Source organism: Panthera pardus, unplaced genomic scaffold (assembly GCF_024362965.1).
Source record: "Panthera pardus isolate Hobbes unplaced genomic scaffold, ASM2436296v1 HiC_scaffold_24, whole genome shotgun sequence".
Taxonomy (NCBI): domain Eukaryota; kingdom Metazoa; phylum Chordata; class Mammalia; order Carnivora; family Felidae; genus Panthera; species Panthera pardus.
Genome location: NW_026526810.1, coordinates 4,099,577 through 4,243,755, shown reverse-complemented (window position 1 = coordinate 4,243,755; position 144,179 = coordinate 4,099,577). Strand labels below are relative to the sequence as shown.

Sequence of the window (144,179 nt, the reverse complement as noted above, 5' to 3'; positions counted from 1 at the left end):
CTTTCTGGGCTGGGAGACTGTCACGAGTCTTGCAGGGCACTAGATTGGGAAAGGCTGGAATCTGGGAACCTTTGGGGGAACTCAGTGTTAATTACCACACTATAAATGACAACCTGGTTAGTGTTGAGTCCCTGCCCTGAGATTCGGGCCTGGCAGTGCTGGGAAGGAGGGGGAGAGGTGAGGCTGGCTGAGTCCTGGGAGTGAGACAGGATGTCAGAGTAGGGGTTGACCAGCAGGCCTCGGGAACCAGCTGGGGCAGGCCAGTGGCATCACCTCAGGGGCCCCTGCACCAGGCAGGAGGGTCAGTACTTCTGTATTCCTTCCTGATTGATGAAATCTGACATGGCACAGGGGGGCAGGGATAGAGCGGAGAAGGATGGGTCTCTAGGCCCACTGTTCGCATTGAAATGGTGCCAGATTTGTATTTGCAAAGCAATAGTCATCACCTCTGAGTGAATTCAACCACAGAATATCCTCAAACAAGGACTGTTCAACCTCAGGATATTCCCACAGAGGAAACCACCATGTATCACCCACAAGCTGTTCCAGTCTGACTCCTCAGATGATGCAAGCTGTCACCTGTGTGTGGTCTTGAACTAGGAAACAAAGATAGTTGGGAACATTCTTTTGGAAACTTATCTGTGTCGTAAGTAGAGCTCCTGCTGCATGGGAGAGAGAGCAGAGAAACCGACAATAAGGAAATTATAGTTCATTCGTGTGATGAAAGACTTTGGAGCCATTGAAAATGAAAGGATTTTTAATGACATTGCATATATGGCCGTGATTCAAAAGGGAAAAAGGCTCAAATAACAGATGTATGCGTATATATACACATGTGTGTGTATTCTATGTGAAAACCTTAAACGATGCATATATATAAAGAAAAAATGATAGGAAATACATTAAAAGTCACAATGGTTATCATTGGAGGGTAGGAAGCCGTGGTTTTTAATTGTATTATTTATCATGTTTGTATTTTCTACATCATTCATCATGAGCATATGACACTAACAAAAAGATATTGAAACTATATGGTAAGGAAATGATCAGAAATTAAAAGACGCAAGTTTTTATCTATTGTTTTTCTTAGTAGGTTTTTAATATTTTTTTTTTATTTGAGAGAGTTAGTGCCTGCAAGTGGGGTGGGTGGTGGAGGGGTGGAGGGAGACAGAGAGAGAGGGAGGGAGGGAGGGAGGGAGGGAGAGAGAGAGAGAGAGAGAGAGAGAGAGAGAGAGAGAGAGAGAATGAATGAGAATCCTAAGCTGGCTCCTTGCTGAGCAGGGCTGGAGCTCAGTCCCACAATCCTGGGATCATGACATGAGCTAAAATCAAGAGTTGGATAGCCAAACAACTGAACCACCCAGGTGCCCTGTATCTTTTCTTAATTTTAGCAACAGAGTGTTTTAGTGCTTGATAAAATTTAAATATTCAGCTATCACCCAAGTCCCCCGGAGGATGCCCCCTGACTCAGAGAGAAAGCCATGATCTTTGACCTCACCTCCATAGCCTGCCCTGATCTCTATTCCCAAGGCCCCTCTGACATCTTCTCCACTCCTGGTCTTTCCCTTGCTCCCACCCTGGTCTCGTTGATTTGCATCAAACCCTGGTACTCTCCTGCCCTGGAGCCTTAGCACTGGCCCCACCCTTGGCCTGCAGTACTCCCCCCAGCCATCTGCTGAACTGGGCACTTCCCTTCTGTCAGGTCTTTCCTCCAAGCTACCTTCTCAGCTGAGCCTTTCCTGGAGATGCTGCTTAAGATCCCCAGACTCCTGTGACATTTTGGATCTCCCTCCTTGCTTTGGCTCTGGTAGGAGTTGTTACTATTTAACATCTCTATTTCTTTATGGTCTCTCCCATCCATTATAACGCAAGCCCCACTGGGTCAGACTTCTGTCAATTTTTTTCCAGTCCTGTAGCTCCAGCTTCTAGAACATGCCTGGCACTGGCCCTTGAAAATCAGCTGTTGAGTAAATGAATGACCAAAAAACCCCCTCTTTTTTTTCTTTAAATGTTTATTCATTTTGGAGAGAGAGAGAGAGAGAGAGGGAGGCAGAGAGAGGGGGAGGGGCAGAGAGACGGGGACAGAGGATCTGAAGCCTCTGTGCTGACAGCAGAGAGCCCGACGTGGGGCTCGAACTCACAAACCTTGAGATCATGACCTGAGCCGAAGTCAGATGCTTAACCAACTGAGCCACCCAGGCGCTCCTATTTTTGACTTATAAAATCATAAAGCTTATAAATATCTTTCATCCCTACTAACAAATTAAAACCATTCAGAACCAAGGCACTTATTGCCACTTAATGATAGCATCCCATAGTAGCTTCTGCTGTTTCAGTGGTTTATAGATGTAATTTTCAGGAAATATGAATATACAAAGTGGTGCCAGGAATATATTATTTGGTGACTATGTGCAGAAAAAAGAGGCAGCTTAATTTTGGAATGGCATTATGACTTGGTGGTCGGAGGTGGATTATTTTCTAGAAACCAGTCTAGAGAAAGCTATACATATCAGCTGATATCCATTGATTCATTTAACATGAATTCATTAAGCATCTATTATGTGATGGGACCTGGGTACACACAGTGATCAAGACATCACTCCTTCCTGGATGCAAGTTACAGTCTAATGGGGGATATAGATGACTAAATAATAATAATGACATGAGATATCATATGGGAGCACAAAGGAGGGGCAGCTAACCCAGACTTGGGATGGGAGATTTGGGGAAAGTTTCCTGGTGGAAGTAAGCTTTGAGCAGGATAAACAGGAATATGTCTGGGAGCAGGGCTTGGGCTGAGAGTGTTCCAGGCAGGGCATGGGGGCTAGAGGGGTCCATGTTCTTCTGGGAAGCTGGAAAGCTCACTATGGTTTGAGTGTGGCCATGATCACACTCATATCCTGAATTCAGTGACTTCATATCATCTCCACTGCCATCCCCTCACCCCACCATGTCTCACGTAGACCACTGCGTCGCCCCTGTACGTGGACACCCTGCTTCTCCTATGTCTCTGATACTGGGAGAGAGAAAAGCAGTCCCTGGCAGGCAAGGGCTGGCCTGGCACTCACAGCCGGCCGGTGGTCTTCTGTCCCACATAAATGCATCACAGAACCCCAGCAGACAGATGAAGACAAAAACAAGCCCACTCTGTAATCATGCCTGAACAGAGATGACAACATCCACCATGTCCAGACCATAGAACTGACCGGCAAGCCTTCCATCTTGGCTGATACGGGTTACTACCACTTCTTTGCCAATCACACTTTTAGCTTCCCTCTTTTCCTCCCACCTCCAAGACAGATTTATTCAGACATCTGGCCTCAGAATTCCCCCCGCTTCCCGACAACATCTAATCCAGGGCAAACCACACTTCCTTGAACCTTCTCCATAATCACCTAACACAAGCCCCAATCCTATCATTTCTAACACCCTTCAGCTGTGAGGCCCCCACCGTCCCCATGGTGTATGTTCTAATTCACTGAAAGGCATTGGTCAATCCAGCTTGTTTAACCACAGTTGTGTTTCTGGTGATCATGGGCTGGAGGATATTGACAATACACACCTCAGGTTAAGGTACTTTCCTCTTTGCTTCCCATGACTCCCAGCATCAAAGTCAAACTCTTTTCCAACACCTCTGTTATTTGACTCTGTCTGCCTCTCTGCCCTCCTTAATTCACCCCACAAGTCCTGTTGAGGATCTGCGATGATCCAGAGACCTTTCTTGGCACAGGTACTTTTCACACTGCTGTGTGAAGAATGGGTTGGAACAAGAAGCTGGAGTAGAGTCAGGACACCCGTTATGAGGATCTTTTAAATCAAACGACACAACTGGAGTGGAATCAGGGAGGGAGAAAGGTGAAATGCAGTGCCCAGAATTATGCTCAATGAGATAAATCAGACAAAGGAAGAAGTGCTGTGTGATCTCCCTTGTATGTGGAATCTAAAACAGAGAATAGACTGGTAGTTAGCATGGGTTGGGGGGAGGAGGAATGGGGAGATATTGGCCAAAGGGTACATGTGTCCAGTTATGAGATTAACAAGTTTTGGGGATATAATGTACAGCATAGTGATTGTGATTAATTTAGTTAATAGTTATAATATTGATTTTTAATTTATTGATAATGTATATAGTTAATCTATACTTTATAAAATTTTTTTAAATATCTATTTTATTTTTGAAAGAGAGACAGAGAATGAGCAGGGGAGGGGCAGAGAGAGAGGGAGACAGAATCCGAAGCAGGATCCAGGCTCTGAGCTGTCAGCACAGAACCACCTTGGGGCTCAAATTCACAAACTGCAAGATCATGACCTGAGCTGTCAGGTGCTTAACTGACTGAGCCACCCAGGTGCCCCTAGTTAACCTATACTTGAAAGTTGCAAAGAGAGTAGATCTTAAAAAAGCAATGGTAATTATGTGATGTGATGGAGGTGTTAGCTAACACCACAGTGGTAATCATATTGCAATATCTAAATGTATCAAATCAACACTTTGTACACCTTAAACTTACACAATGCTGTATGTCAATGATATCTTAATAAAGTTGGGAGAAATTTTTCAAATGTAGAAAAAAGACAGGGAATTTCAAAGAATTCTGAAAAGGATTAAATTGTACCCCTATTTTACACCAGTCACAAAAATTAAATCAAAATGGATTAAAGACTTAAAAACAAGGCTCAAAACAGGGGCGCCTGGGTGGCTCAGTCGGTTAAGCGTCCTGACTTCGGCTCAGGTCATGATCTCATGGTCTGTGAGTTCGAGCCCTGTGTCAGGCTCTGTGCTGACAGCTCAGAGCCTGGAGCCTGCTTCAGATGTCCAGATGTCTGCCTCTCTCCTACTTGTGCTCTGTCTCTGTTTCTGTCTCTCTCTCTCGAAAATAAATAAAAATGTAAAAAAACAAAACAAAAAAAACCCCAAGGCTCAAAACCATAAAACTCCTGAAAGAAAACACAAGGAAAGAACACTAAAGGCACAAACAACAAAATCAAAAGTCAACAAGTAAGGACTGACTACATCAAACTAAAAACCTTCTGCACATCAAAACAAACCATCAACACAATGAAAAGGCAGCCTACCGAATGGGAGAAAATAACAACAACAAAAAAAACCCCCAAATAATCCAATTTAAAAATGCTGGGCAGAGGACCTGAATAGACATTTTTCCAAAGAAGATGTACAAATGGCCAACAGGTACACGAAAAGATCCTCAACATCACTTATCATCAGGGAAATGCAACTCAAAACCACAATGAGATGCCACCTCACAGCTGTTAGATTAGCCATCATCAAGAAGAATAGAGATAGGAAGTGTTGACAAGGATGTGGAGAAAAGGGAACCCTCATGTACTGTTGGGGGGAGCGTAAATTGGTGCAGCCACTGTGGAAAACAGTATGGAAGCTCCTTAAAAAATTCAGAATAAGACTGCCATATGATCCAGCAATCCCACTTGGGGGTATATACCCAAAGGAAATGAAAACAGGATATTGAAGTGATAACTGCACTCCTGTGTTTATCGCAGCATTATTCATAATAGCAAGATACAGAAGAAACCTAAGTGCCTGACAATGGCTGAATGGATGAAGAAGATGTGAGACAGACACACACACACAGAGTATTACTTAGGGCTTAAAGAAGGAGGAAATCCTGCCATTTGCAAAAGTAGCATTATGCTAAATGAACTAAGTCAGAAGGAGAAAGATAAATACTGTACAGTCTCACTTATATGTGAAATCTAAAAAAGCCACACTCTTAGAAACAGAGAGAATGGTGGCACCAGGGGCTGGGAGAGTGGGGGAAATGGGGAGATGTTGGTCAAAGGGTACAAACTTCCAAATGTAAGATGAGTAAGTTTTGGGGATCTAACGTACAGCATGGTGATTATAGCTAATAATACTACATTATATACTTGAAAGTTGTCAAGAGAGTAAATCTTAAGTGTTCTCACCACACACACACAAAAAGGAACAGCAATCATGTGACTTGACGGAGGTGTTAAATAATGCTATGGAGGTAATCATTTTACAATATATAAACGTATCAAACCAACACTTTGTACACCTTAGACTTTTCTATACTTCAATTATATTTCAATAATGCTGGAAAAAAAACCCCCGAAACATGATGCTCAGATTTCTGGCTTAGGCAACGGGGACCAGCACAGGATCATTTTCAGCTGATATGTTAACAAGGATTCTGGAAAAGGCTGAGCATCTCATTTGTGAAAAAGGACCCCTTCTAAGTTATCTTCAGGAAGCGGTCTCCCCAGGTCCTAGAAAGTACTGCAGAATTTCTTGGCTGCCTTTGGCCCATGGGCTGTGCCTGTCACTGCAAGAAATTGTTTGAATAATGTACCTATTTCAGGTTCTAGTTTATATGTTTAAGGGAGACATATTTCAGTGGAGTCAGTAACTTATTTCTTATGGCCTTCTGGGCTTAAATAAAATGATGATTAGAGTAATTCAGGGTCCATGAAGTAGTCCAAAACAGCCTCCATCTGCCATTGCTCTCATTGGTAACTCATTTACTTCTTATAATGGGTTTCCAGATATATGAATTAAGTTAAAATGTGCTGCTCCTGCTCAGAGGAACCAATAAATGACTTGCTTTTGTGTTACAACTCTCAGAAGTAAATTATTCAGTATTCATTGCTTGTAGGGTTTAAAGAGAAACTAAATTTATTTGGATTCCCCACCCTTCACTCTGGGACAGCTTTACCGTTCCCATCACAGGGACTTTGTGGAATCGACTAATTATGTGTTTTGCATATTTATAAACACTTTGTTATTTATTAATGGGCCATTTCGAGATAAAATTAGCACTTTATTCACACCACAGCCATTTCTCAAAGGCACCCTGACTCCAGCCTGAGGAGTTGAGATCTGAGTGCACACAATGAAAGCACGGGCGATTGTCTTCTCTGTAAATCCCAACAAGGGCGAAAGCTGCCTGTGTGCAATTTATCAGGCTGGCTCTCTAGAGCTGCGCTGTCCAATACGGTTTTGTAAAATTTAAATTAATTAAAGTTAAATAAAATAAAAAAAATCCAGTCCCTTAATCACACTAGCCACATCTCAAATGCTCAAGAGCACATGGGGCCAGTGGCCACCATATTGGAGAATGCAGAGCATTTCCATCATCCCAGAAAATTCTACTGGACAATACTGCTCTGCACACTTAGTGTGCTGATTTTTTTTTTTAATTTTTAAAAATGCTTATTTTTGAGAGAGAGAGAGCGAGAGAGTGAGCACGATCAGTAGAGGAGCAGAGAGAGAGGGAGACACAGAATCTGAAGCAGGCTTCAGGCTCCAAGGTGTTAGCACAGAGCCTGACGCGGGTCGTGGGCCCATGAACTGTGAGATCATGACCTGAACTGAAGCTGGATGCTTAACTGACGAAGCCACCCAGGCACCCTGGTGCTGAGGTTTTTGTATGGCTCCCTGGACTGAGAGAATTTGGTCCTTATAAACTGATTGGCCAGCAAGACTGAGGGGTTAAGGCATGCCTGGTGATACTTCAAATCCTGAATATATCCTGAATTTGATTACTTCTTACTACCTACAATCTGGTCCCATTACTTCTGACTCTTGCCTTTATTTCTAACTTCTTTCCCAGCTTCCATCCTGGGCTCTATAGTCTCTTGTCCACATTTAATAGGCAGAGCAGTCCTGCTCAGAAACTTCCAGTGGCTTTGTGTCTTGCTCAGAGTAAAAGCCAACATCCTTACAATGACCTCCAATGTCCAATATGGCTGACTCCCTGCTGCCCCTCAGATACCCCATGGTTTCTACTTCTCCAGCCACACGGGCTCTAGGTGTGCTTTCCCCTGTGCTGGCTGTTTCCTCTGCCTGAAGTACTCTTCTCTCAGATATCTGTATGAATTGTTCCTTCACGTCTTTGCTCAAAAGTCTTCCCTGGCCACCCTGTCTAAAATTTCACCGTTCTCTCCCTGCCCCCCCCCCCCCCCCCCGCCACCTCAACAGCATTATACCCCTTCCCTGCTTTCCTAACACTATCCATATATTTTACTAATTAGTGTTGTTTATTTTCTGATTCTTCTAGAATACAAACTCTGCCGGCAGTTTTTTGTCTGTATTGTTCACTATTATCCCCCAATGCTTAGACCAGTGACTGACATATAGTAGGGGTCCAAATGGTATTTATGGAATGAATGAATGTACTTTGTAATCCATGTGTCCATCAAGTGAGTGAATGGAGAGGCATGGGTTTTAGAATGTATGAAGCTCTGGCTTATTCCAGATGTGAGACTTTAGGCAAGTCTCTTAATTTCCTCATCTGTAAAATAGAAATCGTTATATTTTCCAGGAAGGATTGTCAGTAGGATTTACAGAGGCACTCCTAGCGCATAGTCAGAGCACAATAATGTTATTCTGGGGCTGTGAAATATGGGCTCTTCTGCATGTGCCAATATCTATGTGAAAACCATGCCAGCCTTTTCTTTCACTGTGTATTTTAAACTGTTGTGCTTTTATTTTAATAATTAAAACATTATATATGTGAAAATCTGGATGATGATCTGAGTTTGGCTGTGAGATTACATTGGTGAGATTACATTGGTGAGACTACAATGTGAGATTACATTGGCTGATTATTACATTGGTTTTTAGATGTGAAAGCCAGCAATCCATGTTCATATTCTATGAATTAAAATTTCACAGATACTCAAATAGAGAAAATCACCGGAAGAGTAGGGTCCTATTGTGTGACATGTGGTGGCATAAGCCTGCCGAATTGAGCAAGAGCATGCACCAGAGTGGATAGGATTATATTCACATTTCAGCAGGGGATTTAGTTTTGCAAAATGATATGGTGCCCATGGCCTAGCACGTTGACTTAATGTTATTTTGAATTTTATTGTTTTTATTGTTATACAAGAGCCCTGTGCTTATAGAGTTTATACTGGGTTTTATGTTTGTACATATTGAGGAGTGTAGCAGGGTTGACGAGGAAAATAGAAACCACTCCAGACATTTGAGACAAAGACTACGTAACACAGGGAAGTGGTACTTGGGAGCGGAGGTGCAGAGACCCAAATGGATGCATATGTGCTTGAACGCTGGCAACAGCAGGAAGCTCCCTCACCCTGAGGCTGGAGGGTCAAAATGTGGTGGCTTCAGAGCCCAGACTGGGGCCAACAGATAGAAGCTGAGACAACAAAGGGACCAAAGGCAGCTGGAGTTTTGCAGGAGATGCAGCTATTTCCAGAGAAGCTGCCCAAGGTCGATAGAGACGGGAGGAAATACTATGGTTTCTTCTTTTCCCTGCCTCCATTTCTTCAGTAATGTTTCTCTTTGGCTGAAAACTGCAGAAGCCAGTTGACATAGGAAACTGGGAAATGCATCCTGTAGGGATTAACAGCTCTGCCCGCCCCCCCCCCCCCCGCCCCCGTCCCCAGCATCGCAGAGCAGAGCAGGGGAAGGGTAGAGAAATTATCTAAGGATAAACTCATCATGATTGTGTGGATGTGTGGTTGATTCCCTCCATGCATAGTCTCCCCTTCCACCCTGTGTGGCAGCTAGGTTGATTACATGGGTTCGGTATACCAGCTCCAGGGGTGGGCGCTGATTGGTTTCAGTGTCTAAACCAAGAATGGTAGCCCTACCCCCCTTGCCATAGTGATTGGTTACATAAGTCCTGGCCTAAGATGAACAACTCAGGACATTCCCCAGGCCCCAGTGGTTTCAAGCTAGGCAACCCTGTCTGTCTCCTTCCTATGAACAAAATAACACATAACCCCTAAACATTCCCAGCAGCCTGTCCCTGTGACGGGATCAGGACAAGCCTGAGGGAGAGGCCTAGTGCTGCATGCACACGCATACTCACATGCACACGCACACACAGAGCCAGAGACTTACTACATAATTCTGGAAGTCATTATACCCCAGGGGTCCTCATTCACTTGAACCAGATTAGTTCCCTTTCTTGTTCAAGCCAGTTTGAATCGGCTTTTCTGTTGCAACTAACACAATCATAAAAATAATTTAGATCAACATTGGGAGTTCAAAAAAAAAAAAATGTGTGCTAACGGGGATATATACATTGTTCAAACTTGAGAAACACTATCACCTCCCCAGAGCCCACGCCTTCCATTTCTCAACTGAAGATGAACACTAGTCCTGCACAAAGCACGGCTCATGCTGGGTCCCAAGGTCTTTGGAGGCCGAGCTGAGAGCGTGTAATGCTTCTGCAGCAGCAATAAGACACATCCCTGGTTTTGAACCAGGAGAAGGAGCACACAGATACGTAAGTGGTGAAATGAGGAACTTCCAAATGTTGTAGGTGGAATAAACATAAAGCGTGGAGAGCCATGCTCTCCTTTTAGCAATGTGGGCGAAACTGGGGCCAAAGCAAGTAGAAAAAACGTCACTGCCACCACGTTATTCTCTCTTTAGGTGGAAAAACCAAGTGCTTAGAATTTTAGTAGGCTTAAGAAATTATCTCACTTTAAAAAAAAATTTTTTTTTTAACGTTTATTTATTTTTGAGACAGAAAGAGACAAAGCATGAACGGGGGAGGGTCAGAGAGAGGGAGACACAGAATCTGAAACAGGCTCCAGGCTCTGAGCCGTCAGCCCAGAGCCCGACGCGGGGCTCGAACTCACGGACCGCAAGATCATGACCTGAACCGAAGTCGGACACTTAACCGACTGAGCCACCCAGGCGCCCCAAGAAATTATCTCACTTAAGAAGGGGCAATGCTTAGATGTTAAATCTCTTGAAAAGAATGTCTGGCCTGAATTTCCTAGAAAGAAAGGCTCTTTGAGCCTACTGTTGTTCTACCAAGAGAGGCAATGGGTCCTGTAATTCCTGGTGAAAGCCACTGGGTTCAGCTCAAGGTGAGGGAGGGAGAGCAGATTTACACATTTGGAAGCTTCTTCCTTCTGCTGGTTTTTAGCAGTAAAGGATTCTGAACTCCAGGAGGATTCTGAATAGGGGTCTTGGTGTTTCTGCAGGCTAATCTTGAAATTGAATTGATCAACTTGAGTATTTTGTCTCCTCCTGAGTTAACTTTTGGTCAGAGGTCAACATCATCGGGCAGGTGAGTCTAGAGTGCACTTTCTTCATCCGTCTGCTCCCCTAGGGCTGTCTACTAACGAGAGTAGAGGATGTGCATTAGCATTTACTGCTTCACGCTGGCCAGGCCAGACCTCTGCAGACAGCTGCTGTTTCTCTTACCCAGGATCAAGAGTCAGGCGCTCAACCAACTGAGCCACCCAGGGTTTATTATTATTATTATTATTATTATTATTATTATTATTGTTGTTGTTATTATTTTCAGAGAGAGAGAGAGAGAAAGAGCATGAGCAGGGGACAGAGGCAGAGGAAGAGAGAGAGAGAGGTAGAGAGAAAGAATCTCAAGCAGGCTCCGTGATGTCAGCACAGAGCCCGACACAGGGCTCGAACTCATGAACCGTGAGATCATGTCCTGAGTTGAAATCAAGAGTCTGATGCTCAACTGACTGAGCCACCTAGGCACCCTGAAATGGAAATTTTAATATGTGTTGCTATGGGAATAAAGTGGTAGCATCTTTGGGAGGGCTATCTGGCAGAATCAGTCAAAATGTAACATGTCTCCTGTCCATGGTGAAGCATTTCTAACAGGACCCTATCCTATAGGACCCTATGCTTGTGAGTATCTACAAGCATGATTTAAGACGGGAAACCACAAGAGGTCCTAAATTCCCTTCAGTAGGGAATGGTTGGACATGTTGTTATACATTCCCAACCCAGTGCCATGCAATCACTAAAAAGAATGTGTTTGAGGGACACCTGGGTGGCTCAGTTGGTCGAGCATCTGACTTCGGCTCAGGTAATGATCTTACTGCTTGTGAGTTCGAGCCCCATGTCGGGCTCTGTGCTGACAGCTCAGAGCCTGGAGCCTGCTTCGGATTCTGTGTCTCCCTCTCTCTCTGCCCCTCCCCTGCTCATGCTCTGTCTGTCTCTCTCTCTCAAAAATAAACAGTTAAAAAAAAAAAAAAAGAATGTGCTCAATCTCATGTCTGTGCTGACATGGAAGTGTCCATGCTACATTGTTCAGTGAAAAAGACGAGTTGCAAACCAAACAAAGACGGCCTGTCCCTGTTAAAAAATGTGGACACACATGCATCTTTAGTTCTGTATGAACTCAGGAACAAAGATCTGGCTAGAGTCTATTAGTCCATTAAACTGGTAACGGTGGTTACTTGTGGAAATCCGGATTGGAGAGGTAGGATGTTGGGGACCTAACTTATCACATTAGGGGTGATTTTGAGTTTTTACGCCCTAAATAAAATAATCTAAATAAACTGACCAGCCAACTCTTTTGGGTTAGATTTCATTTTACAAAATTCTGTGAATAGTTTTAGGAAAACACCACTCAATTTTAGGACACACACACTCACATGAATTTACCAGGAAAAGGGTTTATATTTGCAACATAAGGGAGAGAACCAGGTCACAGAATATTATGATCCCAATTTTGTCTAAAATAAGTCTATTATCAGTACATATGAATAGAAAAATAACTGGAAAGTTACACAAAGAAATGTTAGGAGGGTTTTTCTCAAATAGTATTGTGGATCATCTTTGTTTTTCTTTTTGTTTGTGTTTTCTAATCATCTGTATTGAACTTGGATTAAAAGTAAAGAAAGGAAGGAGGGAGGAAGGAAGGATGAAGGAAGGAGGGAAGAAGAGAAGGAAAGAAGGAAGGAAGAAAAGGAAAGAAAGCAAGGCAAGCATCCAGAACTGCCCCTGGACAGGGATGACATATGAAGGACGCAGGTGGGCATCTGACAAATCCTGGCTGCTCTGGGCTCTCTTAACCTAGTGGAGCAGAAGTGGCCAGGCTCTCCTTGTTAGGCCCTATCACCTGCACCCTCAGAGGCATGCACCGGCCCTCTTGCAGGGAAAGCCGTGGCCTTGGACATTCCTCAGGCTGCAGGCCCTATGGGCCCAACTTCCAACTCCCAGATGTACAGCGGCCTGGAGAGGAAGCCAGAGCGCAGTCTGTTCGGCCCGGCTAAGCAGGTGACACTTTTATTAGCCACAAACCTTTAAAAAAAAAAAAAAAATCCCTCGACCTGGGGAAAGATTTCTATTTAGGGCTGGGAAAACTAGGCCACTTCTAAGATCAGTGACCTACATTTCCTGCTACAGAAATTTAAGATGAAATAGCAGTTGTCACTGCTGCGTGCAGGTGCCGAATCTCCATCAAAGGGCCCGGAGCATGGGGGGAAGGGAGGAAGACCCGGGAGAGAGGGAGGGAATTCTAAAGCGCCTCCGTATTTGAAATCTTTTTCAGCCGAGCTAACAATATTTAGTAACAGAAGAAAAATGAGTCTCCCAGCTGTGTGTTTGTTTTCCTGGAAGAGCACTGTTTGCTAACTGGTGGCTCTTGCAGCAGGTAAAAAATCCATTCCCACTCTGAGGACCTGTTAGAAAAATGACAGCTTCCCAGGCCCCCACCAGCCATTCACAAAGACGTGTCGTCTTGGTGTTTCATGCTGGCTTCCAGCCGTCTGCTTTCGGTTATAGACTTCTGAGACACTGTTGGCTTGACCGCATCGATCCGGGGCTCGTTACACCAGACCCCGTGGAGCATCTGAGGTTAATAGGCTCTTGGGACCTGAGTTCCTATGAATCTTGTGGTGGGGGCGAGCGGTTGTCTAGAAGAAGAAAGATAAAAGGACAGCTGTACACAGCACTTCTTATTATCTGTAGCCGCCTCATCGAGGAGTCTGGGCCAACATTTGGATGGCAATAACCAGATGGCTCCTGCCCAGGCCTGCGATCGTTCCATTCATTGTCAGCTCCTATCGGGGTTCTCTGTAATTGTTAAAATGTGGAGGCAAAGAGATGGCAGGATTCATATCCACTGAAGACAGTGCTACTATCCTCCAATATGGAGCTCCTTCCTAATCCCGGTGCATGGGTCAGAATCATCGGCCAGTAGCAGAAGTAACTCACCCAGAGTGAGGACCTCACAGGGCGAAACCTCTCTCCAGACCCAACCCAGGCCGGACAAGGGGTGTGAGCGAGAAATAATCTTCTGTGGTTTTCAGTCTGTAAGCCCGTCCTGGCAGAGGTGGTGTCGTATCAGGTCATTCACGAAATCTGTTATAGGTTTGGTCGTACCACTAAAAAACCAGAACAAAGGAAAGTCAAAACAAAACCCAAGAGATGAATGCGCATGTTACTGGAGATACAGCAGGAAGAACTGAGACACTGTCTCTCCTCTCTTGGAGCTTACGTGGGAACATGGGGGATTCACACAAACCGGGCAGTGTTCCTACCCTGAGGCTGCTGTTACAAATGATGACCAAGTTAGCGGCTTAGAACAACAGGAATTTTTCTCTCTCACAGTTTGGAAGGCCAGAGACCAAGGTGTTATCCCTCCCAAGGCTCTAGGGGAGAAGCGTCTCTTGCCTTTTCTAGCTTTGGAAAAGCTGATGGCATTCCTGTGTGTGTATCACCCCAGTCTCTGCCTCCATGGTCACATGGCCTCCAAATCTCCCTCCACCCTTCTCTTATAAGGACACTTGTCATTGAATTTACAGTCCACTTGGATAATCCGGAATGATCCCATCTTGAGAGTCTTTTTTTTTTTTTAATGTTTGTTTATTTTTGAGAGAGAGAGAGAGAGAGAGAGAGAGTGTGTGTGTGTGTGTGTGTGTGTATGTGTGTGTGAGAGAGAGAGAGGGAGAGAGAGAGAGAGAGAGGGGCAGAGAGAGAAGGAGACAGAGAATCCCAAGCAAGCTCCTCACTGTCAGCTCAAAGCCTGACATGGGGCTTGAACCCACGAACTGTGAGATCATGACCTCAGCTGAAATCAAGAGTTAGATGCTTAACTGACTGAGCCCCCAGGGACACCCCCCCCTCCCCGCCATCTTGAGAGTCTTAATCACATCTGTAAAGACCATTTTTTCAAATAAGGTCACATTTACAGGTTCAGGGTGGACATATCTTTTGGGAGCCCATTCAACCCACCACATAAATATTTTCTCAGTGCCAGCCATTAGGTCAGGCACTTTATGTCCATGATTTACCTGACTTACTTCTCCAATAAGTCTCTGAAGCAGCTATTGTATACCTGTTTTAAAGACAGTGGAACTGAACTGGCTCTCAGGGATTTTAAGTAACTTGTCTAAGGTCGCAGAATAGTGGGAGCCAGAAAATATACTTAGAGCATAAATCTTATTCCTACACCTGTGGCATTTTAGATGTATCCAAATAAGTGTCATTTCCTCTAAACCACTGTTGCTTGAAAGATTTCTGGACCCCTCTGCTTCTAAACCAGTCTACAATCCACGCAAGAAGGCTGCCTACTTGTATTATTGTCACAGTGTGTTTGTACATGGTTGTAGGCAACTTTATTTTCATATGCCGCAGCACCCAGGTGAGACTCTGCTTGCAGCAAACAGGTCCCTGCATGTGATAAATCACAGCCTATGGATTCCTCAGAGCACTAACGGCTCCAGAGCAAAGTAACCTGGCTAAATCCAGCTGAGGGCTTGACATACACTAGAGAGGACTAGGTGGAGACAGACAATTCGAAACGTCCCCGGTCCCGGATGGGTGGTCACACCGGTGGAACCCCTCTGCCATGTCCCGTGATGCCTGGAAGGCACGCAGGTGCGGCCCGTGAACCAACCGTAAGCATATGGAGTCCACGTGTGAGCACGCACACACGCAAATACATCTTTCCTTTCCCCACTGTATTCAGCCTGAGCCGTACGATATTGATTCCATCCCACCAGCTGTCTCCTCTGTCTCCTTTGCTGGCAATGCCCCCTCCCTTCTTTTGCCAGCGGCCACATGACACCTGGGAATGCAGGGTTGCCTCATCGTAGTGGGGAAACAATTGTTGACCTCCTCGAGACTCCGGACGATGAAAGCAGCTGTGATGTGACCAGCTGTGTCCAGAACTCCCTACCTCTGGACTCCCTGCGAGGTACCCAACGCCTTCATCTGAATCCTGTGCTCCTTACACGCTGTCTGCTTAGAGGAGTTACAACAACACAAAAGGTACACTGTTGTACACAACAGTGTGCCCTGGGAACTTTTCACAGGCTATCTTATTTAATTCGCACAACAACGCTATGAGGCAGGTATTGTTACTTTCACTTTGTAGATGAGGAAACCAAGGTACAGAGACGTTAAGTAACATACCCAAGGGCACGCAGTAAGTATAATAAAGGTAGGATTTGAACTCAGAGCCATGTGCTTAACCCATATACTAGGCTAACTCTCAGTCCAGTGGGCATCAGGGAATCCTTCCTCTGTCTCCCTGCCTCCCCCAGAAAGCCCTGTTCTATCACCTGCCTTGACAGTTCTTTCTGAAATGGAAAGGGTAAGTTTGCCGGATAAGTACCCTCAGCTCTTAGAAGCTTGGGCACAAAACAGATGTTTTCTCATTGGAAGGAGGATAACACATTTGTTATTTGAGAAGAAGGAACATGCTTAGAATGTTTTGCTTCTCGGGGCGCCTGGGTGGCTCAGTCAGTTAAGCATCTGACTTCGGCTCACGTCATCTCACGGCTCATGAGTTGGAGCCCTGCGTCGGGCTCTGTGCTGACAGCTCAGAGCCTGGAACCTGCTTCGGATTCTGTGTCCCCCTCCCTCTCTGCCCCCCACCTCCCCCACTCACGCTCTTTTTTTTTCTTCTTCAAAAATAAGTAAACATTTAAGAAATTAAAAATTAGAATGCTTTGCTTCTTTTGCATCGCTGAGTTGAGAAGGATCCTTCGGCTCTGATCAGATAGTCTTGTCTGCAGGGGGCTCAGGCAGGATGAGACGTGGTAGGTGTGCTGCATGTGTCATTCCTGCCCTGGTGAATCACAAGACATTCAATCCAACAGAGAAAAGGATTTATTGATAAAGTGGGTAGCGGTGGAGGGAGGGTACTACTTTTAAGTTAATTTTGCCTTAGGTGTTACTCCGAGGGGTAAAAAAAGAGAATGTGTGTTTGGTGCATACGATACAGTTGGCAAGGAGGGAGCATCTGTGTGAGCTGGTTTTCCATGTCTCTTGCTATCCTAACTGCCATATGGCAGGGAAGTCCTGTGGCCATAGGCTAAGGGTAAGCTCTAACTTAGCCCAAAATAAATGATGGCAGATTGATGATTAATTCATTTTGATCTGATGGGATTTTATTATTTATTGTCTAATGTTATTTCTGGATGAAGGAATTCTGTGTATAGAGGCTTAAAAGAACAATTGATAAATAGCTTAGCCAGCTAGTGGGTTTCTGTTTCCTTTCCGACTCTTGCCTGTATCATTGCTGCCAGCTCTTACCAGCACCTTCCTTGAAACTGTCCTGTTTTATGTGTCCTGGTCATTGAGAGTTATAGGCTGCTTGGTGCACCAGTAAACTGCGGCTCTAGCTGTGGTCATTTTTGTGGGAACAGCTCCTTGAGCAGCTTGTTTGGGGGAAACTCCAAGAATGTGGCCTATTTCAGTGCCCTGGAAGTATGTTTCTTGATGGGAGTATGGGAGTTGGGGGTTGCTGTCAGTCCCCGAGGTGGTTCTCCCAAGACTCATAAAACGATGCTCTTAGAAAGGATAAAACCAGGGGTGCCTGGATGGCTCAGTCAGTTAAGCGTCCGTCTTTGGCTCAGGTCATGACCTTGCAGTTCGTGGGTTCGAGCCCCATGTCGGGCTCTGTGCTGACAGCTAGGAGCCTGGAGCCTGCTTCGGAGTCTGTGTCTCCCTCTCTCTCTATGTCCCTCCCTGCTTGCACTTTGTGTCTCTCTCTTTCTCTCTCAAAAATAAATAAACATTAAAAAATTAAAAAAAAAAAAGAAAGGATAAAACCATATGATCATCAATAGATGCAGAAAAAGCATTTGACAGAGTACGACAGCCATTCATGATAAAAACGCTCAACAAAGTAGGGTTAGAGGTACACATATCTCAGCATAATAAAGACTTTATCAGGAAAACCCCACAGCTAACATCACGCTCAATGGGGAAAAAGTGAGAGCTTTTCCCCCAAGGTCAGGAACAAGACAAGGATGTCCACTCTTACCACTTTTATTCAACATAGTACTAGAAGTTCTAGCCACAGGAAGCAGACAACAAAAATAAATAAAAGGCATCCAAATTGGTAAGGAAGAAGTAAAACTTTCACTATTTGAAGATGACATGATGCTATATATAGAAAATCCTAAAGATTCCACAAAAAACCTAGTAGAACTGATAAATGAATTCAGTAAAGTTGCAGGATATGAAATCAATGTACAGAAATCTGTTGCATTTCTATATCCCAATAATGAAGCAGCAGAAAGAGAAACTAAGAAGACAATCCTATTTACAATTGCACCAAAAATAATAAGATACCTAGGAATAAACTTAACCAGAAGTGAAAGGCCTGTACTCTGAAAACTATAAAACAGTGATAAAGGAAACTGAAGATTACACAAAGAAATTGAAAGACATCCCATGCTCATGGATTGGAAAACAAATATTGTTAAAATGTTTATTACTACCCAAATCAATCTACAGATTTAATACAATCTTTATCAAAATACCAATAGCATTTCTTACAAAACTACAACAAACAATCCTAAAATTTGTGTGGAACAACAAAAGACCCCAAATAGCCAAAGCAATCTTGGAAAAGAAAAACAAAACTGGAGGTACCACAATTCCAGACTTTAGTTTATATTACAAAGCTGTAGTAATCAAAATAGTATGGTACTGGCACAAAAACAGACACATAGATCAGTAGAACAGAATAGAAAACCCAGAAATAAACCCACAATTATATGGTCAGTTAATCTTTGACAAAGCAGGAAAAAATATGCAGTGGGAAAAAAGATAGTCTCTTCAATAAATGATACTGGGAAAACTGGACAGCCACACGCACAAGAATGAAACTGGACCACTTTCCTACACCACACACAAAAATAAATTCAAAATGTATGAAAGACCTAACCGTGAGACCTGAAACTGTAAAAATCCTAGAAGAGTGCACAGGGAATAACTTTTCTGAACTTGGTCGTGGCAGCATGTTTCCTGGGCAAGGGAAATAAAAGCTAAAATAGACTATTGGGACTACATAAAAATAAAAAGCTTCTGCACAGTGAAGGAAACAATCAACAAAAGCAAAAGACAATCTATTGAATGGGAGAAGATATTTGCAGGTGACATATCTGATAAAGGGTTAGTATCCAACATATACAAAGAACTGATACAGGGGTGCCTGGGTGGCTCGGTCAGTTAAGCGTCTGACTCTTGATTTCAGCTCAGGTCATGATCTCAGGGTCATGAAATTGAGTCCTGCATTGGGATCTGCATTGAATGTGAACCCTGCTTAAGATTCTCTTTCTCTCCCTCTGCCTCTCTCCTGTTTGGTCTTTCTCTCTAAAATTAAAAACAAAAAACAAAAAACCAAGAACTGATACAATGCAACACCCCAAATAATCTAATTAAAATGGTCAGAAGATATGTATAGAGATTTCTCCAAAGAACATATTCAGGTGGCCAACAGACACATAAAAAGATGCTCAATGTCGCTCATCATCAGGGAAATGAAAATCAAAACTACAATGAGATATTACCTTACACCTATCAGAATGGCTAAAATCAACAACACAAGAAACAAGTGTTGGTGAGGATGTGGAGAAGAGGGGAACCTTCTTGCACTGTTGGTGGGAATACAAACTGGTGCAGCCACTCTGGAAAACAGTATAAAGATTCCTCAAAAAGTTAAAAATAGATTACCCTACAATCCAGTAATTGCACCACTGAATATTTACTCCCAAAATATAAAAACATTAATTCAAAGGAATACATGCATCCCTATGTTTATTGCAGCATTATTTATAATAGGCAAATTATGGAGGCAGCCCAACTGTCCACTGAGAGGTGAATGGACATACACAATGGGTACTAGCCATCAAAAACAGTGAAATCTTGCCTTTTAGAATGACATGGATGGAGATAGAGAGTATAATGCTAAATGAAATAAGTCAGCCAGAGAGAGACAAATACCAGATGATCTCACTCATATGTGGAAGTTAAGAAAGAAAACAAATGAGCAAAGGGAAAAAAAAGGAGATGAACCAAGAAATAGACTCCTCACTACAGAGAACAAACTGCTGGTCACCAGAAGGGCGGGGGGCGGGATATGATGAAATAGCTGATGGGGATTAAGGAGTGCACTTGTCGTGATGAACACAGGGTGATGTGTACAATTGTTAAATCACTGTATTGTGCACCTGAAACTAATATCACACTGTATGTTACCTAACTGGAATCAAAATAAAATCTTAAAAAAAATTTTTTTTTAACTTCTATTCAGTTTTGAGAGACAGAGAGAGACAGAGAGTGAACAGGGGAGGGGGAGAGAGAAAGGAAGACACAGAATCTGAAGCAGGCTCCAGGCTCCGAGCTGTCAGCACAGAGCCCGACGCGGGGCTCGTACTCACAAATGGTGAGATCATGACCTGAACCGAAGTGGGACATGTAACCGACTGAGCCACCCAGGTGCCCCTGAAATAAAGTCTTAATAAAAAAATGATGTGCTCTTAATAAATCAGTGCTATTCCTTTTTCATTTCGTTACTGGCAGGTTCCAGGGTGTCTGTCAGAGAAGTGCACAGCACCTCCCAAAGGCTTGTCTGCGTCTCTACATTTTCGTAAAGCTCCAACTTGTCTATTTCCTTTCTCTGGCTCCCTTTGCCAAGGACCTTGACAAAATTGGGAGATAACTGATGTTTTTCCTCCCAGCCTTTCCTGCTGTCCCCCTTTGCTCTCTGTGGAAGCTCTCCAAAAGTCTTCTGGGGGAGAGTTTCCTGATTCCGACCACCTTCAATGAGTAACGTCCTCCTTTGCAATTTATATTCTGTTAAATTCTCATTTCAGTTCTCTCCAGAAATTGCTATGCTATTTTAGAGATGAGGGAAACCGAGGCTCAGGGAGGTCAGATAATGTGGCTAGTTTTCTGCTGAGCAAGAACTTGCATTCAGTTCAGGGCTGAAGTCCTCCCTGTGGGGCGTGCTTCCACGGACTGCCTTCCACCCGCCCCGGTGACCCCCGCTTTCTCCGGCTGCCCCCTACAACATCTGCTTTCAGCAGGCTGTATTTTTCTAGCCATTATCTTTTTGTTCATGTTCATTTTCTATTCCATTATTTTCCTCGATGGCAGGGTGCTGCCTCTTTAAAATACAAATCCCATCACATCGCCCCTTAGCATAAAATTAGTCATGCTTCCGCACGGCTTTCTGGACAGAATCCAAGCATGGCCTCTCAGGCCTGATCTGGCCTTTGCTCTCCTGGCCATTTATTCCTTGCTCTACCCCTGACCCCCGCCCCCACCCATTCCACTTGCCCCCTGTGCTCTGCACAGGATCATTGGCAGTGCCTAGGATTCTTGAGTCTCTCTTACCATCATGGCTTTGCACCTGATATTTTCTCCTTGCCTAGAATGAGCTGGTTTCTGCCCATCCTTGAAGATTCACTCCTCTGGGGAGCCATTCTTACCATGGTCACCGCGCTGCCCTGGGCTGTTCTGTGCAGGACCCCTTACAGCTGGACAGCTGAACCGCTGCCCACCCAGTGCCTGCGCCCTCATCTAGACCATGTTCTGAGCCTCAGGGCCCAGGAATATTCTTTGCACAGGGCTCCAGCCTGCTTCCAGGGCCTGAGAAGTTGGGCTGTACACGTCAAGGTCAGAGGGACAGCCACGTTTAGGGAGAGGAGTGTTATGTGAATTTATATGTATGTACTGAGCTGGGCACAAATGTGCATAGGAGGCCTTTTGTGATGTCCCCGTGAAGTCAGGATAGGAACAGAAAGAGGGTAAGCTAGGGTGGGGAACACTCTTCTCCTGGGTGCTGCAGATACTATGCTTAGCCAGCATCCATCCATCATCCTTCCTCCCTCCCTTCCTTCCCTCCCCTCCTTCCTTCCTTCCATCCCTCCCTCCCTTCCTTCCTTCCTTCTTTCCTTCCTCCCTCCCTCCCTCCCTCCCTCCTTCCCTCTTTCCTTCCCTCCCTCCCTCCCTCCCTCCCTCCCTCCCTTCCTCCCTCCTTCCATCCTTCCCTCCTCCATCTCTTTCTCCCTCCTTCCCTTGTTCATTGTGGTACAAAATACATCACACAAAATTTACCATCTTAATACTTTTCTTGTTATTAAGGCGATGCTAACGCTCGAGGTTGAGCTCTTTAATATAAGCTACCCTGGAAGAATTCTGGAGGTCAGACCAGACCTAAGCAGCTAAGGCCAGGGAGTTCGATTTTGGCCGAGAAAGAGCGAAGTCTGGATCGGAAGGCCAGCTCTGGGTGGCAGGAGGAGGAAGACTTGCTCAGAATGCAAGGTCAAAAGACAGTACTTTTGAATTGTTGTCAGCATCTTGAAAAGGGAATTTTAAGTTGGGGTCCAGAAAGGGTTGTGGCCAAATCCTTGATAACGCCCTGCTACTGAGTGCTATGCCAGGAAAATCACCTCCTTAACTGCCTTGGCTTACTTTCCAGGGCTGAACTGGGTATATCCCTGGTCAATACACTTTAAGAGAGGTAGTGACAAGCTGGGGTTTTCAAGAGTAAGGTAAACAGGAGTCTGGATGTGTGCCATAGAAGGAGCTGGAGATATTTGCTCTGAGGACAAGATTCAGGGGGCCAAGGTAATTGTGCATGTAGTGCAATACTATGTAAATAACTGGGGAAAGAATCCAGTCTTGCACAATTTTAATTAAATTTATTCTTAGATACTGTCTATATGTTGACATATGCTGTAAATTGTGTACTGTTCTAAATAGCTTCTTCTGAAAATTACATTTTGAACAGTTATTTTGCTGGTATGTAGAAATGAAAAATATTTTTATATTTTGATTTCAAATCTGGTAACCTTAAACTATCATATTAATTCTAATTATCTATAGATGCTATGTATTCTACATACCTAATAGTATATTCTGCAAACAATGATAGCTTTGTTTCTTCCTTTCCAATCCTTATTTATTTTCTTGGAGAAAGAAAATTCCTTTTATTATTCTGGGTTTTTTTTGTTTTGTTTTTTTGAGGCCTCAAGAGCAGAGGGTCAAGTTATTTATGCTTCTTAGTTCATGGTGAATGGTGAATTATCATAATTGATTCATGCAAAGCACCTCTCTTGCATTATTTATTTATTCCCCATTTCTGATACTCCCACTGCCCTCCCCATACTCCAGGGACAATCGCTTCAGCATGTTTAATCTACATGTTTTCCTTTGTATGTATTTTGGAAGATGTTATTGTTTGGTGGGAATATACTTTTAGTTTACACAAATATGTTGTATTATATAGGTCATTAGGTTTCTTTCTTTTTATGTTAAACGTTGTGTGAAGACTTAATCCATAGTTTCTAACTGCTTCATAGTAAATCTATCGTATTTTGCTTCTTCAGTTTCTCAGTAACACATGCCCAGAAAACCTCTTTGCCCACAAATAGTTACAGCAAACATCTCTATAAATATCTCCTTATAGACCTGTGTAAGAGTATATTTGGAATCCATAGGTGGGAGTGGAATCATGGGCTCTTAATTTTTTTTAAGTTTATATACTTATTTTTTAAAGTTTATTTATTTTGAGAGAGAGAGAGAGAAAGAGAGAACAAGCTCATGAGGGATGAGCAGAGAGCAAGAGAGACAGAATGAAGGCTCCAGGCTCTGAGCAGTCAGCACAGAGCCCCATGTGGGGCTTGAACCCATGAACTGTGAGGTCATGACTTGAGCTGAAGTTGACCACGCTACCGACTGAGCCACTCAGGTGTCCCAGTTTATTTATTTATTTTGAGAGAGAGAAAGTGCAAGTGTGGGAGGGGCAGAGAGATGGAGAAAGAGAGAAAATTCCAAGCAGGCTCTGCACACTGTTAGTGTAGAGTCCGACGTGGGGCTTGAACTCATGAACTGTGAGATCATGACCTGGGCCGAAGTTGGACGCCCAACTGACTGAAGCACCCAGGTGCCCTGCATATTCCTAATTTGATGAAGTCGTCTGCATGGGGCTTCAGAACCCCTCTTGCCAGTGGTGTATGGTGTTTCTGTGTCCTCATCTCCTCCAACACATGGCATGGGCCATCTTCCTAATTTTGCCAAGCTAACACATGAAAATGGATATTTCATTGTTATTTTCATTTTCATTTCTTATCCTAATAAGTTTGAGCATCTCTTCATGTACTTTTTGGTTTTGGGGTTTCTTTTTAGTAAAATGCTTGTTTATATTTTCCTCATTTTTCTATTGGGTTTCTGTTCTTTCCTGTTGATTTACACACATGCCTTGTATATTCTAGATATTATTCTCTTGTTGATTTTAGACATTGAAAAATTGTTGATTTTATCAACATGTTTGCCTTATGATTTATACTTTTGAAAATTTGTTTATAGGGTCCTTCCTTGCCCCCAAATCACAAGAATGTTATTGTGCATTTTCTTTGATTAATTTTATGTTCATACTACGTTTCATATTCAGGTCTTTGATCCATCAGAAGTCCTCTAGTAGTAGGTTTAAAATCAGATTTAATGATCCATTCTTTTCCAACTGATTCATGGTGACACCTTCGTCACATATTCAATTCCAATGCATGCACATGTGTGTGTACATAGGCATTTATATGTGTGTGTGTATGCATGTGGATGTATACATAAGGTTAACCCAAATCTGTAGGTTTGAACTGAGCTCTTCATTCTCTTCTGTTGGTCTACTTAACTATTTTTTCTCTACTACCAAAATGTTTTTTTGTTAATATGTGAGTATGTCTTTGGAGACTGTCTTATGTAAGCAAAGACCCTTTATTAACTGTACTTTTTTTTAGGTTTATTTATTTATTTTGAGAGAGAGGGTGAGTGGGGAGGGGCAGAAAGAAAGGGAGAGAATCCCAAGCACAGAGCCTGACACGGGGCTTAAACTCATGAGCCATAAGATCATGACCTGAGCTGAAATCAAGAGTTGGATGCTTAACCGACTGAGCGACCCAGGTGTCCCTTAACTAACCGTACTTTTAAAAAGTGATTTACCTACTCACAAATCTTTATTTTTATATGTATGTTTTAAAGTAAATTTATTGAGTTCCTTAAAAAATCGAAACAGAATTTTGATTGCATAGGATTTATACATTACTGAGGGCAGACTGTAAATTTTATATTAAGTAATATCATTCAAGAAAATGAAATGTAATATCTCTTCATTTAATTAATTTTGAATATTCTTTACTGAATTTTAAAGTTTCACCATAGATGTCTTGTGTGTTCTTGATGAACCTTTTTCTTAGAAACTTTCTAGTTGTACTGATTTGGGAAATTATGTCTTATTTTGAAGTATATTTTCTTTACGGTTAGAAGGGTCATGTAGAGAAAGTCTCAAGCTGATGAGTCTTATAGGTTATGTCTCTCTTCTGGGCTCTAATTAGATGCATGTCTCTATATTTATTATTTTTTTCTTTCATACTTACCATCTGTTTTTCCATGTGTTGCCTTCTAGATAATTTATTCAGCTGTAACTTCCAGTTAATTAATTCTCTCTTCAGCAGTGTCTAAAGTGCTCCACCTCTGTAGTGTGTTTTTAGAAAATAAAAATTTCCCCATGTTATCTTTTTTATTTTTTGAGAGAGAGAGAGAGAGACAGACAGACAGACAGACAGACAGGCAGAGAGGGAGAATCTCAAGCAGGCTCCATGCCCATTGCCAAGCCCAATGCAGGGCTTGATTTCACAACTGTGAGATCATGACCTAAGCCAGAATCAAGAGTCAGATGCTTAAACTACTGAGCCACCCAGGTGCCCCCATGTTATCTTGTTTTTTTAAAGTCAGGTTTATTGAGATATAATTTATAGCCAGTAAAATTCACCATTTTTAGTAGTTTGATATGATCAGTTTTGACAAAATTATACAATAGTGGAATCATCACCACAATCAGTGCATAGAGCATTTCCATCCCCTCAAAAAGTTTCCTCAAGATCTTTCATATTCATTTCTGTCTGTCCTCTCCCAGGTCCTGGAAACCACTGGTTTATTTTCTTTTTTTATAGTTTTGCCTTTTCCAGAATGCCATCTAAATGGAATCATATAGCATATAGCCTTTCATGTTTGGCTTCTTTTACTCACTTAGCATGCTTTTGAGATTCATCCATGCATCAATAGTTCATTCTGTTTTATTCCTGAATAGTATCCCTTTGTATGGATGTACCATGATTTATTGATCCATTTTTTTCAATGGATAGAATTTGGGTGGTTTCAATTTTTTGGCTATTATGAATAAAAATGCTATGAACACTTGCTTGTAGGTCTGTGTGTGGACGTTTGTTTCACTTATTATGAATAGTACCTAGGAGTAGGATTTCTGGATTGTAGAGTAAATGTATGTTTAGCTTTAAAAAACAGCTGAACATGGGGCGCCTGGGTGGCTCAGTCGGTTAAGTGTCCGACTTCGGCTCGGGTCACGATCTCACAGTACAGGAGTTCGAGCCCCGCGTCGGGCTCTGGGCTGATGGCTCAGAGTCTGGAGCCTGCTTCCGATTCTGTGTCTCCCTCTCTCTCTGCCCCTCCCCCTTTCATGCTCCGTCTCTCTCTGTCTCAAAAATAAATAAAACGTTAAAAAAAAAATTCAAAAAAAAAAAAAATAAAAAACAGCTGAACATTTCCCAAAGCTTCCATACCATTTTGCATTCCTGCTGGCAATGTATGAGCATTTCAATTCCTCCACATCCATGTCAACACTTGATATTGCCAGTCTTTTTTTTTTTTTTTTTTTTTTTTTTTTTAAATTTTTTTTTTCAACGTTTTTTATTTATTTTTGGGACAGAGAGAGACAGAGCATGAACGGGGGAGGGGCAGAGAGAGAGGGAGACACAGAATCGGAAACAGGCTCCAGGCTCCGAGCCATCAGCCCAGAGCCTGACGCGGGGCTCGAACTCACAGACTGCGAGATCGTGACCTGGCTGAAGTCGGACGCTTAACCGACTGCGCCACCCAGGCGCCCCGCCAGTCTTTTTTAAGTTCAGCTGTTGTAGCAGGTGTGTGGTGTTTATGTAATATATTTGCAACTTCAGTTACTATATTTTTTATTTCTAGAGGTTTTATTCATTTTTCTTCAAATCTGGTTAGTCATTTTTAGATATGCTTGTTTATTACTTGACTCTCATTTACTTTTTTTATGTTTATTTTTGATAGAGAGAGACAGAGAGAGAGAGAGAGAGAGCGAGCACAAGTGGGGGATGGGAAGAGAGAGGGAGACACAGAGTCCGAAGCAGGCTCCAGGCTTTGAGCTGTCAGCACAGAGCCCTACACGGGGCTTGGACTCAGGAATGGTGAGATCATGACCTGAGCTGAAGTCAGATGCTTAACCAACTGAGTCACCCAGGCATCCCTCTTCTTTACTTTTCAAAAACATATTAAACTTACTTTATATTCTGCATCCAATAATCCCCTTAGCTACCATATTTTCAGGTCTCATTCTGCTGTTTTTTCAGCTGACTCTTATTTGTGATTTCTCGCTATAGATTGTGAATTCATATTATTTGGACCTTTATCTGAGGAAATGCTCTGAGAGCTGGGTTGAAGATGACGTTCCTCAGATAGGGAGGGCATCCCTTGCTGTCAGGTGCCTGGGGAATCACCAACCCGGGACTGTTTGAACTGCATTCTCTCCTTGAGGTTCTTAACATCAAACAGGTGTTTTAATTCAGTCTGTGAACATGCATGCACGAGTCAGATTTGGGATTACAGAGTCTCAGGGGAGATGTTTTTTCTTCTCTACTCACCACAGAGATTTGAGACAGGTCATTTTCCTTGCAGCTCTTGACGGGTGGGTTTCTTTCTAAATCATTCTTACACTAAGGGATGGCTTTTGGGGTCCCAGCTTTTTGTGGAGGGTGTCAAATTTCACGCTCGCTCTACGTTGAGGGAGCTCTGAGCTTTGCTCTGCCATCAGGAAAGATGGGAAAGGAACGGAATTGGGCAGGGAACCAACCCTGTGTACTGTAAACAGTATCCTACATGAAAATCACATTAAACACATCCCAGAGTGAGAAAAAGCAAGGGCCAAGGAGTAGGAACAAAATCCTTACAGGCTTACCTGAAGGCACGGTGTGAGTTGCCTCTAACACCTCACTCCTCTCCTTTTGCATAAAGACTCACACATCATTTTCTCCTTCTCGAGATGAGTTCTTCATAGCTTGCCAATAGAGGTCAACCAGCAAAGCATTTAATCCCCCTCATTTTTTTTCTTTAAATATGACTAATGTATGGTGGAATAATAAGGTAGAAATGAACACACTCTAACTCAGATGTGAGAAAACATGTGGCACCATCAGTTACTGCCGATTCTAGAGGAGATTGAGGACGCTTGCACTGTAACCGTGCTCTGTAAGTAGGTTTGTATTGCTTTCTTTCTTGCTGCCTGATAAACTTGTTAGGATAAATGACTAGAAACAGAATTGCAGGCTCAAATGTATGCTGATTTTAAATTTGGAGAGGTATTACCTAATTTTTCCTCAGTTACTGTCTTACCAGCAGAGTATGGGCATTCCTTTTCCTCCATACGCTAGTCACACACCAAATAAAATTCAAAAAACTTTTACACGGTCTTGTAGTCTTGTAACAATTGTCATAAGTTAGTTCTAACTCTCATCTATAACTATCCAATCAAATTCGTGTTCAGCCTCTACTGGGCCAGTTGTTTCTTCTTTCAAGTGCTTTTGTCTATTGTCCATCTTTTCAAGATGGCATCCGGGTGTAGGCATAGGTGTATGTGATTTCATGCTAGTATGCAGGCGACTGGTTCATGGAGGGTGCTTTTGTCATCATCTGGATTCTTGATGGTCCTACCAGGGTTCTTGTGGGCCTTGCAGATATTCTCTTCACTTTCCATCTGTCCATGGCTTGGGCCATCTCCTTATCAATTTCTGCCTTCAGTGGCACCTTGCCCCTCACCACTGCAGTCTCCTGGCAGGCCTGCTGGCTTACAATGTTCTACTTCCTCCTGCTTTCCTCAGTGGTAAGCCAGGGTGAAAGTTCTGGCTGCTCTCTCACTGAGGAAAGACACTAATGTGTCCAACTTACACTCTTGGAGGCAAGGCAGCCCAGGACATAGTGGGTGTAAAAAATACGTCAATTTTCCTTCCCTTCTTTTTCTTCAGTAGGCAGTCACACGTCTGGCTCCAATAGTGGGTTACAGGAAGGGAAATGGGTCCACTGCTCAGAGATAAGCACTTCTCCCTTTCTGATATTTATCCACCTCCAGACATTTTTCTGTGACTACATATCTACTTTAGGGTGTGGGTAGAGGGAACCTCCTTTCTCTGCTGTTTGTGGTTCCACATGGTAACACTTGGACTAGGGGAACACTCTAGCCTTTCTCTAATGCTTCACTTAGTCCTCTCAAGAGGAGGGGCTTGGAGATGCTGGGCCTGTAAAAGTCAGTACCTCCACTTGCCTGAGACATGCAGAGAGCCCCCATTCTGCCTTGGGGCTCCCTACTGTGAGTCTTACAGGGACAGGATCTGGTCCTGCTGAGGGAGCCTGCTTTTGCCCAATGTTGCCAGTGATCCAGTAGGCAAGGCAGTCAGTGGTGGGGCTCTGTACTGGGAAGCCATAGTCAGTATTTCTCTCTCTCTCTCTCTTTCCCTTAATCCCCTATGGATGCATAAAATTGTTTCCATATTTTACTATTAAAACACAGGCTTTGTAAACATTCTTGTACGTATTTCTTTCCTACTTGTCTGATGAACTCGTTAGGATAAATTACTCAAAGCAGAATTGTAGGGTCAAATGTATGGTAATTTTAAATTTGGAGGGGTATTACCTAATTTTCTAATTACTTAATTCTTTCGTCAGCAGTGTGGAGTTCCTTTTCCTCTGTACCCTCGCCAACACTGGCTGTAATTAATTAAAAAAAAAATCTTTGCTCGTCTGCTAGCTGAAATATTGTTTTAATTTCCATTCGTTTTATTACTAGTGAGCTTGAACATCTTTTCCAATTTGTTTTTCTTCTTTAATTTGCTTGTGTGCGTTCTCTACAAATTTTTCCATTAGGGTGGTTTTTCTCCCCCTTCTTTGATTTGGAAGAGTTATTTTTGTGTTAGGGATCTCCATCCTTTGTTGATGGCAGATTAGAGTGGTGGCTGAGAGCTTGGGTTTTTGAGATCAAACTAAGATATTTAAATTCTGCTGTCACTTCTTCATCTGTAAATTAGTCCATATTGGACAGGTATAAAATATTAGTTTTTCCTCTCAACCACACCCCTCCAGGGACAACTGGGAGAGATGGCATTGGTAGCAGCCAAGAGGGTTGGGTCTGTACATAATAGTGACAAATCCAGAGAAGGCAGGAAGCATAAAGAGAAGAATCAATGGAGGAAAATGGAAAGAGAGACGATTGAGGGGAGCAGCTCCACTCTGGGGTGTGGGGAAGATAGATGGGCCAAACAGTTTTTTAAAGAACGTTTTTCTGAGTGTTGTAACCTTTCCTTTGTAGACTCTGGTTCCTCCTCCTCCCTGAGCTTTTTATTCAATAAAATTCTTTTCTTGAGCTTTGATACAGAGCTGTATTTCTTTAGTACTTAGCTCTATGTGACACGGGATTTAAGGAGAGCCAGAAGACTCATTTGACCAGGTTATTAACTGAGATGGGGCAAGTGAGGTGCATTTTGCAAACATTTTCCTTCATCTGTTCTTAGTCTTTGTATTGCTTATGACATTTTGCCACGAAGGAAAAATTGTTTTAATTTTAAATATTTTAAAATACTGTCTCCTAAACTTGTGTCAGTGATGATGTATTTGTCTGCAGGTGACAGAAGACACAATGCAGAGGGGCTTAAACTGTAATCAGGGGTACTGGTTAATGTAAAGGTAGGTCTAGCAATGGGTTGGGCTTCACATCAAGGACTGAGATCTTTCCACCTTTCAGAGTATCGACAACATCTTAAGGCTGATTTCTCTTGTTATTCTAGGACACCTAGAACTCTCCTCTTGTTTCGTGTTCAGGGCAGGAAAAAAGGAGAGAAAGTCTGACTTGCCCTGTGGCTCTATCTTAAGGAAGTTTTATTCCAAAAAACTTTTATCAAACATCTCACTGTATCTCAGAAGGTATAGGTGACCTATCCCAGAAGCCATCATTGGCAAAAAGGAGGGGTATTATACTCTTGGCTTATCAGGGGTTCTCAAAGTGTGGTCTCTAGAACAGCAACGCCAACCTTCCTTTGAAATAAAAGTTCTCAGGGCCTCACTGCATGTCTACAGAATCAGAAATTCTCTGATTTAATAAGCCCTCCAGCTGGTTCAAATGCCCCCTCAAGCCTGAAACCCACTGGCTCAGGGCCCACCACTGGAGCTGAGTGGGTATGTCCCTTGAATCACATAGAGTAGTTAAGGGAGGGATGGACTCCTGCATAAAGCTGAGATTCTGGGAGGCAGGAAGAGGGAAATGAAAGCTGGAGAGGTACCAGCAAAGGTCACTACATGGGACAAATGGCCCATAATTCAAACCCAGATGACCTTTTAAATGCAACTTGTTAAATACAAAAATTAAACAGCACCTGGGTGGCTCAGTCACTTAGTGCCTGACTCTTGATTTCGGCTCAGTTCATGATCTCGCAGTTGTGAGATTGAGCCCTGCTTCGTGCTCCACGCTGAGCATGGAGCCTGCTTGGGGTTCTCACTCTTCTTCTCTCTTTGCCCCTCCTCAGCTTATTCCCTCTCTCTCAAAAAAAATTAAAAAATTAATACATGCACTTAGTAACGTTTTCTAGCTGTGGAAAGGTATAGGTGGGCATACTATACTCATGATTCTATACTTGCTTTTTTCATTCAGAATGCCAGGGAGATTGCTTTATGTCCATAGCCACGAATCTCAGTCTCTCTAAAAGCTGTATATCATTCCATTTCATGAATGTTCCATAATGTATTCCATCAGTCTCCTCTACCTTGAAGTTTTTTCTAATGTTTTGCTAATATAAACAAGGCCGCAGTGAACATCTACGTCCACACATCTTTGTGTGAGACCAGATATGTACAAGTGGAATTTCCAGCTCAAAGGGAGAGCCATTTAGAATTTTGATAGTTATTTGCAAATTATTCCCCATTGGAACGATACTAATTTGCATTGCCACCGAGAATGTATGAGACCCATTCTCCGCCAGCTCAAGGTAGTACCGCACATCTAGATTTTTGCTTATTGGAGAAGCAAAAAATTATTATTTTAATGTACATCTTTTTGTCACCATTTAAATTGGCATATACTTATATATAAGGAAGGTTGGGTTAATTTTCCATATTTTCTTATGCTTAAAATGTAGTTTATCACCTTTCTTGAGGGGCCAGCCACACAGACATTCATATTTATATGGTTTCTGCAAGTTCCTGGCTTCAGTGTCATGCAAAGCAGGGTCTTCTGAACTCCACGATTTTGAAGTGACTTTCTAATAGAAAAGAGATTAAATAAAGCATTTCGGGAGTGATAAAGAAGGTCAGTGCTGTTCCATTTGCAAAACTCTGGCTTGTTGAGAACTTTTCAGGCATACATGTCTTAGGCGCAAGCAGGATTCTTTACTATCCAAATGCCTGGGTAAAAAAGCTTGTCAAACCTTCCATTGAGCAGGGACAGGCTGTGGCAAGTCTGAGCTTTCGGTGGAGACCTGAGTTCTCTGTCTGTAGGACGAGGTGTTTACAGTGTTGGCTCTGGTGGGATCCCCCCCAGGACACCCCCCCCCCCTCTGCTGTTGTTTGCTTCCCATTCCTGGGGCCTCGCTGGTCCTCTGCAGGTAGCTTTCAAATACCAGCTCCTCTGGGTCTTGTTAAAATACTTTATCAATGCCCATCTTTCTCTGCAGGGGTGACCTTTAACTCAGCTTTGCTGTCACTACCTGACTTGGATAACCTCCAAAGGAAGGTTGCCATGGCGATCCTGCATTCAGCTCAACCAAATCTGGCTTCTGTATCTTATTAAATGTTCCCTAAAAAGGAAATCACACAGAGACACGGGCGATGAGGGTCATTCACATGTAGCCATGATGTGCTCTCGCCTTGTCTCGCTCCCTGATTACCAGCCTCTCCTCCTCTGCCATGAATCCGGTCCCTGCCCTGCTTCTCCTTGCCCTAATCCCAGCTGTTGTGGTAAATGCTTACATTGTAGGGGGCGAAGGGGTGGGGGATAGTTAGGCAAATGTCAATTTGCCTTTTAGAAGCCATTTTTTTGCAGCTCAATTCGAACATCACTGGCAAATGTCAGAAGTGGATGTATAATGAAGCCGTGTTAGAGACACTAATTGGATGGATCTCCTTTTTCCTCCTTTTTTTTTTTATTGTGTTTTTCTTCTTTTCCTGGGGACTCTGTTTTCACTGTGACTCTCATTAAATCTGAGGAGATAATCTCCTTTAAACTACAAGCTCGGTGCTTCTTGTAAAGGGAGAGGAGCTGGAATGCACAATGACTGCTGGGGACTTTCAAGAGGTTGTTTTGTATTCACCCCATGGTTAAAAGAAGAGGGGAGAAGGCAAAAAATATGTGACGCTCACAGAGTCTTCAGGAGGATAGATCAGGCTCTCAATCCCTTGCCAACAGTCAGTCTGGCGAAAGGGATGATTGGGCATCGGGGAAGATAAAGGTCGCTCCTGGAAAGGGCACGTGCTGCCATCAGTCTTCGGGTCCCCCTGCCTTTAGAAGCAGAGGCCCCACATCTGCTCTGAGAGGAGGGGAGGCCTGACCCTCTGGCCAGTGCAGAGACGAGCGGCTGGAGATGTGGGCAAACTCTGCTGGTCCTTACCTCCTCCCAGAGTGTCTTCCCCACCCTGACCCCCGTGTTAGTCTGCTATAGGCCTGCCATAATGAAATACCACAGACTGGGCAGCTTAAACATTTATTTCCTCACATTTCTGGAAGTGGGAAGTCTGAGATCAAGATGATGGTACAGTTGTTTCCTTCTGAGGCCTCTCTCCTTGGCTTGCAAATGCTTGTCTTCTTCTTGAGCCCTCACATGGTCTCCCAAGTGAATATCTATGTCCTAATCACTCCATCTTATAAGGACACCAGTCAGATTAGATTGGGGCCCACCCATATGACCCCATTTTACCTCTTTGAAGACCCTATCTGTCCCCAAATACAGTTGCATTCTGACGTGCTCGGGGTTAAGACTTCCCCATAAGAACTTTGGTAGGACTCAGTTCAGTCCCAAATAGTCACCTGCTCCTGACCAGTCATCTTTACTGGGCTACCCTTGCCCCCATGCTGTGTTTGTTGAGGAGAATCGCCAGGATTCTGTTCTAGAAGCATGTCTCAAAAGCAAACCGGAAAACTGGTACAGTGTCTGGAACCTCATTTTTACTAGATGTTGGTTGCCATTATGATGAAATGCTAACAAAATTTGATGTTTAAATAATATAATGATCTGCGGTTAAAAATATAATAAAGCATAGGGGCACCTGGGTGGCTCAGTCAGTTAAGCGTCCGACTCCGGCTCAGGTCGTGATCTCACAGTCTGTGGGTACAAGCCCCATGTCGGGCTCTGTGCTGTCAGCTCAGAGCCCGGAGCCTGCTTCAGATTCTGTGTCTCCCTCTCTCTCGGCCCCTCCTCTGTGGTCTGTCTCTCCCTCTCTCTCAAAAATAAAATAAACATTAAAAAAATATAACAAAGCATAATGTTCCAATAAATAGGAGTTGTAGGTGAGGTCACTCATGACACTCTCTTTGGGCTCTCGGATCTCTCCTGTTGCACTCCACAGAGCCCTAATTAATACGTTGCATACAGCATGATTATTGTTCATTCGTTTCTGGTGTTGGAAGCTCCATCCGGGCAAGAACTGTGACTGTTTTCTTCACTCTGTATCCTAACCACTTTACACGGCATGTACTTGAAAATAAATGGTTACGGGCACCTGGGTGGCTGTTGTTTGAGCGTCCGACTTCGGCTCAGGTCATGATCTCACAGTTTGTGAGTTCAAGCCCCATATCAGGCTCACTGCTGTCAAGCCTGTCAGCACAGAGCCTACTTTGGATGCTCCGTCCCCTTCCCTCTGCCCACCGCCCCCTTCCCCCCGCCTGCTTGCACTCTCCCCAAAATAAGTAAATATTAAAAATGCTAAAAAAAATATGGTGAGTCTGGAATATCACTCAGCCATCAAAAAGGATGAAATCTTGCTATTTGCAATGACATGGATGGGCTAGAGTGTATTATGCTAAGCAAAATCAGTCAGAGGAAGACAACTACCATATGATTTCACTCATGTGGAATTTAAGAAACAGATGAACATATAGGAAGGGGGGAAGAGAGAGAGGGAAACAAACCATAATAGACTCTTAACTATAGAGAACAAACTCAGGGTTGATGGAGGGAGGTGGGTGGAGACCGGGCTAGATGGGTATTAGGGAGGGCACTTGTCGTATGAGCACTGGGTAAGTGACGAATCACCGAATTCTAGTCCTGAAATATTGCACTGTATGTTAAATAACTAAAATTTAAATAAAAACTTGAAACAAATAAACAAACTAAACGGTGAATAAGTAAGTTTATATGCATTCTTATTCCTCCCTCTGTTACAAAACAAATGGCCACAACTCAAGTGCTTTTCTGGTAAGTCAGTGTCCAGCACCCCCACCCCCACCCCCACCCCCACCCCATCCGGGAAATCTACCCACAAGTGCTGAGAGGGGGACCCTCCACCAGAGAGGACTCCCCACCTCCTCCAGCTGCCTTGGCCCAGAGTTAACCACTGACTCTTCCCTTTGTCTTCTAAGAGATAAACACGAACATGGATCTGTTTTAAAAGCTTCACTTGAGGGGCGCCTGGGTGGCGCAGTCGGTTAAGCGTCCGACTTCAGCCAGGTCACGATCTCGCGGTCCGTGAGTTTGAGCCCCGCGTCAGGCTCTGGGCTGATGGCTCGGAGCCTGGAGCCTGTTTCCGATTCTGTGTCTCCCTCGCTCTCTGCCCCTCCCCCGTTCGTGCTCTGTCTCTCTCTGTCCCAAAAATAAATAAAAAAAAAAAAGTTGAAAAAAAAAAAAAAAAAAAAGCTTCACTTGAAGCTTGAAGGATTTGTATTAAAGAAAATAAAACCTTAGAAGTGGTCCTGGGGTTTCACTTCCTCAAAGTTTGTTACCTCCAGGTGTCAGACCTGCCTCCGGCTCCCTCCCATCTCCAGAGCAATCTATTTGCTGAGCCTCAGGCCTGTCCCCAGCTTGTGAGGCTTCTCCTTGCACAGCTGAGTCAATCTGGTGTTATCCACTTAGCCCCCTACCTCGTTCTGGAGCCTCCCCACCCCTGTGCCTGGGAAGGTCAGAGCTGGCATCAAAACTGTCTTCGGAGAGGTATCCCTCACCTTCTGTGAAGATTTCCTGTTAGGTTATCACACCTGGCGACCCACATCCCAGTCATAGCATTGGCTTCTGCATTGTTAAGCACTCCCCATTTCAGGACACTTACATGAGGACTTGGGTCTGCACCCTGGAAAATAGCCACTGTGGTGACTTTTCCCAACACCAGGAAGGTCCTGCCCCAAAGAAAAACCACAACTTCTGCCCAAAGCCACTAGAAATTAATGCTCCAGGTTTTGGCTTCTAGCTCTCTGAGCCTCAGAGATATTGGGGTTCAGTGTCTGGGGCTCTGGTTTTGCAGGTCTCTTTACCCATAAATTAGGGCCAAGGTGGCACTCTAAGACATTAAGGGATAGTGGGTTGGCCCAGAAAGGCTCAAGCTTATAGCAAGGGGCAGTGGAGATGCCCAGGGGGGGGGTGTGCCTGGCACAGAAACTGCCTGGTCTCTGGCCCCTAATGCTTATCTGGGGGACTCAGAACGTGTCCCCGTGCAGAGTGAAGCCTGAGTGGAGTGGAGAAAAAGAGAGGGCCCCAGAGCCAGTCTTAGGTGGTCATTACCCTTCCCACCCCTTCTCTTAACTCTGCAGATACAGGACAAAATCGGGGCTCACTGGGTCGGTTCATAGAGACAGGTCTTCCCTGGGGTAGAGGTAGCCGGGGCTTATGCCCCTCCTCAGAGGAGGTGAGGAGGGGGTCTTGGAGAACCCCTCCCTGGCTCTGCCTGCCCAGGAAGAGGGAGGAGTAAGGAGATGGGCTGGAGGTGAAGCTGGTGATCATGACATTGGAATTGGCTGAACTCTCTTTGTCATTTGCTTTCACTGTGTTCCTGACCCTGTGCCGAAGGATTGCACCCAAATGTTCTCATCCCATTCTTACAGGTGCCTTTGAGTTAACGGATAGAGAAATGGGAGACTCCAGGAGGCCCAGATCACACTGCTAGCTTGAGGCATGGCCAGACTTTATTTATTTATTTATTTAAAAAAAATTTTTTTTTTTTTTAACATTTATTTATTTTTGAGACAGAGAGAGACACAGCATGAACGGGGGAGGGGCAGAGAGAGAGGGAGACACAGAATCGGAAGCAGGCTCCAGGCTCTGAGCCATCAGCCCAGAGCCCGACGCGGGGCTCGAACTCGCGAACCGCGAGATCGTGACCTGAGCTGAAGTCGGACGCTTAACCGACTGAGCCACCCAGGCGCCCCGAGGCATGGCCAGACTTTAAACCTTGATTCCCTGATTTCCAAACTGGCCCTGTCCAGGGCTCTGGCCCATAGGTTCTCACTACTCTCTCCTTTAGCGGGTAGAGCCAGAACTCTCCTGAGCCAGTTTTGAGAAGCTCATACCTGAGAGGTGGAGACTGACAAATAAAAACGTCTTCAGTGCAACAGGAGCCGCAGTCTCAATTCCCTGGGTTGTAGGAAGGACCCCAGGAGTCTTGGGGTGCCCATCCTGAGCACATGGTGTGCGTTGTGGCAGATGAAGGAACACGCCGGCTGCAAACATTCCAAGTTCCTTAGGAGCTGGCCACGTAAGTGGCCGGGAGCTCTGGGGAAGGCCAGCGCCATCTGCACGGGGACATTCCTTCCATTCTAGTTTACAACCTGCCTCATCAGGAGGGGGTCCTGGGTCGTCCCCACCACGACCACAGGCATCCTTGTTTCCCGTCCTCTCAGGCTTGGTTCGCCTTCAAAAGAGGGTGGAAAACAGATCCCAGCCCGGGGCTGCTGCTGTGTGGCCACCTGGAAGGTGACAACATATTTAAAAAAAAATTTTTTTTTAATGTTTATTTTTGAGAGAGGGTTTTGAGAGAGGGAGAGAAACAGAGCACAAGCAGAGGAGGGGCAGAGTGAGAGGGGGACACAGAATCCAAAGCAGGCTCTAGGCTCCGCGCTGTCAGCACAGAGCCCGACTCGGGGCTCAAACTCACGGACCGAGAGATTTTGTTGTGTTCTTGTCATTTAACAATCCCTGTCTTTGTCGTCCCTGCCCCACCTCGCTTACCTTGCAAACCGTGGTACCAAGTCACCTCAAAGTAGACAACATCAGTGGGGGCCCACAGGCAACTGCGTTCCAGGGGAGGCAAGAGCCCCAGGCAGCGAGCGTGTTCATGGGCACACCAAGGGTAGAGCCTGGAGGCTGGGTGACTGCCCCCAGCACCCCCTGGCCCCATGAAGAGCGAAATCATTTCCAGACCTTCCAACAGGCATAGAAGCGGTGCAGAGCTGGCCCCAAGGGCATTGAGGAGAGAGAGGGTCAAAGGGAATGTGGGCAGACATCTGGCAGTTGACAGCAAGGACCAGATGGTGACACCGCAGAGGTCCTCAGGATTTGGGGGCCATCACAGGGAGATGAGGGCATTCTGAACTAAGTCAGATTTTCTCCCAGCCTTATGGAGCGATGGCTCCAAACAGAACTAAACCCGAGTTACGAGTTACGGAAAGACAAGCAGGTCTCCTTATTTGCACACCGAGTGGGGGACTACAGTTCATGTCTGCCACCCATGTTGCCAGACTTAAAGGCCCTTTCTTCAGGGGGCAGGACTCTGGCCTTTTTTTACGACTGGGTGTTGGAGAAGGAAGCAGGGGCTGGTCCTGAATTAGGGGAGGGGGATACAGGCCTGTATAGGAAGAGGGTGAGTGCGGATGGGGAGGGAGTGCTTGGTGGGCGGATGCAATTTTGTGTCTTTGTCCCAGGGGAGGTGGGGAGGGGGCAGAGGCCAGTGTCTCAGCATAACGTAAATTATCCAGACATGGCCACCACAAGGAGCTTTCTTTTGGAGGCAGGAGAAAGCTGGGAGCCTGTGCGTCAGGCCGCCTTCCTGGGCCTCCAGCTCTGCTCAGCATCTCCTACTTCTTGTGCGGCTTCTTTGCATTTACCGGCCCTGTGGTGGCATTTCCTGGATCAGCTGCTGACAAATAGCTTCTCAACGAATGCTCTGATGGGTGTGTTCTGTGATAGGGAAACCTGAAATAAATTGTGCTAAGCCTTACATTGGGTGTCAAAATGAGGAACGAGAAGGAACCAGAAAAAAAAAAAAAACTCCACGATTTTCCAGTAAAAGAAATCTACATTTCATTTTCTCAGAATCCATTCTTTTAGAATGGATACCGGGGAGCTAAAACTGTCTTCTTTTAATTTCCTTATATCTTTCACTTGGATCTTGAAAACACCAGAAGACACATCACAAACAGATGCAGCGGCTTCTTCTGTGACCTCCTTCCTATCAAGCACCGAGCAAGGCACGGTCACCTTGCACATGATGCTTGGTCTGCTACCCGAGTGAGGGCTGCTCCAGACAGAGGGCTCAGTAACACTCTCTCTTGGAAATGATGCAGGTGGGGACTCCCTTGAACTCCACCTTCTGTGATCATGTAGGATGATACGGTTCCCTTAATGCACACAATTATGAAAATGGCTCTTGTTAACGACGAGCCTGGCTGCTTCCCACAATTCTGCTTCCTTGCAAAAAGCCAAGAGATGGGTCCATGGCTGGTCTGTCAGGACTCTTACAGGTAGAAGGTGAAAAATGGGTCTACAACTACAGATTTCCAGCAGATTTCCAGATTTCCTTCTTTCAGAGAAGGAAGCCATGAGCCCCCCACTCGCCTTTCAAATGGAGGGGTTCTCTTTGCCGATTTCATCTGGAGGGAAAAGGTCTCTGTTGCTGAAATAGGTTTGAAAACCATGTGACTAGGAAGTCCCGAATGGACAAAAGCCTTCACTCCATAGGGAAAGATTGAGTGTGGGGTTTTGGTTAACTTCAGCCTCAATCAGAAGTGTCTTTAAAAAATTTTTTTTAAATGTTTTGTTTATTTTTGAGAGAGAGAGAGAGGGAGAGAGAGAGAGAGACAGAGTGCAAGTGGGGGAGGGGCAGGGAGAGAGGGAGACACAGAATCTGAAACAGGCTCCAGGCTCTGAGCTGTCAGCACAGAGCCCAATGCGGGACTCGAATTTGTGGACTGCAAGATCATGACCTGAGCTGAAGCTGGATGCTTAGCCCACTGAGCCACCTGGGCACCCTGTTTTTTTTAAACATTTATTTTTGAGAGAACCTGCACCTGTGCCTGCACAGGCAGGAGAGGGCCAGAGAGACAGGGGGAGGGACAGGGAGAGAGAGAGGGAGAGGGGTAGAGAGAGAGGGAGACAGAGAGTCCCAGATGGGCTCTGTGCTGACAGCAGAGAGCCCGATTTGGGGCTTGAACTCTCAACGAACCCTGAGACTGTGATATGAGCCAAAGTTGGATGCTTAACCGACTGAGTCACCCAGACGCCCCTCGATCAGAAGTGTTTTTTTTTTAAAGGTAATTTTTTTAAATGTATATTTATTTTTGAGAGAGAGACACACACACAGCATGAGCAGGGGAGTGCAGAGAGAGAGGGAGACACAGAATCCGAAGCAGGCTCCAGGCTCCAGGTCTGACAGCACAGAACCGGAAGCGGGGCTTGAACTCATGAACCATGAGATCACAACCTGAGCTGAAGTCAGGTGCTTAACTGACTGAGCCACCCTGGCGCCCCAGAAATGTCTCGATCGGAGTCATATTACAGTGTTGAGGAAGCCAGTTCCGTCTAGGTGGGAATGACGCCATCGATGTTTTGTGTAGGCTTCTGCCCTGTACTGCTTTGACCAAGGACCATGACTAGGGAGCAGTTGATTTTCTTGTTAGCCCTGGTTTGAGTGAACTGGCACTTTAGGCATGCTGGGCTGTCCCATCACAAGATGCAGCAGCCCACGTGGGTGCTCACAGAGGATGCCACCCCACCTTTTCCTGTTTGATCCCAGCATAGGCTTGGGGCAGGAACACTGGTGTTCTTGGCCTACCGTTCACTAACTCCGTGACGTTGGCAGCTACACTTTCTTCATCTGAAAAGCGGGGAGGACAGAACTTACGAAGTTCTTCTAAAACGGAATCAGATCATTCACATGTAACGCATAGCATGCTGTCTGGCACAGATCAGAGTCTCACTGAATTATCGTCATCATCATCACCATCATCTCAGGAGTGGATGGCCTGTGGGTCAGTGACTGAGCATCACAGGGGCTGCAGGTGAGCCCTCTGGGACGTGAAATGTGTGACATGGAAGCACAGCGCAGTTGTTCAAGGAAGAACTCCAGATTCTCTCTTGCTACATTTAGGAAGGGCAAGTCTGCCCACTGGTCCCTTGAGGATAAGCAGCCCATGGAGTTTTGCTGGAGGGGCATGACCAAGAAGACCCCATGATGCATTTTTGTTTACATTGAAGTAAAATTGGTATACAACATTATATGAATTTCAGGTGTACGACATTATAATTTGACATCAGTAATACTACAAAGTGGTCACCATTAAAAGTCTAGTTACTGTCCATCTGCTATGGACACTCACCACCTATTTCACTCCCACCCTCCCACCCCAGTCCCCTCTAGTAACCACCAATCTGTTCTCTGTCTCTATGAGTTTGAGTTATTTTGTTTGTTCATTTGTTTTGTTTTTTAGATTCCACATTTGAGTGATACCATACGATATTTGTCTTTCTCTATCGGACTTGTTTCACTCAGAATAATGCCCTCTAGGTCCATCCATATTGTTGCAAATGGCAAGATCTCATTCTTTTTTTTTATGGCTGATTAGTATTCCATTGTATATATGAAATGTGTATATACCACATCTTCTTTATCCGTGCATCCATTGGTGGACATTGGGATTGTTACCATTTCTCCTGGATATTGTAAATAGTGCTGCCATGAGTGGTGGTGCCTATATATTTTTGAATGAGTGTTTTTGTATTCTTTGGAGAAATACCCAGAAATGGAATAGCTGGATCATATTGTAGTTGTATTCTTAATTTTTTGAGGAATCTCCGTACTGTTTTTCATAGTGTCTGTACCAGCTTATGTTCCCACCAGCACATATGAGGGTTTCCTGTTCTCCACATCTTCTCCAACACTTGTTATTTCTTCTGTTGTTGACAGTAGCCATTGTAACCAGTGTAAGGTAATAACTCATTATGGTTTTGATATGCATTTCTGTAATAATTAATGATGTTAAATGTCTTTTCTTGTGGCTGTTGTAGGTCTTCTTTGGAAAAATGCTTATTTAGGTTCTCTGCCCTTTTTTTTTTTATTTAAATTTTTTTTTTAACGTTTATTCATTTTTGAGAGACAGAGATGGAGTGTGAGTGGGGTAGGTGCAGAGAGAGAGGGAGACACAGAATCCAAAGCAGGCTCCAGGCTCTTAGCTATCAGCATGGAGCCCGACGCGGGGCTCGAACCCACAAACCATGAGATCATGACCTGAGCCGAAGTTGGACGCTTAACCGACTGAGCCACCCAGGCGCCCCTCTCTGCCCTTTTTTAAATTGGGTTGATTGTTGTTGTTGTTGAGTTGTATGGGTTCTTTATGTATTTTGGATACATAATCTTTTGTCATATATATGACTTGCAAAAATTTTCTCCCATTCAGTAGATTGCCGTTTCATTTTGATGTTTTTTTTTCTCACTGTGCAGCTTTTTAATTGATGGAATCCCATTCACTTATTCTTGCTTTTGTTTCCCTTCTCTTTGGAGTCACATCTATAAAAATACCACTAAGACCAATGTTAAGGAGCTTATTACCTATATTTTCTTCTAGGAATTTTATGGTTTTAGATTTTACATTCAAGTCTTGAATACATTTTTGAGTTTATTTTTGTGTATTGCATGCAATAATGATGTAGTTTCATTCTTTTGTGTGTGGGTGCCCAGTTTTTCAAACATCATTTATTGAAAGACTGTCCTTTCTCCATTGTATATTCTTGGCTCCTTGTCATAAATTAATTGCTCATATATGTGTGGGTTTAATTCTGGGCTCTCAATTCTGTTGCATTGTTCTGTGTGTCTGTTTTGATTATTGTAGCACTGTTTTTTAAAAAGTGCTTATTTATTTACTTTGAAAGTGAAAGGGAGAGAGAACACATGTGTGTGTGAGTATGGGCAGGGCAGAGAGACAGGGAGAGAGAATCCCAAGCAGGCTCCGAGCTGTCAGCATGGACAGTCTCATGAATTGTGAGATCATGACCTGAGCCGAGGTCAAGAGTCAGATACTTAACCAACTGAGCCCAGGTGCCCCATTGATTATTATAGCTTTATAACATAGTTTGAAATCAGGGTGCATGATGCCTCCAGCTCTTTTCTTCTTTCTTAAGTTTGCCCTGCCTATTCGGGATCTTTTATGGTTCCATGCAAATTTTAGAATTATTTGTTCTAGTTCTGTGAAAAATGCCATTGGAATTTTGATAGGTATTGCACTGAATCTATAGACTTTTTTTGGGTAGTATGAACATTATAACAATATTCTTCTAATATGTGAGCATGAAATATCTTTTCATTTATTTGTGTCTTCTTCAATTTCTTTATCAGTGTTTTATAGTTTTCAGTGTAGAGGTCTTTCACTGTCTTAAATTTGTTCCTAGGTATTTTATTCTTTTTGATGCAGTTGCAAATGGGATTGTTTTCTTAATTTCTCTTTCTGATAATTTGCTATTAGTGTACAGAAACTCAAAAGATTTCTGTATGTTGATTTTGTTGTTTTTTAATAAAACATTTTTAACTTTAGAGAAAGGGAGAGAGAGCGCGAGCAGGGGAGAGGGGCAGAGGGAAAGAGAGATAACCTTATTAAGCAGGCTCATGCTCAGCATGGAGCCCCATGTGGGGCTCGATCCTATGATCCTGGGATCATGACCTGAGCCAAAATTGAGTCGCATGCTCAGCTGACTGAGCCAGATGCTCCCAGATGGGTCTTGTTCTTGCTTTTTTTTTTTTTTTTTTAAATCCATTCAGCCACTCTGTGTCTTTTGATTGGAGAGTTTAGTGTGTTTACATCTGAAGTGATTATTGATAAGTATGTGCTTATTGTCATTTTGTTAATTGTTTTCTGCTGTTTTTGTAGTTCTTTTCTCTTCCTTTCTTTTTTTCTTTCTTTTCGCCCCGTGGTTTGATGGCTTTCTTTAGTGTTATGCTTAGACCACTTTCTTATTTTCTTTTGTGTATTTAGTATAAATTTTCGCTTTGTGGTTACTGGGAAGTTCACATATAACTTCCTAAGTAAATAAAGGTCTGTTTTGATTTGATGGCAACTTAAATTTGATTGCATTATAAACTTGACATTGCCTCCCATTTTATATTTTTGATGTCACATTTCCCATCTTTTAATTTGTGCATTACTTTACTAATTATTATAGCTTTAGTTAATTTGACTATTTTTGTCTTTTAACCTTCATAGTTGCTTTATGAGTAATTGATCGTACTACCTTTACTATATATTTCCCTTTCCCTTTTCTGGTAAGATTTTTGCTTTCTTGTATTTTCTTATTATAAATTAGTGCCATTTTCTTTAGTCCCTTTACATTTCTTGTAAGGCTGGCTTAATGGTAATGAACTCCTTTAGCTTTTGCTTATTTGGAAAACTCTTAATAATCTCTTTTAATTCCTGAATGATAACCTTCCTGGGTAAAGAATTCTTAATTGGACGTTTTATCCTTTTAGTACTCTGAATATGTCATGACAGTCTTTTCTGGCTTACAAAGTTTCTGCTTAAAAGTCTGTTGATAGCCTTATGTGATTTCCCTTGTATGTGGTAAGTTTTTCTTTCTGCTTTTAAGATTCTCTCTTTAACTTTTACCTTTTTAATTATAAAGTGTCTTGGTGTGGCTCTTTTTAGATTCATCTTATTTGGAACTCTCTGGGATTCCTAGACCTGGGGTGTCTCCTTCTTTAGGTAAGTTTTGGGTCATTTTTCTCAAATAAGTTTTCTGGCCCTTTCCCTCTCTCTTCTCCTTTTGGGACCCCTATAATACAAATATTATTTCATTTAGTACTGTCTCAAAGGTCCCTTGAATTATATTCATTTTTTAAAAGGTTTTTTTTTTTTTTTTTTTTTTTTTTTTTTTTTTTTTTCCTCCTGCTCGGTCTGGATGAATTCTATTTCTTTGTCTTCCAGTTTGTTGATCTTATCTTTGGCCTTATCCAGTCTGTTGAAACCTTCTATTGTATCTGTTAGTTTAGTTATTGTATTTTCAGCTCTGTAACTTCTGTTTGGAACTTACTTATATTTTCTAGCTCTTTATTGATGGTCTACTTGGCTCATCCATTCTTTTCTCAAGTTCAGTGAGCATCTTTATAATCGTTACTTTGACTCTTCCTCAGGTAGATTGCTTAGTCCATTTCATTAATTTCTTTATCCATTGTTTTGTCTTGGTCTTTCACTTGGAACATATTCCTCTGTCTGTTCATTTTGCCTGACTTTCTGAGTTTGTTTCTATGTGTTAGGCAAATCAACTACCTTTCCCAGTCTTGAAGGAGTGGTCTTGTGTAGGAGATGTCACATGGAGCCCAGAAACATAATTACCTCTGACTATTAGAGCTAGTCACTTAAAGGGTATCCCCTATGTGGGATGCACATGCCTGTCTGCTGTGGTGGGGCCACATCTGTGGCATAGAGGCAAGTAAGACTGGCACCTGCTTGGCTGTAGTGTGTAGTTGTGCTGTGGTGTAGGGACAGGAAGGGCTAGTAATTGGCCCATCTGTGACTTGCTGTTGCACTGGGCAGTGTTTTCAGCTGGGTAAGCCCACCACCTCTAGCATGTTGGGGAAATAGTTTCAAAATGGCATGTGCCAGTGCCATCATTGGCAAAATACAATGAAGTTGCAAATATAGTGCCTTCCAGCGTCTCTGTCCCCAGAGGAAGTCCTAATAGTTTCCTGCCTCTTTGGCAGGTGATTTAAGGTTAATAAGTGGGTCTTTTTCGCATATGGTATAGGTGCTTTTCAAATTGATGTTTTGTGCTGAGTCCTAGGGTGAGTTCCTGTGCATGAGCCCTTTAAGACTGGGTTGTTTATTCCCTACAGTTGTATGATTTCCCTGGACATAATCCCCAGTGTTTTTCAAAGCCTGCCATTTAGGGGGCTTGTTCCTCTTGTGCAGGATCTAAGGGTTGAGATGCCTGATGTGGAACATAAACCCATTACTCCTCAGGATAAAGTTCTATATTTTTGAGATCCCTCCCAATTGTGGATTGAAATGCCTGGGATGGTCCCCCCGCTTTTTTTTGTGACATAGTGTCTCTATCTCTCCTACCTGTCTTGATGCTATCCTTTTTGTCCTTTGTTGTGGATCCTCTGTTTACTCAGTTTTCTGGTCTTTTTCAGAGGAAAGTATTCCATATGTAGCTGTACATTTATTGTGTATGTGGGAAGGAGTGTGTTCAGGATCTTCCTACACTGCCATCTTGCACTCAACTCCCCATTAGGCAGTTTTTAAAAGAACATCTACTTGAATTCTCTCTCCCAACCTCATCTTAGGGAGTTGAAACAGGATCAGCTGTGACTAGTGTGGTGAACTTCATGAAATCTGGCCTGTTACAGAAGCCAAAATGCTTAGTGCATTTCCTGGGGGGAAACAACACAAAATAACAGAGAGTGGCTTGAGAGAAGGAAAAAGGGCATTTATTCCTTCAAGGAGAATGTCAAACATTCAGTCCAAACACCCCCGTAACTAATTCATTACTTTACACCAAGCAGACATCTTTTAAATTAGGCGGAATACAAATGAGTCTTGTTTTGTGCCATTAATTTCAATGGTTTTACACAATATTTGAATCACTGGTTTTTCTTCTCCTTTGGAGGCAGACCAAGTCAGGCTGAATCTACTCGCATTAAAAGCCATTCATGGGACCCAGCCAGCCCCATCTTGCAGATGGAACGCCATATGTTTTGGCTTGCCCCCACATATGGAACAGTGATATTCAATCCAAGAATAGAATGCACTGTTTCTCTACGTCTGCATTGTCGGTCACCTCTAATCCATAAGCATTTTCTGTTCTGGACAGAGGTAGGCAAGTTTATCTGGAAAAGATTCAGAAAGATGCTAAAAGTCTGAAGAGATGGCTTTTGTTTTCTCTGGCTCCTTCTAGACTCAAGACCTCAAATGCAATCAGTTCTAAGAATTTAGTGCATCCATAATATGGCACTTGGAAGTATTCCATTTTTACTTTTCCAAGAATGTTGGGCCTTTTCACTTGAAAGCATAACATTTGACTTTTTGTTAAAGTCTGAAGACTATAAATAACGAGTTAGCTTGTTCTAGTCCTTTCAAACTCATTTGAACTTAATTTGATGCTTCTTGGGGTGATCTCAGAATGGAAAAGCAGAAGTACTGTGGCTCAGGAGAGACTGGTAAATATGGCATCTAGATCATATCTACAACTAGAATAAGCCTTGAGTGTTTGGAGAAACTTGACAGGAAAGACAGAGTAAAGGTAGTAAGAAGGAAGGGCTCATTTTCCTGTTTACCCACGTTGCTGCTGACTGGCTGTGTGACTTTGAGCGAGTGCTGGGATTACGTTCCTCACCTATAAAATACGGGAATTAGGTAGAATTGGCAATAGCAAATGGATTTCATCTCTCATGGTATCTTGCACTGGTGGGTACTGGCTGAGGCTTAGTGTGCATGGTGGTGAGGTGAATTAGATGTTCGCTGTGAGCCTGGGGCCTGGAGGTGAGCATGGCCACCACTTAACTTGGTTTAGAATTGAATGTCTCCAAGGTCCTTTCCAGCAGTAACATTTTGTAACTACGATTCAGTTTGTTCCAACGACTGACCTTGAGGATCCTGGGCACCATTTGGAAACCTCTTAGTGACTGAAGAAGGCTGCTCGGACTTCTTCAAAGCATTCTCGAACATGAGGAATGCCTGTACACAAACCCCTATGTCCATCTGCCCATTGCTGTGAGGTTTTCCTGCCCAGACAGGGAATAGTTCCAACAACAGACCGTTTGATGTCATGGAAACACAGATGCAGCTACTCTGGAATTCTGATTTTAATGAGATTGTAAACCAGAAGCAAGGGTTAGATAATGGAATCTCATCTTGTTTGAGATCCCTGAGGTGTGGCCCGTCTCTTCTGGTAGCTCTTTGGGTTTCAGTCAGCTATAATCATGGCCTTTGAGTTACCAAATGTCTATTTTCTGGGTCCTTGGAGATTGAGCTTTAAGAAATCTAGGCCCTGAGATTGCCTGACCCTGTAGAACAGGCTTTCAAGCAAGCTGCCTGAACCATGACCTGTAACGGTACATTAAAATGCGACTTTCTGGGGCGCGTGGGTGGCTCAGTCAGTTAAGTGTCCGACTTCAGCTCAGGTCATGATCTCACGGTTTGTGGGTTCGAGCCCCGTGACAGCTCAAAGCCTGGAGCCTGCTTCGGATTCTGTGTCTCCCTCTCTCTCTCTCTGCCTCTCCCCCACTCGCACTCTGTCTCTCTCTCTCAAAAATAAATAAATATTGAGAAAAATAAAAAAATAAAGAAAATGTGACTTTCTATTTCTCTTTTCGCTGAGATGCCACAGGCCAGGAACATGACTCTCGCATTCCAAAGCCAGGAGCTACACATCCACTCAGGACTTGCAAAGGGGGTGACCTAAATCCAGTGTCCTGATCCTTAACCCACTGCCCATCTCAAGGCCATATAATTGTGGAAAATGGCAATTGGAAAGAGGATATTTGGGGGTAGAGTTGGTAGGTGATATGACCCGCCCCCCACCCCAATCCACACACCACAGGGGAGAGGAGGCAAAACAAGTAAGAAAAGCCTCTGGAGGACCACCTGGAATGCTGCTCTTCCTTAGAATTGGGTGACACAGTGGACTGTGACCTGATACATGTTGGAGTTATTGATTAAGGATTAAAGATGAAATTATAGATTGAGGCACCAGAGCTGGGAGGATGGAGGCTGCTGGCAGGCAATGTTGTGAATTTTCTGTGAGTCCAATGGGTGTGAGGAGGAGATTTGGTCTGGAAACTTTGCCCAGGAGGTACAATTGGAAGGATGATGGACCCGATGCCTGGTGATCCTTGAATGCTCATGTGTTAGCACTGTGAACGAAAATAGCATTTGAAAACTCATGTGTCAGTGTATGTGTATATGTGTGTGTATTTGTGTTAGTCATGAGAGACTACACTTATGCTTTTCTTCTTTTAATTTGAAGATCTAATTGGCTTTGTTAAGTAATTTATGAATTGGGTAGTATACCATTCAGCAAGTAGAGGGGAGCTCCCATAGACTTAGGTTTGGAAACAGTCTCCACTTCTGAGCCACTTAACAGAACATACTTAGTGAAGGTTACTTTAGAGCTCTGCTCTGCACTCAGGGTCCCTGCTTGAGGGAGTTTCCATCATTCTATTGTTTCATGTGGGTCATGTTGTCTATTTGGGCACAGTACAGGAATAGTCAACCAGATGGCTCTGTGTGTGTGTGTGTGTTTGTGCTGGTTCTTATATGTCTTACTCCAGAAGTATTATGCCACTTCTGCCTAAAGTCAATTGGCCATATCTAGTTAGAATTAGGTTCTGCCTCACTGCAAGTGGGCTGGAAAATGTGGGAGAGCAGATGGAATGCTTGTTGACCAGCACTGCCTCTGCCACAAGCTTTTTAACTATGGGCTCTTGTACAGTGATCTGGCTGGACCCCAGTGTTAATATCTTTCTGTGTTTTTCTCTTGAGATAGATTCCAAAAGAAGTTCTTCTAATCTCTTACCTATAGAGTGACTCCCCATATCCAATGCTCTGGAAGGAGGAAGAAGGCTAAAATGGGGTTTGTTGAGGGGAAATCTCAACATTTAATATGCCCAGAATCACTCAGTCCCTCTGTCCCGTACCTTTGCCTGGTATCCACAGTTCTTTGGTTTTATCCTCTCCAGTGCTACATGTGTGAGGAGCTGTCATCTAGTTTCCCAGAGGGCAGAGGGAATCAGAGGGTTTAATCACTACTGTAATGTCTCTTAACCATTTTTCCTGTTTTTAGCCTCATCTTCACCCCACATTCACAGGCACCTGGTGCCACCTTTCCTATGCCAGCTTACAACGTAGTCAGGTCAGTCTGTATTAATCCCTGTGCTTTTCATCTTCCAAATTTCTCGTTTTCTTTCCCATGATTTATGTGCCAGAAGATTTGCATCCTTTTTTAAAAAAAAATTTTTAGTGTTTATTTATTTTTCAGAGAGAGAGAGACAGAGAGACAGAGAGACAGAGAGACAGAGCACGAGTGGGGGAGAGGCAGAGAGAGAGGGAGACACACAATCTGAAACAGGCTCCAGGCTTCAAGCTGTCAGCACAGAGGCCGACACAGGGCTCGAACTCATGAACCATGAGATCATGACCTGATCTGGAGTCAGACATTCAACCGATTGAGCCACCCAGGCGCCCGGATTTGTATCCTTTTTAAAAATCATTTTAATAGGATTTCTAAAGTCCATAGAGGTAAATGGATGCGTTCAATCCCCATCTTTATGCAGAAGACCTGTTCTCACAATTTTTAGAAATCTCCCTTTCTTGTTAAATGACAATTCCTGGAATCTTACATACATCTTATCATTTAAAATTGTTTTTATCGGAACTTGGGACAGCTCTGTCCTACTCCCATTCAGGAAGCAAAACAGGGCACTTTACTCACCCTGCCTTCCTTCTCTGTAGTAAGAGTGGTAAGTAGGTATCTTAGCTTTGGAGTATTTTTGTAGATGACAAACCATAGTTAATTCAAAGGAGCTTGGTAGAGTAGGACCACTGAATGTGGAGAGAGAGTTTTCTTTTTCATTACCTGGAGCACAAATTCATCCACCACATATGCCCTCAAGCCCTAAAACTGTTGTGCTGTGACTCTGGTACCATAAACCTTCAGGGTAGCATATTGTGGCTTTATCATGGGCTTTTTCAACTTGGAAGACGCGTAGTGTCTCTTAATGTTTTAAGAGTTTATTTAATGGTTTATGGAAAGCTTGATGAGAGCCCACTTTGTTCTCTTTATAGGGAGTTATAAAAGACCTTATTTCCAGAAACACATCGTAATTTATCTTTTTTTTTCTCTTGTAGAATATGGCAGAATGAAAGGAGATTTCAAGGGGAGGGGCGGTGTCTGTGGGACACAGAGACACTATATTGAAGGTACAGCCTGAAATAGACTCTCCAGTAGAAATGGGTCATTGTTTGTGCTTTTCAAAGGGAGGATAAACACATGCTTTGTGCTTGGAGTTTGTTTAGAATATGGTTGAGACTCAGCTAATCAACTCTGCTTTTAAACCTACTCTGGGTACATATGAGTCATCCTGAGCCCATCCCCTATCTACAGATTGACATGTGAATATTTGATATTCTCCGGTCCCTTGATGTACAGCTAAGGCCCTTCTGAGTTAAGTTCTGGTGGCAGCTGCCCTGTGTTCAGCATAGGAAACATGAGCTGGAATTATAGAGCCATCTAGGCCAGCTTCCTGTCACTGGCACATGCAGGAGGAAAAATCGGGTTTGAATCTAGTCTATGACTTAGTGCTTCCCTGGGAAACCTCTTTATAATTCCATAATGGAAGTCCCATTGTCCTTAAAATTCTCTCTCGTGATTGGCAAAGATAATGCCCGAGTCAAAAGTAGGCAGGGCTACCTTCTGTGCCCCAGCTCTTGAGAAAGGCTAGACCCCACATTGTGCATGCTGTTTTTAAATAGGCTGAGTTCAAAGTCACCATCTGTTATAGACAGAAGTGTAGCTCGTGTCTCCCTTTGGAAATGCAAGCAGGGATGAGCTCTTTTGGCATCTGCGTTGTTGGGTGTGAGGTTGTAAGCACCAGCAAAGCGCCACCACTTAGCCATGTGTCTCTGCGTCTTGACTCACCTTGCTCCTCCTCCTTTTCATCAGTCTTAGTACCTTAAATATTTTGGGAAAAGGTGCCACTTTGTAGAATGGGCTTCTCTTCCGTCCTCCACCACCACCTCCAGATATAATTCAGGGTAGGTCATCTTGTTAATTTCTCCTTTCTTTTTAACCAAGCAGGCAAATTTTGAGGCACCCCACTATTTACCATGCCCCATTTATTCCTGCCATCCACCTCTTCCTCTTGTAGGTGGGGGCTCAGATTTAGGACCTTGTCACATATCCTTTATGCTCTCAGGCAGGAATAGGATGGCATGTCTCCTGGAGATTCTGGTTAGCTTGGTGGGATCCCGACTGATGACATCATTAGGTGCTGAGGCTGCTCCTCAGATCCAGGACAGGTCTTTTTTTCCTCCAGGGCTGAAGAAAAAAGTGCAGGATCCTGCTCACCCAGCTCAGTGATCCATGGAGTTGCCACTACTTTTATCCTTAGCTCCTCCTTTCTATCTGCTTGACTCCCATTGGTGAGAAGCTAGAGGCCCCTATGTTCCTTGAGAAAGAGCAGGAGGAAGCAGATCAGTGCCTCAGTGGTCTGCATAGTTTACAGCACTCTTGGGAAACTGTAGCACTTTGGGTGGGCACCTGCTTGCCTTCTCTCCCTCTGCAATGGCAGAGACCATTATCCACAGATCAAGGGTCTCATGAATCCAGGTAACCTCACCTGGGGCAGCATTTCAATGTAGCGGGGAGGCCAGTGGCAAGGTTTATTCCCTTGGTGGCTTTCGTAAATTGGTGGGGATTGGCAGGAGTGTGGCAGTCCGCTGCCCGAACCTTCCCCTGCTCCTCACTGCTGCCAAGGAGGGTGGAACCATCCCAGAGGGCCAATCAAGAAAGTCAACATCCAACTACCAAAATCCTACTCATTCCTCAAGCCTCAGCTCATCTATCCTTCCCTCTGCGAAGCCTGCCCTGAATCTCTCCAGTTGCTTGGACTGGCGTTTCCCTTGTATTTCATTCTGCCATTGGTTGTGCAGAACTGTCCCTCCCATCAGACCTGAGCTTCTGGGGGCAGGTTCTGTGTCTCCCACAGTGCCCAGAGAAAGCTAGTTCATTGCTGGCTCTCAGTGTGTCTGATAATGAATGAACAACTCTAAGCAGACACAGGCACCACTTGGGGCCCTCTCCTTGCCCTGCTCCTACTGGTGAGCTCACTGGTGGGGGCCGTGTGCTGTGTATATGGACTACACCCCCCAACTCCCAGAGCCAGAGGGTCACCAAGCTTCCAGGGTGTGGGGAGGTAGGATCCAGAGGGTCCCAGCCCCCACTGGGGTCCTGTGTCTGTAGAGGAAAGGAGAGTTGTCTTCACAGGCATGCAAACTCAGTCCCTAGGGCATGTTTTAGAGTTCCACTGCCCCTCCGTAGTGAAGGTCATCAAAGAGAATGGACAAACAGGAGAGGAAGGAGCTGACATGTGCGGGCTGGAAAACTGGCAACAAGGGGAACAGTCACTTACTGTAAGAATTCAAGCACTCCTCATTTGAGAGCTGCCCCTCCAAGGGCCCTTCTCTTTGTTGTGCCTTCCTGCCAGCCAGGTTCCTCCCTCCTTTCTTTCTGCTCTCCCTGGGCAATCTGCTCATTCCCCTCACATGTACCCTTACAGTGCTGTGCTGTGTGTCTGCCCTCCCTCTGCCATGCCCAACACTGGACTGTGAGCCCCTCAGGAGTGAGCACGGGCTCTTCTTGTGCCCTGACACCCAGAGAAACTCCCCAGTGTTTCTTGAGTGGGTGAAAAGATGAATGAATGAGTGATGCATGCATGCATGCATGCATGAATGAATGAGCAGACTCCACCTGCTGCATAGATTAGGGAGGGAGAGATTCATAGAAGGAATTCTCCCTCTGAGTTAGATCCCAGCGCTGCCATACTAGCCATCTGACAGGCATGGGCCTTGGCTTTCTCATCCATAAAATGGGGATAGTACTGTTGACCCCAGAGGGCAAAGTGCCCGATGCGGCAATGAGCAAACGGTAGATACTCAACAAATGGCAGGTCCTAAGACTACATGACTCGGGGTGTCGCAGGGACACAAAGCCACTTAGACAAAGCCCTCTTCTGGTGTGCAGTGGGGAGGGAATTTAGGGATTCTGACTGGCATTCAAAACCCATGGTAATCTGCTGCACTACTATGATCCCAGCTGTGGCTCTCAGGTAGAGGAAGGCAGAGGAATGGACCTCTTTTGTTCAGATATGGAAACCAAGGCTGGGGAGCCCATCTGTTGAGGAGCTGGAGAGAAGTGGTTTCAGGAAACTGGGAAGCATCGTTCATCCATTCACGCCAGGCCCTGCCACTCACTTCTGCAACAGCTTAGCAGAGAGGCTGAGCCAGGCGGGGACCAAGCAGAACTCATCACAGGCTAGGCTTCACCTGAGTGGCCTGAGTGCCCTGGAGAAGGCCTCGCTGGCTTTTCGAGGTGGGGTGGGGGAGGGCTCAAGGTGCCTGGTCAGACTTAGTCACAAGGGCATCTAAACCAAGCAAATTTTCATTTTCCCAGTTTGCTGATGGGGAAACACAGACAGGGGATGAAGTTGCTGGACCCAGCAGCTCAGACAGGACGCTGTGGAGGAAAGGTTGGGGCTGGGTCATCTGGGGTGCCCCAGTTCCCCAGTGCTGCAAAGCAGGTCTGGAGGTCCCTTGTGTGCTGTAACTCAGCCTCGTATGAATGGTTGTTTTGAGGCAGGCTGTTAGAGCAAGGGTCTTGGCAGGACAGCTGGTGACATCTGGCAGAGTTCACAGGAAAGCTCCATGACCTTTTCCATGCTCTGTCTCTTCTGTTCCTGCTCTTTACCCTCTCACCTCTGTCCACTGTCCCTTTCCAGGCTAGCCTCTGACAGAGGGCGCTTCCACATTTTCCTAGCAGCCTGTGGCTTGGCTGTCCCCCATGTCATCCCCGGACACGGGCCAAGTGGCTCGGCGTGTGCAGAGGGAAATGTCCAGTCCCCGCTCCCTCGCCAAGTTCAAAAAGCAACAGCTGCATCCGCAGGGCCCTGTGCAGACAGAGCCTGTCACTGTCACCGTGCTAATGAGCGTTTCCACTCGGTGGGCCTGGTGGTGACAGCTGGGGGTCAGCGGGGGCTGGTGGCTGCGACTGGTGTGGGAACAGCACCTGTGGGAAAAGGCTGGTCATCCAGCAGTGAGGAATGCAGCCCCCCAGGCCACTGAGATATGCTGACCAAGGTGATGGTGAGGGGCTTCCCGCACCACTTTGGAATCTGTGGACTTCAGTTCAAACCCCGACTCAGTCACTTCCTGGAATTTTGACCCCTGGCAAATTAATAAACCCTTTGCCTCAGTGTCCTCATCTGTGAGGTGGGAATGATGATAATGTCCACCTGCAAGGACCACTGTGAGGAGTTAGTCCATGTAAAGCATTCAGTTAGTGTTCAGTGAACCTTGCCTGGCTTTTCTGGTCCCCTGCCACCCCTCTGTTCCTGGCCCATCTCCCACCCTCCACTTGCGCCTCACATATACTCGTGAAGGCAATCATTTCTTACCACCAGTCCTGGCTGACTGCCCTAAGATGCCTCTCCTGCTTCTTAGGTCTCTTGATGCTTCTGCACTTGAATTCACCACCCACGCTCACATGAGCTGCACAGAACATCTGCTCTGGGTCGAGGGTGTGTCCACGGGAAACAAGAGGGGGGAAAGCCAGCCACCTCTGCAGGCCTGGCTGCCACAGAAACACCAAGGAGAGAGGAGGCTGCGGTGTCCTGCCCTGTGATCCAGATTGCTCCAACCGCTCTCTTGCCTGGAGGGTCTGGGAGCAGGGGATGATGTGGGGAATGGTGAGGGGCCCTGGCCAGTCAGAGTGGACTCTGCTCATGGTGCTGGAGCGTGGCGCACTCGGGGGGGCTCAGCATGGTAGCTCGTAACCAGCTGGCAAGGAGGTAGTTTTTCTTTTTTTAATTTTTTAAACGCTTATTTATTTTTGAGAGAGAGAGACAGAGCACAACTGGGGGAGGGGCAGAGAGAGAGGGAGGCACAGGATCCGAAGCAGGCTCCAGGCTCCGAGCTGACAGCACAGAGCCCGACGTGGGGCTCGAACCCATGAACCGTGAGATCATGACCTGAGCCGAAGTCGGATGCTTAATCAACTGAGCCACCCAGGTGCCCCTTTAATTTTTTTTTTTTTTAATGTTTAAGGAAGTACTTTTAACAGTTGACATTGTTGTGCAAGTGTGTTCTGGGTCTATAGCAGCCGTGCCCATGGGAAGAGCCAATGCAAGCAGTAGGCCGGGAGGGGTCTGGGTGCTCCTGAGCCCCTTCCTGTATGCGGGCTCAGCTTGTGTCTAGAGAGTAGAGGGTTCGAGGGGCTTGTGCTAAGTGTTGGCTTTGGCATCAAACCATCTGCTCATGAGCTTTGGCATCTTGCACAAGTTTTTAGCCTCTGAGACCTTGGTGATCTAATCTATAAAATGGGGGCATGAAGCTCACACGGCTGTTGTAAAGATAAGTGTTACAGAAAGCACAGGGCCCAGCATGCAGGGCCCACAAGGAGAAATGGGTGCAATCTCTGTTCCTCTTCAGGAGGCCCCGGTGTTCTTCCCATTAAGATAGGAGTCCTTCCCACTCTGGGGGTCAACGGGGTGCAAATCTTCCTTAAAGCACTCACTCCCTGCAGCCCGGGCCCGTTTGTTCATTCAGGCCACAAGAAGTGCCTTCTCTGTGCCAGGCATAGTTCCAGTGCTGGGGATGCTTCAGTGAACATGCCAGGTAGCCCCGGGCCTCACAGAGCTTTACATTTGGGAAGGGGAGGCAGGTGAGGCCAGGCCTTTCCTCCTGCTGCAAGCATACAGAGATCTCAAACCCTGGAGGTGTTTCATCAGCAGCAGCAGCAACAGAACCCAGCAGATGCAACGGAACCAAGCTTGACATCGAGGAAGGAAAACTCCAGAAGCCAGAAACAAAAGAACGACCTCCAACCAGCAGCCTGAGGGAAGTTGCCATGAACTGGTGCAGGGATTCCTGAGCTGGGTCTGGGTCAGCCCTTCCCGTGGGGGTGCACCTCAGTGCCCCCTGGGGGCCTTCTAGAGACGCCAAGGTCTCATCTCAGAACCAACTGTATCAGAATCCTGCTGGGTGCAGGGCTGAGGTACCAGCCATTTGAAAGCGCCCCCAGCTTCTGCAGTGGGATGGGGCTGGGGTTCTCAAGCCTGCTCAGACCAGAAACGAGCTGGATCCCGGGTAGGGCAGGAGTCGTGAAGTTCTCTGAGTAGGTGAAAAGGGCACCGGAAAAACTCCACTCCCAACTCGGCTAACGGGATAAAATGCTGGCCACCTGCCCAGCTGCTACCCAGCCACCTACGCGGCTGCAGGGGACAAAGTGTCGCTCCTGAGAGTGCAAAGCTGGTTTGTGCCTCCTAAGAGTTCCAGAGAACTGGTCACATTGCCAGCCTGTTGCCAGCACCCGGGGCAGACACATTAACAACAATGATGAAGGGTGGACATTTCTCCCTCCCGGGGCACAAGACATTGCTGTCAGAAACGAGTTCCCACTGAACATTCTAGAAAGGCAGGCAGGCAGGCAACAAACAAGGGAGCAAATGCCATTGTTTCTTAATCCTGGCTGTGCACCAGAAGGAGCTTTTAAAAAATACTGACGTCCCCGATGAGTTTCCGGAGAAACTGATGAAACTTATCCAGAGTGTGGCCTGGGCATTGGGACCTTTTATGACGTTTCTTGGAGCTGAGAACTACAAGATAAATGAGACAATTCAGAGAGTTTATAGAGGCTACCTAGCAGGATAATGTGATAGGTAATAGAGAGCAATTAGCTGTGGGAGACCAGGGATGGACTCCCCAGGAGGTGAAGTTCAATTTGCAACTCGAAACATGAGGAGGTGGCAGCTTGCAAGGGGCAGGGGAAGCTGTGATCCAGGTAGAGGGAACCGTAAGTGCAAAGTCCCTGAGACTGGAATGAGGCCGGTAAGTTTTAGGAGAAGCCGAAAAAGCTGTGTGCCTGGAATGGCATGAGCCAAAGGGGAGGGGGTTTCAAGCCCCAGTAAGCCGTGGAATTTTGCAGTCTCGGAAACGTCAGCATTTTTTTTTCCAAGAGCTAAGGAAACTAGCTCTTGTTTGAGCAGGGCAATGACATGGGGAGATTCCTACAAACTCATAGCTGCACCCATTTCATTTGCTTTATGGCACTGAACCTCCCCACTCCCCTCACCCAGCTTCTCTCTCCACCCCGTTCTTTTTTTTGAAAGTTTATTTCTTTATCTTTGAGAGAGGGAGAGAGGGAGAGAGAGAGGGAGGGAGGGAGAGAGGGAGGGAGAGAGAGAGAGAGAGAGACAGACAGACAGACACAGAGAGAGAATCCCAAGCAGGCTCAGCACTGTCAGTGCGGGGGGCTCAAACTCATAAACCGTGAGATCACGACCTGAGCCAAAAACAAGAGTCAGACGCTCAACTGTCTGAGCCCCCCCAGGCGCCCCTCTACCCGGTTCTTTATATGCATTTTCACAATGACTCGGTGAAAGAGGTAGGTAGGCATCTTCTCCAGTTTACGGAAGAGATGGCGCCCAAGTCGACTGGGTTCATCTTGACTGTGTCTTGCTGCTCTGAGTGCAGGCTTCTACGATCATCTGGTGCAGGTGCGGGTCCCAGAGCTCTTGCGGGGAGATGGGTTGCTCCTGAGCTCAAGCGGCAGCCACAGTTGTTACTACAGTGAAGTACATTCTTGTCAACCCCAGGCCCTTGCAAGGGGAATGCACAATGCTGGCTTTCCTTGAGCAAAGCAGCTTGCCCCAGAGTGGTCTCCTTTGCAACGTCTACCTTCCATGAAGGGCTAATTATTCTCATTGCCAGTCGTCTCTTCACAGACTCTCTCTGGCACTCCCCTGTGATCACCTCGTTTTAGAACATGAAGGTGCTTTAAACCAAATCGAAGAGGTGTTTTGTGGAGCCAACCCCGACTTGACTCCCCTCCATGTTTGGCCACGGAGTCTGCCCTGCCAGGGTCCGCGCGGCCACTGAGCAGCTTCCCCACTGCTTGGCTGTGGGCTCTCATTTTATATTAATTCCCCAAGTTCTGGCTGCTCACAGCTGGTGCTGGGTCAGTTTTGGAGAAACCTCTTTAATATTAGAACATCATGGCTGGAGCATTTGGGTCTTTCCTGACGTAGCGCTTGGATCCCCTGGGAGACCCATTTCTCACCCCAGGTTCTCAGGAGGGGAGGGATAGCTGAGGAAATGGAGAGGAAGACTAAGAACAGTCACAGGGGACCCTTAGTGTCCTCATTGGGTGGTTCTGTTGGGTTCTGGATATACACAACGGGGATGATTCTGGAAACTGGATGATTTGGGGATAGATGGCTCGATGTGTAGTATGTAGAATACGGCCTCACCACCAGGACCACTAATGGTGAAACTCCTGCCCTCACCATGAAGCCCAAGGGCGGTAATTGCTTCCGGATAGACCTCCTTCCGCTGCCTGCCTGTTGCTGTGGATAACCTGCCACTGGAGCAGAATCCCTTGGGATTTTGCTTCCCAGAGAAATGGCATAGGGTGCTCCCCACCCTCCTCCCTTTCTGCCACCCCCCCACATTGCCCCAGTCAGGGCTCAGATACCCGAGAAGAGCTGCAACCTGGCTCCCCAGGCTCACCCTGCTCTTGGTGGATGCCAGAGGGAAGAGCCCTGCTTAGGGGAAGCAGAAGGAGGCGGATGGAGACGGGAAGAGATGATTCCATCCAGCAGTGCTGGTGAGAGACAGGCGGGCTAGGGCAGGCTGTCAGTGTCATTGGGGATGCTATTAAGGGCATTCATGAGGCAGCACACACGTCTGGAGTCCCATCTGACTGGCATCAACAAATGTCCCTGTTCCGTTCATTCTGGAAGGGGGGCTTTAATTAGGCATGAAGAGATTTATCAAACGGCGGCCCCTTGGAGCTGTTGGTCTCTTTGCCATCTGGACGGATGGCTTCGTACCCTGTGACAACAACAGCGGGAATGATTTATGAGGTCCCGCAGGGACCTGGTAAAACCTGAATGGCTTTTGTCCTCCCCCCAAAAGGAGGGAGGCTTTGCCTTTGTGGGTGCAAAATCTGGGGTTTGTGTTGAGATTCATGTTCATGTCTGACTCTGTGAAGGCAATGCCCAGACCTGTGGCAGCCAGGACTGTGCTTAAGGTCAGTTTCCTGTTTGCAGTGACCCAGCCACAAGGATTAACAGAAGATTCCATAAGGGGGTAAGACCTGAGTGCAAATTCTGCCAGTGAGCTATGGGGCTTCATGCAGTTTCTTGCCTCAGTTTTATGACCCATCCAATAGGAATAATGATTTCTGCATCTGCCCAGTTCATATGATTTTTTTGGAGGTTCTTATGACATTACAGATGCAAAATGACTTCATTAATTATACAGCCCTCCACAGGCATTCAGGATTTAATCCAACAAACATTTATTGAGCAACTGCTGTGTGCTATGCACCTCTCCTGGTGCTGTGATGGACACAGATGAGAAAAACACAGTCCCTGCCCTTGGCGAGCTTACAATCTAAGAACGGTCATAGGACAAGTGCACAATAACTATAATACAAGGCAGAGTATGGTAAGTGCCATGAGAAAGGTACAAATAAAGTGCTATGGTGGTCCAGCGGAGGGAGAGATCCCAGTGGTTGGTAGATCAGGGAGGGCTTCATGGAAGATGTAGTTTCTGAATGGGCCTTGAAGGGAACAGAAGAAGAACAGCAAGACCAAAGGCACAGAGACAGGAAACCCGGGCACCCCTTCCAGAAGTAGCAACAATTCTAGATGGACCAGTGCAAGGTGTAAAGAAGGACTGGGGTGTTACTGGGTGGTCTACAGTGTCAGGGTGAAGACTTGTACTTTATTTTGTGGGTCAGGGGAATGTTTAAAGTTTTGTGAATGGCTGGAGATAAAAATCGCCATGCAGGTGCAGGACGCCGGGGGTGTGCCAACGTTACCAGAGTGAGGGCAAGGGAGCATGCTGCTGCAATTGTGTGAGCCACGGGGAGGCAAGGACAGAGCTGGTGGGGAGGGGTGACAAGGGGACCCCTGGAGAAGAGTCGAAGATGACTTTTGGGTCTTAGACTTGGGTAGTTGAGAAGGTCGTGGGGCTTTTCTCATGAAGAGAGAGGATTGTGGCAGAAGGGGGGGCAGACACGATGAACTTGCCTTTGGGTGCATGAGGTCTATGGCGCCACCAAGGGGTAGTGTGGGGATGCCACGGAAGGCGCCCATGTACAGAGTGTCCATGTGGTGGGGCAAGGTGGAGAGAAGGAAATGATGGTCTGACCCTCCTCGGGTCCTTTTTGGATCCAGGTAAGGGTGGCAATAAATAAATCATAAATACATAAATAAATAAATACATAAATACATGATGAGACATTGGGAAGGGAGGAGAGCATGGCATCCTGGGCACCAAGGGGACAGGGGTATCCAGGAAGGGTCACTGTGGAACCAAGCCATGTGGGGAGCTTGGGGATGACAAGGGGTCTTTTGGTGTGGCCACGTGGAGGGTGCTGAGTTGCAGGTCCCTGGAGCATGGAGGCCAGGTTGGGGGGACCTCAGCTCAAGCACCAGAGACCGCTTCCCAAGGCTGGTCGTGATGGGAAGGGAGGGAAGAGGCCGCAGAAGCCGGGATGGGTGGTGTGTGCTGGGGGAAGTGAGGACAGAGGTGGCAGAGGAGTGGCTGGGGAAAATGTCACTGGTCAGAGGACAGATGTCTCTTCCTCCCAGAAATGGGAGGAAGGAGGGGAGCGGGGAGGAAAGAGAGCAGGAGATCTGGAGGAGAGATGGTGTTTTGGATGGCTCCATCGGCCAAGGAGGTGGCTGCTGGAGGGCGGTGGTCATCTGGGGACTTGAGGGGCATGGGGGTCTCGGGGGCTCCAGGGTGGGTGATGGCAGAGTACTGGGGACTAACGGTCAACAGGAGGTGACTGGAAGGGTCTCCTGCTCCGAGGATGGCCATGCCCACTGTCGTCACAAGGTGGTGGACCAGGTGGTAGGGACGGATGCAGGCTGGGACTCGGGGCCACCCAGGCTAGCTGGCCTGTGCCAGAGGCTACGGTGTCGCCTCAGTCAAACTGAACTTCTCTGAATGGGCAGAGGGGGCAGGCTGCCTCCTGACTGTGCGCCCAGCTGGAGGAGCGGGAGCCGGTGGGGGAGCCCAGGCCCCTGGAGCTTCTGCCATCAGTGGCCAGAGCATTCTGGTGGCGCAGGACCTGTGAGCTGGGGAACAGAAGGGTGTGGATGGTCCTGGCTCCCCAGCCCTTCTCTGGGGAGAAGCTGAGGACAGGTTCTCAGGGCTCCTTCTACTTCAACAGCCGCCACTGTCAGTTTAAAGGAGCCACGACAATGGGACACTATGGGACAATGGGGGACAATGCTCAATATGGGACAGAAGGAAAATCATCTCTTCCACGGAGCTCTGGCCGGTACACAGAGCGCGGGGCCAACCCCAGGACCTGGCATCCCAGCTTCCCTAGGACTCACCACTGGAACGTTCTGGAGTCCAAAGCCTTAGTTAATCCACCGAGACCCAGGCAATTCTACCTGTTCCCCAGGGCATTGCCAGCTTCAGACATTAAATGTCTTCCAGGGCCTTTGAGATCCTCAAGATGAAAGGCTCTGGAGAAGTGTAAAATATGATACTAATTACTTCCATTTCTTGTGAGGGAGTCCAACCACTCAGTTCCCACAGAGGCTGTTAGGGCTGTTGCTTTTTAAAATATTCATTTTATAATGCAAATCCCAAATCTCAGACTTCAAGCATCAACAGCAAGAACAACAAGGGAAGAAACACAGAGATGCAGGGTGGCAATCGTAGTCGCGGTTTGGAGCTGGGGTATCCACGTGTGGGGGTTGATGGTTCTGCGTACCCTTCCCACAGCCTCTTCTTCCCCTCAGTCATGAATTTAGAGCCAACGTCCTGTTCTGAATTGCCGCTGATTAATCATGTCCGGTCTCATGCGCTTGGGAGCAGATCTGGGTTACTTTTCTTAACTCCCTTCACCTTCAAGATAATGGTTTTTTACTTATCTTTCAAATATGTTTGAAAACACTGTTATTTATCAGGTGAGGGAATACATCTAACTAATCAGGCCGGCTGATGCTTGTCTATATGTGACCTCTGATTCTAGCCCCTAAGTGATTGGCATGGAGCCCAGATTTCCCCAGGGAGATTGTGTCCAGTATTTGGATACTGCATTTGGCTTTGGGTTAAAAAAAAAAAAAAAAAGTCTTAACTATTAATCTTAATAGGGGGCAAGAAGGATCTTCGTGAAATTCTAAAATCACTGCCTCCGTGGGGGAGGGTGGGCCGGTGGGGGTCGAGGTGGACATTGGAACCGCTCCCTGCAGACTTGAAAGCCTCAGTGTTGGAGCTCAGCGCCGGCTAATGTGACCATCAGGATAGGAAGATGATAAGGAAGTGACATTGACACAGGCAGTCTGGCTGCACAGGCCCCCCGAGTGCATGATGCAGAAAGCAAACAGAGCAGTTACAGAGAAATGAAGCTGGGTGCTTAACATTTTTTCAGGTCTCACGCTCTGGGGCTCTGTGAGGCACCCAGAAAGGCAATCATGTATATTTTAAAAAGGGTGACATTTATCTTGATGGTGCCCTTTCAAGCTTTTGCCATGGCTTCCCCGGTGGCAGAAGGGGACAGTCCGGTCCCTCCAGTGACATTCTAACAGAGCAGGAAGGGGGCTAACCCAGAGGGTGGAATCCCAGGGCCCCTTGCTCCTTGGTGGACTCTAGTTGCTTTAAAGAACACCCGCCAAACCACCACATTCTGGACACGCTTCTGCCTTACTGTGGGGCGGAGTGCTCCCCTGAGCAGGAGGTCTCAAATTTTGAAAAACGCAAGGCTCTTTAGTGTCATCTGCCTGCTCTGTCCAGGTCCTCGGTGGTTCTTGCAAAGCCAGAATATGCACTGACCATAGTTTCTTCTCTAGCCTTCCCTCCACAGCTGTGGAAGCCTGGCTGGGACAGGTGGGTCCACCGGGGATCATCCCTGGGAGAGTTAAACTCCAAGTTTGTGGAACAAGGCCCACGGCTCTGAAGCGGCCTCTGCTTCCCAGTGTCCCTATACTCCTCTGCCAGGCTGGACCCCTCAACCTCCTTCTCCTCTGTGAACAGCACCATTTTAGACTTGGGTCAAGATGTCCCTTCTGGGTCTTGGCTCACCCAGGATCCACATATCTCGGAGGCTTGGGGCAGCTGCCAACAGGTGGCTCTCCATCCATCCATGAGCCCAAAGATCTCTCCAATCCAGGAAGCAGTTTGTCATCCAAAGTCATGGGACTGGCTTCTTTTTCATGTCAAGTCCTTCTGCCCTTAAAGATGGACCGAGTCTCCATCTGGTTTGGGTGGGTTCTCCACACCTTCTTCCTGTGGCTTATCTGCCTAATGCTAGATGAACACCACACAGTTATAAATACTCAGGTCAATATATATATGCAGGTATAGATATATATATTCTGGTCACTGTTTTACACTTGAACAAAGAAAACCACTAGCCTGCTTGTTGTATAATTTGTACCACCCCGACTCCCATCTGCCTGTGGTGTAGCTGGCAGGAAATGTGAGCCACTGAGTCCCACGAGGTGCCCAGCTTACGTGGCCCCGTCACACTGGCCAACAGTCAGTTTCAAAGCCCCCTGCTCATGCAGGCTCTTGAGGGCCTTGAACTCCAAAGGCATGGTGTGGGGGCTGGCCTGGGAGGTGTAGCCGTACTTGAGGCTGTCGTAATAGTGGTACTTGACGGGGTTCTGGTTCTGATCTAGTGGAAAGGGCCAGAAGCCATAGAGGTAGATCTGGTTGCAGAAACGTGTGGCCAGGGTGTACATCAAGAGACCGGTGGTGGGTCTTTTGATGTGGACTTTGTTGGTCAGCCAGTATCTGAAAAAAAAAGAAAAAGTGAGAAGAGGAACAAAAAAGAAACGTGAGCTTGTGAATCACTTTTCCAGGAAGGGAACAATTTCTTTCTTTATTTTTTTAAGGTTTGAAATGTTAGATTTCCTTCCTTCCTTTTTCCTTCCTTCCTTCCTTCCTTCCTTCCTTCCTTCCTTCCTTCCTTCCTTCCTTCCTTCTCAAGTTAGTTAACATTCAGTGTAGTCTTAGCTTCAGGAGTAGATCCCAGCGATTCATCTCTTACATATGACACCCAGTGCTCATCCCAACAAGTGTCCTCCTCAATGCTCGTCACCTATTTTCCCCACCCCCATCAACCCTCAGTTTGTTCTCTGTATTTAAGAATCTCATGTGGTTTGCCTCCCTTTCTGTTTTTATCTTATTTTTCCTTCCCTTCCCATATGATCACCTGTTAAGTTTCTCAAATTCCACATATGATTGAAATCATGTGATACCTGTCTTTCTTTGACTGACTTATTTCGTTTAGCATAATACCCTCCAGTTCCATCCACATTGTTGCAAATGGCAAGATTTCATTCTTTTTCATCACTGAGTAGTATTCCATTGTATATATACACCACATCTTTATCCATCCATGAGTCGATGGACATTTGGATAGTTCCATAATTTGGCTATTGTTGAAAATGCTGTTATAAACATTGGGGTGCATGTGCCCCTTAGAATCAGCATTTTTGTATCCTTTGGATAAATTCCTAGTAGTGCAATTGCTGGGTAATAGGACAGTTTTATTTTTAATTTTTTGAGGAGCCTCCACACTGTTTTCCAGAGTGGCTGCACCAGTTTGCATTCCCACCAGTAGTACAAAAGGGTTCCAGGAAGGGGACAATTAAAAAATTTTTTTAAATCTTATTTTTGAGAGAGAGACAGAGTATGAGCAGGGGTGGAGCAGAGAGAGACACACAGAAACCGAAGCAGGCTCCAGGCCCTGAGCTGTCAGCACAGAGCCCGATGCAGGGCTCGAACTCACAGACCTGAGATCATGACCTGAGCCGAAGTCAGGATGCTTAACCGACTGAGCCACCCAGGCGCCCCTCCACTGTGGTTCTTCTGCTTGGTTTTCAAACTCACTGGGGTGTGTGGTATAACCTCTTTCTTGTAAAAGTTTCTCTTTACCCTAGGCTGAATCCCTTTACATGTAGTACATATGCTTCGGTGGAAAGACAGAATTCCTTACCACCGACTCCACACGACCATGTGTCCACGCCAGACACTGACTGTATTTTTCTGACCTCACACTCTCGGGGCCTCACCCCATGTGCTCCACCTGCCATTGTGAGACACATGCACTCCCCAGCCACAGTGCGGCTTCTGATGACACCTGAGCACAGTGATACGTGTGACTGTATAGTCACACACACCAACTGAATTCACGCCAGAAGTAAAAGTATGCCAGGCAGAACATTTACATGTTGCTGGAAGTTGAAACTGCTTCATTAGTCACAGTGGTTTTTAGCTAAAAGCTGGGCGAGCAGGGGGAAGATTTTCTTGAAGCTCAGGTATGCCCTGTCTTTTGCAAGTGGTTCTTCCTGCAGCCCCCAAAGGGAAACCCCAAGACATTCCAGAAAGTTAACCTTAAAATCCTTTTTTTTTTTTGTGGGGGGGGGAGGAGGTATTAGCCGTTGGCTCAGACAAGCTTACAGATTCCTAATAACCCATATAATTTCAGTATATCAGGAATATTTGCTATAATGAAACCTATTTCCAGGACACCCCCCCCCCCCACCTCCCTTGGTCCATCCTGTCAGGGTGGGTGATTTGAATCTCCCCTTAGAGTTTGCTGGTGGAGGCTGTGGTCCCAGGTGGCCAGAATCAGAGCAAACATGATTCTCTGGAGCACCGTGTGCTCCGGGGGGAGGCGGGTACAGGCGACTGCTGTTATCTCATGAGCCTGTCACTTGAAGACCACTGTGCTTGGGTCTCTTGTTTCATCCTGTCTGGGCCAAGCAACTTCCCTGTGGCTGAATTTTTCAACCCAGAATCAGAAGAAGGGGACACAGGCAGAGAGCAAGACAATGGCTCCACTAACCACAAACACAACTGGGAAAAAATAGGGGGAAAACCTGTGTGGACATCGTGCAGACCTTCATCATTTCTTCCCTGCACGGCTGAGAAGCTTACTCCCAGCTGATACGTGGGGGTCATGGAGCCGGCTCAGAGCGGGCGCTTGGTGCTGAGGTCGGGGCTCACCAGAGAAGGTGTCCTTCCTTGTATGTTCAACGGGGCTGAGCTGAGCTTGGAAGGGCCCGGGGGAGCGGGGGCAAAAGCAGGGAGAGTACAAGGAGGAGAAGAATCCCAGCAGAGTAGCAGCTGATGTTTGGATCGCCCCACACATCTTTAACAAAGCGGTCATTCACCTTGGCTTAACTACCTCTGATAACAGGGAGCTCTCCCACTCCTGTGCTAGCCTGTTGCATTTTCGGTTCTAACTCGATGGTTTTCGACCTCGGCTGTCCACTGAATGGCCTGGAGCTTTAAGAGCACTGAACCTGAATGCAACCTCTAGGTGCAGACTGGACACTGGGAATTTTAAAACCTTCTCCAGTAGTTCAAATGTGCAGCCAAGGCTACAAAGCCCTGCTCTCACTGGTAGGTGGTTCTACTAAGAGGAAGGTATATTTAGAGAAAAGATGGGCAACGAGTGAGTCTAAAAGGAATAATCGTGGAGTTTTAAAGACAATTGAGCCCAGAGAACTCATCTAGCCCGGCAGCCTGGCAGGGGATGTGACACAGTGAGCTGGGAGCTGGGATGTGTGTAGAGAAAACCAGTGCCCACCCTCAGGCTTGCCAGTGATGGGACTGTGGCATCTAATAGGGCACTCAGTTTTACCATTGTCCAGTATGGTGCTGCCGAATTTTCTGATTTTTTTTCCCAAGAGTATCAGAGATCTGGATTTTTATGCAATTTCTCGAAGCTTTTAAATGTTGGCAACTAATTAAAACAAACAAACAAACAGGGGCTCCTGGGTGGTTCAGTTAAGCATTCAACTTCGGTTCGGGTCCTGATCTCACAGTCCGTGGGTTCGAGCCTCGTGTCTGTCTAAGCACTGATTGCTCAGAGCCTGGAACCTGGTTCAGGTTCTGTGTCTCCTCTCTCTGCCCCTCCCCTGCTCACATACACTCTTTCTCTCTCTCAAAAAAAAAATAAAATAAATTAAAAACATCATGTGAGGCCCTATTGGGTGAGTCAACAGACTGTATCTGTGGGTAATCGATGGGTCTCCTAGATTGAACTTGACCTCTTCTTTCAGGTTCCAGGGGAAAACGCAGCAGTCCTAGATGTGCCTGAGAAAAGGTTAGATAGAGCTTAGATAAAACGCTGCCTCCCCACTCCTGGTTTTTGGGCCTCTTCCGCCCTAGGGTGACTCTGAGAGGGTCGAGGCCAGGACCGAGCTGGCCACAGAGGCTGTTGACCCTACCCAGGGGTGTGCGGGCCACCGCAGTGTCCCTGCACGAAAGCATAGCTCCATTTGCTCCCTGAGCAAATTGAAGCCCTAACACCGGCCACATGCCAGATTAAGGGATTTGTGGTTTGTTTATTTTCTGATTGTAAGACCTTTCGCCTGAGAAGGCTTTTGGATATGAATTTCTTTTCAGGACATCAGTGCTGTGCTCAGAGACGGGGAGGGAAGAGTTTGATCAGGAGGAGGTCTGAGGTTACACAGACACATGCTCTGCCCTCCCTTGCAGATGTGACTTTCATCCCCACGTCTCCTTGGTGAACACTGTCTTTCCCCTCCCCTCACCGCCCCCCTCCCCCAAACTAACCACATGAATCACATCTTCCTGGAAATGTTCTTTTTGTTCCATTCCTTCCCAGTTCCTACTGAGGTAATCACTTCCACCTATTATGAACATTGCTCCTGCTTCTCCTGTGGTGCTTATCAATCTGGCCTGATAATTTGCTAGTGTATGGGTTGGTCTCCCCCCCCAAACAGTGCTGGAATTTCCTCGAGAGCAGGGGCCGTGCCTTATACTCCTGGTAGGAGCTTCAGAGGCACCTGGCTCATTGCACGGGGCAGCCAGGGCACTGTGGTGAGGACAGCAGCACTCAACAAACACTCCATGTGCCCTCCTACATCTCCCAGTATCCCTTGCAATTGGACAGGAGTCATGTGACCAGTTTTTGCCAATAGGCTGTGACAAGAAATGTGTCCCTTGGGGGCCAATGTTTCTTTTTTTTTTAATTTTTAAAAAATATTTATTTATTTTTGAGAGAGACAAACAGAGTGCGAGCAGTGGAGGGACAGACAGAGAGGGAGACACAGAATCTGAAGCAGGCTCCAGGCTCTGAGCTGTCAGCGCAGAGCCCGAAGTGGAACTCGAACTCACAAACTGCGAGATCATGACCTGAGCTGATGTCAGACACTCAACCGACTAAGCCACCCAGGTGCCCCAGGGCCAATGTTTCTTAAGAGCTGGCCTTCTTCTCTTCTGCCTTGGAGAACCTCAAAGCCTCTCATAAAGACGGTGTCAGCCTAAGAAGGAAGAATCCTAGATCCCTGAATCACTGGCTGGAAGAGGCTGGGAGCCGACCTGCACCACACCTTGCCCGAATGAGCAATGAGCTTCAGTTGTGCTAAACCATGAAGGGTCTGGGGGTTGTTACTGTAGCACAGCCTACAACCACTATTATCCTGGCTTCCATTGTGCTCAGCAAACGTTTGACTCAAATGCAACTGGAAAATACAAAGAAGTCAAAAAGCAGAAAGGGGGACGCCCAGCAGCGCACACGGCCTTGTACCTGTGGCTGGCGGGTCCGGGGCCGGAGATGCCTGCCCTCTCGGATCTGCTGCCAGCCTTTCCACCGAGAGTCAATCACTGGGGAAGGTGTTAACAGCAAAGGAGGCTCCAGATTGAATCGAGAGCTCAGGGGCACAGAGGGACCCACTTAATTCCCATCCTGCAGCCATGGGTAAACAAGAACACTCCTGAGCGATGTCTGACAGGGACACGGGGGTGCCGTTTAATGAGCAGCTTGTAATAGAAGCTGACTGAGTCATGTGAGAACAAATCACCCTTGATTTCCTTTCTATCTCCTCAGTCGCTCTGGCCAATTTAGAGACTGTGTGTGTGGCCGACTTGTACACTATTTCCTTCCTTAGGATAACAGCTGGGTGTTAAAACACAAACTAATTAATTTTGCCTTCCCAAATGAGGTTAGCTGGGTGCATCCGGGATGTTGTATTGACAATGCACCTTTAATATCCCAGTCTTGAGATTTTAATTAGAAGGCAAAGTAATCTCAAAGAAGGCAGTAATTATTTTTCAAATTGGTTACCCCAATTGCCAAGACGATTAAGCGCCGTATTTTATGAGCATGGACAGCAATAGATGAGGATTGCCAAAATCATCTCCAAAGCACATTTGTCCTTCTTCCTGGCTCCCTGGGCTCGGGATGTGGCAAGCGCAATGGTTGCCACTGTTGGAAAAAGACGCCAAAAGGGCTTTCTCTAAGACACTAAAAGCACTTTGTGGGACATAGCTCATGTTGTCCTTAAGGAGCAGGAATGCCTTACAGGTAGTTACCATGGGACACTTGGTGTCGCTTTGTGCAAGGTCAGCAGCAAAGTAGGGGACAAGACCCTCAGACTCCTGGTCTCCCATTATCCACATCAACAGCCTCGGCCCTGATCTGAGGGCCCACAGCTGTCTTTTCTGACCACAGCCCTCTGCGTAGGGCTCTGGTATCCTGGGGAACATCTCAGGATGAGGCTGCCCAGCTTTGTGACGATGGAGAGCTGGGGATTTTGTCTCAAAATCTGGAAGGGGGGCAGTGCAGAGCTAAGTCCCGTGGATGGTTGAGGCCCATTCCTGGTCCTCAGGCCTCCGTGCTTACCCAAGCCAATGCTCTTCAGTCGAGTCAGCAAGGTTAACCTCAAGAAAGACCATGCCACCAAAAACTCCCCAGTGACTCTCGGAGTCCCCGGGAGAATGTCCAGTGGCCTCAGCCAGGCTTGCGAAGCCCTTGTGAGCTGGGCCTGAAATCCCTCCTACCGCCTGGCATACACAGCCACATGGCTACAAGGTACTTCTTGGTTTCTAGCAGGACATCACCACCTCCCAGTTCTCCTGGCTGGCAATTCCTTCGTATGGTCTCAGCTTCGATGTCACTTCCCGGACCTCCCCAGATGGGTCTGTGCCTGTATGCTGTTCTTTCCCTAGCAGAGCACTTATCACCCTATGCTATAATTATTCATTTACTTGTCTTTCTCCTCCCCTACAATTAAAAATTCTGTGAGCAAGTGGACTGACTTCCTGCTTCTTTATGACCCCAGATCCTAGCATAGCTCATGCACAGAGTGGGTGAATCACAAATCTTTATTCAATGAAGCAATGAGTGGAAACGAGCAAGCAGAGGCCAGTGATTCCCTGTGGGGGCACTGGTCAGAGAAGTGAAGGAGGCTGGCCTTACCATAGACCCTTCTAGGCAGCCACGAGGCCTGCACATGAGAGAGGCACGCTAACGGTATGATGCCAAAAAACATGAGGAAAAATCACGATGCTGATCCCTTCAGGGCTTCCTCCTGCTACAGGGAGGGCCCCTTGGGGAGTCAAGAGACTGTCGCTCATGCACAGGGATCACCCTTTGGCCCAGCAGGGACAGAAAGACCACCTCTTGGGGGCTGAAAACTTGTGGCTGGATCCTGGAGGTTAAACTGACGCCACTCCAGACAGGAAAAAAAAATAATAATTAACCTCATTCATAACTAAAGGAATCCCATTTCACACAACAGTCAGATGCCATTTTCCGCTGGATTGGAAACATAACAAATGTTGATAATATACCACGTTGGCAAGGTTATGGAAAAACAGGAATTTTCAATAATCGTAGGTGGGAGTGTAAATTGGTACCTACCTCTAGTGAGGGCAATTTGGTAACCTCTATACAAACTAACAATACCCACATTCATCTCTTTTTAGCGATGGCACATCTGACGAGCAAGCCTATACATGCATGTATGTGTGCAGGTGTCAGTATAAGATGATCACTGTCGCAGTGATTATACTAGGACAAGATTGGAAAAACCCACGGTGACCACCAATGGCTTCTGCTCGCAGAAATTATTGCCCAGACACTGTAAAGGAGAGCTAGGTGCTGTGTACTGATGTGGAATGATTTCCAGAATATATCAAGGTACGGTGCTTAAAACACGCTCCCTTATGTTTAAAAGTGGCTATTTCTGGAGGAGTATACACAGAAAACCAGTTTAACAGGCTGCCTCTGTGGAGGAAGGCTTGCTTGCTTTTCACTTTAAATCCTTTTAGACTGTTTGGATTTTTCTTTTTACTATGTGCATTTGCTATTTAAAAAATAGAGAGACAGGCTATGAAAAATGACTTAATACCGCAGACCTCTCTCCTTTCCTCCATGTAACGCCGTCATGGAATATACACTCCACGTCCCTGGAGGAGACTGGAACCCGGCTCCTGGACTGGCCCTAGGGACACGTTCTTTGGACTGAGATGGGCATGTGTGGGAGGGGCCACCTCCCAACTGCCCTGGTCTTACCTCTTATTCTCTGCACCAGGCTTGCTCTCTCACCCATCCAACCTCAGGCTTCTCCAGGCTGCCAGGCAGCAGTGCCCGCTCTGCAGATCTGCTGCTCCAGCCCTGGCTGGGACGCCCGCTGGATCACTGCCATCCTACGGCCTACGTTCAGCACTTTTGGTGCCCAATTAAGCACCAATTCACAGGCTTCCTCTGCACCAGGCCCACGGTTGGGCAGCTAAACGGGCCAGGCAGCAGGCTGCTTTCCTGCCCGAGGGCCACCCTCTCAGTGGGTCACAGCCTTCCGAATTGTTGTCATTGAATCTGAGCCATTCACTACCAGCTGCGGACCAGAGTGTTCCCCATCCTGCAGCCACGTTCAGCTGCCTGGGTGTCCTTCCGCTGGGTTGCTCATCTCCCTTGCCAGCAGCCAGCCGGGGCACTGTGCCATCCTGCAGTGTGGCAGAGCCAGAAGCCCTCTGGAAGAGCTGTTCAGTCAGGGGCAGGGCCAGTATGAAGAGTCAAGGGCAGGCTTTCTTAGCACCAGGCTGCCCCCTCCCTGCAAAGCCCCTGCCCAAGAACTACCTCAGATGGGCAAGCATCTGCAGAGTAGCCAGTGGTTAGAGACTCTCCTGGCACAGGTGCAATGAATCAAAGACTCTCTGAGTGGAAAAGGTGACCATATAGCCCAATTGTTGTGGGCTGAAAGATGTTCCCTCAAAACTCGTCTGTGGAAGTCAACCTCAGAATCTCATCTGGAGATCAGGGTCTTTACAGAGGTAATGAAGTTAAAATGAGGTAATTAGGGTGGCCCTTATTCCAATGCAATGGATGTCATAATACGCAGGGGGGATTTGGAGATACACAGGCACACAGGGAGAACGATGGAGCTGGTCCTCCACAAGAGAGAGGCCTGGAACAGATTCTTCCCTCAGAGCTCTTGGAAGGACTTCCAGTTTCCATATCTGTGAGACAATAATTTCCTGTTGTCAATTTAGGTCACTCGGCCTGTGGTCCTTTGTTATAGCAGTCCTCACAAACTAATACACTAACTCTGCCTGATGCAGGTTTCCCAAGTCATGGCCCACCAAGAGGCATTCACTGCCGCCTGAACAAGAGGCAACCAAGCTCATTTCAGATGACCTTTATTTGTTGGAATGTTCTTCCCAGTGTCCAGATGAAACCTGACTCCCTGTATATCCCTTCTCAACCCTAGTTCTACACCTGGAGCCTCACAGGCCAAATCCTTGAGCCCCTCAAGGGCAAAATCCTTGCTTCATTGACTTTTGTGTTCCCCCAGGACAGGCCTGGAGCCTTCTGGGAGCCTATAAATACTTGTTAATCGGAGAAAGATTGTTCTCATGCTCTTTGGAGACTTCTCTGTCTAAAGCTTTCAACTTTCGAACTTCTCTGCCACTGTGGTCCTTCTCATGCCTGGGCCTGGGACCTAAAACATCTCCAAGTGGGATTTGACCAAGGTCATTGCTGATCTCCCAGACTCTCGAAATGTTGTACATTTTGTGTAAGATCTAAGATTTTAGATTATACAGTTGTTTAGAACTTGAGTACGGAATCTTGCATTTATCCATATTAAATTCCTCCCTCTTAGACTAATTGTTTCAGCCCATCAAAAGACGTGTGGATTCAACTCTGAGCCCCAAATATTAGGAATGTCCCAAAAGTCACGTCTTCTGTGCATTGGCTGAGGAGACAACTGATGCCTTCATCTAAGCCATTGGTAAAAATGGGGATAGTTGGCAGGATGGGAGGCTGGTGGAATGTTCTTAGAGATCCCCATGAAATCAACCTTTAATTAATTAGTGTCTTTGGGTGTCAGCGGTCAACAGACAGTGGTCAGCCTATCTGTCAAGGACATGAGAGGAGGGATGGCAGTGGAAGAGTAGAGACAACTGAAGCCTATACACATGGGTTCTAGTCCCGCCGCTCTTCATCTGAGTGACCTGGGGTGATCCACTTAGCATTTCTGAGCCTGTTTCCTTGTGAGGAAAATGGGGATGAAAATAGTGTCTATCTTACAAGGCTTCTCTGAGAAGAGAGTTAACATTTGCTCCCTTTTACTCCTTGAACCATCCATCAGATCGCAGTTCTTTCTCCATCAAGAAATACTTTGTCAACGTATTGATCCTGGCTCTACCTGTCTACCATCCTCCTTGGAAAAGCAGAGCAGGACAGTGTGCCCTGGCATCGTCCAGTGAGCACAACTGCTCTCGGTGTTTACTTCTTCAGGTGTTCATGAGCCATTGATTGCACTGCTGACCTTTTTAAAATTCTGGCTTAGGGTTGACAACAAGCCCAGTGGAGTCCATATTTCACCCATGTTTAGAAAATTGGGGCAAGGATGGGCTGTTCCAGACTGTCCTTTTCCAATTTTTGTATGATTTGGAGAAGATCACAGCCAGCTTCTCAGTGGTCTTAGTGTACGATTTCTCCCGGGATGTTAATTGGTCTCGGTGTTGTTGAGAGTAGAGGTTCTCAAACTTATGCCATGCATCGGAATCACCTACTGGGTTTGTTAAAATGCAGATTTCTTGGCCCCAGTGCTACAGTTTCTGATTCAGTAAGCCCGGTTGGGCCCAAGAATTTGCATTTCTAACAGGTACCCAGGTGATGCTGATATTGCTGGTCTGGGGACCATGTTGAGAACCACTGGTTTCAAGCAGTTGGGTGGGATTGTAAGTAATGATACCAAAGGCTTTGTTACACTATCCACAGCTCTTCTTTGCTGAGAAGACAGATGTAGAAGAGAAATCAAGAGTCCAGTTTCCCTCTGTCTTTTGTAGCCTCTGCACCACCTGCCCTCATCTTTTTGGTTTTCCTTACTTGAAACATAAGATGCCCTTTCTGTTGTTCTTATTATTTTCTTAAGCTCAAACTCAGGCTTTGGCCTTCCTGACATTATTCTTCTAGGGCCTCTGTCATTATTCCCTGGTTATTGTAACAGCGGGCAAATGGATCCGGGGCGGGCGGGGGGTGGGGGTGATCCGGAGCAAGGGAGGAGTCCTGAATCTGTCTCTTGCCAGCCATGGGACCTTATACAAGTTACTTACCACCCAAGGCTCAATTTTCTTATCTTTAAAATGGGATATCTGTAGTAGCTCTCTCATTACGTGACACAATGCTTAGCATGGTGTCTGGCACAGAAGTGTTAGGGATGGTTACTTGTGGCCCTTGTCTCTTTTCCTACATGTCCTTCTTAAATCTGAGGTCACTGGGGACCTGTTGACCAGTCGCCAGATGCTCTCTGAGTATCAGCACTGTGCAGCGGGAAGTGGCATCACCCTGGCCTCAAGGCACTTACACCTGAAACAATTAGTGACCAGAAGTAGGTTAATAATCACAAATGTGTACTAGGAGATTGTTGAACCAGGGAAACTGAAACCATGGTCATTTGGTCTCTTGACATGGCTCTACCATGTGCCAGGTGTTAGTGCTGGATGGACTTAACACAAGCAGCATTGGCTCTAGAAGTGATTTATATACATGATTTCATGTGGTCTTCACAATAAGCCTATTGGCAGCTACTAGAGCATCCCACAATTTTTTCCCCGTGAATGGACGGACTGTGGACACTAAACCAGCCCTGGGAGCACAGTGACTTGCATGTGGACATATCTGGGCATTGCAAGCCACCCAACAGCCAAATGAATGAGGGAGGGCAGAGACCAAGGTGAGGTCAAGGGGCAAACGACACTGAGAGCCTCAACAGGGGGTTCCACAAGACTGTGTCAAGCCTCAGGTGCCAGCGGGTGTTTGGTGGGACCCTGAGGTATTCTCACCTTTTGGTGCATTGTGCCTGGTGGGAAAGCTGCCCCATACTCAGAACCGCCCTGTGCACTGCGCTCATATATGCTGCTGCCCACTGTGGTCTCCTAACACCGCTTCCCCAGTGTGGCAGTGCCCGGCCCACTGAGCTCACTGGGCCCCCAGTCCAGACTGGGCTGGGTGTAAATTTGCTGCATCTCATGCACTGGCTAGAGTGGGGTGATGTGCTTGAGTGCCTGGCTGTGCCTCTCACTGGCTGGGTGGCCTCCCACAAATCACCCAACCCGTCTGGGCATTGACTTCCTCATTTGCAGAATGAAGACGCTAGGATGACTCAAAGTTCATTCCCACTTGACATTCCCACCAGCAGGGCACAAGGATTCTGATTTCTTCACATCCTCACTGACACTTGCTATCTCCCACTTTTTTGATAGCCATCATCCTAGTGGGTGTAGAGTGGTACCTCACCGTGGTTTCGTGTTTTCCCAATGACTAGTGATGTTGAACATCTTTTCATGTGCTTTTTGGCTATCTGTACATCTGCTCTGTAGAAATGTCTATCCAAATCATTTTTAAATTGGGCTGTTTGATTTATTTATGTTGCTGAGTTGTAGGAGTTCCATATGTACTCCAGATACTAATCCCTTATCAGATATGTGATTTGCAAATATTTTCTCCCATTCTGTGGGTGAATTTTTTTTCACTCTTTTAATATATTAGCTTTTTGGTGCAGAAGAAGTTTTAATTTTGATGAAGTCCATTTTACCTGTTTTTTCTTTTGTTGCCTGTGTTTTTGGTGTCATTCTTAAGAAGCCGTGGCTTAACCTAAGGTCATAAGGATTTTCCCCTACGTTTTCCTCAAATAGCAACTTTCTTATAATAGAATTGTATACTTAAAAGCAGCTAACATGGGCTACTATATAAAAAACAAACAAACATAACAAGTGTTATCAGGGATGTGGGAAAATTCAATGACAAATGTCAGTGAAAATGTGGAGAAACCGAGACCCTTGGGCACTGCTGGTGGATTGTAAAATGGTGCAGCTACTATGGAGAACAGTGTGGAGGTTCTTTAAAAAATTAAAAACAGAACTACCATATGATCCAGCAATTCTACTTGGGTATGTAGCCAAAAGAATCAAAAGCAGGGTCTTGGGGCGCCTGAGTGGCTCAGTTGGTTCAGCAACTGACTTTGACTCAGGTCACAATCTCCCAGTTTGTGGGATCAAGCTCTGAGCTGGGTTGTGTGCTGACAGCATAGAGCCTGCTTCAGATTCTCTGTCTCCCTCACTCTCTGCCCCTCCCCTGCTCTCTCTCTCTCTTTCAAGAATAAACAAAACAAACATTAAAAAAAAAAAAGAAAGCAGGGTCTTGAAGAGAGAGCACACCTATGTTCATAATAGCACTACTCACAATTGTCAAGAGGTGAAAGAAAATTGAATGTCCTTTGATGGGTGAATGGACAAACAATATTACTCGGTCTTCAAAAGGAAGCACATTCTGACATATGCTACAGTATGGATGAACCTTGAGGACATTATATTAAGTGAAAATGAGTCAGTCACAGAAAGGCAACTGCTGTGCGAATCTACTTGTAGGAAGTATATAAAGTAGCCAAATTCATGGCAAGTGAAGTAGAAAGTGGTGCCAGGGGCTGGAGGGATTGGAGAAAAGGGGACTTGTTGTTTCATAGGTACAGAGTGTCAGATTTGCAAGATGAAAAACTTCTGGAGATCTGTTTCCCAACAGTGTCAATATACTTAACGCTACTGAGCTGCCCGGTTAAAACTGGTTAAAGTAGTAAATATTATGTAGTATATATTTTATCACAACGAAAATGTTTATCCCCTCCCACCTCATAAACAGAATTTAATTACAGAGTTTTAAATAAGGAACAAGATTATCCTGTGAACTAGTTTATACTGGAACTTTGAGGTGAAGAACTCCCGACAGGTGACTCTGACTTCATCCATCACTCTACTACAGGATCCTTTATCAAAATTGAGCCTAATATGGCTCCTTCCTGTGGTTTCACCTTCTGGTCCTACTTCTACTTCTTCCTTTTAAATATGGTCTTTTTTTTTTTTTTTTAAGTTTGCTTATTTGAGAGAGAGAGAGAGAGAGAGAGAGAGAATGAGCAGGGGAGGGGCAGAGACAGAGGGGGACAGAGGATCTGAAGCAGGCTCTGCACTGACATCACAGAGCCCGATGCAGGGCTCAAACTCAGGAACTGTGAGATCATGACCTGAGCCAAAGTTGAATGCTTAACCGACTGAGCCACCCAGGCGCCCCCTAACTTCTACCTCTTAAGTCTATAGGTCAAGTCTAATCCCTTGGTGGGTGGTTGGTGGCAGCTGGCATGGTGGCAGGAGCTATGGTTGACTGACTGTGTGTCTCCTTCGTCAGCACAGGACACACACTCAGATGTAGGAAGTGTTCCCCAGCGAAGGGACAGAAAAAACAGGGCTCAGGCAGACAGTGGGCCTCTTCAACCGCATGAGTAGCGGAGCCGGGATTTGAAGCCAAGGCTCCCTAACTCCAAAGCCCATAATTTTCATGCTAGACGGGTCTGCCTCTGGGCCAGGTTCCTCCTCAGCCATCTTTTCTGTGATCCCTCGGTCTTTTCTCCTGTGGCTTTTTTCCACGTGCCCCCCGCCCCCACCAGCCCACTCCTCCTCTTGAAGCAAACCCCAGGTAAATTCCCACCAAGTCCAAGGCAAGCCCTCCCTCTCACTACAGATGCTGCCCACCTTTCCTGTAACACCCTCTTGGACCCCAGACCCCACAGAGGGAGAGGCTCATTGGCAGAAATCCATTCCAAGGCCCCTGAAGCCCTCTCCGCCCCCCGCCCCCCACCTCTTTCCCTTGCTAAAAGCAGAAGGCTGCCCTGTTCTCTCTCCTGCAGGATTTCCTCCCGGGAGTTGCTGCAGGAGAAAATGTTGCCATCCCAGGATTAACACCCTGTTTGTTTAAAGGGCTTATTACTGGTGCTTAATGCTATTTTGACAGATGAAAGTGAGTCAATTATAGCTGGAAATAGCTCTGGCTGTGTACGTCTCTTCCAGGTAGTGGCCCTTTCCCTGTCTAAGGGACTGTTTCTCTTTACCAAGGGGCAGTCCTTCTTCTTTTCTTATCCCGTCTGACCTCCAAACCATGCAAAGAATTTCTTCCTTCCAGGAAGAGGCAACATTTAAGGCCTGGAACCTAAATCCAAGAGATGGGGGTTTCTGGGGGCAAGACCCACGCTGTGACAGGGGTGAAGTGGATGCTGAAGGAAGGCCTGACAGGTGAACCTCCAGGATAAGGGATGTGGCCCCAGTGAGCCCTGTGTCCATCAGGAGTCACTGTGCTCCATCAGCCACGAGCATGGCTGCCTCTTCCTGAATGTCTCTTTAGGCCTTTTTGGGGGGCAATGGGTTTCTGTGTTGACACCCACCCTAAAGAGACCAGAGCTGGTCGCAGGCTTGGGTGCCTCAGGGGTCACCTTGGTGAGGACAGCAAGAGTCCTTTGATTGGCTAGAGAGTTTCCCAGGGTCACACTGAGTTATGCTCAGGCCCCAGTAAAGAGCATTTCAATTTCACAGGGGGTCTGTACAAGGGGCTCGCTTATGCCCAGAGCAGGACAGTGAACTCCCTGCCATGTGACTGGATGGGCATCTGGTTGTCGGGCCTGACCCAAGCTGCAAGGTCAGGAGTGTGCAGGGGCACGTTTGTAACAGGCATCTCAAGCTTAATATGCCCCAAATCCTTCTTCCTCAATACCCCCAGGCATGCATGGGGTTCTCCCCAGCTCTCCACTCACAGAAAATGGTGCCACTGTCCATCCACCTGCTCAAGCTCTAATCCTAACTGCCATCCTGGATGTTTCTCTTTCTCACACCCTGGAGGTCCTTAAGCAGAACCCACCAGAAAATCCTGCTGCCTCTGCTCCAAAGTATTCAGTAAATCTGAGCCAGCTGTTGCCTATCTGCCACCACTGTCCCAGTCAAAGCCACAGTCAGCCCCAACCCAAACTATTGCAAGAGCTTCCAACACATGTTCCTCCTTCCATCCTTGCCCTTCATGGTTTATCACTCGCGCAGCAGCAAGGGGAGGACCGTTCTCAACACAGCTCTCCAGGCTGGCAACTACCGATTGGTCAAAACTGGCATGCCAGATGGAACCCACCTGCCAGCGCCCCTCCTTCCTCCAGGTGGGAAGGCTCAGAAAGGCCGGGGACGTGCTGAGGTCATACAACCAGTGAGGGGGGTAAGCTGGAATGGAAATGCATCTGGGAAAGGAGTATTGCCCACCAAGCACCTGTCATACTCGGTGACGGCCCCCACCCCCAGGGAGAGGCCGCTCACCCGCGGACGGCGTGCAGCAGGCGCAGAGAGGGGTATGCAGTTCGCACGTTGACGCGGTGCTTCAGGATGAGCTCGTTGACCCACTCAACGCGCTCCTTGCCGCCCCTGGCCATGAAGGCGGGAATCCACAGGATGCTGCCGTTGAGACTGTGCAGTCGCTGCAGCAACTTCTCCCGCCAAGTGGCGTTGACCAAGTCCTCAAAGGCCCGTTGGATGACGGAGGGGTTCATGGTCACCAGGTCTGTCTTGAGCCCCACATCCCGGGCATATTCCTGTACGGGGGCCAGGTTGCACCTGCCAGGGAGAAAAGCATCATGGTCCTTTGGGGCAAGATGAGACGCTGTTGCTTGTATTTCATTTTGTCCAACCTTTGCCTCCCCTCACCTCTTCCTCATCCCCAAAGACCCAGGGCATCTTCCAGCACCCACCCGCCCCTCCTGTCACCCGTGCTCCTTCTTCCCTGCCACACGTATTTGCTAGGCTCTTACCACACACATACAACTTTGCTGGTCCCTGGGGCTGTACAGTGCCTGCCTTCTGGAGTTGAGGATGTAGCAGAGGAAGGAGGCAAGTAAGCCGCCCTCAGCTCACAAGATGACCATGCTATTGCAGGTGTGACCTGGCCACGTTAGGTAACAGTGAGGGCTCTGAAGGCTCACTCCTACTTCTTACCTGTGTGATTCTGGGCAACCTGCTCAACCTCTCTGTGCTTCCTAAGAGCTTTCCCTACAGCTAAGGAATATGCCCAATGGTTTCTTTAGCTATGATAGAGATTGCAACAGCACCCCATGCCAGGGATTAAAGGAGTCATTGCATATCGAGTACTTAGGACCCTGTTGGACCACACCAAGATCTCAGTAAATGCAAACTATTGGCCTATTAATATTCCCATATTAGTATGGGAAGGAGGAATGTTTGGTCGTGTTCCCAGAGGTGGTGACCACTGAGAGAAATCTAGAAGGATGGGTGAGCATTAGTCCATTTGTGGGTGAGGCAGTTAGAAGAGTGTTTTTCCAGCTTGCCCGAGCAGAGGAATCACTTCAGGCAGTAGTTAAAAATACAGATTCACTGTGTCTCTCACCTGGGCATCCAGGTTCAGCAGGTGAGCCTAGGAATTGATACTTAGTTTTACAAGCTCTTCAGGTGATTCTTATAACCAGGCAGTTTGGGAAACATCAGGCTCTGGCATTGTAGGCACAAGAAATGTATGTAAGGGCATAGAGGTGTGGAGCAGTGTGGGTATTAAGGGAAGGCAAGCGATATGCCTTCTGGGGCATATTGTGTGGAAGAGATGAATCTAGAGAGGTCAGCAGGGCCTATATGTCAGGGATGTGGCTCCAAGGGCAATAGGGAGTCACTGAAGATTCCCGAGCAGGGCAGTAACAGATTTGCATTTTAGGCAATAGCTAGACAACAATAAGATGAAGTTGTACAGGTATTTAGAGTGGATGGAATTGTATCTAGGAGGACAAACTAAAAGGCCATTGCAATCTCTTGCTGAACAAGCCTGGGACTCTGGGTGGGTGGCCTCTGATATCTCACCAGAGGCCTGCTTTGCGGGGAACTCTCCCACCTTCACGGGTCCAGCTTGCATGTGCACACTGGGGCTTCTTGCCTGTGATGCAAGCTGATCAGACTAGGGTGGCCAAGGGCACTGCTGGGGAGGCCTTGCTGCCGTCTGCCTGGAAGATTTGTTGGTGGAGGAGCCCTTTGACCAGTGGAGTTAAGTCTGAGAAATTAGAGTAAGTATTTATAGAACAGAGGCTGGAGACATGAAGACCAGGGTCACAGGTCATTGCCAAATGATGAGATCCAGAGAGACACCACTTACCCTCCTTTCAAGCCAGGACTTTCTTCCTTCAACGATTGGGGAGAAAAAGTAGGATCATCAGAAAGAAAACTAACATCCTGGGGCTCCGGGTGTGTGCCAGCCCCTGGTCCTTTAACACAGGTCTGCTCATCTTATTCTGGCTCAGTATTAATCACCCTCACTTTATGGATGTGGAAACCAAGGCCCAGAATGTGCCAAGTAACTTGCCCAGAGTCCCAGAGCTAGTAAGGGAATCTCCAGGATTCAGTCTCTGGTGTGTCGGGCTCAAAATCCTGTTTGCTGCTCAGACTAGACCCCCTAAAATGCCCGCTCTCCCCATTCCCACCCTGGCCTTGCTATCGCTGACTGTGGTTACACATTGCAAGGGGGCAGAACTGACTTGAGACACCTTCAGGGGCCCCTGCTGCAGACCTTAGAGGAACAGAGCATCTCATCATGTCCACCAGTTACAGACAGTTACTCCTATTGTGCTATAGCCCAGCTGAACCAGGCTTCTAAGGGCTTCCTGAAGGCCTGGGGCCTCTTCCAGGCCAACCACCAGGCACCGAGAGCAGGGGCCTCAGTGCAGTTCAGGTGTACTGAGTCTATCGTGGGCCAGTGAGGGCTGTGGGAGAGGCAAAGGAGGAACTGATGTGGAGCCTGACCCCAGGAGGCTTCTGGGTGGCTAGGGGAGAGAAACCACGGAAGTCCTTACCCAGCTACAATACTGGTCACTCGGGATATCGTCCAAGTAAGGTGCGATAGACTCTGGGGAGCCCTGGGGCTTCAACCTCCCTGGGGCAGGCTCCCAACCTCATTCAACATGGGACCCGGCTAATGGAAGGTATTCCAGGCAGGGGAAGGCTGCAAAGGCCAGGATTTTCCCATGACCATGTCTCAGGGCCACTTCTTGAGTGAGGATGATGGAGACATTAGAGTAAGTCTGCTCAGCTCTATCTTATCCCACAGCAGGCCCGGCCTCCCAAAGCAAATTCTGGGTGGGCTGTGGGTGGGCCGGACAAGAGTCCATCCATTCCAGAAACAGGCATGTCCACAGGCACAGGGTGAGGCCCACAGCCTGAGCCTGGCCCGAGTGTGCCATGGACCTCTGGTTCTCTCAGCCTCAATTTCCTCCCTGCAAAAGCCAGCGCAAGATAGAACATTCCTGACAGGGTTGTTGCAAGAATAAAATAAGTTAATAAACACGAAGTGCATAGATTTGCACCTGGTGTATGCTAAGTAACTAATGAGCATGATGATAATGATGGGGATTTATCTGTGAAAGGGCGTTTGTTCGTAAGACTCTCCCTACTGAAAGTGTGTGTGTGTGTGTGTGTCCATGCGCACACATGTGAATGTGAGCAAACAGTGAAGTTTTGATCCCTAAACATCTGGGAATATACTCTGTACATATATGACCCTGAGTTAGGTAGTCTCTTCAACCTGCCATTGCAGGCTCATGGGGACCCTGTGGGGACCAGCCCTCCTGTCTGGCCCCATTTCCCAGCCACACCCGAGACAACGTAGGCTCACTCAGGCACCAGCTTCCATGATCCATGAGTCTAGCTTCTTGCTTCCATGGCTTTCCTCACACTACGTCCTCATGCTCACCATTTTCATGTGCTAAACTCAGCCACCTTCTTCCAGAAGCCTGCCCTCAGGTCCCCCAGGAGGCTGAGTATTTTGCAACCTCATTGCATTTTGCATGGGGGTGTCTTCCCATGGTTCAGTGTTGAGTTTTCTGAGAGGGGGCAAGGTCTTGTTGTCTCCCATGCAGAAGAGGGGCCCAAATGACACAGAGCAAGGCAAAGTGATTGAAGACTTCAATTGATGGAGACTAAGAACATCCCATCAGAACCCTCCGGGCACCTGTTCTCTCAGCGAAGCTGCTCCGAGCCTGAGCCCCGAGCCCCTCATCTATGCCAGGCACAGGCTTGGGCTGGTGTTCAGCGATGGACACAAGCAGTCCGCTTTAGGGGAGCTCATGGTCAGTGTGAGGCAGGTGGGGTGGAGACACAGGGTCCACGGAGAGCTCTCATTTGCAGAGGCAAATGGTACAGGAGAGATGGTGCGGAATTGTGGGGTGACCTCCCTGCACCCCGAGGGAAAGGCAGCGGGGAGATGAACACTTGTGCTTTGTTGTGGGAGACATGGCCCAGGCACACTCACACATGCCAACTCAGGCAGTGGCCACAGCATCACACCCCATTTACTCTTTATGGGGCCTTTGGCCTGTGGGATCCCCCCAGGGGAGGACACAGATGATCCTCCAGATGGGAAGAGCCCAGAGGAATGGCCCCGCTGGGGCGGAGGAGCCAGTGCTGCCACTCGGCACCAGCAGGGGTCTGTACCCGGAACAGCTTTGTGATGTTGTCCTAAAAGACCACTCAAATCCACCCCCCAAACACACAGGTGTGTGAGAGCCACGTGCAGAGTGTAAAGCTCGAAGGACAACCGTGCGTTGTTCTGAGGCGCTCTCTCCTTGGTGCTTCAGCTCCCTCTTTTCTAAGCACGTGTAGACAGGTGTGGACAGGACCCCCGGGAGAGGCAAAGCATGGCTTTCCAAGTACAGCCCGCACAGCAGCAGGGAGGGCATTAGATATGCATGGTCTTAGGCCCCGCCCCAGACTGGATGACTCTGCCCTTGGATAAGCTCAGGGGGCTCCTGTGAAGGTCAAAGTTTGCCGGGTCTGGCCCAGAGCACAGCCGGTATTCCTAACGGAAGGACCTCAAAGACAACCAGTCCAACCCGCTCCATTTACAGAGGGTGAAACAGAGGTCCAGAAAGGGCAGTGACACACTCCCGAGTCGTGTGACAAAAATGAGCCACAGAGCCAAGATGGGACTCTGACGCCACACTGCTCATCTTGCTGTGTCAGTGCCCACAAGGGAAAGTTCTGGCTGGAATCAGCTGTTGCCTTTGGAAATTGCTAGGGCAGGGCTAGTTCAGAGAGGGAAACCTCGTCATCAAAACTAGTGACAAAGGCATGGCTTATATGTGTGACACCAAATCAGAAAGGCCTCCCTCCATGCTGCCTGGCACCCCTGCTTTTACCCTCCGCCTGCACCTTTAACACCTCTGTCCCCTTCCCTCCCCCCGACCCTCCTTTGGCTTCTGTCAGACATTTGCTCCGCTTTCTGCCCGCCTTCTTCTCCCCCTCTGTCCCTGAGTCTTTAGACCGGAAGGACTGAGCCACTGGCTATGCCAGGCACAGACAAAGCCTGGGACACTAACACAAGTTCGGCTGCTAGGTTGCGGTGGCTCTTCCATGAGAGTGGACACAGGAGTAAACACACCTTCTAAAATCCCATGTCCCGAGGCCCAGGGAATTCTGTGATAAAGGCCATTTCCCAAAGCCTCAGGACAAGGCTCTCTTTGCATCAGGACAGCCCCGATGGAAACGTGAGATGCCGTATGCACTTCTGCCAGGGCTGGGGCACTGTTTGGGGACGAAACTCGAGGCTCTGTGTGCCCTACTTCTGACCAGAGGACAGCAAGGCCTTGTTTCCAAGTCTGTCTGGGTTGGGGGTCAGGTATCAGGGCCATTGGCAACTGTGTCCAAATGTGTCCCTGGAGCCTGAACAATGAGAGCTGATATTTCAGCAGAATGATGGTCAAGTTCAAGCCCAAGTTTCTCTGTCGCCCCTTCACTTTCCAGATTTTGACTGCAGGATAATAGTTACGAGCGGAGCACCACCTTCACGAATACTTAAAAGAGGTTTGCAAACTTGAACCAACTAACTGGTCAGCCCGGGCTTTATCTAAGGCTCAGCAAACTTTTTCTGTAAGGACCTGATATAAAGGCTTCTGGTATATGCTCTCTCTGTTGCAACTCTTCAACCCTGCCCAACTAATCTAACTTTACTTTGCAGAGAGAAAGCAGCCATTGAGGATATGAAAATGAATGGGCATGACTGTGTTCCAGTAAAACTTTATTGACAAAAGCAGGCTGTGGGCCATAGTCTGCCTACCTCTGTGTCAGATTAGAGATTCTCAACCTTGGCTGTTCACCAAAAGCATTCTGGGCCACATGCCCCTGACCCCTCAGGTTCATTTAATCGGACTGGGGTGCAGTCTGGACACCAGGACTTTTAAAGGCACCTGAAGAAATTCTAATGCACAAGGTTGAGAATGGGGACAAACCCAAACAGTGTCTCTGGTTGCAGAGACACTGGGACAAGTGGCCAGGCTCAACTTCAACCTGCCTGTCGCTCTGGGCCCAGAGCCCCTGCAGCCGTTACCTTATGACAAAGCTGTGTGTGTCAATCTCCTGCCCGCAGCCGCTGTTCAGCAAGACCCCCGAGTTGCCCACGATGGCACAAGTCTGGAAGTGCTTGTTCTTCAGTGGAGACGTTCTGGGGAGCAGATCGTAGAGGTTCTGGGACACGTTCATTGTGCTGTCACGGTCGAAGATGTAATGAATAATGTCTCCGGGCTTCAGGGTCCCCTTGAGGACAGAAATGTCCTTTTCAGCGTCCAAGAACTTCAAGATCTGCTTCCTACAAACACCAAATACACATGAAGAAAAGGTCTTCCTGTTGTCCTGTTGCCAGTTGCCCTCTGCCCTGCAACCCGGCTTTCCCAGTCCTGTGTCACCCTGTGGCCTGCTGCAGCCAGCCCCCGGGTGAAGCTGAGTTCGGAGGCCCTCTGAGAATGGGTTCCAGGTGGGGAGTATCAGAAATGACCCAGAGGCAACAACGGGCGTGGCCAGTCTGGTTGCTGTGGTTACGCCCTCTTCCTGTGAGAGGTGATAACTGCCCAGAGAAATGACTCCATTAGGACACACTGTGAGCTCATCACAGAAGGCCCTGGAAGGAAGGGTGACCTACTGCTCTGGTTTGCCCAGGACCTGCGTTTATCACTGAAAATCCCACGTGGCAGGGAACCCGTGTCTCGGATAAACCCAGACAGCGGTCAGCATACATCACACTCTCCTCTCAGTAGGATTCGGGGCCATCATCTGACGGGAGGTCCTGAACCAGGATGGCACCTGTCCCTCCCTCCTCAGTGGTCTGTTTTCTTCTCTGCGCAAAGGGTTTCCTATGGGGTGAATGGGAATGGATACTGTGAGGTGCGTCAACTGCTCTCCCTTTGAGAGACTGAGCATGCCGCCTGGTGTCCCTGAGCCGGTCCATTCCACGCAGTGTGCTGCCTGAACCCACTGCTGTCTAGTTTGGAGTTTGTAAATATTGATACCTGTCTGGTCCCTCCGAGCAAGTTCCTTTGTGCTGTTTCAGAACAAAGGTGAGCAAATGACAGCTCTCTAGGCTCTAGGATGAAAGTTCTAGAATCATCTGGTAAAGTACACAGTTGGAACGGGGGATGGTCAGAAAAAGGATAGATGTCCTCTTAGAATCACCTGGGGAGATTTACTCCAACCACTCAGGCCAAGGTAGGGGATCCTAGTCGGGGGCGGGGGGGGGGGGGGGGGGGGGGCGGCTGCAGTGACATGAAGAACTGTCTAAATCTCCCAAAAGATCTTTAGAAATGATTCAAGTCGGGGTACCTGCGTGGCTCTGTCGGTTAATTGTCTGGCTTCAGCTCAGGTCATGATCTCGTGGTTTGTGAGTTTGAGCCCCACGTTGGGCTGACAGCTCAGAGCCTAGAGCCTGCTTCAGATTCTTTGTCTCCCTCTCTCTGCCCCTCCCCCGCTTGTGCTCTCTCTCTCTCCCTTTCAAAAATAAATAAACATTAAAAAAAAGAAATGATTCAAGTAATAGAAAGAAACTTGGTACCCACACTAGCCTAAATGCACTTCATTTCCTACAGCAAACCCCTATCTAGAATAGATACAATGATGGCAGTCTTCTTTTCCACAGAACACTGGAGGGATAGAACCTTCCTGCACTTGGCAAAGGTGAGAATTTGCAAGATGGTTGCCCCATTGTGCAGATGGTAACACTGATGCCTGAGAGCCTGTGAGATGTGAGATATTTACAACCTGCAGTGCATCCCAGGAGGGTGCCCACTCAGTCACTCAGGGGACTATAAAGAATTCAGAAGTTCTGGGATCCCACCTGAGAAATCCCAACTCCAAGAGTGGCCCAGGTCCCAGCATGCTTCCCAAAGCTCAGCAGGTGACTCCAGCATGTGCCCAGGGTTGGGAGCCTCTGGAATAGCCAAGGAGTAACTAGAATGCTTGGCAGGGCACCACCTCTCTGCTAGTCTTTCCTGATGAATGACTGGGAACTCTTGCCATCATGCAGGGGAGACACCCTTTGCTGAATAATTTGTATCTCTTGATAGGAAACAGAAGCGTTAATTTTATTTACCACCCTGCCCTTTACCAGGGATTATACAATTTGGCAAACTGACACAGTATGGAAATTGCTACAGCCTCTGCAGGCACTTACCCCACAGTATTTAAAACTAAGGAGAGCCCCCCAGAAAGTCCATAAATAAACACCTCTGTGAGTGAATTAATTTATAACTAATTATGAGAAATTACTATCAATTATTAAACATCATTCCAAATCACTCCCAGCATCTTTTATTAAGAATAATTTTGGTGATTAATTGAAGGAAGTTAAAGGAAATTCTTTTCCCCCTTGGTGAAGGCACATTGCTCCTGCCAGGGTGGCTGTGTGTAGGCTCCCATGGTCTGGTCTTCTCTGAAAGTGAGTGTGTGTGTGTGTGTGTGTGTGTGTGTGTGTGTGTAGTGTCCATTTCTCTACACAGTGGCCGAGAAAGGGCCAGGGAAAGGATTTCACTCATAGGTGGTGCAGTGGGTGAACAGTGCCCACCTGCTAAATATATTTCTGATCCCTAACCCTCAGAACCTGTGATGTGGCTTTATTTGCAAAGAGCATCTTTGCAGATGTAATGAAATTAAGGATCTTGAGATAGTCCTGGATTACGTGGCCCTAAATCCAGTGATAAGTGTCTGTACGAGAGGCAGGCTAGGGAAATACGCAGACACAGAGAAGAAGACCATGTGACATGGAGGCAGGGATTGGAGTGATGAGGCCACAGGGTGAGAAAGGGCTGGAACCTTCACCTGCCCCACCCCCCCCAGCATCTGGAAGGGACAAAGAAGGATCTCCCCAGGGCCTGCAGAGGGAGCATTTGGAACTCTAGCCCCAGAGCTAGAGAATACATTCCCATTGTTTGAAGCCCCCAAGTGGGTGGGAACTGGTTACTGCCACAGCTGTTCTCACTGACTGATCCAAGGGCGAGTGAGGAAGGCCTGCAGCTCGTCCACCCAGGGGGCCCCAGGAGGGGCACTGGTGAGGGTGGCAGATTGGGGGCAGCAGAAGTCCGTTCCTTCAGATGGCTTCTCAGCTGCCATCTGGGTCTCAGGCCTCTCCAGCCCCGACACCCTCTCATGTCCCCACACAAAACCTTGAGAGCTACGGGGTGGGGGCATTTCCATTTTGACAATGAGCCTACCTGGAAGGGGCCCCCCTCTCTGCTCTGTATGGTGACACTTTGGGTAGCTGGGCCCCCTGTTCTCCCTCCCCATGGTGGAAGGCCTGGGAAGGTTGGCCACCATAGTTGAGGCTTTCCCCGTCTGGTCCAGGTGACTGTGCCCACCTCACCACCCATATCCCCTACCTCCTACTTAGAGCTCCAGAGGCACTGAGCGCGAATAGCGGAAGTCAGCCTGTGTGCAAGCGGGACGCAGCTTGGCATGCCTGGCAAACCCCTAATTACCGCTCAAAACACATTGCTCCTTTCTCTGCTATCCCTCTCAGCTCCCTTACAAAATGAAGTGTGCTCTCTTCTCAGCACGATCTCTGTATTTCCACCTATTGATGAGAAGCCACACCATCTGTGTACGTCACGTGGCCCCCTCCTGTCTGACATTTGTGTCTCCCTGCTAGCATGTCTGATTCACGTTAGCACCCTGGGCCCCCAGCACGATGCTGGGGTTATACTGACCACCCTCTACTGGGTCAGTCATGGCTACGTCAAAGTCACGCGGTCCAAGTGCTGGACAAGAGCTGCTCTCTGGCTAAGCAGCCTTCTCCCTTGGCAAACAGGTGTCGCGTCACTCTGGGTCATGCACAGAGAGGGGGCCACGGGTGCCAGACTGGCCCAAGCAGGAGACATATCCTGCCAGAGAAGGACTCCTGCCTTTGGATCCTCAGGGAGAAGCCGCCTGTGGTCTCTAGCCCCCAGGCTCCTGCTGCTGCTGGCCCAAGAGCCTCACTCCTTCCAGACCCAGGACCCTAGCTGGGTGCTCCTGCCCCCTCTCAGGCCCCGGTCGCTGCATACACATGCTGGCCGGCTCGGCTTGTCTCGGGTTTTTATTTCCAATTGATTGCTTACAGATGACACCTGCCTCGGTGGGAGGTAAACATTTTATTTCTATCCTGACTTCTTTAGATGATGGAGAGTGGCAATTTGCTGGCTTGTGCTGAAGAAGGCCAGGTCTGTCTCTTGTCCTATTGGTAATTACCACTACCTGATCCTTAGAGACAGCGTCTGGTTGTGCCTCCACTTGGCCGAGGCGGGCTGGATGTTGTGCTTAATGCTTTCGTTACTTCTGTCAACAACAGCTGGCGACGAGGAACCATTTATTACAACTTCAGCTCTGGATGGGGGGGAAAAAAGAGGAAGAGGGTAGACATGATGTGTTAGCATGCCGACGACAAGTCTAATAGTTTTGTTTTTGCACGGGCTTGGATGTAAACTTCGGGAGAGCAAAATTGAGGTTATTACCTGAGAAGAGAAGGAAGTCTATTTATCCTCTGGAATGCCCGAGCTCTCTCCCTTAGGTATAAGCTCCTTACGCTTTGGAGACAGGGAGGGGGTATTAAAACTATCTTTCTCCCCACCCTCCGCCCCACCGTCTCCTCCCAGGGAGATCTAGCTGTCACTGTCAGAATGGTAATACGTCTTCTCTCGAGTTACTTTTGTGAAACTCCGCAGTTGCATTAGCAGCTGGGTGTTATACGACGGTCTGCAAACTTAATAAAGAGAAAACAAAAGCTCATGCCAGGGGAATGAGATGCAGCCTGTGGCTTCCCCCACCTCCCCCTTATCTTATCACTGCCTCATTTGTACTCTCAGATGCCACCTCACACATCCGCCTTGTTCCAGAGTTATCGGTGTTGGGTCTGTCTCTCCCACTAGGCTGTGAGCAGGGGAACTCCCTCATTCATTTCTTTATTCCCCATGGTCTAACATAGCAGGTGCTCAATAAATAACCATTTGTTGAATTTGAGTTTGAATTTCACCCTGGGGGGAGCCTGGATGTGTGAAGGGGCTGGTTGGCCCTGCCTGCCTCGGGGCAAATCACAATTCTGGCTGCGCACGGTCTTTCCTCCTGATGCTGGAACGCCAGGCATTTCGGGCCCACTTGAATTCTGAGGGTTGCAATCTATGCTAGTAGGTTTCTAAGAAACTAGGTTACAATTACATCTCTAAAGGCAGTGTGGTAGCCAGCCTGCCTCTGTCGGATATGTACAGATGCAGAATTTCCTTTGCTGTGGATTCTCCCACTTAGAATAAGTGGGTTTGTGATGCCAAATTTTGGAGCTCTAAAAAATTCCAACCAGGGGTGCCTGGGTGGCTCAGTCGGTTAGGCGTCCGACTCTTGATTTTAGTTCACGTCATGATCTCACGGTTGTGGGATTGAGCCTCATGTTGGGCTCCATGCTGACAGCCCAGACTCTGCCTGGGATTCTCTCTCTTCCTCCCTATCTGCCCCTCACCTGCTCTCTCTCTCTCTCTCTGTCTCTCTCTCCTTCCCTCCCTCTCTTTCTGCCCTGCCTCACTTGCACTTGTGCTCGTGCACGCTCTCTCTCAAAATAAATAAATTAAAAAAAAAAAAAAGAATTCAAACCAAACATCTGTGTCCTCGGCGTTTATCCCAGAGCACCTAAGTTAAAAAGAGCTGCAGGCCTTTTAAGGAGGTATACAGTCAATGCTCTATTTTTCTTTTTGTAGGTAGAGAAGTTGGGGGTGCAAATTTTCTCTGCACGTTCTCCCCACACACCTCCATTTCTCTATATTCCTGACTCCTCTGGATGATACAGCTGGCCCTGGATTCAAACATATGTAACTTTTGCAGAGGACTAGAAAAGGGAACCAAAGACCGGACCCTTGGAAATTTTGCTGTTTTCATGAAAGGGAGCAGAAGGTGTAGTGAAAAGATTTCACAGGCTGTGTGACTGTGGGTAAACCACTTTACCTCTCTGAGCTTCAGTTTGCCCACTTATAGAAAGAAGGTGTGGAAGAGGAAGATATCCACCTCTAAGGTTCTGGAATTCAGTGAGGACCATGGTGTCACCTGCACCTGTCACTGACTGCACTCTCATGAGGTTCCAGCAGGAGCTGCTTGTGGCTGTCAACCTTTGGTACAGCCTACTTCTGCACGGGGCACAGGCAGGAGCAATGACACTTGGGACCACACCTTTAGCTGCCACACCCCAAGAGCCCAAGCTTCACTGCAGCTTACATCAGACGGTATCTATGATAGAAACACTTGACTACTTGTGATGGGGAGTTGTCTTCTTAAGAGGCTAGCTGATGTTCTCGTCAGTAACAGGTGACTAGAACCTGGTATCTGTGGCCTAAAGTGGATTCAGTCTAAGGTGAAGCTCCTCAGAAACTGGGGCACATTGGGTGACCCCAGGCTATCTCAGGCAAGAGGGATCTGCAGAGGGATCTGTCATGGCTGCTTGCCCTGGGGATTTGCTTGGAACACTCCAGAAGGAGTTTCCAGGCTTCTCTGGGACACAGTGTGGTGGAGGCAATAAAGGGAAGGAGATAAACACTGGCGTGGCTGGGGGTAATGTTCTGTTTCTGTCTCCACTTCCAAGTGAAACTTCAGAGGGGACATCATCTACCACCACCGGCCATGGTCTTCCTGGACTAAACCTGGCTCTGTGGCTATTGAGCTGGGGAACTTGGTCAAGTCACCTCGGGTCTGTAGCCTCTGCCTTCTTCTCTATGACATCGAGGGGATGGACTAGGTGACCCCAGGAGCCACTTCAGCTCACTGGTTTACGTGCTGTATGTTGCACCAACACACCTGGATTGGTGGGTTGTTCTAATTGAGTGAGGAAACTGAGGTTCAGAGGGGAGAGATCATTTGCCCACAGCCCCAGTTAACAATGGGGCTGAATCAGCATGGGGACTGAATCCAGGTCTGCTTGGCTCCCAAGACTTTTCTTCCCGCTTCTCACGCTATTTCAAGAAAGGTTCTTCCACCCTGAAGTTACCATGGGGCACAGGGTTCCCCCTCGGGGGGCGAGATCTTTTTTCTCCAATGGGGGACATCTTTCCACAGTAGAAGAGAGAGGAACTTAGGGTTGCATGGCCTCCTTTTTTATTTCTGCGTTTTACCAGGCACAGTATAAGCTTCATCTGTAGCTCCCAGGTGGTTAAGGGGTCATTAGATATCCAGAAGCAATGACATCAGGGAGAGAGGGTCAGTTTCCTGAATCATGTGGGGTCAGGGAGGGACACAACTGATAGGTCTAATAGGGTCAAGAGACCTAAAAAAATTTACGGAAGAGCAAATAACAGACCCTGCTCTAAATAATTTAGGTCTCTCATTCCAAGACTGACCACCAGGAAGTAAAGCAAGACCTTCATTTTCAGTAGTGGTTGTCTATGTTAAGTAACTTGGCATTCTTTTCTCCCTTCTACCATTCCTTTAGCTGGAGCTCCTAAGACTGTAAGTCAGAGCTATGGAGCAGTTGTCATTAATGGAGAATGAGGACTCAGAGGCATGGTCCAACCATAGCCAATGGCAGGTGTGAGTCTGTTGGCTTGCAAAACATGTGCTCACGCCTCCATACCCAGCTGCCCCTGGCCAGGGATCATCACAGGAGAAAATGCTTTTTTGAGAGTTTAGATTGTGCATTCAATAATCAAGGTTAACATTACTGGGTGGGCTCCCTAAAAATTTTAAGAGATCTTTGTGAAGTTCCCAAATGTTTTATTTTCTGTCTTAATCTCTTGGACAAGCCACCTACCACAATGAAATGGAGTGAAAGTCCGGATTCTCTTCAGAGCCTCTACCGTTCAGCAAAAATGCCAAGTTTCTGAATAAGCACATTGACGGCTCAAGTGCTCCAAAGAGTGTGGGCTCTTTTCCAGAAAGCAGCGCTTACCCATCTCAGTTTTCCACCTCTGAAGCCTCTAGACCTTGGGCCATTTCATGGGCTCTTCTATCGACAGCTCCTCCCCAAAAGTGATTAGGGAAATGCAAAGCCAAAGTGAAACAAAACAGATCTATTTGCTAAGGAAGAAGGGCACCATCCAGCAAAGAGGAGAAGCAGATTAATAGCTGCCTTACAGCAAAAACAAATGAACACAAAATCTAATTTACAAACCTATTAGATTTGCTATGTAAGCTGTTCACAGCTGATCTGATTGTACCTCTGCCTCCAGAATCCCTGCAAGACAAAGGAAATGCATTATTTATAAACCCAGCTCTTCTTTGTAAAGCCCTCTTCAATCACCAGGAGATCCTGCAGCCCGCCTGGAGAACTACAGAGGGAGAAGGAGATCTTACTTTGGCTTCTCCAGAATGGGTAACATCCTGGCCCAGCTACAGACCCAAGCATTTTTCAGGGAACGAGGCCTCCCGGATCCTCCCTGCCTCCCACTTGAACACTGTTTGAATCCGCACAAAGATTTCCACTTGAGACTCTCATTTGACTCTTGAGACAAACTCCTCTGAGATTAATCTCTGGTAGTTAATCCCACAGGACAGGTACACCTCAGCATGTGCTCTATCATGACTCGTCATGACTCAGCATGTGCTCTAGTATGACTCAGGATCTGTTCTAGCATGACTCATCATGACTCAGCATCTTTCTAGCATGACTCATCATGACTCAGCATGTGCTCTAGTATGACTCAGCATGGCTTGGCATTCACGCTAGCATGATTCAGCCTCTGCCCCTAGTCTTCTCTTGCTCTCACTCACATGTGTTAGGATGTGGTCCATCGCATTCTTTCCAAAACTGAGACACCGGAAGTTCAACAGAGGCATCAGTGATCGACTCAGTCATTGCCTCCAACCGAATGTAATAATGATTTGCTTTTTGGTGGCAGAAAAAATACTAAGTGGTGTCACTTTGTGGGGGGAGCAGGAGCTGGGGGAATAATGGAGTCCTTTGCTGCTTCTGGCATATCAAGTTTTGGAATAAAAGCTTTCTAAGGCCCTTTCTAGCCCCATGATCCCTTCGGTTCTGGAAAATTCCATTCTCAGGGGACTCTCAGGCCATGAAGTTTCACCCCGCTTTGCGATCATAATGGGCCAGGGAACAGATGAATCCATCCATCCCCGGTACCTAGTCCACTTTGCGCTCTGTGTGTGTTTTTAAAAAGTTGTGAGATGAGTTATTTTTATTAAATTGAACAATTTTTCCCCACTGATCTATATAGGCTATGTGGTTTGAAGAGCTATTTCTTCATACTTTTCTCATTTTTTTAAAATTCCATCTAGCTTTTTGGTCAGGGTGTTGGTACAATCCAAAGAAATGATTAAATTACTAGCAAAGCTCTGTGTTTCAAGGGATCCTATGATTTAATGAGAACTCTTCAGGGGATGTTAATGCCTATCTCTATGCTGCCTTTATATCTGAATTTTTCTGTCTACTTTCTTTAGGGTTAGCATGTCTATAGGTATAAGTCTGTGTGTGTGTGTGTGTGTGTGTGTGTGTGTGTGTGTGTGTGTGTGTGTCTGTGAAAACATACATGGCTTTTCCTGATGGACTGAAATGTCTTTTTAGCATTATTTGGCAATGGCAATGTCCTCCTACTTCACAGCCAGCCAGACAAGAGGAAGCATGCTATGTCCTACCCAGAGCCTCCTCCCAGCTCTTCCCTCGGATCTCAGATTTCATCACTTCCTGTCTGGTTCTTGATTACATGGAATATCATTTGTTCTTCACATTTTAAATCAATGTCTCATATTTCCTTTTTATTCCTCCTGGTTTCACCCTGGGATGACAGATCTTTGGTCCTTGTAACTCAGGGCTCTGGCCCTGTAACTATAGCTACTCAGGTCAAACCCCAAGGGCTTTCCTGGGTGTACTGCTGTCCACATGTCACTGACCTTTCACACCCCTACCCTGACCCCTGTCCTCAAAATCAGTACTCCTTGTGGGGAGAGGAGACCTGCATGGCCAGATATTAAGTAAAATGCAGTAATTCAAACTGTGGTAATAGCTCAAGACTAGTGAAATGTTAATGGAACAAAAAAGATCATCCAAAAGGCTACATATAAGAATTGATTTACGACTTTAAAAAATCATGATCAATGAGAAATTCAATAAATGGTTCAGAGTAGTTGGTTAACAACCGGGAGGTGAGGTGGAGGGAAGTCAGTTGAGTGTTGCTCTCTTCTACACCGTGAAATAAATTTCAAGTGATTTAACTAGTGTTTCCTAAACTTCAGCCATTCTCATACCCCTATCACCAGTTTGCTGGATTTTGTTTATCACTCACACCATTATCTACTTAAGTTTTAAAATGGACTCATCTTTAAAAACTCCTTGTCCTAAGCAATGCCATCTGTGAAAATACAGGTTTGATATGATGGTTATATATCTATTTGACAACACAAAATCATTAACACAAAAGTATTTATCAACGGAATTCCTAGAAGCATCTTATATTATCCCCAAGAATACTTACAGCACCCTCTGGGAAAGACTGAATTGAATAGTTACATATTTAAGGAGGGTATCCCATAAGAAATTGGTAAGAAAATGGAAGAGAATATTTATCATATACTTGTTGAGGTATGAAGAGTGTATATGAAGGACTTTTTACATTCAGAAGGGTAAGAAGAAATCATGAGAGGAAATACAAGACAGATTTGACTTCATAAAAATGTAAAACTCTGCTTGTACAAAAAACAGTCCTCAACAAACTCCATGCACAGTGTCTTTCATGAAATGGAAGCAGGCACCAGGTGAGAGAGCACTGTCTGTATGAACCCTCTGGTTTAATGTGACCCGAGTTTAGAGAGGACCATATGCCAGACAACAGCTGCCCCTGGTCTTTCTCTTCACCTGCCTCCAGGCCAGGTGCTGAGTGGCACCCAGATTTGCCAATGTGGCACCACACCTCCATGCATTCTTTCTACCAAGCCTTCCTCTACCTCAGGTCTTCCTAGCTTTAGCACTGTTGACATTTGGTTGGGATATTTCTTTGTTGGCGGGTTCTGGGGTAGGGTGTTCAGCAGCATCCTGGCCTCCATCACTTTCAGCAAGTAGCAGGCCTCCCTCCCCTTAAGTTGTGACAACCCCAAATGTCTCTGGACATCACCAAATGTCCCCTGGGGCCGTGGGGCCAAATTGTCTCCATTTCAGGATCTCTGCTCTAACTCCTGTTTTCTGCCTGGTGCCCCTGGGAAGATGAATCCCCCACCAGCCAGCCCATCCACATCACCTTCCCATGCTAAACCCCAAGCCAATGCCTGCGCCTTCCTTCTGAACCATCTCCATTTTCATTTCTCCACCATCTTTTCCTTCTCCCAGAGCATTCAATTCTCTTATAGCATTTGTCACCTTAGTTCCGTATTTAATTATATCATGGACTCACAGATGGGAGGCTTTAAAAAAAAATCTCATTTGTATCATCTAAACTCCTCTTCTTAGAGTTGAAATCAGGGACTAGAGATTTGGTCCTAGTTGCAGCTTTCTTGGCTGCTCACCACACTAGAATGTAAGCCCCTGGAGGGCATGCATTAACCACATCTTTTATTTTCTCTATTCTGATGCTTTGATGTCTGAGGTCTTGTGGACTCTGGAGGGACTGCCCCTCCCAGGGTTAGCCAATTCCTAGGGACAGTAAACAACTCACCCGGGAGTGCAAACCAACCAATCTGGAGCCCACACCCCTGCCACCTCCCTTACTGGAGTCTCATACTCTGGGCTACTATTCCCCTGCCCTAATTACCCCAGAGCTAGGTGTCAGATTCTAAGGACAGCCCTTATGTCCCAGAGCTTGCTGAAATTATTCAAATTAGCCAACTCTCAGCCTGCTTGCCCTGCCTCACTCTTCTTTCTGGTGAGAATGACAGTAAAGGCTCTTGTCCACAGTTTTCCCCATCTTCCTCCCTCCTGAGTGACCTGGCACTCGTCCATGTGGCCCTGCATGGTGCACCATGTCCTCTCCTCTGGGGGTCTAGGAGTATAACCAGTATCTTTTTAATGGCAGTTGTCCCCTGATCTGTTGGCCTGACCATATCTAAATAATAATAAAACCTATATTAAAATGGGGGGATCCTGCCTTGTTCACCTTCACAGCCTTACCCAACTGGGGCTCAGTGAATCAAATCTGACTTCAAGATTTAGTGGGACTTTTCTTCCAAAGTCTTCTCTTCAGTGTGCACACTGTGTTCCTGCATATTATTTCCACCTGTACCAGACATAGTTTTACCTCTCACATGTCCATAGAATGGGGCAGACAGACATTCAAAGAAACAGACTGCAGATTTTTGGCTCAACAAGAATCACATGAATTAAGAAGGGATTTTTTTTTTTTCCTCATTAGGTTTTGCCTTCAATGTTATTAAACTAAGCTTACCTTCCTTATGCTAGGGGAATGCTGATATCTGCTTGGGTGAGTGACATAAGAAGGTGATCAAGTGGGAAAGGTTTGCTAAAGATAATTCACAGTGTGCTTAAGTCATAGAAACAAAGGCGCTTAGATCATGCAAAGGAGAAAATATATGGGAAAGCACTCCGCACACATAAAGAACCCTATAAAACAAGGTATAATACTAGTAATAAGCACTGTTCATTTGACCCTGCTAAATATTCTCAGCCACAGCGACAATAGAGATTGACTGCTTTAAAGCTTAACAGTTTAGCACAGTGATCTCCCTTCCACCACTGACCTAATACTTCCTCTGAGTACAGTGTATGTGGTCAACTAAGACAATACATAAAAATGGCATATTAAAAAAAATACATCATGCACAGTTAGCTCTGTTTTTAGTGAAAAGCAATTAGCAAACCTGAACACTGCACTTCTGTGTTGCCTCTTCACCCAAGCCCAGTTGTTTATGGGTAAGGTAACACCCGGCACGTTGGGGTCTTGTAGCTGTGTGAGAATCTCCTGTGTTCTCTGTTTTTCACTGGAGAGTCAGGCTCAGTAAACAAACTGTCAGCTTTAATTAAGAGTCTAGACCCAACTTAAGCAATTGACTAGTCTTGAGAATAAAAGATTAAACTAAAGCATAATTCATGAATTTGCAGATGGTTCTTCCTTCAGAGTTTTGGGAGGATATTAAATGTGTTGTTGTTGTTGTTTTTTAATTTTTCCTTAAAACCACTTGGGGTTCCTACTTGTTGACATCCAAGGGACACACTATAAGTATATGGCTCCACAGACGCATGGTTGGGAGGACAGTCATGAAAGGGATGAATCATTTGGGATCAATCACATGGACCGAGCTAGGGCTTCCCTACAGAGTTCAAGAGCAGGTTTCTTAAAAAATATTTTTATTGTGCTAAAATGTGCTCCCATAAAACTCCCATTTTAACCCTTTTAAAGTGTACAATTCAGTGGCCTTAGTATATTCACAAAATCCTGTAGCCATCAGCACTATTTTTCTCCTCACACAGAAACAGGTTTTTGTTTGTTTGTTTGTTTTTTTATCACCTCAAACAGAAACTCTGTACCCATTAAACAATATCTCCCCAATCCCTCCTCCTCCCAGCCCTTGGCAACCTCTATTCTACTTCCTTTTTTCCCCCCCAAACATTCTTTTAATGTTTATTTATTTTTGAGAGAGAGAGAGAGAGAGAGAGAGAGAGAGAGAGAGAGAGAGAGAGAGAGAGAAAGAGAAACAGAGCGCAAGCAGGGGAGGAACAGAGACAGAGGTGGACACAGAACCCGAAGCAGGCTTCAGGCTTTGAACTGTCAGCACAGAGCCCGACATGGGGCTCGAACTCACAAACTGTGAGATCATGACCTGAGCTGAAGTGAGTCGCTTAACCGACTGAGCCACCCAGGCGCCCCTCTACTTCCTATCTTTGTGAATTTGTCCATTCTAGATATTTTATATGCATGGAATCATATAATATTTGTCCTTTGTATCTGGCTTCTTTCAATTAGTATAATGTTTTCAAGATTCCTCCATGTACTTGCATGTATCAGAAGCCTGGCTTTTGATGTGGCAGTTGTAAGGAGGCAGAACGTTATCGAGACCAGAGAAGAAAAGACCCCTCCAAAGCGTTCATGTCTTGATCCTTTGAGCACCTGTGATTAGAATAGGAGCAGAGGTTCTACCGGTTGACCAGTGTTTGAATGGCTCGGGGGCTCTCTTGCCCAGGAGCTTCCTGAGTTTGTTGCCAGAAAATTAAGCTTTGCTGTCCATCTCCTCCTCCATGGAGCTCGTTGTACTTGGCCAAGTGCTCAGATGGGCAAGGGGCCCGGCCTTGTTGATCCAGTGCAGATCATCACTATGAGTCTGGCAATAAAAGTATCTTCAGTTGCCCTAGCACAGTGGGAAACATGGCACCCCATCCTTTGGACTAAGCCAATTTGCATTCCTGAAGATTCTCTGTCACTGGTCTCTGATTCACTCTAAGCAGAAGGTAGTTGCAGGCCTTCTTGTCCATAGGCTTAGTAATCCGTTTTGGGTTGGTTGCTGTGAGACCATCCCCTACAACCTGTATACTACCTGCAAGCTTTCTGGTCATCTTGGTCTAAGGCATCTTCAGTAGACACCACTGGGTAGTCCTTGATGAAGTACTTGCACCCAGTCACCAGCTAGTCAGGAGTTAGGCAATGGCTGGGGTCATCAAGAAACCTGAAGTTAAAGGTCATACTTTCCAAACTCTAAGAACTAGAGGCTATTGCATTCACATCATTCACCACCATGTAAATGTAGCCCCCTTTTCTTTCTTTCTTTCTTTCTTTCTTTCTTTCTTTCTTTCTTTCTTTCTTTCTTTCTTTCTTTCTTTCTTTCTCTTTCTTTCTCTTTCTTTCTCTCTTTCTTTCTTTTCTTTCTTTCTTCTTTCCTTCCTTCTTTCTTTTCTTTTTTCTTTTCTTCTTTCTTTCTTTCTTTCTCTTTCTCTCTCCCTCTCTCCCTCTCTCTCTCTCTCCCTCTCTCCCCCTCTCTCCCCTCCCCTCCCCTCCCCTCCCCTCCCCTTCCCTTTCTTTCCCTTCATAATGTGGGGCCTGAATTCACAACGCTGAGATCAAGAGTCAGATGCTTAACTGCTTGGACCACCCAGGTGCCCCAATGGAGCCAGCCTTTCTAGTCACATTTCATTGCAGCTCCAAGGTTCTATATTCTCCAGGATATGAGTCAGCGAACTTTTCCTTTGAAGGGTCAGACAGCAAATATTTTAGGCTTTGTGGTCCAAGAGGGAAAATTGAAGAACTTAAACAAGAGAAAAAAACAAATGTCCACATATTTCTCATTGATGAAATAGAAAAAGTAATTACTTTTTTTTTTTTTTTTTTTTTTTTGGTATAGGTCTGTCAATGAGAAGAATATAGTTCTTTTTGGGGGAGATTAGAATTTGCCTAATTGAGGTTCAGAGTTAATAGTCTTCCTGTATCATTCCTCCACAAAACCTTCTCTTGCTTTTCCACCACACTGTTATCTTCCCTCCCATGAACCCACTGGAACATGAGACTCGAATCTCTCAGACTTCTACTCTACCTACCCTTACTCTGTATGGGGATGCGGGTTGAGAACACAGGCTCTGGGATGACTCCCTGGGTCTGACTTCTAGCTGGACTAATCGTTAGTGGTGCGACCTTTGACTATTATTTAACCTATCTAGAAGCTTCCGTTGGGTTCCCCGTCTACAAAATGAGTAACACTACCTACTTCATGGGGTTTTTGTAAAGATTGCATGTGCTAATGAATGCAAGGCTTTAGAACACTGCAGAATATTATAAAGCACTTGATATTAGTGTTAGACTTCCTTTGATTTTTTTTACCCTGGCTTTTAAAAAATGTCCAAATATTCTTGGCTTGAGGGCCACGTGATAACAGGTAGTTGGCTGGATTATGGCCTGTGAGCCATACTTTGCTGACCTCTGCTCTAGGAAGTCAAGAGCAAAATGCCCCTCATCCTGCACATGGGAGATGTCTTTGCCATATTTGTTTTTGATGATGTCCTTCTGATTGGGCACAGCTCCAACCAGGAGGACTATGACCTCCTGCACTGCCAGCTCTTCCCCACCATGACAACTACCGTGGATCACATAGAAAGCAGGAACTGACCAGTCACTTCTGGATTGCCAGCCAGGACTGCGTGTCACTGTAAAGGTCACAGCAGCTCTGACTTTATAGGCAGCAGGTGATGCTTTGGATATGGTATTTCCATCAAATTTAGACTTATTTTCCATGCCACCCATGTCTGTCACCAGTTTGTCCCTCCCCTCTGGTTCCATAAACTCAGCTTCTTGCTCATCAGGTAAGCCTAAAATTTTACTGATGTGCCCAACAGTCTCTGATACACCTTTTCCTGTACAGCAAGTCTTACTGTACAGAAGCTCTTGAACCTCACAGATACTGAAACACCCTGGGCACAGAGCTCTGAAGACACCTGTGTGGGGTTCCACCTTGATCATGGTGTTGCCATGGCGATTGAGATATCTGCTGTAGATGCCAGGGAGGAGGGTTATGTCAGCAAGCTCGCAGGTGTCGCTCTTACACCCCTGTGGGTGTCTCTCTTATGCCCCTGCGCTCTCCCTGTTGGCTACTCAGCTCCCTTCTCTGCTGTCCTCACTTTACATATTAGCTTATGATTAAATTATTAAATTTTATCCATTTGCTTTGATTTCAGCAAACTTTTGCTTGTTACTCAGCTTCTGTCGGTGTACAAAAAGCAACCAGCTCATGGCTCTTCCCTTTGCTCAACTTCAGAAAACATCTGTGTGAACTTAGGGCTTTGATTATGTGCCAGCCAATTTCCCTCATCTTTATATAAAGGTGCGGCGAGGCATCTGCACATCAAAATTCAAGTAAACAAGTCACTCGGACGCCAAACATTTTGTACCATGTTTATTCCTGATCCTTTCTCATCGTCGAACTGTCCCTTGTAATGGGGTGGGGGAGAGGGGGGCCATATGACTTATCATCCAAACCAGATCCCTTTCAGAGTACACTGAGGCACCGATTACCAATCCGTGTGGGACTCATCGATGGTCCAAACACACCCATGTTATAAAGGCGATGGACTTTATAATAGAAAGACTTCTAAGAGAATGCTTCATTCCAAAATCCTGAGCACTCAAAAACCCAGAAACCAAAGCAGCTGTAAGTCAGAGAGGAGACATATTTATTGTGTTGCTTGAGCTGGAAATAGTAAAGCTGTTGGCAGAGAAGACTTTTGTAAGTTGCTCATGGCTATGGAGGCTTTTCTAAGTCCCCCGGACTCCTGTCCCCATTCTGAAGACCCCACTTTACAGCGAGCCAGTGCACTGGTCCTACTCAGTGTCCTGGTTGTATCTGCACCCAAGTGTTCCCTACCACTTGCAGTGTCGCCTAGCATGTGGCTTTGCCAGAACGCGGCCAAGCATAGGACAGGGTCCTGCTCATCTCCATATTGCGAGGGGTGGGGTGTGTTTCTCCTGCACATCAAACATGCTCTGGGGAGTGCTGCTGAATGAATAGATGAGTCAGAAAAGCTAAAAGTGTCCCTCTGCTGTAGAGAAGAGGATTCAGCCTCCCAGAAGCATGGCTTGGGGAAGAAGAAGGGAAATCCCAGCCTCACCTCCAATACTACTGCCCACCTACCCATGTTCCCCCAGGGGTGCTACAGTCCCAGGGCCTTTGCACTGGCTGTGCCCTCTCCCTAGAACACTCTTTTTACAGATATCTCCATGGCTCTCTCCCTGCTAGTTCAAACCTTGGCTCATATGTCACCTTCTCAGAGAGACCTCTCCATCCATCCCATAAAATAGCATCTGCTCTGCTCTTCCCACCCCCCTCCCCCATTTTGGCCCTTCTCACTCCTATCTCCTTTTGTCTTCTTATCACCATGTTTGTGTATTAAGCGCCCTGTCTGCTTCTGCCCCTGGAATGTAAGCTTTGTGATGGAAGTGTTGTGTCTGTCTTGTTGACTGCTGCGCCCCCAGTGTTGGGCACAGTGCCAGGACGTCATCAGGGCCCAATGAATATTTGTAAATAGAAGGAGCCTGCCCCCTCCCTTCCTTTGTTAAAACAGAGAAGCTAGCTGATCTCTTATCCAAACCCACTGCTTCCACCTGGGCTCTGAATTGCATTGCTTCCTGCCTTTTGAGACTCTTGTTCTACTATTTCTTTTCCCTTCCTTATATTCAACAGCCTCCTTTCAGCTCTGTAATACTTCTGATATTTATCTTATCCATTCTATATAAGATGACACCCAGGCACAGAGAAGTTGAAATACTTTTTTTAGGGTAGCACTGGGACAAAGTAGGGACACCAGGATTTGATCCCAGTAGACTGGCTCAGGAGCCCAGCTCCTGATTACTCTGCCAAGTTACTGGCTCATACCCACTAGCATTTATATACTTATGTTTGCTTTTCTGAAATAAACACCCCAACCTTAATTTGACATTTCCCCTCAGTTCTTTCTCTGTGTCTTGCCAGCACTTTGCAAACTTCTTAATGCACTGTCTATACTAACCATCTGTGTTCCTCATTCCATCCCCTCCTGGCATCATTCCCATCTGTTCTACATCCTCATCACACCATCAGAAGAGCTCTTGTGTGAATATCTCACAATGGACGTTACTCATTCCCCGTCTTATTTGAACCCCGTCATTGTGTGACGCCAGTGGCCGCGTCCTTCCTGGAGAGGTAAAGAGGTAAAGTCAGGGCTTCCTGGGTCTGGCCATGGGACAGACCTTCTCCCTCTGGAGGAAATATGCTACTAGATAATGACATGATGAATGATCCCCAATGAAGAGATGGGTTAGAGTCCTCAGGGCATCGTTAAGATTCCTTCTGGCTCAGAAAATCCATTATTATATTAAATCATGTCCTCTGAACACTTTAAGGTTCCACTTTACACTGACGTAAAATCCCTCCTTGATTCTCACTGCTCCCCTGACAGGGTGCCCCCAATTAAAAGTCTTGATTTTTCTCTATATTCAAACTCAGCAAGGTTTTGTCCAGCAGTATTTTCTATGGTTTTTCTCACAAAATATGAGTTATGTAAAATTTTCAAATACACAGTATAGCAGAATATGTGTTTTTTTTTTTTCCCAAATGAAAAAGTCTCTTTTCCCACCAAAATTTACTTCCTAAGAGTGATGCTTTCTCCAATCCAGGTGATAATCCCTGTCCCAGGTGGACACGTTAATAAAACATATTCCTGGGGCGCCTAGGTGGCTCAGTTGGTTAAGTGTCTGACTCTTGGTTTCGGCTCAGGTCCTGATCTCATGGTTCATGGGTTTGCGCCCTGTGTTGGACTCAGCGCTGACAGGGTAGATCCTGTTTGGGATTCTCTCTCCCTGTCTCTTTGCCCCTCTCCTGCTCACGCTGTCTCTCTCAAAATAAGTAAATAAACTTAAAAAAAAAAAACAAACATATTCCTGGGACGGGGATGCAGATTCCAAGAGATCAGTGCAAAATATTAGTAACCTCATCTGCCTGAGCCCACCATGTGCCAGGCTGGGTACAAGAGACATATTAATTTCCATATTTTGGTTTTAAAAATAAGATCCACTGGGCCCCAAAAGATTTGGCCCAGTGCAAACACTGACAGAGCAGGCATTGGGATCTCCTGTGACCACAGAAGCCAGTCCCTGACCCCCACCCTTCACCAGCTGCAAGTAAGGATTTAATATATTGTCAAGGGGGCTCCAGGGGGTTAAGAGGAAGCAAAGGTTAGCTCAACAAGTAGTCTTGAGGCAGCTGGTGAGCTAACTGGGGAAATATTCAAGTTGGATTCTTTACCCACACCGCCCCAGTAAAGACAAAACATGATCCAGCCATTGGAAGCTACGGTCAGGAATGGTTTTATATGAAAATTCATTCGATCCTACTGTCTGAGTCCATTTGGGCTGCTAGAACAGAACTTATAAACAGAACTTATAAACAGAAATTTATTGCTCACTGTCCTGGAGGTTGGAAGATTGAGATCAGGGAGCCAGCACAGTTAGGTGAGGCCCCTTCTTTGTTCTAGCCTTGCGTGGTGGGGAAAGCGAGGGTGCTCCATGGGGTTTACAGGGAGGGCACTCATCCCATCCTGGGGGCCCCACCCTTGTGACCTGATCACCTCCCAAAGGTGCCACTTCCTAACAGCATCACATTGAGGGTTAGGATTGTGACCTGTGAATTTGGGGGAGGACACACGCACTCAGATGGTAGTGCCTCCCCTGGCCAGTTACTTAGCGTCCATCATCGGCAGTCCCTGGGCCTCCTGCTGCAGACGCAGCGTTAAACTTGGCCGTCATTTTTCCCTTTCGCATTGTGTTGGAAATATACTCCTGCAAAACCTGAGGCAAGAGGTTGGCAGCTCTGAAGACTTCTCATTTCATTCATGTGGCCTGCTGTGGATAAATCCGTGCTCTTTAAAGAGAAGCAGAATGCCCGTCCACCGTGCCGTGCTTTGCTCTTGAACCCACCTCGCCAGCACTTGAAAGGCCTCTACCTTAAGCCGGCCTTTCTTCCCCGTCTTTTGTTCACTTCTTGATAGAGCCACATTCAGAAACAGCATTCCCATTAATGCCAGCTGTGGCCTTTTCCCGAGGAAACCCCCCGAGGGCACCAGTGTCACAGAGGACTTTGAAGTCACGTTTTTTTCTGGGTGTCAGATGTGTCCCCACCCTGCCTGCCCAGTGGTCAACAGCAGGGAGTGTTTGTGTCATACAGAAGGAGGACAGCCACGGGGCACCTGGGTGGCTCTGTTGGTTAAGCGTCCAACTCTTGGTTTTGGCTCGGGTCGTGATCTCGTGGCTTCATGAGTTTGAGCCCTGTGTCGGGCTGTGCACTGACAGCATGGAGCCTGCTTGGGATTCTCTCTCCCCCTGTCTCTATGCCCCTCCTCCACTTGCACACTCTGTCTCTCTCAAAATACATAAATAAAATAAAAAAAAAGAAAGAAGGAGGCCAGCCAGGACCATCAGTTAGGGGACTAGGGGTTCTGGCTCCTGATGGTTCTACCTTTGCAGCTCTAGACCTCTGTAGGTCTTGATGCCCTTCTTGATAAAGTGGGGTCTTTTTGTGGGACTGCAGTGACATGTACCGGACACACAGGAGAAGCAGCCATGCCTCACACTGGCTGGAGTTGGGGCGGGGGATATGCCACAGTCCTCTCCACTCCCCATTGTATTACACTGAGCTGCCTCACTTATGTATGTGTCCCACCTGACTCTGAAGTTTGAGATCCCTGGACCGACTCTTTGTTACTCAGGTAGCAACGTGCACGTCACCTTCTCCATTAACTCCCCTGATGCAGAAGCCCATCTTATGCCAGGCAGAGTAAGCCTGCCGGACCTGATGATGTGCAGGGAGTGGCTGGGGGGTACTAATTTCTTGCTCCTCAGGGACAACTGACAAGATGCTTATTGACCAAGTCAACCGTAGACAGAAGAGGAACACCCAGGACCCCAGCCCTTTGCCCCCTGCAACATGTAGAAGACGAAGCTGCTGGAAAGGAATATCTGGGAGCCTTGTTCTTCCTACAGTACAGTGCAAGGCTGCTCCCTGAGGCTCACTGATTGAATCGCCAACTGATAGAACAGTAAGAGGAAGCCAGCCCACGCTCCGGAAGGATACTTAGCCCCACTGTCTTCAGGTGACAGTCGTGGCCTCCATCATCAACCCCACCCTGTGTTCTGCAGGAGTCTGGGGCTCTGGGGAGGGATTGCGGTGGGGTTCTGCTCCTTCAGTCCTCTCTGTGAGCCCACTCGATTGCCTTAGAGAAAAGCCCAGAGATGGTGCTCAGGGTGGAAAACACGACCTCCAGCCATGCTGAGTTAGGGCATGGAAAAATGAGTCCACTCAACAAAGATCACTGAAGCTTGTAGCAGGTGGGGGTGGGGTAGGGATAGGCGTAGGGAGGATGGTGGCAACAGAGGGGGTGTCAGGTTGATCTAGAAACAGGTGTCTGGATGGGGGCTTAAGAAGAACTTTGTGTGGGTGGACAGAGCCCAGAGGAGTGACCATGCAGAGTTACTACTGCTGGGCACCTAGCATGCAGCACTCACAGGCCATGCCCTCGCTGAGGATTTTCTCCTTCCATCTCTATCACAGCCCCGTGAACTGGACATTTTTAGTATTCCCATTCAGTTAGCGATGGTAAGCATTGAATCCAAGGATTTACAGCAAGGAGGGGCTGGAGGCAGGATCTGAACCCGGCTTTGTCTGACAGATTGTCTCCAAATCAGGAACGTGGTGTAAAGGGTGAGGGGGCAGGTAAAGCCTGGCAAAGCCTGAGTGGAGTCCAAACTGGGGCTTAGTGTGACTGGAACAAACCCAGAAGAGAATCCAGAGAGCAGGGCCAGGCAGTCGTTGTACCTGGGACACTACACCTGACTGCAGACAGATGCCCAAAAAACGTCACCGGGCAGAGTGGAGAGGAGGAAGCATGAAGCCAAGTCCTATAACGGGTGTGCGCGCAGGGGTCTGGGACTGTCCATCCGACTGGATTCCTCCCCTTTCATTCTAGAAGGCTTTGGCCCTCATGCATGGAATGTTTCTAGCAGCTTTTCAGGGAGTTCAGGCTGTGCCTGGTGTCTGTTGTGAATATGCACAAATGAAAGGTGCAACGCTGGACTGGAAACTAGCCCCTCCTTTGCTTTTCCTCTTGCCCTGAGCTTCAGTCCAGACTCCCAGAGGGGGAGATTGGGGCCTGGGAGCATCACAGTCACAGGCCTGTCTGCCTCCAGCATCTGGGCTGGTGGCTCTGCATGGTGCTCTGGGAACAGTGGTTCAAGGTACAATTTTGGGCTTTGTGCTGGGGCTGCTTGAGAGCACTACCCTCTCCCCACTTCTCCTGCCACCAAATTCCCATGGAATATGCCAGGGAAGAAGCTAGGGTGAAGTGGAGGGGGAGGGGCTAGTCTGCCCCTCCCTGGAGTTGAGAATAATCCACAGGCAAAGAGAATTCCTCTCCATGTGACCAGAGCGGACTGACAAGTGGGTGGGGAATGTAACCCTTTTCATGCTCTGGTAAAACACCCCGGCATGTGAAGGGTTTTGCATGGCATGTTCGGAGTGGGGAGGAGTGGGGACGGCACCTACCACTGCCTGGCATTTTTTTTTTTTTTTTGACAGAAAGGCGTCTTTGATCCAATGCTGTCAAAAAATGAATAGCAAAAGAACACAGGCTTTAGGGTGATTCCCTAGCTTCGCCTTCACAAGCAGAGTATTTAAAACTGAGCCTCCTCACTCCTTTAAGGGAGTAAACTCTGAAGAGTCACTGAGATGGTGAATACATACAAACAGCTTGGCAGATGCTTTGTTTTATTTTATTATTGTTCTGGTTAAAACTTTTCGGAGAGGAGAGGTTGGTCACGGCTGAATTCCTCTGCCTTCCTGTCATTTTGTGCCAATGAGCACGCACTTACTGAGCACCTACTATGTGACAGGCTCCTGAGCTGGGCCCTGGGGGCACAGTGGGGATAGACAGGGAGCTCCCCGTTTGAAGGTGCTTAGCATCTCCATTTGGAGATGGGAAGTGCACACATACACACCCGAGGAAAGCAAATGTCCCAGCAAAGGAAGAGTGGCCCTGAGAACAAAACAGGGGGAGTGATGAGCCTGTGGACTGGGGGGAGACTCGGCACTGGTCGGGGAAGAGCTATTGAAGGAGCCGCATTTTGTCAGAATCCTAGAATCTGATGAGGAGCCAGCCTTGCCAAGGACTGTGGGAAGAGCCCCAGGCAGAGGGGTCAGCTGAGGCCAGAGCATGCAGGCAAGAAGCTCCTGATGGGTCAGTGGATCCCGAATCTTCCCTCCTTTAATTTTTTTTAAATCTTTATTTATTTTTGAGAGAGAGAGAGAGAGAGGCAGAATGCGAGTGGGGGAGGGGCAGAGAGAGAGGGAGACACAGAATCCAAAGCAGGCTCCAGGCTCTGAGCCATCAGCACAGAGCCCGACGCGGGGCTCAAACTCGCGAACCGTGAGATCATGACCTGAGCCGAAGTCGGACGCTTAACCGACTGAGCCGCCCAGGCGCCCCTTCTCTCCTTTAAAATTCATGTTTCTGGACCCTCCCCACTCCAGAATATGGTCTCTGAACCTTCATTCCCATTCCCCTCCTCCTCCCCACCTCTGATACTGGGCCTGTTTTCACCTCAACATTGTGGCTTTATCGTAGAACCTCCCATTTCTCCTTCCACTCCTGGTTTCTCTGCCTTATTTTTACAAACGCATTCTTCCCTTTGTAAAATAGTGTCCTCCTGCCTGGTCTCCCCGCCCCTGACCTGCTTCTCCTTCCTTCTCAAACCTCTGGCGCGGCCAGACTGTGATCACTGCTCCTTTGATCAGGGACCTCTTTTTGTTTTGTTTTGTTTGGAATATAATTTATTGTCAAATTGGCTGACATACAGTGCGTACAGTGTGCTGTTGGTTTTGGGGGTAGATTCCCGTGATTCGAACTCTCCTTCCACCTCATCATTGTCTCACAGGTCACCAGGGGCCTGACAACAGCCGAGACACTCATTCCTGTGGTCCTCCTGCCAGGAGCACTCACCTCTCGTGCTCACTGCCTTTCCTTTGGTTCCCCTCCCATCTTTCTGGCCATCCTTCTCCATGGCCTTTGCTGTCTTGGCCTCTCCTTCCCACCCTCTAAATGAGGGCAATGGCCAAGGCTTAATCCTAGGGTCTCTGCTACTTTAGGAATTTCATCTCTACTCGTGGCTTCAGTCAATGTCTCCCTACAAATGGCTTCCAATTTCCATCTCCATCTTCCATGACCTCCCTCCTGAATATAATTCTCTCATGGATTGGTCCCCTGTTGCTCACCATCTTGGTGACCATGGACAATCTCTCACCATCTCAGCGCCTTTGTGGCCATACTTGAAACATAAAGGAGAATGGACCACCTGGCCTTTTGTCCCTGAGCTCCAATAATTGGTGATTCAGTTATTTTTAAATGTCTTCATTCTCACATAGATAAACTCCATCTTGTTAAAACCATCATGTTTAAGACCAAGCCATTGTCCCGGCCACCACTGATGGTCCCCAAAGTGCTGTCACTTCTTCTCTGTACCAAGACGCCCTAACTCTGTCTTCCTTTCCATTGACATGACCACACCCCACACCCTCCAAGCTGCTCCTGTAGACGACCTGAGTGGTCTCCCCAGCCTGTCCCCTTCTGAGCAACTCACATATTCTCTGCACACTCCTGTTCAAAACCTTTCAGGGGTCCCCACTGTCCATGGCATCTTGTCTTCAATTTTGTGGATCCCTTTGAGAATCCTTTAAAATACATGTATCCTTTGCTCAGAAAAATGCCTACAATTTCAGGAGGTTCACAGATCTCCTGAGATCCATCACGGACTCTTTAGAGGTCTTTGGACCCCAGCTTAAGCTGAAGTGACTCCCCAAAGAACCAAGTGTGAGTTCCTCAGCACAGACAGCTTGGCTCTGAGCCCTCTGACCTGGCATATTTCCCTCCACCTCCAGGCACCCAGAAGCCTTCACTCCAGCCAAGCCCCTTGCTGTCACTCATACCTTCTTTGCCCTGGGCCATTTTCCCCATCTGGATCACCACCTTCATTTTTTTTTCCAGCTAAGTCCTTGGACCCTTCCTGTAAGTCCCACCCTGATCCTGTCTCCTCTAGAAAATGTCTACCTTGTCCCCAGCCCTTGGTGGGGACTCCCTCTTTGGAACTCCTATAGTACGAATCATCAGTACCGTTAGCATAATAATGTCACTTTCATTTTTATTACAAGGCAGGGCTCACCGCTGAGGACAGGCTCTGCCGTTGCACACCCGAGAGGTTGGTTGGTGACGATGAATCTTCCTGAAAACCAAAGGAAGAAGGCTTTCCAAATCCGCCAACCTAGCTATGTTCGATAATAGCTTTTTCGTATTTTATTGCACACACTCAGGCGCTTTTCTGAAACATGGAATATTGAGCATAATTTATCTGGAACGCCAATCCTGCCGTAATAGAACGAGTCTCCAAGTGGTGCTGGAAGGTGGGAAACAACAGTGCTACTGCACCTTTCTTGCAAGTTTATCAAGGCGCTTTGTTGACATGTGAAAGTGTCTACTGTAATGCCTGGCATGTGGCAGGTGCTCCGTGTGTTAGCTTGCCCGCTCTGACAGTGGCCTTTTTATTCTATTTAACGGAGAGCAGATGGTGGGTGAAAATAGACCAGCACCTATTACTGCCCCGCTCTAAAATTTCAGGGCAAGGAATTCAGAGGCATAGCAAGAGGATTTGCTGTTTCCAGGGAGTCTGGACTCCATCCAGCAGGGAAGCTCATCCAGGGAGGCACCCAGTTGTGATGTGTGAGTTCATCGAATGGTCATTGTACAGATGGGGAAACTGACGCCCAGAAAGCTTAGGGCCTGCCGTTAAGGTAACGGCCCGGTGGTGGCGAATCCACAACCAAAGCCCTGTCTCCAAATTGTTGCTCACTCCAGACACGCCTGTCATCAACCCCTAAGGATTCTCTGCCCCGTCACACCACAAACGCCTTGAGTCCTTTCTCTGTACTGGGTTCAGCCTTGCACGGCGCCAGCATCCAACAGAGGGCTTGTGAGCACCTGTATACACCGAGTCGGATGCATTTTACTCACACAGCTTTGTGATGACTGCACGGAGCTCATGGTCACTGTCACAGAAAAGTAGGCACCAAGGAGCCTCCCGGGGCTTTTCTCCAGGGGCACCGTGAACGCCTAGTAAGGCTGCTGTTTCTGCCCCGGCCCCACATCGGGAGCGGATGGACTTTTCCAGCAGACTGGCCCGTGGCGCATAGCATGCCCTGGTTACGCTGAAATGTTGCATGTGAGAAACTGACACTCGAGCCTGTACCGCGTGCCCTGCACTGGAGACACACTGGTGAACGGGACAGAAACGGATCCTTCCCTCACGGAGATCATCTTGTGGCAGATGAAAACAGTAAGAACAAAAGTAAACAGACCACTGCCTCGTCCAGGCTGAACGACCCTCTCTGTGGCTAATCTCCGCCTGTTTCCAAGACAGAAAATAAAAACAACGCTACACAATGGGACTCTGATGAAGACTAAGAAATCCAAAAGTCAACACGTTTTACTTTATTTTCTCTCAATTGATCTCAACTCCCAAATGTTCCAGCTTCAAAAGGTAAGATTAGGTACCATTAAGCCAGTCAGACCAGCATTGATTTAAAAACCCTCCTTGATGCTACAGGATGGAAGAGGTTGCAGACCCTTATTAATCTCCTTCTTTATCAGCTTCATCTCAGCCTGCCAGGAGCCAGCCTGTCTGATTCCCGATTCTGGCCACATCCCTCCAGTCCTCTGGCTTCTGTGTACCAGGCCACGGAGCCGGTATAGAACCGTGAATTACCCTGCAAGGAATACTTTAGCAGGGGGCTGGTCTTTCTTCATGGAATCAGGAAGAAGGAAAGTGGGGCTTCATCTATAAATAAGATAGAACTCTAAGGATTCCACAGAAGACAGTTCTATGGCAGGGGCTCGTATAACTCAATACATTTCTCACCTCTGGCCATGGAGAGAAACATATACATGATCTCAGGATGTCGATGTCAGGGGCCTTTCTGAACCCCAAGGAGCTAATTCCCTCCTTTCCGTCTTTTTTTCTCCAACCCAGCACTTACTCTCTGCCAGGCACCCTGCAGGGAGCTGGAAGTACAATGGAGCCCAGGTCTGCAATGGTCCCAGCCTTCCTCGGGCTACTATCTAGCAGGCAAGAAAGATACCATGCAAGACACACAAGACCCATAAAGCCCAAGGAATCGTGCAAAAAAGCAGGAGAGCATGCCCTAAGACGGCAAGATAGGGGTCTAACCTAGTGGCATTGCTGGGGGTGGGGAGGTCTCTCGAGTCGAAATTGTCCTTGTCTTTTGAGTCATTCACAAGATTATTTCATCGGACCATTCCTTATCTGTACGCTGGGCAATTTCCCAAGTACAGTGAGAAAATGTATCTGTCACTAGGTACTTTTCGGGGAAGATTAACTCACTTCTTCTCTATAGGAATTTTGCAAGGAGTTGTCGAAGGTTTGCTACCAAAGGGGCAGATAGTGACCAGGGGGAAGAAGTAAGGCTAGCACGTGGTCGCTGCATAGACGTCAATTGTTTTCTGGATCCACCTTCACGTGTTCTGCCAGCTCCACATTATTGACTTAATACTTTACTTTGCAGTGACTCACTTAAAAATTTAAATGAATTTATCATAAAAGGAATCTTTATATCACTGCCATAAATAGAATACCAATATCCCTTGCCCCGAGTAGAAAGTAATGGCAAAAATAAACGCAGTTAAATTCTCTGCTACCGACCTGCCCAGAGGCTGTCTTTACCTGAAGGAGCAGGTTGGTTCTAAAAGGCTCCATTATACTTGTCTTAGATCGCCCCCAGAGGCTTCCTCCCTCAAATCTTCTGCTTTCCAGAACAGAGCACAGTTTGGAATGAGACTGTAGGCTGGGCAGGTCACCAAAAACACTCGGGAACCCCAAGAACTCTAGGGGAGTGTTATTGTATGTGCCAACTGTAAAGGGAGTGCCATTTGCTGTGTGAATGACCACCTCTCAGTCAAGCTCATGAGGGGGCTTAATGATCCAGTCGAGGAGTGCTCTGCTGTCCAGCTTCTCCAGAAATTTCATTCACGTGCTCTAGGCCTGGGTCAAAGTTCTTTCTGGTACAGACCGGCCGCAGCCTCCTTAAAAACTGATTTAGTAAGTCAGTTAAATACTTGATTAGGATTTCTCCTTGCCTTGCCTCATCTGGGAGAGGGGCAAAGAGAGAGAAGCAGGTTAATCTCTAGGGCTAAATTGCCAGCACCTGGGAAATGGCCAGCTAGACCTTGAGAAAATTCAGTTCTTTTTTTTTGTGTTTAGTAAGTAGTTACTTTATCTCAGTCTCAGTTTACCTCTCCATAAAGTGGGTTTTGCAGGGGCTTTATAATCAATGTGTGAAATAATGTATGAAAGGCTCCTGGTGCATACACAGGCCTCCAGCAAGTGGCTATAATTATGATTAATGTCTTTTGACATCCATTTGAACATAACTCTAGGCCAACTTTGTGATGGGTAACAGGGATACTCAGACAGGTTTCCCCTTGTCTCATGGGCCTACATCACTGCCTTGGGCTGGGACTCTGCAGAAACCAACTATTCCCACCAATGGAGAGAGCGTATACACAAGTTACCTGGGGTCTTGTTACAATGCAGATTCCATTTCATTAAGTCTGGGTCTGGGGTGAGGCCTGAGATTTTTCATTTTCACCAAAACTCCAGAGGATGCCATGTGGCTGGTCTGAGGACTGCCCTTTGAGTGACAAGGCTCTAGCCCAGTGGTTCTCAAAGGATGGTGCCTGGAAGGACCAAGGATCCTTGGGACTTGTTCGAGATTTGGATTCTCAGACCCCACTCGGGACCTGCTGAATCAGAACCTCCGGGGTGGGGCTAGCAATGTGTGTGTGTTCTTACACCCTCATGTGATGCTGAGCCACAGCTCTGGCACTTCCCGTCCCTGGAATCCACCCACAGCACTTGCTCATTCCTCTTGTGCTATGGGAACCATGTGGCCTGAGCCTAAAAGGGAAGAGACAGCTGTGTCTCAGCCCTTCCTAGGCCAGAAAGAGCCAAATCTCTGGGCATTAGCATGTGGGGGCTCTTTTCTGTTTTCAGATTCACTGTTGACCCCCAAACACTAGATCAGGCGACCCCAATGCAGGTGATAAGGAAAGGGGCAGCTAGGGACCTCGTTCTGCTAGGGAGGATGAGCTGGCTGTCCACCGCCCTGCTGTCTTCCCCCACCATTTGGTGCCTTCCATGTGGCTTGGGCTTTTACGAGACCTCATGGGCTCCTCCACTGAATGGAGACAGGCAGGCAGACCAACAAGTATTTACAGAACGCCACACACACACACACACAAATTATGCGTTTGCACTTTCCACAATCCTAAATCCCAGGTGTTGGGTATTTGCTCACCTGCAGCAAGTGTGTCCAAATATAACAAACACCAGTTTGTATTTCTGTAAAATCTACGTCTACATCCCTTCTTCTTTTTCTCCCCCTACTTCCTCCGCACCACGCTTTTAGTCACTATATTATTTTTTGAACTAAAGCACGTTCCCATTGATGTTGCTCGGTTAATATCGTAACTACCCTCTTAAAATAAATCAATGGGTGTTGAGCACCTGCCAGACACTCTTCCGGCGGCCCGCATCTGTATGTGTGTTTTTAATTGTGGTAAAGTGCGCATAACATACAATTCACCATCTTAACCATTTTTAACTGCACAGTTCAGTAGCGCTAAGTACATTCTCGTGGTTGCAAAACCAGTCTCCAGAGTTCTCCTCGTCTTGCAAAACTGAAACTCTGTACCCATTAAATAGGAGCTCCCTCCTCCCCCCAGCCGCAGGCCACCACCTTGCTACTTCCTGTCTGGATGTGTTTGACGACTCTAGGCCCCTCCTGTAAGTGGAATCATACACTATTTGTCTTTTTGTGACTGGCTTATTTCACTGAGCATCATGTCCTCAAAGCTCAGCCACGTTGTTTTCTTCCTTTTTAAGGTGGAGTAATATCCCGTTGTATATGCCACATTTTACTTATCCTATCATCCACCCATGGACATCTTTTGGCTACCGTAAATAATACTGCTGTGAACATAGGAATATAAACGCCTGTCCAGGCCCCTGCTTTCAATCCTTTGGGGTAGACGCCCAGACGTGGAATGGCTGGATCGTACGATAATTCCATTTTTAATTTTTTGAGGAACCACCGTCCCGATTTCCATAACGGCTGCACTATTTTTCATTCCCATAGTCCGTGTTTTATTTAATCCTCACAACACGGTGAGTTGGATATTATTGACCCCATTATTTAGATTAGGAAAGTGGGGCTCAGAGAGGTGAGGGCACCCGCCTGCGGTCACACAGGCAATAAGTATTTCTCAAGAGACCAGAGCCTCAATGTTCCCACAGTAACCCTCAGGTTGGCAGCTGAGAGAAATCTGCAGGGAAGACCTAAATGAGTTATTCTGACACCGCTAGAGGTCGGAGCTTTGGTGGGCAGCACCAGGCAGGCTGGAGAAGGGGCCATGGCGCTTTGGCTGGTCCTGCCCCCAAGGCTGGACCACGCGGGCCCATGCAAGGCCGTTTGTCAGCATGCCGTGCTCATGCACAGCAGCACAAGAGGCATCCTGCCCAGGGCCGGGATAGAGGCACCATTGCAGGTTTCTTTCTTACCCTTCTCTTTGCTTCTCCTTGGAACTAAATCTACCCATCAGGGTATAGTCAGACATCACCCAGGGTCCTCTTAGCACCAATTCCCAAATTTTGGGAACTGCAGAGGTTCAATAGGAGAGGATTTGCTTCTCACGGGAGAACGGCAAATGAAAGCCACTGGCCTGATGAATTTACCAACTCATTTTCTCTGGATATCTTCTGCCTCCTCCCTTCATTATTTAAGCCACGGTGGCATTTACCGAGAGAGAAGGTGTGAATTAATCCTGGGTATCGCTCCTCCGAGTGCAGCCAGTGTTCTTGTTCTTGAAATCGGAGATGGGTAACCAGCGACACACACCCACGCCTCACCGGGCAGAGTCTGAGCGCGGCTGCCCCTTCCCCCAGCATCTGCCGAAACGGCGCGCCCAAGGGCAAAGGCCATTGCTGCGTTTCGGAGGCTCACCTGCCCTGCCGTGAGTCTAGTGTGCAGTGTCAGATGTCCCCAGTCCCCTGTACAAACTGTGTGGCGCAGAGCGTATGGAGGAGGCCTCGGGAGCTGGAAGACCAGGACCAGCCGCCTTGTAGTTGCCGTGCACAAAAGCGGCTACAGCCTGCGTGGGCCGTGGAATCAGGCAAACCGGCCTGGAACCCCAGCTCCTCAGTTTCCCCACCTGCGTGACCTCAGTAAATCCTGGAACCTCTCCGGGCCTCCACTTCCTCCTCTGCAAATGGGCAAAGAGGGTGGTTGTGAGGCTTCAGCGGGTGACCCGTGGGGCTCTTGGCAGAACGGGGGGCCCAGAGGCAGTCCCCAGGCCACAGGGCTCCTTGGGTGGGTACCTCCTCCCGGCAGAAGCCTGTCCCCTTCCCTGGCAGCTTCCTTCCTCTCTCGCCAGGCCCCCCCCCCCCCCCACCGGCCTGAGGAAGCTGAAAGCCCCAGCCCTTCTGTCTTTCCCCAGAAGAAAATTCCTCCAGGCCTTAATCACTTGTGTTGTTTCTCTCTTCCTTCAGTGTGTATCTGTCTGTCTGGTAATGAGACAGGCAAACAAATGCCGTGCTCCAGAGCCGATGTGATAAGACTTGGCGGGGCAAGCAGGTGGCTGGGGGAGGCAGAAAGACGGAAGGCAGAGCGGGAGCACCGTTGTGCCACAGGGTGATTCGACGCGGCAGTGGTCCTTAGGCTGCAGGATGCTATCCCGGCCTCGGCACTGGCCCGCCGCCCCGCGGGTCTCTTTTGGCACTGGTGCTTCCCACAGACCTTTGTGTTTCCCAGCTTTAGCCTTTGGAGCAGGAGCATGCCTGCTTCCCTACTGGATGCTATTTAGCACATCGTTTCTGGATAGTTCTCCTTGTTTCCCGGAGCCTGGGTTCAAATCCCAGCTCTGCACAGTTTACTGGCTGTGTGACTTTGGCCAAGTTGTTTAACTGCTCTGTGCCTCAGTTTCCTCATCTGTGGATGAGGCAGTAACACAGCCCTCACAGGACTTCTGGGAAGGCTACAGGGGTGAAGAAGGCTCACGGGTCTAGAGTATCATTCAGCGCAGAGCAGACACCCACAGGTGATGCGTTATTCTCTGTTGGCTTCAGCCTCTGAGCAGAAAAGATGTGTGAGTAGTGAAGCCATGCTTCCAGAAGCAACCACCTCCCTTTACCTTTCAAGGCAAACTCGGACCCCGGTATGTTTGATTTCAGGGATGGGTAATGTTTCCCCCAGATTGGGATTTGGGGAGTCATAGGGTTATCAACCTCTTTGGCTAAGGAAGACTGTCACAATCACTATCTACTGACACCCTCTTTCAGGGAGGAATACCCCAAAGAAAAAAAGGACGTCATCTCTGAACAAAGAAGAGTCATTGTCAGCAATGGTGATGAGCAACTTGAAAAGAACATAACTGTCATGGATGCATTGTGCTTTTTCTCTTTTTTCTTTCTCTTCTCCCTTTCAGATCACCACCCGTCTGCAGATCAGCCTTCGGGACCACTGATCTAAGGATCATTTCGACCCCCTAGTCATTGACTAAGAGGCTAGAGGGGAAGGAAAAACTTTAAGCCTCAAAAAGGGGCTAGAGGCAGGGCTGAGGGCCTCCATGTTCCTCCAATAAGAACACAAAAGTGTTGGGGGAAAGTCTGCATCAAAGCAAGAGCCTCCTTGTTTGCAGAGCAAAGCAATTTAGGACCTCACACCCACACCCACCCCGCAAGGCGGACGCTGGATTTCCAAGAGCAGCGAATCAGGATTCCAAGTGGACAAGTGTCTGGAAGGGCCGCTCCTGCTGGCATGTCACCAGGATACATGTCTCGTCACAGCCACTGCTCTCTCCCCAGATGGAGCAGTTCCCCTTGCCACTGTGAAGTCTGTGACAGCTGAAGCCGAGAAAACGCGGGGACAAACAGGTCCCGTCAGGACACCGGGCAGCTTCCTAGCCTAGTGACGAATTGCAGGCGACTGGGGAGAATTTAAAACCAACCCAGCTGCCACCCAGGAGAGTGAGTAATCTCAACACTTAAGGAGAAGCCCCAGACCGGCAGTCATTCAGACACAGGAGACAGTTTTCCTGGACCCAGATGGCACCCAAGTGTCTCACCCTGGGGCTTCTCTTGGACAAATGGACTTACCCCATCCCCTGGTAGGAGATGGCCACCTGATGTGTCCACCCCTCCTGCGCCCCCCTCCCCCCACCATGGCATTTATGTTCATTCTGTCTTTCCATCTGTCTCCAGAACTTCCTCCAGAATCTCTGGAGCTTCTCTAGGGTCCACACAGCTGCCACAAGTCTTGACCCATCCATCATGATTCCCTGGTTTGCTCAGTGTTTGAAAATCAGAACACCAGTTAAAAATGCTTAATAACAAAAGTCTTGGAGATCACACACATTGACCTGACCTCACATCTCTTACCCTCTCAGTGTTTCAAACATGCAACTTCCAGCATCCTCTCTGGGGATCAGCCCTTGGAAGGAAATAGTTGGCTCTAAGTGAAGTCTGCTCTTAGCACCCGTATGGGAGCATTAAGATGATGCAGGTGCACAAGGGCTGGCACTTTCTCTCCGGGCAAAAGGACGACGTCTGGGGGCACTGGCACTCTGGGCAGTGGCAGGGCTGGAAGGGGCTCAGTGGAGGATAAAGAGCTAAACAGAGGCTTGGAGGTGGGTCTCTACAGCTATGGTTTTTATCTGAACTGGCAGTTCTGAACGTACCACCAGGTCTCCTTCTTTTACAAACTAGAAAGGCTTTTCCATTGGCCCGCCTCCAACATTCTAAGATGATGAACAATGCCCTTAACAGGGCTGTGCTCTCCATGTTGGATGCATATGGCGGAAAAAGCAGGGCCTTCTGACTAAGTGGAGGGTGTTTACTTGTTATTAGACTAGTATAGACCTTTGGGGGCAGAAAAACTGAAAGCTTATTTTCGCCATGTCCTAGGCCTGAACTTGCTCATCCAAAAAAATATATTATGGGCTTTATGCACTAGACCATATGCTTATCACCAGGGGCCTGGGGGCAGGGAGAACTAAAACAGAATCAAGTCTCTCTTCATTGGCGTGGATACTGGCGTGACAGCATGCTAAGGGAACACACAGGAGGGGCAGCTACCGCGGACTGTCCAAGGAGGGTCTGGGGTCTGGAAATGCTTTACAAAGGAACTGATACCAGACCTCAGCCTTGAAAGCGGAGGCAGGGGAAGGAAGGATAGGGTGGGGTGGGACTCAGGAGGGATAGGATGTGCAAGAAGGCTTTTCCAGAAAGGAGAAAGAACATGTGCAAAAGCATGGAGGCATGGAGGCATGGCTCATCCCGGGAAATTGTAAGCAAAACAGAATGGCTGGAACCCAGGGAGGCTGAAACAGGAGGCAGGGGCCAGATTATGTATTACCTTGTACACCGTGCTAAAAGCCATGAGAGCCCTTCTGGAATTCCACTCTCTCTGAGAAGTATTTATAATTGGCAACTCACAACATCCCCAATTTGTAAAACCTAAATAATTTTTAAAAACCTAGCAACCCTGCTTTATAAGGGGAAAGAGGCCCTGAGTGGTGAATTGGTTTCTAAGACGGATCTGTATTTACAATTTAAATTTGATGCTAGGAACAGTTGGCAAGAGGACTTGGAGCAAGTGACTTAAAAACCAGAGCTTTCTCTCTTATTTTACCCTCCAGTCATATTTCTACGCGAGGTGAGGGAAGTACACCATGACTGGGGAGAAGAATGAGCTTCTTCCAAAAAAAAAAAAAAAAAAGAATGAAAAAAAAGATTGTATCGTCTTGAGCAAATATGTATGCTTCTTACAAAGTGCCTGCACTTCAAATGTTCAAAGAGGAGAGCTTGTTTTCTTTCACATCAGCCTGGACTCATCCACCACCAAAAGGTGCACCTCACCTCACTCTTGGCTGACGGCCACAGTTGCTGTCTGCTCCCAGATCTGGTCACAGCCAAGGACCAGAGGTAGAACCCCACCTCTGCCCCCCAACTTGCCTTTACTTTCCCCAGACATGGTCTGATGTCTCCCTGAGGTGCACTGGGACCCCTGGCCAGGGTGACTGGATGGCATCCATTCTGACCAGTTGGATGTCTCTTCCAATAGACCCGTTGTTAAATATCTTTACTATCACTCCTGCTCCAGGCCCCTGGATGCCCAATCATATGGCACATAGATGCCAGCATTCTCTTTCAATTGACATCTGAATCAGATTTGCAGAGGGATGAGAGTTTTCCCTCCGGAAGCTTTAGCCAAGGCCCCAGCTGTGAGCCTAGGATGCCCGTGCCTATGGCATGGGAGCTTGTCTGGCAAGCCAGGGGGATGGCGCCATTACTGAACTTGACTGGACCAATGGGGCATTTTGGGGAGACAGGCGCTCAGTGCTTCCACAGTCTTCTTTATTCACCTTCCCTCTTTATAAGGTTCTGAGGCCAGACCAGTCTCTCAGGAAATCTCTGGGCCTGTGGAAGATGCCTGGGGAATGGGTTAAGTTCTGAGACCCACTCCCTACTATTGGCACAGGGGGAAAGAACCCACAGGGCAGGGCAGTCTAGCAAGGTGGTCAAGAGCACAGGCTGTGGGGTGTCTGGGTGGCTCAGTCGGTTAAGCATCCGACTCTTGATTTTGGCTCAGGTCCTGATCTCATAGTTTCTGAGGTTGAGCCCCACGTGGGGCTCTGTGCTGACAGTGTAGACCCTGCTTGGGATTCTCTCTCTCTCTCTCTCTCTCTCTCTCTCTCTCTCCTTCTTTCTCTGCCCTTCCCCCACTCGCTCTCTCTCAAAAATAAATAAAAATTAAAAAAAAAAAAAAAGGCACAGGCTTTGGCTTCTCACAGAACTAGGGTCACTTGCTTGATCACCAAACCTCTCAGCCTCAGTTTCCTCATTGATAATTTGGAGACAGCCACAAGTACCTAGCTTAAGGAGGTTCAGTAAGGATTGAGTGAAGTGGTACTTTAAAGCAATTAGCCCATGTTTGACACAACAGAACTCAACAAATAGTAGCTCTTGTTGCCAGTGGGAGGTGACCATTGGGTGGCCATGAGGATAACATGTATTAACATCTATGAAGCACTTGGAATGGCCTTTGGCTCCTAGCAAGCACTCAGTAAATCAATAAATGCTAATGATCGTCATCACCTTCATCTTCACCATTATCACGATGACTATTATTATTGCCAGTTACCTCCTTTGAAACCAGAGACTCTTTTATGTTCATGGAGATCCTCTGGGGAGGAGGGGATTGGGTTGCAAATATGGAGATCTGTGCGGGCCTGGCCTCTCTTTACCAGGTCAGGGTGTGATGTTGGATAGGTGAAGTTGCTTCTCAGGGTCAAATTTACCCTAACTGTAAAAAGGGAGGAGGTTTCCTAGGGGGAAACTCACACTTCCTTTCCATCCTAAGGCTGTGTGGGTGTCTGCTTTGCCCAAGGATGCCATGCACGGCCATCACTGGGCCAGTGCAATAGATGTGTATTGAATGCTCTGTGTGTTGGGTTCTGGGGACACCATGGTGGGCAAGACAGCCGTGCCTCACGCTCCTCTCTTGTGGGTTACATGTAAGACTAAAGCTCAGGGGACAATCAGAAAAACATTGTAGCTTACAACTGGGTCTAAAAATTGGGGCATGGCATGAATCCATGGGGGCTGTTTTATCAAAGCCCCATCCAACGTTGGATGTAGAATTTGAATTTGCTCTTTGTTTGAGTGCTTTGCAGAGAATTCATCTTTCTACATTTCCTTTTCTCTTCCAGCCCCAGGGAGGCATTTTCACAAGTGCGCAAGTTAGAAGTTGAAAACCATCACCGAGGAAAAGAAACGAGTCTCTCAGAAAAAGCTTCGGAAAGAAAATCCTACCCCTCATAACCCATCATACGATTACTTGGGCAGGACAGGACCTCTGAGACTACCATACCAGAAGCTTCATTTTACAAGAAAGCGGATGGAGAACTTAAGAAAAGTGTATCTCAGTTTTTTCAACCTGATATGCATATACAATTCTCTTTCCTTGTTCACTTCTCATTCCTTAATCCTTTGAATATTTACTCCAGAAAGACAAGTCTTCCTTCCTTCCTTTTTTTCTTCCTTTTTTTCTTCTCCCTCCCTTCCTTCCTTCCTTCCTTCCTTTTTTCCCCTTCCTTCCCTCTTTCCTTCCCTTCCTCCTTCCCTCCCTCTCTTCCTTCTTTCCTTTTTCTCTTCCTTCCTTCCTTTCTTCCTTTTTTCCCCTTCCTCCCTTCCTTCCTCCCTTTCCTTCCTTTTTTCCCCTTCCTTCCTTCCTTCACTCTTTCCTTCCCTTCCTCCTTCCCTCCCTCTCTTCCTTCCTTCCTTCCCTCTTTCCTTCCTTCCCTCCCTTCCTCCCTTGCTTCCTCCCTCCCTTCCTTCTTCCCTTCTTTCCCTTCCTTCCCTTCCTTCCCTTCCTTCCCTTCCCTCCCTTCCCTTCCCTTCCCCTTCCCCTTCCCCTTCCTTCCTTCTTTCCTTCCTACCAAAATCACAAGGTCCCCACTCTTCACTGCCTTCCAGAAACAGCCATCCTTTTACAGAACCATCGTCTTCTCCAGCAGGTAATTTTCCATCTCCCCTAGCATAGGGGAGGTCAAGTTGGGGAAGGGTGGGCATGCCTGGTATAATAGCACCATGGTCTTCAGTGTGATTCCAGGTCCCCCAGGAAGGACTATGATAAGGAAGACAGAACCCTACTCCTGGCGCCCCTTACTGGCCACTGTGCCAGGGCTCTTAACCCACTGAGCCCCTACTGGCTACTCAAAGATGGGCTGGTTCCAAGGGTTATATACACGACTGAGCTTGAAACCTGGCTTTGAAGCAGATATCAGACCTGTTGGGATTCTAGTCTTCTGCCCCATGTCCTTCTTCCTCCAGTCACGGCGAATCCTAGATACGGCTCCACTCCACTTAAACACTTGTGGGGCAGCCTGGGGGGAGGGATTGAAGTGGGAGGATATTCTCAAGCTTGGGTCACAAGTGGTCTAGCCAGGGGTCACCCTGAGGACAGGGGCACCAAGAAGGAAGGGTAATGCCACAGAAGATAACACATTTGACCTGTCTGACAATTTTCCCCAGGGTCAGCCTAAACAGGGAACCTCCCAATGAAACAGGTCTCCAGGGGCACACGCATAGCAGAAAAGCCCTGGGTTTTAAATATATATGCAAATGTCCTTAGCTCAGGCCTTCTGGCTTATTCCTGGATACACTGTTGGAGTAACCTGATGTGGGGTGTGGGGGCTCTATAACGCATTTGGCAGGAAAGTGCAGCATTATGCACAAAGTGATTTCCTGACTGTGTTTTAAAAATTAAAAGTCCCTGGCATGTAGAAGCTATTCAGTAAAAGTTTGGGGAATGGATAAGCCAGGGATGCCTGAATGAGTGCAGCACTCCTTAGGTTTTTATAGTAGAACAATGGGCAGCTGCTGATCCGTCCCTCTCACCTGGCAAGGCCAGCAAGTGGTTTGGGCCACGAAAGCCCACATCTGGGAGGAGAGAGGGAGAACTGGGAGGAAGGCCCTCCCCACCGGGTCATCCATCACCCCAAGACTTGGCTTGCCTGATTTCCTTTCCGACCCTGGTTTTTGAGGCGAACAGCTCCGGAAAGTAGCGTGTTCCTCTATCTCCGCTTGGGAGCACGTCATGTATTAACTAAACAGTATTTGTGAAAGTTTGCGGAGCTCTTGGGGAAACCGAGGACGAAGAAGAGGCAGACAGAGGGGTTCTTGAAGTGCTGTGGAGTTCACAGAAGGAATTCTTGGGTTCCTGAGATGGGAAGGGGCAGGGAGAAAAGGAGAGAGTAGGAGGTGGGCGCCTCCCCCCGGGTCTGGGGTCTGGGTCCTTAGGGCCTTGGGATCCTGGCATTCCCCTTTTGAGGGACGTGTCGGCGTAGCCGGCCCTAAACTCGCTGTGATAATGAAGGCAACAAATGGGACAAAGGAGGGGGCGCGCGCGGCGCAGACTCGAGTAGGGCTCCGGCTCGGCTGTAGCCCCAAGGAAGAGGGGACCTTTTGCCCACTCGGCGACCTCACCTTTTCCCTGTCCTGGGCCAGGAAGCTCTCCACAGGGCCCCTCAGAACCCTAGCTGCCTCCCCACCTGCCCGCCGCGGGTTGGACGCTCTTTGTGGCGCTGAAGCAGAGAGACCGCGAGGAGCGTGCGGGAGGTGGCCGGGCGGGGCGCGAGTCTCAGCCTCCCGGACCCACGGCGGGTGCGTCCCGAGCCGCAAGTGCGCACTCCTGGAAGTCCCGCGCCAAGGGCAGGGGCTCGCGGTCCCTCCCCACCTCTGGAGAGATCCCAGAAAAGCCGGGGCGAGACAGCGCGCCTGGGGGCCCCCGAAGACCCCCCGGCGACGGTACAGACTTTCTCGAAAGGTCTCGGTCTCGGTATCGGCGCGGGGAGCGCACGGGAACCCGGGGGCGCAGGGGGCGCCGCCGGGTTGGCTGAGCGTCCAAAGCCAGGCGACAGCGAGAGTCTCAGCGCAGCCCCAAGCGCTCCGCCTCTAGCGGTACCAGCCGGCGCCCCAACGCCGGGCTCCCGGGCCGGCGGGAGGATCGTGTGCCAGTCCGTGGGTACTGGGGACACTCCCCTTCCCGGGAGCCAGTGCAGAGCCCCCGCCCTCCGCTCCGACCCGGGGATCCCCTCCCCCAGCGCAGAGATCCCCGCGCGCCCCCTGCCCACTTTGCCAAGGCGAGAAAGCGGCCGAGCTGGAGACAAAGAAACTCCTGCCTCCTCCACTCTCGGCCCCTCCGCCCACCCCAGACACTCCCCGGCGCCCTCCCTCGACCCGGCGACAGCGCCCGCGGACAAGCTAGGGAAGGGGGGTAGGGTGGGCGAGTCTGCTCCCTGACGCGGGCCAGCTGGAGGCTGCCCGTGCTCCCCGCTTGGGGACACCCCACGGCAGCCGCGCCCCCCATCCTCCGCTCCCCAAACCGTCCCGGTCCCCCGGCACCGCCTCCCCGGGCCGAAACCTCCCCCCCACTTCTCCAGCTGAGCGTTAGGGGGGCGCGGCGCACACAAAGCGGGTGTGGGGGGCGGAGTACCGGGGTGGGAGAGATCCCGCCGGGGCTCCGCACGGGCCTGGGCGCAGCTATTTACCCGATTTCTTCTTCGATCTCCGAGATGTCCGCGAAGATGAGGAAGACCACGAGCAGCGTGAGCGCAGCCAGCATCCAGCTCCGGAACTGCAGCTGCATGGTGGGTTCGCGCCCGCCGGGACCCGCGCGGGCCGGCGCGAGGAGCGGGGGCTGGAGGGCGCAGCGGCGGGCGCCGGAGCCTCCGCGCGCGGCGCGCAGCGGGGCAGACACCCTGCGCTCCGGGCGAGTGCGGGCCAGCGGCGGCGGCGGCGACAGCGGCAGACAGGGGTTGCTCAGGCGCGGCGAGCCCGCTCGCTCCCTCTCCGCTCCTGCCCGCCCCTCCTCTCCCCTCCCTTCTCCTCCCTCCCCTTCCCCTCCCCTCCCTCCTCCGCCCCGCGCGGGGCTCTGAGTGCAGTTTGACAGCTTTGCTCCGCGCCTCAGCTCGCCTCCTCCCACCCTAGTCAACTCCAATGTCCAGCCATCCGCCTTTGCTTCTCCCGCCTGGTTCTTCTCTCAGCTCCCGAGGGCGCTGGGATGTGGCCAGAACCTGCCACTCCCCGCCTAGGGAGGCTGGGCTCGGGGCACCGCGGGCGTCCGGGTACCGCGCTGAGCCCAGGGAAGAGCGCGCACCGCCCGGCGTCCCTAGACGGCTGGCAGACGCCCTCCCGCGCTCGCTCTTTGTCCAGCGCCCTCGCTTCCTTGCAAAGTTTTGGCGACACAAAGACCTACACCTGGGGACTGCCCCCAGCGCTCGGCGAGGAGGCGGTTTCAACCAGGCAGATGTTTCAGCAGTTGACGAATTAGGAGGGGTGGTGGGGGAAGGGGAGGAGAGAAAAGATACCTAAGATAGGCCAACTTCGGCGGAGATGCAGATTGCAATTTGAGGGCCAGGTGCTCAGCCCGTGAGAAACCACCCCCTCAGGGCGTTCATCTTGGTCACCACTGATACAGCAGAGAGTGGATCCGGAGAGGCTCCCCGAGTTGTCTGAGGTCACACAGCCTTGGCTAGAACTCCGGGCTCTTGCCGGAGTGGCGGCTCTACCCACAATGGCGGACTCAGCGCCCACCCTGCCTTGGCCCTCGCCCTTCTAACTCTGGGCTGGGCTTCCTCTCCCCAGCTCTTACCCTCTCCTTGCAAAATCAACACCCCCCACCCCCGCCACCCAGTCCTACCTTGATCTAAAGGCCTCCTAGAAAATATGGCTCCCACAAAGGGGTAATGCCCCCCATGCCGAATATTTTTCGCTTCCCCAGCCTTAGACAATTTAACTCAAATTACATTTTGCACCAACCATTAGCCTGGGAAGGGCCCCATTAAGTTTTACTGGAATTAGATAATTACCTAATTTTTTTTTCTTGCACTAATTGTAACAATCCTGAAATCAGGAAATGTAACTTCCCAGAAGTGATGGTCGGGTTTATGAAAGGGTCTTTGAGGTCTGAGTTTGGGGAAAAGGGTCCTGTTCAAGAAGCTGTGTGGAATATCTTAACTGCCTGGAAAGGACTGAAGAATGAAGGGGGGGGGGTGCAGACTGGCTGTTTCTTCAGTGCCACCAATACAGAGCCCGTTCTCAGAGGGTTTGGGGAGAGGCTGGCAGTGGCTAAGTCCTTTCAGGGTCACCTTGGGGAGGTAAGAGGGCCTTTAAAGCACTGCTTTTGGCCAGAATCCTGCCTCTTTGTGTTAGGAAGGAGGGACAGGACCAAGGCTTCCAAGCTAGGAGGCTGCTGGACAGCTGTTGTTGATCCTGGAAGTGGAGATAAGTTCGGTTCTGCAGGAAAGGGAAGCAGCCCTTAGAAAGGGGGAGAGCTTTGGTTGTGGGGAGCAGACGTCTTGTCCCCATTGGAGGGGTGTACCAATGCCCGTGGCAGCATTTAATTTCTTTCCCAGCCTCTTGCACCTCCATTCCTACAGTGAGCTTCTCCAGAATACCCCATATTTTTCTTGGAGTGTGCTGTTGAGGTACAATGTTGGATGTCCATCTCCCAGTCCATTAGAGGTGGTAACATGCATCAAAAGAGGGCTTACCATCTGTGTGTGTGGCTGGCCGCATGGTCTAACCATCGTGTCTCCACATCTTCTGATCGCCTTGATCTTTCCCTCTGTCTTGCTTGATGGGTGGTTAAGGGGTTGTTGAATCGCATTTGTTGTTGTTTTATTTTTCTGAGATGAATGGTTGTGACAACTGAACAGGGAGAGGTAAGAAAGAACAGGTTGTACCTGCTACGCTACTCAATATTTCAATCACTTATTAATTCACTTCATTACTCAGCAATGTTTATTGAGCACCTACCCAGTGCTAGCAACTCTGTGCTTCAGGCTAGAGCTATGAAGAGGAGAGAGAGAGGGAGAAGGAGAGAGGGAGGGAGGGAAGGAGGGAGGAAGAGAGAGCGAGAGCGAGAGCGAGAGTGTGAGAGAGAGAGAGAGAGAGAGAGAGACATTTCCTGCCCTCTAGTGGCTCATGGTTTAGGAGGAAGACAGATGTAATTATGGTATGGGATGTGAGTGAGCTGCACTATAGCTATGGTCTCCTGCATAGCTTATAACTAATTAATAAGATCACACAAGAGAGCAAGAAGAAACTGGCTGGCCTCTCTCTTCTCTGCTCCCTGCTTCTCTACCAGCTACACTCTTACTATGCTGAACAGCATGGAGAGATTATTGTGATCCTAAATTCATCCAAATCAGGGCCTTCCTTCTTTGGACTCACTTGAGACGAGTCATTAGGACCGGACAGGAAACGTGGACACTGTTGGACAGTTCCATCCCTTATAGAGAAATGCTTGTAACCAGACCCACAGAGCAACATCTTCAACTACACCTGCTGGGAAAAAACTGGCTATCCTTGTTATTGAGGCTATCCTTGCACTGAGAGTTACTGGGACGGGATTTTATTTGGAGGGTGATAGGGAACCCTCATGACAGTTGACCGCAATGCTGTCTGGAGGCAGTTTGAATCTGCATGGCCCTGTGCACACTCGCTGCCTCATAGCTGTCTCTGAACACTGAGTTTTTCCTGGAGCCTGGAAAGAGGGAACATGATTGCATTGGCAGTAAGTGTCATCGCTGCTGATGCTGAGTTAACTGCCACAGGCACACATACTTGGCTCAGCCATCCTGACCGCTCCCCTCTTTCCGACCCCTCCGTTTAAACATGTCCCTTTTCCTGCCTTGGTCTTTCCAAGAAACTGGGAAAACCCACAGTGATCACATCTTTAGGTTAAGTTAGTATTTGGGTTAAAACACAGGTGTTAGATGGGAGTGACAGCAAATTAAAAGTCTTTACCACACATTAACATTTTAACTCACATTAATGGTAGTATATTCGTTATCTGGGCAACTGATAAGGCCCTAGGAAGTTCATATTAATGAGGGATAGAGTAACAGGAGGTTCTGCAGAGCCCCCAAGGCACCTAGTGGATTCACACGTAGCAATTAGGCAGCCCTTCCTTGTCTCTGACTCTGGCTAAGGGCGTGCTTCTCTTTCCAGCTGCTGACCTCAACAGTGGGGACCCCCATCCAGAGCTGAAGTTCATGAAAACCCCAAAACCGTATGTATCACTGACACATCAACAAACTCTCTATACCGCTCACCCCAGATATGGCGAGTTTCCATCTGAACTACTTCCTGGGGGCAAAAAAGACACCTCTTGGCAATCGTTTTGCATAGGTGCCATCATCTTCATTTTACACTTGAGGAAACTGAGGCTCAAAGGAGGCTCGATGGCCCAAGATAGCTCAGTTGGCAGAGAGGGAATTGCAATGCAGTTGGCCGCCTCTGGGCTTCATTGACTTCTGGGATTGTGGGAATGCCAAGGTCCTCTCAGCACTTTGGGCAGCTCTAAATGGATGTATAAGTAGGCAGCATCTTTGATTCTAATGGAATCCCCTTTGGCCTGGGTATATCAGGATTCAGGGAACAAATTTATCTTCACTCACAGTACACCCTCCATCACTGGTGAGACTGTAATCATAAATCTCAATTTTTATCTGTCCACACAGAAGAAACCAGTCCTTTTAATCTAATCTTTAAAAAAAAACTTTTATTTATTTTGAGAGAGAGGTGGGGGGAGAGAGGGAGGGAGAAAGAGAATCCCAAGCAGGCTCCACGTTGTGAGCACAGAGTCTGATGCGGGGCTCGATCTCATGAACTCTGAGATCATGTTCTGAGCTGAAACCAAGAGTTGGATGCTTCACTGACTGAGCCACCCAGGTGCCCCTTAATCCAATCTCAAAAAACAAAACAAAACAGAAAAAAACACCCCAAACCCCTCAATGATAAATAATAATTTTCTTATCCAGAATTCTGACCCAGTCCTGAACACCCTTGAACTCATTCAGAAAGCAGTTTAGAACGCTTAAGGAAAAATTAGAGTGGTAATAGCCTTGTGTTTTCACATCTCTGAAGGAGGAGCTATGAATAGCCTAGTAGAGGGGAGGGGGCTGTTTAGGAGGGGGTAAAGAGTTTAGAATATCATAGTTGGAACAGACTAATAGGCTATTGTATTTCTGCACCTCCTATAAGGAGAGAACCTGCCTTCTCTTTTGAAATTTACACCAAATTTGAATGTTCTCACAAATGCAACATTTCCCCCTTCAAAATCAGAACCCGTTGATAACAATATGGGAAAATAAATGGGCACATTTGCATTCCATTTGTAGCTTTTGTAAATAGCAAAATTGTATATTAGCTAAAGAAAGAAAAGAAATATACCCAGGCAAGTGCTGTAAATGTTTCTGGGATTATCTGCTAGAGACCTTGGGAGGGACTTGGAATGGGCTCCACAGGGGAGCTGGAGGTAATAGCAGAAGGTGGGGGGTGGGGGAGGGCGGTGGTTCAGTATTTTGCTGGGATTTTTCCAAAGTCTTCAGTCAGGATTAAAGGTGGTTTTGAACCAAAACATGAAGTCAAGGACCAGATGGCAGAGATAAATGAAAAGGAATGTGCTCTCATGATTCTCAACAGTGCTTGAGCAAAATTACAACTGGGATGTCTGAATCAGCTCGTCCAACTTTGCCCAAACGCCAGCATGACTCCCTCCCCATGAGCATCCAAGGAAGCTGGCCCTTGTCAGCCATCCCTGGCTCTCCCTCTTGTATCACTTTTCCTAGCCTCTGTTTGGATCACAGACCTCTCCATTGTCAGCTGGAAAGTTGGGTGGAGAGCATGCCCCCTGTCCATTCACTCACTCAACAAATATTGCTGCATCACCTATGGTGTGTCTGGAATTATGCTAGAAGCCCGCGCGGCAGTGGTGAACTGCAGGCACAGTTTCTGCCCTTGTGGAGCTCGGGGTCCCGTGGGATTTTACAGATAGAGAATGCTGGGACCCAGAGATCAAGGGACAACCCACAGGCCCATTGCTAGTTTTAGAGTTTTAGAGCTGAGAACAGGATCCTCTCTGTCTTGTCCCCTAGCTAAACTCCATGCCAGGTGTCCCACACATGTACAATTTCACCTCGTTTTTCATGACATTTCGAGGAGATTGTAAACTCCCAAGGGGTAGAGAGCTTTATTCCTCTTCTGGTCCCACATTGTCTAGTGCTGTAGAAACCCAATGAATACCGGTTTCCCCCATGGCCAATTTCAAGCCACCAACATCATGTCATTGAAGGCAATGTTGGGAAGGGTGGGCAGTGGCACACCATGGTATGGTATGTCCATCACATACGTGTGATAAATGAAATCATTTCAAGGGCATAGGTAGTAGTAAAAGGTAGAAAATAAAATTAGGAAGTGATGAGTTCTGAGTACGTATGGCTTTTGTGTTTAATAAGTTTATGTAGTGGGAGTTTACATGGCTCTGTTTAGCAATCAGCATGGGTCACCATCAGCACACCTGTGACCAGTGGCAACAATGAACTTGGTGAGCATGCTTGGTGAAATACCATTTTTTTATTAATTTTTTTTTACATTTTTACTTATTTTTGAGAGACAGGGAGAGACAGAGCACAAGTGGGGGAGGGGCAGAGAGAGAATGAGACACAGAATCCAAAGCAGGCTCCAGGCTCTGAGCTGTCAGCACAGAGCCCGACGCGGGGCTTGAACTCACAAACTGTGAGATCATGACCTGAGCTAAAGTCGGATGCTCAACCGACTGAGCCACCCAGGTGCCCTGGTGAAATATCATTTAAAGAAAAATTTTTAAAGTGTTTATTTTATTTTTGAGAGAGAGAGAGAGAATGAGAGAGAGTGATGGGGGGGGGGGGTGGGCAGAGAGAGGGAGACACAGAATCCTAAGCAGGCTCCAGGCTCTGAGCTGTCAGCACAGAGCCCAACGTGGGGCTTGAACTCACAGACTGGGAGATCATGACCTGAGCCAAAGTCGGACACTTAACTGACTGAGCCACCCAGGCGCCCCAGTGAAATAACATCTCTACAGCAAACTCCAGATGGGATAGTCTTCAAAGCGGTGGCAGCATTCAGTGGAATATCGACCTGCTAGGATCTTGGCATAAAGCAGTGGCCAAAGGAGAGTGCCCTGGGACCCAAATGCATTTCTTGCAAAATGTCCCTTTGGGCGTCGTCTTCTACCTCTCCCTGCCTCAGAGTCTTTGTGGTTGCACATCCTGTCTCCCCAGTTCCCCCAGTCTGGTTGGACAAAGCAGACTGGGAAACTGCAGGAAGATCTAGAGACAGTGGTTTTTTTGGGCTGCATGAGTGTATTTGGATTAGGTTAAGTGGCAAGCAACAGTGAACCCTAAATGCCAATGGCTTATTCGAAACAAGTTTATTTCTCTCTCCTGTGCAAATGCCCAAGGAGGCAGGCAGGGCTGGCTTTAGGCCAGGGTGCTCCTGACGTCCTTAGGATTCAGGTCCTTCCAGCTTTCCCTTTGATGAGGCTCTTCCTCATGGCTCATCGCATCCAGATTCCAAGCAGTAGAATGGAGGAAGAGATAAAAAAGCAAGGAAACTTCCTGAAACCTACCACACGGTGCTTCTGCTTAGTCCCCTTCAGCCAGAAGAATGCTGTCACACGACCTCACCCAGCTGCAGGGCAAGCATGAAGCAGACCTTGACTCTGGCTCTCTGGGCGCTCAGCTCAATAGTCCATTATGGAACAAGGGCAGCGCAGATGTGAGGGGTACATGGCGGGATCTGCCGCAAAGGGAACGGAAGAGACCACTCACCGCAGGGTTTTTCTCTCCCGTCTTCAGCTCTGCACACCAGTCCTCATTAGCCCTGCCTTCAGATAATTGTGCGGACTGACCAGAAATGCCCGAGTCCGTGGCAACAGAGCTGTTTCTGAAGCTGAGTGCCACGTTGTTGATGTCTTCCGGTTTCTCCGCTCCCTAGTTTGCCACATTTATCTCTTTGTTATCGCCCTAGGGAGGCAGCACAGTGATCTGAATTAAGCAGATCTTTCTATTCTAATGCTTTGACATCTACGGCTTCCCTGACCCTGGAAAGTACCCTCCGAGGACTAGTCAATTCCTAGAGATAGTAAGGGTTCTGCCTGGGAGTATGCCTTTTGTATGCAAACCAGCCAATCCAGAGCCCAGAGCCCATCCACCTCCTCTGTGGACTCTCATTCTCTGGGCCACTATTTCTGTGCCCTCATCACCCCAAGGCCTCATACCCGACAGCCAGAAACAGCCCCTGTGCCCCAGAGTCCCCTGAAATTACACAAACAAGTGAATCCTAAGCCTGACCCACCTGTTCCTTCCCGTGAAAACCACAATAAAGGCTCTTGCCCACGTTTTCTTCCCACTCCTTTGCCTCCTGAGGGACGCTGTGGCCCTGTGTGGCACGGCCTGTGCTCTCCTCGCGGGAGCTGTAAAGCATCTTTCCGATGGTCACGGTCTCCTGATCACTGGCTTCACCACAGCTGAATTATAATAACACCTACATTTAAAGACATGGCTTGGCGTAGAGCTTCTCAAACTATTAGTGGAACCGGACCGGGGTTTTTATTCGCTCTTAAGTGTCATTGATTGCAAAGCACCCACTAGTGGGCATTTCACACTGAGCGCCGCTCACCATGCCTGTCGAGCACCGCTAAACCCTCTTCATCGAGGGGAGTCCCTGATCGCACACACAGATGCTGCAAAACGTGGAACTGCTGTGAATGTTTCTAAACGTTTGTCTTCGGTTTCTGTGCTTGTCTCAGCATGGACCAGGAAGGTACAGTTCACACACCGGCGCTGGCCCCTGTGCCACACCTTGAAAGGTCCTGACAGGAGCTGATTTTGAGATCACACCGATTCCTGTTTGGAACTTCGCTTTTTCCGTGATATTGATCTAAGTTCCTGTCTTCTTGATATTAAATGGGGGAGATAATAACACTTACTTAGCTCATGAGTTTTGGTAAGAAGGTAACTCAAGTACTTAGGAGGATGCCTGCATAAAGTAAGTGTTCGTTACAGCCGGGCTTTTGTTTATTATTTAGGATAATGCAAAAAGAGAAAAGATACACAGTATGTAAAATGCAAGGCGTGGTTATCTCCGGGTGGTGAAATTTGGGTTGCTTTTTATTTTCTCCACACTTTTTTCCACTTTATACGTTTTCTACAATGACCATAAATTACTCTGTGATCAGGAAAAAAAAAAAAGTCATTACAATTTGTTGCGCCTATTTTCAATGCCTTGAATTTTTTTCTGCCAGAGTTTAATATTCTTTCTTAATAACCCAATAGAAACACACGTATTTAGTAAAGAAAATTGGTTTTGCAATTTCTTTCTTTGATGTTTTGTGAGCAGCTGCCTAATATTCATACTGCCGATTCTGGTGAAGGAAAACACAATCCATAAAACTTTGCCCACCGGCATTGGGAGCCCTGGAGATGCTTTCCTCTCGTTCTCACCTGATGCCACCTGCTCAGCATGGAACCCGGACTTCTCTGTGGCTCTGTGTCACAGCCAAGTCCCAGCTTCTGGACCAAAGGGGTGACTGGTGTGCAGGGAGAGAAGGAAGTAGCCTCCCACCCACACGATGCTTCAAATCACCCAGCTCCTGGGGCTGAAGGGACTGACTCTCCTCTCCATTCTCACCATAGCTCACACTCTGCCACTGAAGGTTTTGTGCAGGCGACTCTACTGAAGATGTATTAAAATGAGGGGCAGAGGGGGAAAGACAAACACGAGGGACATAATCAAGACATCCTTCCTTTTCAAATCCACACACATAAAGTCCTTGCATCTCATTGTACACAGCTCTCTTTGAGAAGAATGACCCTCACTTTGAATGCGGCTATGTGACCACTTCCTATTTTGGAATATCTAACCCCTCCCCACTTTTTTTTTTTTTTTTTTTTGGTGGGAAGAAATTTATTGAGATGAAAAAAGAAGGCAATAATTTAAGATCCCCCAGACTTTTTTTTTAATCTGAACAGTAAAATCCAAATTGTCTCAAACTCTTCCAAATTCTAAAGGCATTATTACTACGTAACATTTATTATCGTTGACATTTTGGGGAGAAAGATTATCTTTATGGCTTAGTAGTGTTGCATGTTTTGTTTTGTTTTGTTTTGTTCTTGTTGTTGTTACAAATATCCTTCAGAGTGCTTTGGGATCCCGTGTATAACTAAAGCTTAAGAGCAGATGTTCACCAACAGGGAGATGATTTTGATAATTTTAAATGATTATGGAGATTTGTAGCTGTGTATCTGCCTTTATATGCACATATTATTGGTAATAGCTAGCATTTATTTGCTTCCAAGCCCACTGGTCAGTAACAGAACCCCAGTCATAGCCTTGATCCAATGGAAGAAATATGGTCCATTTTGCAGGTTTCTGGAAATTCACTGACATGACAAGTAAGTTCTGGGTCATTCTTTCTTCTGAAAACAGGTTCGTAAATTTTCCTGAGTGGCCCTGGGAGCAGCCATGGCCTCCAGCCACCTGACATCACCAGAGGTAAATTGGGCACATAACAGCAGTCCCTGTGAGCATTTAAGTTACTCACATACTGAGTCAGAAAAATGCTGTGTGATTTTCCCAGTACAGCAGAATGCACATCCAAGAGAGATTAGGAAGGCCAGCTTGATCTTTCAGTTTTATTCCAAAAGGAAAATGCCAGGGTCTCAGATCCAGAAAGGCCCCAGAGAGGCTTATTATACTTCTCTAAATGCCCATAAGATCCTTGGCCAAAGTCTCTAAATTTTACCAGAGGGACACACTGGCTCACGTCCATGGATTCAGCTGTTTGTGTGGATTGTGGTTCTTGAGTGCTCGGGGGCGGGCAAAAGGACGACGATCCACTGACAGCTGGATTCAGAACGCTTTCTTTACAATATCCTTCCTTTTGCCTTGTTCTCTGTGTGAATAATCCCTACTGTGGACCATTTAAGATGAGTCTTGTAGTACTTATTTGGCACTTAATTTTGTACTTAAAAGGTATAAAGGGCTTCATCTGGCTTTTTCTTTTACTTTTTGTAAAGTTTATCTGTATTTTGAAAGTGAGAGAGAGTGGGACAGGGGCAGAGAGAGAGAGAGAGAGAGAGAGAATCCTAAGCAGGCTCCGTGCTGCCAGTGCAGAGCCCGATGTGGGGCTCAAACCCACTAAGCCATGAGATTATGACCTGAGCCAAAACCAAGAGTCAGACGCTCAACCGACTGAGCCACCCAGGCGTCCCCATCTGGCTTTTTCTAAGGAGCTCCCACATTTCTAGTATTGCCACCCTACCTTTCCACCTGAATTGCCAACTTCTTGGTTCTCTTTTATTTTCTGTAGTGAGGCTCATTTCAAAAGAAAACGTTCTCTTATGGTTCCAGGCCCAGCAAAGGGGGGACACATCTTCCCCTCCTCTTTCTTACTTCCTGTTTGCTTGCCCCAGGGGCAGGCGTCCTCCTTGCAGGATGAGTGTCCTCATGGCTTAGATGGAGGCTGGCCCTGGCAGAGGTGTGTGCACAAAGGAAGAAAATAACAGCAGCACTATATTCATTTCAAGATCCATTAGGGGCATGCATTGGGCGAGGAAACCAATGGGAAAGAGGAAGCTGATGGAAAAGAACTTCTTTTTCTCTGTTTCTAGAATGTAATTGACCACAAATAATGATTTGGTGGAAATCACTAAGCAGCATCCACTTTAAAAGGTAGAGAAATGTAAAAATCATATCCAACAAACATTTTCGTTGTCATTTCCAAAGCGTAGCTAAAAAAAAAAAAACCAGATAATTGCTTAAAAAGATAACTGCCACTTTGTTCCTTTTTTCTTCTCACAGCAGAGTACCTGCTGGGATCCAGGACTATAGCACGCAGCTAGCCTTCGTGAGAGCCAGACGCTTTGTGCAAAACAGGAATTAAGTATCAATAATATTGATGATTCATCATAATTTGCTAGATAGTAGAAAACCATTTTACAGTTTTGCTTTCAGAAGCCAGTAAAGAGAAGGCTTCCGTTGGGAGTGGTTAACCACTCGAAAGTGATCCTTGTCCACTGACAAAACACGATGTAAAAGGTATTTTGAGAGAAGACGTGGAGAAGAGAATAGTTTTGATATTTGTAAAATAGTCTCTGCAGAATCAGTCCTTCCTGTGCTGTCATACAGGTTGGGGATTTATGGGCCATTCCGCAAAAGGAGGAATTTATCTCTCTTTATCCCTCATTTGATTTCTTTCATGCGATCAATCCAGGATGTTCTCATCCTCACTCATTTGGTTGACTTTTCTGGGCTTTTGCAATCGCTGAGAGGGGCCACCAGGTGGCGCCGTGCTAGACAAGGGTCTCCAAAAATGAAATGGAATTACAGGGCTGAGCCTGTGCGGGGGTGGATCCTGGGCCAGGGAGGGTCAAAAAGAGAGATTGAGGGAATGTGAACAGAGAGAGCACAGGAGCACCCGAGGGACAAGAATCTTGCATTTTGCTTATTGACCTGTGTTCGACTCACGGAAGCCAGTTTCCATCAGCCAGTTTTCAAGCTTGTAACTGGGATTGAGATGAGAAGTAGACATAGCATCTCCAGCAATCAGTATTCAAGACAAGCAAAACGGGAGATGACCATGGATCACCTAAAACTGGTTGGAAGATCCAAGTTATCTCTGCAGCGGGGTCCTTTTATTAATGCCCCTTCCAGCCTTGGTGGAGGAAGTAAGTTTGAGCAGTTCTTCAGATAATCCATAATGGAAATCAATAATAGATGGACACTTTGCACTATCGGTGAAAATCAATGCAGTGTCCCTGATTTGGGCACAACAACAGTAGATGTGCATTTCCAGCTATTCAAATTGAAGAGTTAGAAGATATGAAATGTTTCCACTTTCCCAGTTATCCCGACATATAATTAGACCAAGAATCAGCCTTCCTCTTGGTGCCTTTCCCCCCTCCCCCAAGGAAGGTACATAAAACTGCAAATCTGCTCGCTTCCTAGGGAACGGAGGACGGGGATGATATTTATACGGCATCCATGTCCTTACAGCTCATGCACTGGCCATGAGGCACTATTTGGTATCATCCCTTTATGTGCCCACCACTGTGCCCAGTGCTATGGTATTAAGAAATAGAAACCAGAACTCTTCCCCCAGAGTCTTTGGAAAAGATCCCTGATTCAATTATGGGGTGACGCTTGTCACATGTTGCACAGATATAGCTGCACCCAACCCCTCATTAACTTAATGGATTCCTATAGTCAGTCCCCCAGGGATGTAGAATTGAAGCTACTGCAATTCATGGCGAGCGCAGAGTATTTATAAGTGTGTCTCCCACTGCTCCCAGGTTCTGAAAGCAGGAGAGCTCTGGTCCTGTGGCAGATAAGGAGGAAGTGAACACTGTTCCCACAAGCTGTCACTGTTTGTTCATTCATTTATGCTTTTTATGACACCTCGTTTTGCTTCCCAAGAAGAGAAGGCTTATTGATTTTTGCATTTTGTCCATCTTGGAGTTCCTGCTGGCCCATTTTGTATGACTTTTTTTTTTTTTTTTTTTTGTAGTAAGGATGTGTTGCTTTTGGGTCACCTGTCTGAGGCAGTTGGCTTTGCTTAGGCAGTGCTTTTTTTTTTTTTCTTTCCTTTTTTCCATGTTCAGAGGCAATAACTGTTCTCCACTGTCTTTCTCTGAAGTGTAAATCATGGGTCATAAACTCATAGCCCAAGTTTAATCCGAGCCTCCCAAATATTTTCTTGGACTAGCCAAGTGTTTGAAAATGTTTTTGAGACTGAAAACCTCGAGGGGACCACAGGCTTCCCAGCTCTCAATAGGCTCTACCACTCCCTGTTGTTTTACATCTAGTCTGATTCACACACTGTGATCTCTGCCTGGTTCCAGGGCCATCTGGGAACTGGATCAACATGAAACCTGCATCATTAGGAAAAAGAACCTAGAAAGTGTGTACCTCACTAAGGATGGGTTAGCACCTTCTCACATAATAGATATTAAATGGGGGAGAATCCCCTATACTGTTTAGAGAGGGTAAATTGGAGCAGCACCTCTGGAGGCCAATTTGGCGATATATGGAAGCCCTGTTATACGAGGCACTTATACGAGAATTGATGATCAGGGAGAATACAAGTGTGCAGACCCACCAGGAAGGAGGTCTGCACCTCCTGCACAGTCTGCATGCCCTGGAAGCGGTTAGCAGTATGATTTACAGAGAGGAGTGGAGGCCTGTCGTTAACCAAACAAGTCCATTAATTGGAGTTGAAAACATCCCATAACATAACAGAAGTGTTTAAAGAGAGAATTCCCTCAACCTAACAATCCCACCCATCTCTAGAAATTTTTTTCCTTAGGAAGTACATAATTGAATGTGGACACGTCTAGACACATGATGTTTATGACAATGTCATTTATAGAAATGAAATATTGAGAATAACCTAATGGCTGGCAATAGGCCTTCATGAACAAATCATGTGACAGCTATCCAGTGGAATACAATGTTGTCATTAGCAGTCATAAATAGGTGATATTTATATCATCATAAATAGGTGATATATCGAAGTTGTTTTTCATTTTAGTAAGTTGAAGATTATAGAACAATATGACCCCAGTTTTGCAACTATTAACATGCACATAGATGCATGGTGTGGTGAGCATCCTTCAAAATGGCGCCCAGGGATGTCTGCCTCCTGGTGTTGCAGCCTTGTATAACCCTCTTCCTGTGAGAAACTTGTTTCTAACCAATAGAATACAGCAACACTGAGGGGATGTCAGTTCCGTGATTAGGCTACAAAAGATTGTGACTTTTGTCTTGCATTTGGGCTCTCTATGCTGCCTTTTTGGCTTGTTCACATTGGTGAAGACAGCCACTATGTCAGAAAGGCCCACCTGGCAGGGAACGGCTGGGGGGGGGGTGGTGGTGAGGGTGGAGGTGGTGGCTTCTAGCCAGCAGCCAGTGAGGAACTGAGGCCTTCAGCCAGTAGCCCATAGGGAATTGAATCTTGCAAATAACCATTGAGTGAGCTTCCCCTATTGAGCCTCCAGATGAGACCCTACTCTGGACAACATTTTGATTGCAGATTTTGGGAGACTCTTAAAAAGAGGATCCAACTTAGCTGTGTCTAGATTCCTGATTCACAGAAACTGAAATAATAAATGTGTGTTGTTTTGAGCTGCTAAGCTTGTGGTAATTTGTTATGTAGCAATAGATAACTAACACCCCAGGTAAGAGATCTAGAGGTATATATAGGAAAATAGTAGACGTCAATGTGTCTGGATGGCATAAATCCAGCATTCTTAAAACGTTTGGGGGCTACACATCACTTAGATGCAGCACTGACAGGCTTTTATATTTTATTCTGATGAAAACATTGAGATTTTGACATTGTCATTGAGTAAACAGAAGGGTGACTTAACAGTTTACAATTTATTTGGCTGATTTCATATACTTATGACAGAGCTATCATGTGTCTGAGACACACTCTATATTTATGGTGGAAATTGTGATTTGGGGTGACTTTAATTCACATTTCCCCCCTTCTTTTCATTGTAGGTTGGGTTCTCTGAAACAGAGTTTGGTTTGCAAGACGTTCATCAGGGTTCAACACCTGTGAAAGGAAGGGAAGGGAACAGGATTGGGCAGAAAAGAGAACTGAATCACAGTGTCCACTAATACAGCTTCATCTAATTGGGGCTGGGAGGACTGGAGCAAATATTGTCCATCAGACGTGTCTGGAATGGGACTGAAATGGCAGAGCCTCTATAGCCCAGCTTTCTGGGCCACTGGATGCAAGCTGCCCCCAAGAGGGGAGTGACCTCTGCTTGGGGGCTATCTGTCCCTGACACAGAGCAGGGAGGAGCTGACACTGGAGCTGCTAACTGCATCTTCTGGACACCATATCTTTCCTTGAATAGGGCTTGGGGCAGCTCATTTCTCTGTGAACCACAGTAAAAAAGAGATAAAGGGAGCAAGGCTGGGTTGGGGGTTGGGAGTGGGGGAGTGGTGCTATGTGGACCTAACAAAAGCTTGGCCAACTACATGGGGAACTCTTGACTATGTTTGGCCAACCAGAGATTTTTCCCCATTGAGTGGAAAATGACAGATATTATACTCCTCACAATGGGTCATTGGTTGTAGTACCCTAGGAAAGACATGCCCTTGGGTGAGGTCACTCTCTGCAGCTGAGAAAACCTGGAGGAGTTGACAGCTGGAAGTTGTCCTCTGAGAGCAATCTTCACAGCTGCAGGAACAAGCCTTCTCTTCCATAGGGATCTTAGTGGATGTCTCTGTGTCCACAGTCCACTATTTGCACCACCAGACTCACTTCTTCACGTACATTCCCAAGCAGCTCTGCCTAGATCCCAGAGTGCTGCTCCTGTCCTGTGGAAAATTTAGGAGAAAAAGATTAGAAGGGCCTATGACAGCTGGTCTTGGGGCCCCACCTGGAACTCATTGTTCTCTAGATTTCCCCCACCATCAGTTAGTACCTCTGCTGGTCTCAGTGGCTTACCTGATAAAGTGATCCAGAGGTCTGAGTCCCTTGTCGCCGTTCCTTCTTAGGCCAGGGTTGTGCACCATCCCCTCACCTTCACATTTGGAAGGGAAGACCAGCTGACAGGCACTGAGTAGATAACCTGGAGCTCTACCTCTCCTCACACTCAGGGACAGTTTTCTCTGTCAAAATGGAGATTCCTTGCTTTTCTTCTTTGTCTCAGGACTGAAGGAGTTTGAAGTGCCCATGTGGCAATCATAACTTACAATTCAATAGCATTCTTGCTCTGCCTCTGGCAAAAGTGTGCCCCTATTGGCAAAAAGGACCTCTAACTCTGAAGAACACAGTTGCAGGGATGGGAAGCACAAAGTTCTCCAGCGGGTCACTGAGAGGGATGTTAAGTAAGATCATTCCTCCTTCCACCTCTTGGTTCCCAGACCCATGCATTCTTCTCATTGGGCACACAATGCCATATAAAGGTCTTTAATGTGTATACTGCATCCTGGAGAATGGTACCCCATCCTCATGAAGTATTGTGTTTAAGCGGTGTTTCAACTGAATATTCAACAAGCCATTCCGTTGCTCTATAAGGCTGGCAGCTTCTGGGTGGTGCATTATGTAATATGACCAGTGGATTCCATATGAGCCAACTTCCACACCTCCTTTGCTGCAAAGTGTGCCTCTTATGATGCAATGTTATGTAAGATCCCTCGTTGGTGGATCAAACATTTTAAGCCCTTGGAGAGTGGTGCTAGCTGAGGCCATGTGGACAAGAAAGGCAAAACTATACTTGGAATATACGTCTATTCCTCTTAAAAAGGATCTCTAGCTCTTCCAGAATGGAAGAATTTAAGTGGCCAGCTGTATATTCTTTAAACTATATTGCCATATTAGGCACTCAGGGTTTTCTCGGTGGCTGGAAAATGGACCCTCGGTAGCAGCAGTTTACCAACCTTGGTAAGTGGGATCCCATGCTGTTGGGACCATGAATAGCATTCACCCCTCCCTCTGTGGCCACTCTATTCATGTGCCTATTGTATGAGCACTGGGGTGACCAATAACTCAGGGTGGATGATTCAAATGGCTGAGTTATTTTGTCTTGTTGGTTGTTTTGTGCCTCATTCATGGTGGGTGCTCATTGGTAGATGTTAACATTTGATGTAAAGATCTTCACACCTTGTGTCCACTGCCATATGCCCATCCGCATGCCACTACCCAAATCTCTTTGTTCTCAATCTCCAAATCTTTGTGTCCAGGCTCCCGACCACTCAGCCAGGCTAATCACAC

The 144,179-nt window shown here is 47.2% G+C and overlaps 1 protein-coding gene across 1 annotated transcript; it reads right to left on the bottom strand.

Annotated features, from left to right (window-relative positions):
• Nucleotides 1-60,351: 60,351 nt before the first annotated feature.
• On the bottom strand, nucleotides 60,352-127,371 carry ST8SIA2 (ST8 alpha-N-acetyl-neuraminide alpha-2,8-sialyltransferase 2). Its single transcript, XM_019460167.2, has 6 exons — nucleotides 127,111-127,371; nucleotides 94,594-94,656; nucleotides 90,711-90,839; nucleotides 86,545-86,802; nucleotides 80,493-80,786; nucleotides 60,352-64,841 (listed from the first exon to the last, which is right to left on the bottom strand). Exons 1-6 carry the CDS (start codon nucleotides 127,206-127,208, stop codon nucleotides 64,556-64,558), a joined length of 1,128 nt encoding a protein of 375 aa, XP_019315712.1. The 5' UTR covers nucleotides 127,209-127,371; the 3' UTR covers nucleotides 60,352-64,555.
• Nucleotides 127,372-144,179: the final 16,808 nt, after the last annotated feature.

What these genes read in the sequence shown, in the direction of transcription:
- ST8SIA2 (XM_019460167.2), bottom strand. Translation starts at nt 127,208, where the DNA reads ATGCAGCTGCAGTTCCGGAGCTGGATGCTGGCTGCGCTCACGCTGCTC. An exon ending in GAGATCGAAGAAGAAATCGG is followed by an intron (nt 94,657 to 127,110) that starts GTAAATAGCTGC and finishes TTTGTCTTGCAG; the next exon opens with GGATTCTGGAGGCAGAGGTA. An exon ending in TTACATAGCAAATCTAATAG is followed by an intron (nt 90,840 to 94,593) that starts GTTTGTAAATTA and finishes CCCCCCATCCAG; the next exon opens with AGCTGAAGTTGTAATAAATG.